The 144,179-nt window shown below is 44.7% G+C and overlaps 3 protein-coding genes across 8 annotated transcripts; 1 reads left to right on the top strand and 2 right to left on the bottom strand.

The window, feature by feature from the left end:
- Window positions 1-2,362: 2,362 nt before the first annotated feature.
- Window positions 2,363-14,531, bottom strand: C1QTNF3 (C1q and TNF related 3). Of its 2 annotated transcripts, none has more exons than XM_078861868.1 (6): window positions 14,111-14,531; window positions 13,402-13,510; window positions 12,832-12,986; window positions 12,291-12,420; window positions 10,261-10,360; window positions 2,363-2,892 (listed from the first exon to the last, which is right to left on the bottom strand). In XM_078861868.1, exons 1-6 carry the CDS (start codon window positions 14,408-14,410, stop codon window positions 2,733-2,735), a joined length of 954 nt encoding a protein of 317 aa, XP_078717994.1. In that variant the 5' UTR covers window positions 14,411-14,531; the 3' UTR covers window positions 2,363-2,732. The 2 variants fall into 2 exon arrangements, with proteins under 2 accessions (XP_078717994.1, XP_078717995.1); XM_078861869.1 differs by having other exon boundaries at window positions 14,336-14,531.
- Window positions 14,532-46,993: 32,462 nt separating this feature from the next.
- On the bottom strand, window positions 46,994-53,404 carry LOC144935475 (NAD-dependent protein deacylase sirtuin-6-like). 2 transcript variants are annotated; one of them, XM_078862168.1, is made up of 8 exons: window positions 53,205-53,404; window positions 51,857-51,984; window positions 50,534-50,716; window positions 49,173-49,232; window positions 48,873-48,968; window positions 48,682-48,762; window positions 48,348-48,471; window positions 46,994-47,965 (listed from the first exon to the last, which is right to left on the bottom strand). In XM_078862168.1, exons 1-8 carry the CDS (start codon window positions 53,268-53,270, stop codon window positions 47,657-47,659), a joined length of 1,047 nt encoding a protein of 348 aa, XP_078718294.1. In that variant the 5' UTR covers window positions 53,271-53,404; the 3' UTR covers window positions 46,994-47,656. The 2 variants fall into 2 exon arrangements, with proteins under 2 accessions (XP_078718294.1, XP_078718295.1); XM_078862169.1 differs by lacking the exon at window positions 50,534-50,716.
- Window positions 53,405-53,596: 192 nt separating this feature from the next.
- On the top strand, window positions 53,597-110,281 carry RAI14 (retinoic acid induced 14). Of its 4 annotated transcripts, none has more exons than XM_078862165.1 (17): window positions 53,597-53,658; window positions 54,479-54,564; window positions 70,943-71,073; window positions 88,248-88,336; window positions 88,881-88,945; window positions 90,951-91,008; window positions 91,964-92,034; window positions 92,366-92,472; window positions 94,025-94,206; window positions 94,696-94,730; window positions 97,896-98,018; window positions 102,644-102,707; window positions 102,971-103,074; window positions 103,586-104,617; window positions 106,449-106,598; window positions 109,053-109,118; window positions 109,988-110,281. In XM_078862165.1, the coding sequence occupies exons 2-17, from the start codon at window positions 54,529-54,531 to the stop codon at window positions 110,066-110,068; spliced, it is 2,394 nt and encodes a 797-aa protein (XP_078718291.1). In that variant the 5' UTR covers window positions 53,597-53,658; window positions 54,479-54,528; the 3' UTR covers window positions 110,069-110,281. The 4 variants fall into 4 exon arrangements, with proteins under 4 accessions (XP_078718291.1, XP_078718289.1, XP_078718292.1 ...); XM_078862163.1 differs by having other exon boundaries at window positions 53,606-53,741; XM_078862166.1 differs by lacking the exon at window positions 53,597-53,658 and adding an exon at window positions 53,759-53,850.
- The last annotated feature ends 33,898 nt before the right edge of the window (window positions 110,282-144,179 follow it).

Here is a 144,179-nt window from a genome sequence, read left to right as displayed (position 1 = left end):
AATTATATTTACAGGTCCTGACACACAACTGTACCGTGATTATGAATCCCAAATATCAGCAAACCATCAGCTTGCCAAAATAAATGAATATCGATTCGGTTTAACCTTGACACTGAGCTGTTTACTTAACACTTAATTAACAAAAAAATATTGAAGTGTGGTGTTCATCGTTTCAATTGACAAGTATTTTAGATTATTTGCACAAGTAAGGAATCCCGATTTGGTCACTGGTACCATATCTAGTACCTCTAATATCCAAAATAAGGATGTTTTAATCTAAATTATTTTTAACTTGAATGTTCAGAGAAGGATATCAAACACTTAAAATGCTTAAAATGCATTGTCCTTGAGTTTTACAGGAAATTACAATTCACACATCTCAAAAACAATGTAAGTTATGGGAACAATAAGTAAATAAAAAAAAGTAAAGATGTCGCCTTGCAGTGTCTTGCTCGCACCACTCCTCTCTGATGAGCTTACTCTTACACCATTGGAACCTCATTTGCCAGTAAAAAATATGATAATTGTTTTTTTTAAGGTGTCAGTTTTGTCGCCAGATAGAAGGGTAAAAACCCAATTATCATATTTTTTACTGGCAAATGAGGTTCCAATGGTGTAAATGCTTACCCCGAGCTCTCATACTCTGATGGTACATTGTCTTTGAGTTGTGCGCCTTTTGGCGTCATCGGGTCCAACCCATGTGAGACTAGGCTCTAAGAAAAGCTGTCTCGGGTGTGGACCAATCAACTTCAAGGACAGTGCATACATTATCAGAGTTATGTTTTTTTTTGCATTATGACTGCAGGTATTGTGGTCTATGCACACATGACTCCTTGTAAAACAAGTGTCAGTTTTGTTGCCAGATAGAAGGGTAAAAAAACAATTATCACGAGCCTACTCTTATCATGCTGGCCAGACGTCTTGGAATGGGTGTGAGCACCCACACTTAACCCCACCACACGAGACCCGTCGATTAACAAACACGTGAACAAAAACGAGACTGATGACTAACGAGTTCAATATTGCATTTTAAACTGTAAAATACAAAACATGTCAGTAGTACGTTTAACAACGTAGACCTTCGTGACCAATATCCATCAGAGGTGTTTTGGGTTAGATCGCATAAGTATAAATGTATCATTAAACCCGCCACCACCAAGACAGCCAATTATTCAGGTTTGTGTTGGAAAGTAAACCCACAACATTTACAATTCGAGTACGACGTTTCGCCAGTAATTGCAACTAGCATCATCAGGCATGCGGCCAGGTTTGTGGAGAAATCCTCCTGCTTCAGTCTTAAATCGAGGGATACATGTGATATCGTCACTTGTGAGCCAATCAGGTGCGAAGGCCAGATATACATTACCGGTTGAGTTATTCAAAGGGAAATCAGCAACATTGTGCATGCAAATTATGCATGCACACCAAGCCTGTACATCTCGCCGTTTTTGTGTGCAGGAAATCGCAATATCTTTTATCGTCTGCTCACAGTTAATCACCATCGACGTGTGGTGACCTTGATAGGCATGCAGTTAAACACTGTATTACTTGATAATTCGCTTCAAAGCAGCACTAAGACTGTAATTATCAGAACGGTTACAATTATTTTCAATTCTCTAAATTTCGATAGATTCTCGAATTAGTCTAGTTTTGCACAGAACTTCAACATTATCAAAATCAATCGATTGTGCTTGTTGGCACGTGTGTTCTGCTACTACAGTTACATAACTTGACAAAATGCAACTGTTTTACATTTCTGCTGCATGGCTCACCCCTGTGTTATGAACGCTTTCGCCATAGCAAATAATCAGATTAACTTGTTTAATCGCTTTTTTTTCTCATTGAACTCTAAAAAATGCTGTATATGTTATATTACAACTTATAATACAAAAAATGCAAGTACAGTATAGGCAGACCTCGCTTTGCGCTCACAATGTGTTCCTGAAGTGAGCGTGAATCGAATCGGTGCTAAAAGGGATCGTTATACTATTGTATCTATGGGGATGCGTTCCCAACAGCGTTATTTCTTTCATATTTCTTTCGTATGAGCAATATACGAGGCGGCCAGCTTGTATCCAAAACATTTTATTGCGGAAGAAGTAAACATGTGGTAGTGTACATTGTTACGAAAATGCTCAGATTGCTACGGTAGCTATAGCAACATCAATTTATCCATGAATTCATGAAATGTAAATAACACCGCATACAGAAATACAATCCTGTCCATCAGAACTATGCAGAAAATTAAAAACATTTTAGCCCCACACTTAATTAGAATCGAACAATGACTTAGCTTTACTAATATCTATTAACTGGAAAAGATAAGAGAATGTTCCAGAGATTTCAGCATATTTGGCTAAAATTATAAACACACCTTATTGACTGTGGGCCTAAGTATGCTGGCCTTAATACAATGCTAAGTCTATACATTAATTTAAATGTTTGTTTAAAAGTAATGTTCCAAACTAGGAGAAACATTCATATTAAATGACATCCAAATGCAATTTAAGCATCAGGTATGCAAGTCAACTGACCATAATGTTACACTTGCATTATTGCTTTTGTAGACTAAAATGTATCCGGCCATTTATTTGGCTTTCGAGTAAATACACGTTTAATTGAATTTGTTCTAAGCGGCTACAGAAGAGCATACACTTCACCTCGACTCAAAAGAATATACAAAAGGAAAAGGACGCAGACGAAATAAAAAAACGATGCTGTTGCGGAGATGCTCAGGCGGTCTCAAAGAGGAGGAATCCGCAGAAGGTGGAGAAGCGCTGGTGGTCTCCGTGAATTCCCCCGTTGCCAAGTCGCAGCCACACCTCGTCGCCTTCCTTGAGCCGCAGCACAGCGCTATTCCCAGCTGTGTCGTGCTTCCCCTTCACTTCGTAGCTGCACACCAGGGAAGTGGGGGTGGACACGGCGGCGTTGGAGCCATGTTGAGGCGATGAAGTGCACGTCGGCTGGCTGATGAAGTGCCTGATTCAAGTGTGCGGTGGTCATGCCGCGAATGGAGACGCTGCACGGGAAAGGCAAGGCCAGGTCGTGCACTTGACGGCCTCAACTTAATAAGAGCTATTTTGGCTTGCACAGGTGCGTGGAGAAGTGATTGATCCTTCCGCCTGAAATTAGGCATAATTGGGCCCCCCCTGCAGTGACAGTGTTAAGGGATTAGACGTCTACTGGAGAGGTAATAATAATAATAATTCAGAAATCTTTAAAACCTCTCAACTGAGTTGCACGGGAAGAAGCACTGCCACTGCAGAATCGCTTGGTATATTTAGCAAGTGGCGTTTGATTTGCATACAAATAGTGTCTTGAACTTGGGGCCGCTTTTAGAAATCACACTCCTGGCGCAGTATTGCATGTCTGTAATTGAGTGCAGTGGAGGCTCGAGTCCGTGGATGGTATGTGTTTGTGAAGCTGCGAAATGCACTGCGATGTGAAGTGGCCAGGAGACGAGCAGGGCAAGTGGAATTTTCTCTGGGCAGTCCTGTTTTCTCCCACATGCAAAACACTCCTTAACAAGGGACTGGTAAAACATCCCACGTGCAGTAACTTCCTTTGAAAATTGTCTTAAAACTCAATCTATATTTTCTGAATAAATATAAACCATCTTTATGATGTACTTGTCTTTGAGTCGTTGTTATGGAATGTTGATGAGCAAAATGTCAATGTGTTATTTATTTACAGGTATTGCTGACAGTTTAGTATGCTCATGCCTTCGGGCTATTTCACGTGAGCGTTTTATAACTTCACAGACAATCCATATTGCATGGCTGGCGTGAAGATCATTTGACTCTTGAGAGGTTGAAAGGGGACATTGGTGCGCCTTGTGTACTTGACTGATGTTCTCCAGAATAGCTGACAACCTTGAAAACAATATGTTGTCTCGTGAAATATTTTTTTGAGTTTCACTTCATTTAACGCTATGTATGAAGACATCATACAGCCTTTTCTAATTCCACTGCTGGATTAGCCCCCCCCCTCCCCCCGGCTGTATTGGTTATGGAGATTATTTGACCATACTATACCACGCTGGTTAGTGTCTACTTAATTCATCTCCATATTAATGTCACACAAGACCAATTCAAACATGCAGATGGTGTTCCAACTGCATGTTTGTTGACAGGAACATCCCATGATATTCCTCACGTCAGTCGGGTGTTATGTGTTTGTGTGTTAGTCAAATGTTCTCGCAATTTACTCAGTCAACAGAGGAGGTTAATAAAGATTGCTCTTAGAATTGGGTGTGTACTGTATTGATCTATTTAGAATTCCTGCACCTGAAGGTGATAAGCAAACAATCATGAAAGTATATAGTGAATGGGCAAGATTAACAAAGAAGCACAGATATTCGTTGTGTAAAACTGAATCGTTCCAGTGTAACCCGTCTCGTGATTCAAAGGCTGCTTTATAATACTATAAAATCCCCATGCGAGTAAAATGTCAAATAAAATGTTTGTTTCTGCATAAATGGAGTGGCTTTTTCACACACACACAAAGCAGCAAACAGCCGCCAGAGATCATGTGCCACTTTGTCTCCCGTTAAACCGGACAGTGATGTTCTAAATCTGGTGCTGGCCAGATGTTGCAAGGTTGTGCCCTGAGAGCGTTCGTTGTCAACGAGTGAGTCGCATATTGCCTGAAGGGAGCCGATTGCTCAGTGTTGCACACATTTTAGGTGTATTTATAATTGTCCGATGCAAAAATAAAGCCAAATTAAGTGCAAAACCAAACTTAACAAGTGATTTTGTCGTGCAGTCATTACAGACCGGGCTGAGACCATCAACTTTGAAAGTCCGGTTTAATCACGAGCAGCTGAAACCCAGATTCGAGGCCGGGATATCAGCAGTGCCACTTTGACCTTTGACCCACCTGGACCCCCTCAACCCCTTTAATTTATCCAACACGGGGATCATACGTGTGTTTTTTTCATGTACATTTTCTATATTTTCTATAATCTATAAAAAAAAAAATCGGTAAACCTTATACTCTATATTCAGAATTGTTGAATGTCCCTCGCAGTTGTATGGCCTGGTAAGCCATTCTGATTCCCCACTCCTAATTCTAGGGGTGTCATGGTGGTGATATGTTAACTACCTCGCCCGTTATACAGGAGGTCGTGGGTTTGATCCCGACCCTGACGCCTCTTGTATATTTGTAGTTTGCACGTTGTATATGTATTTTGAACTTCTTTCACACCGTACGTGTTAATCGGAGGTGTGGGGGAAAGGCAATAGACGAAACACAAAAAACAATTCGAAATAAATGCGTTTTCAATTTAGACTTAAAACTGTATAGTTCCAGTGGCTTCCTAATATCGGAAGGGAAGAGCGTTCCAGATGGCCACAGAAGCGTATCTGAAAGTGCGCGATGCAGTGACCATCTTTGTTAGATGGTTAGCCAAAATCTGCTGCGAGGATGACCAGAGTTTGCATGATGGTTTAAGCCCCTTGCCGAGGTCAACAAGGTATTATGGCTAATTTGTGGAAAGCACTTTGTGTGTAATGAGCACAACCATATAATGTATTCGTTCAGCAACTGGAAGCCAATGCAGCTCGGCGAGCACCGGACAAACATGATTGGATCTTGCAGGACCCATCACGACGCGTGCTAGAGAATTTTATACCCGCTGGAGCTTGTTCTCTCCCCGTGGTCGGGTGGATTTTCCTGCGGGTGCTCCGGTTTTTCCCTCCACATTTAGAAACATGCGTTTAGAGTATTTGGCTGCTATAAATTCCCACATCATAAGCCATTTCATTGGGCTATCATTTGTGGCCATGTCGCTTCTGAAAAATAGTTATATAGCTCAGTGGGCCTTACTATAGCCACCTGGAAATTCATATTGGAAATTACCAAAATGCAGGATCATTTATAAAGTGGATGTTAAAGTCCCTATACTGTCATTAAACCAGAAACAACGTGCAAAAATAAATGGTTTCAAATGAACGATTCTGTGTAACACGTAATTCACATCCAATTTGCAAATGGAAATGTAGATTTTCGATGGGCTCTTGTGAATTACTTTTAAATCAGTTTAAATGGTAAATCATTATAAAGCATCTTGTAAGTGTTCACTAAACATCAAAGAGAATGTGTGTGTAGCCCAGGGAGCTAATGCTATTTGAAAGCACTTAGCGTGCACAGCTGAGATCCTATGTTCAAATCTGAGCAACCACCCTTGATTAAACTGGGTTCGTAAGGGCATTGAGTTGCTGGTATCAGTTTGGCCACCAATAATTACACTAAAAAGCACGTAATTGTAAAGTTGGTTAATCACGTAATTTATCATCCTTTGCAAGAACACATAAAAAGACCACATTTTTTTGGCAGAACGAATAAAAAAGATGTGCCCCTTCTGTGTACAAATAGGTATTTTAAGATAGCGAAAAGTACAGTAGTTCAGTGACACAATCTGCAGGGCCCTTTCTGTGGCATGGAATGCTGCACTGGTCAGAGCTCTGAATGGAAAATGTATTTGCCTCGTGACATGACGTCGATAGAAAATTTGGAATGTAAGGGGGGAAAAATACAAAGAGAATGTGTGCCACACTTGGGCTTTGTTGCTGATGGGAGTCTCCTTCAGTTGTGTCCCGGTGAACTTGTGAAAACACGGAATGTTTGGGGACCATTAACGAAAGATGTAAGTTTTGCACTTCACTTTGTGGGATATATAACACTGGTCAACAAAAAAAATTAGTTTTTTAGCCTGAACTTTTGCAGCTGTTTTAGACTATTTCAGGGTGCTGATTCCAAATCTGATCTCAGATTTGCTCTATCACATCTCATTTTTATGCTAACGGCATACCCCATTTTCATTGATTTTACCCGAAATTAACTCTGTCACTTATGATTGCAAGTTGTTGCGAGTCAGTGACTGCTTTAGTGTCAAAATATGGTGCTGTATTTTTAGGATAGTGTGTTTATAATATAATTTATGTAGATATCCACATTTATTTAATATTTTTGTTCTGCAGTTTTTATTGAAAATGCAATATTTTATATCTCAAAAAGCTAATGTGATAGACAAAAACTGATGCCAGATTTGGAATCAGCACCCCAAAATTACCTTAAACCCGTTAGAATACCTTATGCCAGAAAAAGTGTGTTGACCAGTGTAATAGATGAGCAGGCCACACAAGGATAAGCTTGACCTGCCACCACACCTCACCTCCCGATCTAAATTTATCAAAGATGTATGTGATAAATATATAAATGAGAAAATCAGAAAGCGTGTATCATTGCAAAATGTCTCCATACGGGAATGCACCGTAATGAGATGATGTTTATCTTAATTGCCTGTCTATTTGGGATCTGGCAAGAAGTGTCTGTCTCTGGCAGCTAGCTAACAACACACAGATGAGCTGAGTCAATGGGGTACCGAGAATCAAGATATGATGCAGATGGGTGACAGAAGAGAGGAAAAGTTAATGTAGTGCTCAAAATTTCCAACGGGTAATACAATCGGGCCGACCGGAAAACACAGCCTAATAAAAGCATATACATGTGTAACCCAAGAGTGTTAGAGAAAAATGTGGCAGACGCAGATAGGTCATCATAATGATGCAACATCAAGCAGAATGTGTGCTATTTGTGGAACTATACACGTCCTGATGGGGTGGAGTGGCGTTGCAGTAGTTCAGCGTATGCTATAAACCTGGTGACCTCACTTCCATTCTACTCCGAAGCGTGAACTTGCTTAAAGGGGAGGCATACAAAACTCAGCAGGGACACAACACGGCGTTAAGCAAATGTCAAATGCCCAACAATGAGAAATGACGCAATCTGCTTTTGTCTATCGTGAGTTCTGCTCTGCAATTCCCACCACGTGTTTCTAGACGAAGGGCTGCGACGCCCATCGCCTAATCGTACTAATTTAGACACTTCGCGTGCAGCCGTCTCGAACTGCAGGAGTGCTACTCCAAAGAACACACGTGACCAAAACCGCGTTTGCCGAGTCGCTGAACTGATGCTCAGCCGGCACATCGTCCGTACGGCTATGGATGTTCACCAAATTGGGGGACTTTGAGGAAAAGTCCATTACTGGTGTTGAATATTGTGAGAACATATGTTTGACTGGATCGGAATTTAGACAGTGAGGGGGGGGTGGGTTAGGCCCCCCTACCCCTCTCTCAACCCCCCCCTCCCCCACCCCAAGTTTCGAGCCGCTCGCTTCACCTTCTTGCCTACGAATGCTATGAGGATGATTCAATTAGCACGATCCCTTTTACCAATCCGCACTGAATAGCGTGGTGAAGTATGGTCAAACAACCCTCATGATCAATAAGGTGTGGATGCCTCCATCCCGTAGTGAAAGGGATGTGAAGTATTATTATTGTTGATTACACCTGCAGATAGTTCTAAATATGGAGAACAGATAATGCAAATTATAGTCACATTAATGTAGAAGCGTTATCCGGCTCAATGACAAACAATGTTCGTGAACGATTAACAAAGCCAATTAATTCAATGATTTTTTTCCCAGTAGTTTTCAACGAAAAATATCCTTGGGATGATTTCAATCATTTAAATATCTGCACGCCTATGTTGATCATTTGGATGACTACTCAAACAATCCATCATGGCCCATCAAGCCAGAGTCCATAACTTACATAAGTCCCACCAACAAGAGAGGATGGAATGCACGACTGCATCGCTCATTGCCCTACACTCTCATCGAATTATTGAGTAGCACACTTCAATCGGTCACATTCCCATAGGCTGGGAACATTTCAACCCCATTTATTGAACGCGACTTGCCAATATGTTCCAGTTAATCCAGACTCAGGACAACTTTACCTTCAATTAAAGTTGTGATAAATGTTATTGAAATGGCTTAACGATTACACAATTCGCACAAAATATTCAACAATGTTCCTTTGTCTATTTTTTATCATTCACTAATTTCAGAAATGTTTTTGTATCACGTGGTGAGATCCATTTAATCGTCAATATACGCAATATTATTTTGCATGTTTAAATTATTGCCCAATTTCTACAATTATGTTATTATAGTGTGCATTCCCCACTTTAATGTTTGTATAACTGGACAGTGTCCTTATTCTGTATGAAATGCAACATATTTACGTTCTTTCGCAGATAGTCGATCAGCAGGACGTGTGTGGTGGGGTAAAGTGTAGGTACCTTCACCTCTTCCGAGACATTTGATCAGCATGGAATTATAGTACCCCTCTTTACAGCACCCTCTAGAGGGGCTGTCTGGAGCTCATGTTTAGTGGAGGCTCTTTTTCCAGCCGTGACATGCGCAAGCATTTTGTTTTCTGAACACTTTCTTGAACACCAGGCTTATGTCGAGAAATTAATTTAACAAGCAGTGTGAGTGCTGTCTCTAGGAACACACAGCTATCTATTCGGAATGATATGCAGTCCCGAGTGAAATACAACATGCAAACTTGATTTAATGAGCTGAATCGTAATATATTAAACATTGCTCGCACGTAATTTTCACTTAGTCACGATCAATTATATTTAGTAAAATAAATGTGGTACAGATAATGAGTTGGCAATTACGACAAGTGCTGTTAGATAACTGTTACATTTTAATTAATTACTGCTTCATTACACTTGATTTCTGTATATGAAACATATCAGATTGAAATTCTGAAGGAATTTACATTTGTCCAATACCATTTTGGGTATATTTTCACAGGACAATTTGGGATATTTCTAATGTGAATATATATATATACAATAAATCAAATATCGATGAAACCAGTATCTAAATGCAGCTACATCTCAAGGCAATGTAAAAACACGCACAGAGAACCACCCAAAAACAATAATCACATGTTGTACATGAATACAACTTCATAGATAGGGGACAGTTAGTAACAGTTATCGGCAGAAACAAAAGTTAGGTACATATTGTAATCAATAAATCAGTGTTTTGTTGATGCATGGCTCCTGCCCAGCGGTTTACAGGGGTTCATTTGCTGTCGTTGCTCATTCTGATCTGTTGCCCCCCGTGGCCTTGAACTGCCTTCCCCACTGATCTGTCCTGTCGACTCCCTGCCCTTATTCAAGTTCAACAAAGCTTCCTATTTTTATTTTCCTATGACAGTCTGTTTTTTTTTCTCTCCCTCTCTCTCTGTAATATACGCACTTGATCTGGACATCATCGCGAGATCGGGTCGCGTTTAGGCGCCGCCATATAAACAGACACCATGTTTCGACGTTAATGATCTCGCAGATAGTATATTATACCACACAGAACTCATGGCGGTGACTCATCCCTACCTGAACAAAGTGATGACCGTGTTGCCGTTGTGCATGAGGTAGACCACCGTTTCCTCCACGTCTTCGTGCTTGAGCATGTTGAACGTGAAGTAATACACTCCTGCGTAAAGAGGCAGCGTTGTCGCACACGTGTCGTCGACGGTGAATTCGAATTGCTTTCACACACAGTGCTCTCAGGGTGGGGAATTATTCTCAATTTCCCTTTGAACGTGTTGCCGAAATTCCACGAGTCGCCTATAGATGTAATGGTTGTGAGCACTTTAAACAAAGCGATGTTACATTACTTAACCATTTCGAATAAATATAAAACACAATTCGGATTTAAAGAGGCTACGAAATGCAATGGCATCTCAAAACGCTGTAGACTATTGTGGAACATCCATCGCAGGAAAAGAGGAGGTGGATATGCATTCATCATGATTGAAAATTATTACTGCATTATCAAAGAGGCAGTCATATGCAAATGTTCAAAATAATAAATTGTCAATCCACTGCTAGATGAAGGCCTCCCCACACCGTGTCGGTCATCCGGCATGTTTCACCATACTTCACCACATTGGTCACAGTACAAGTTGGTGAAAGTGGGAAAGAACACTGTTTCAGATGACTCACCACTTGTGTTCGCTGTGACTGGGAATCTTAGGTCACCGGAGCCAGAGTGCGGTGTACTAACTGCTGTGCCCACTGCTCCACCCACAAACAGTACCGTGTATGGTTATTGAGTGATTGGCCCAAGAATTACTTATTGGTACAACATAGGGTGACGAATGCTAATAGTTACTTTTTTGAACAATTATATCTCTAGATTACAAATGTGTATGCTAGAAAGCTTACGGTGGTCGCTTTACCATAGTATGTTTGTATCTTCTTGGTTTTTTCGGTAAAGTCACGTAGAAGGGAAGTAATAAAATAATAAAAATAAAACATAATAAAATCATTCTCACGACGTTTCGGCTACAACGCAATCAGCCGTCTTCAGGTGAAGAATGAGACACTGCCAAGCTAGGAGCTTATATATAAGCTTGGTTGGAGGTGGAAGAAGAGCACCTTAACAAAAGAATGTGCATATCAAGAGGAATTTAGCATATTCATGGGAAATGCGTAGGAGGTGGGCGGGGGGGTTTCAAAGTCATATTATGCCCATGCATTATGCAGGATCAGCAGCACCAAAGGGAGGGGGGCAGGGGGTAGCATCGACAAAGGGAGGGAATGTTAATAGTATGTAGAAGCAATGAAACATGTGAATGGGAGAGCGGTGGCAGGAGACCCGCAGCGGAGCAAATAATGCATTCCCTGTGGAGAACACAAGATACACAGGTACTGCCAGTGAGTGGACTGCGGTCTGAAAGTCACCGTAAACGTGAACAACAATCAGTTAAGATCCGAAATGGTTTATTACGTCCTTCCAATGATTGCTGAGCCAGAATCCATCTTCTCGGTTGAAATTGTCTCTGTGTTTGTATATGTGGATCGCCTCATGAACGAATCTCTCATGGTAGCCAGATGGCTTGCAGAGAACCTCTGTCTTGGAGAAGTCAATGTCATGTGAGCCCACTGAATTGTAACAGTGATCTGCCACGGCTGAGGTGTTTGTCCTACAAAGCTGCCTGCTCATGATGGATAATGCCCATGGTGTGGATAATGGTAGCATTTGTCACCCCAGTTGTACTGCTCACAACCCCCGTGGTGAAAGCACATACACCTGGTTTCCCCCGTTTTATGCGGTAAATGTGTTCCAAAAAAGAGTGCACAAAGCGAAATCGCGCAGCATGGACAACACAGTCGCCCAACCCAAAAAGCACCGCACTAGACAGCTGCCTGCCCGAGTAGCGCACAAAGTACAACACGCAACGTTGTCCCACGTCTGACCGCATGGCCCCCATGAGTGAATCCAAACCGCATGTAGCCAATTTTGTTGTAGAAATATGTTAGCCCAGTATACGCGAAATCGCACAAACCAAGCCCACAAAAAGCGAGGCAAAAGCTGTATTCAATAATGTGAGGCTGTGCCGGTCAGGGGGATGCGTTACCGGTTACAGGTGCATTGAAGCGGCCGGTTATGATGTCAAAGTAGTTTCCGAGGTTGGCTTCCACACTGCTGAAGATGATGCCGCTGTTCTGGTTCGTGAAGTGGGTTGCCATGGAAGCCATGAATGCTATCTTCCGGTTACAAATTGTAATGGGAACACATAAATACGCGTCACAACATGCATAATTACAGACGCACATATACCGTGAATAGATTTTGATTACGCAAAGCTGTCACTTATGAGTTGATAATGTATGCCCATTTAGGAAGCAATTTTTGGTGCACTGAAATGTCAACTATTACACACGATCAACACGTAAGCTATATATATATTACAAATGCCTTGTTCCTTCTACGATTTTGTGCAATGTTTCCTTTCTTTACAATAAACCACTCACTGCAAATAGATCAATCACTGCGCCACGTTTTATTAGATGGATAAAATATTAACGGTTCTATTTTTTGAGCGGCGTTCCTATGAATTATTAATAAAGTGCTCGCGGCAAATTGCCCTCTCAAAAAGTGGCTCAAAGGAGAATTACCTTGAGCTCTGATGGCACGCCAGCCTGCCCCTTTTCTCCCTTGGGACCCGATACGCCCCTCTCACCTCTTGTTCCAAGGTCCCCCTTATCACCCCTGTCACCTTTTGAACCCTCTCTGCCAGGCAGACCATTGTTGCCATTATTTCCGTGATTTCCTTCGGAAAAGAAAACAAACCAGAAATATTTTTTGTTTACAAATTATCGAACCAATCACAACACAGCGGATTGCCCCTGAGGCTTTCAGAGTTGAATAAGACTTTTGATTTTCGGCTCTGTAATCACGTTGTTTTATTGCCCTGCCGCATGCATCCAATTCTGAGACTCAAACGATGCAATGGGAATTGGGGTCGTCGTGTGTCTCATTTGTGAGCAGGGGAAAACGCTTTTTTATTTTCTCGATCCACTTTCCTCAGCAGCCTTTCAAAAACCATTTGCAAAATGTCAATCAATTGGACAAGTGTGACTGCAAAGATGCACCGAACTGCAAGATATTTTACAAAGTGTGAAGGAATTTTTTTTTACGTATATAAAGGAGAAAACACACTGACAATGAAGTTCAATAAACGTTACCTGGAATGCCGGGAGGGCCCATTGATCCTGGGTATCCACGTGGCCCAGGAGCACCCAGGAAGCGCCCACAGTCTGGCCCATGGGGCCGGTCTACAGCATGCTCTGTGTCCTAGGGAAAATGGGCAAAGTCTCCCCGCAGAACCAATCGCACCACATCCCTCCAGGCATTGCGCATGTTGCAAGAGCGCACTTTCGCTTTGCAATTAAAATTTTATGGATTGTCAATTAAAATGTTCAGAAGGATGTGTTTGTATACTTGCAAGAGCAGTCCACACGTGGCTTAGTAGTGGGAAGAGATGTTATTGTTGCCATTACATTTATTTTCAAAAATAAGGAAAATAAGATAATTACCTACCTTTTAAATAGCACATTAGAACAAAGCGCACGTCAATGTAGCCAATTTAATCAAATGGCCCAGTCAAAGGTGCAATGATTTTGCTGCAATAGTCATATTGATTAAGCAAACAGAATCCATTTAATTACAGTGCATTTACATTAAAATAAACGTTTCATTCTGGAAACATGGTCAAAGTATATGAAATAATAACAATTTGTAAACACCTACTTTAATTACTGTTCACATACAACAGCATATTCCCAAAAAAAATATTTCAGCACAAACATGTATTTTAAATGCAGTCTACAACTCCCAAACACAATTCAACTGTTACAATACTATTAAAGCGTGTGTCTAATAGACAGCAAGTACCTGGCCATAACTAGTTGATTTCGTTTTCTCTCTGGCCGGTTCTTTGTGCTTACGCGCATTTCTATCTGGCTGCTTCGCTTTGGGGGTGGCATCTTTAACCGTCTTGTTGTCTACGACGACCTCTCTGTCGTGACCGCCGCCCTGGGAGCGGGGCCCCATTGTCTGGGCTACGGGCACCGAGGCAGTGGCTACTATGGTGGGATGGGAAACGGGCTTGGCGCTCACCTCCACGTATTCGTCTTGAGCGACACACAGGTGAGCCAAGAAGAACAACAGCAGGGAGGCAGCTGTCGGCAACATAATGTGGTCAATTGTTTCTCCTCGCTCGTTGAGATTCCTTTTGACTTTTAAATTTAAATGGGTCCTTTCGTCATTACTCCTTCGATTATACTTTCAATGGGTCTCTGCTCTGTCCTTCCAGTTTGACGCCTCTTTCCAGCCAGGTCCTCCAGATGCATTTATACCACTGGAACGGGCACAGGGGGAGGGGGGGGGCACCTGTTTGGCTCAGACTTAAACGTGGCGTGCAAGACCGAAACTTTCTCACGCGCAAGGCCAAATGCTAATGCGGGTTTTCGGCGTGAGGTATGGCATTTGGCACGACCGATGCGTGCGCCTCTTTGTTTCGAAGGATAGCTTCACACGGTCAGCCATTCGTTCTGGTATAATGTGTACCAGAAAGAGGAAAGCCTGTCACCAGCTGTTATGCTCATTTACCTCCTACCGTGTGAGAACTTTCTCCGACAAGTGAGAATATATACGCACACGTGCATATGCATGAACGTACATTTTTGTTTTATATATAACATTCCAATTTAATCTTTGACGACAGACTTCACATGTTGCCTCGCCGAGAGCCCTGACAGGTGCACTCGGCTGTAGATTGGATGAGACTCAGGTTGACTTCGCACCCCGGTAGTTTTTTTTTTATCCTCGCCACTGACGCACAGGTTACTGGCACGCGGTACTGACACGGTGGCAATCGCACAACTGACAGAAGCAGAAAAACAACTAAATGTGGAGGAACGAAAATAGACGTGAATACAAAAATGGTGAATTAGACGCGGCCAGGTGACTGGTTGCGCATTCACCGTTCAAATCCAATATCACTGCGGTGTGGATGAACCATAAACATTCTACGCGCCGCCTGCGTCACAGTAGACCTTCAAGATCCCGTGACGTCATTCGCAAGAGCAGGCCATTGTGTGCCCCCGTAATGGTTCAGATTGCAATTTACACGCCAATATTGGCAGGAGCTTCCTAAAAAGAAACAATCAGGAGGTTCAGTGAGGATTTTCTGGAGAAACGAGCACAATTAATAATAAAGTAGATGAAGTAAAATAAAATTGCGTGACATTTTATATTCTGCCGCAATGACTATTTTGAGCCGTGTTCCATAAATGTGCGTCAAACTGGAATCCCATTACAGCAAGCCTGCCTCTGCTGATACATATGATGTCATGGCTCATTAAATGTGCAAAAATGTAAAGACTACCTTCACTTTACTTAAATTGGAGTACAGCAATGATCGCCCCCTACTGCGAAAAGTTGGCAGGACCCTCCGGACAAAAAACAGTCGCAAGACTCAGTGAGGGTTTCCCGGGTAAACAAGCAGCAACATTAATACTGCAAAACAAATCTTGAAGGTCAGGTGTTGACTTTACAAGTGATTTCGAGGTATACATGTTACTACTGTATGTTGAACTGGTCTGACACAGGTGGGACTAGGCAATAAAGAAGGTTGCCTCTGGTGTAGGTCAATCAGTTTAAAATAAAATGGATAAATTGTATCAGAGCATGTTTTTTTGCAAGTTCACCACAAACAAGTACGTGCGGTTAATGCAAACTTGATTCCTTCCAAAAGATATCTATTTGGTGTTTGAACATCTTAACACTTGTTTTATTGCCAGAAAGGGTAAAACCAAATTCTTATTTTTCACATGTTGAATTTATTTGCACCGCACGTAGCCAACCATGCTAATTGGAGTTGCAGAGGTGTTGTGGGACCAATGGAAGGCGCGATGAGCAATGAAACTTTTAACAATTTTATGCCATTTTCCGTGAAGTGGCCATCAAAGACAATGGGATTTTTTTTTAAGATTAGTGCAGATATGGCGATGGCCTAAAGAAGCCTTAATCTTAATTTTAGAACTTTCGTGACTGCAGGAATTATTATTTGTTTCTTTCGGTTAAGTCACGTCTAAAGATAAAATAATAAATTAAATAATAGAATACGACGTTTCGATTGCAACACAAGCAATCATCATCAGGTATAATGAAATAGCGACATAATAGCGACATAAAATCTAACCAGAAAACTATAGACAGACATATAAGCTATGTATCTTGGTGATATCTGTCTGCTAATATGTCTGTCTATAGTTTTCTGGTTAGATTTATGTCGCTATTTCATTATACCTGGTGATGATTGCTTGTGTTGCAATCGAAACGTCGTATTCTATTATTTAATTTAATTTATTATTTTATCTTTAGACGTGACTTAACCGAAAGAAACTAAAGAAGCCTTCTTCATCTGCCAGTGGATTGCTCATAGGTGATGATGATGTAATTGCACACAAGTCTCAGGGCTAATTAACCTATTTGAAAATGGGTTTGCTCATTTATATTATACAATAAGATACAAATGAGCAAAGGGATTAATTTTTAACTCAATATTTTCCGCAACGATGTCGGGCTGGCTTGGAGTATGGATTATCGGCATAAGCCACTAGCACTAAACTAAAAGGCATGTCAATCCACAATAATCCTATATTATTGTAGCCTTTCTTCCGATGAAGAGGTTTATATAAATATATGTGTATATATACATATATGTGTTAGCGCGCTGCGCTATGAACCCGGCGACAAGAGTTCGATTCCCGCTCACGGCCAACACCAGTGACGGTTATCTGAACCAGCCCCGGGCCTCCCCTAGGTCGACTCAGCCTCAAATGAGTACGTGGTGTGGTGTGTAAACATTGCCAATAGGGAGACAAAGGCGGTCGGGCATGGTGCTGGCCACCCACCCCTCTAGTACCGTTCTGGCCTTCATAGGTGCTCGCTAACAGCACTTGCCCCTACAGTCTGTTAAGGCTATATGGGGGATCTTTATATGTGTATATACGTATATTAACCTCTTCATAGGAATATAGGCTACAAACATATATATACACACATATGTGTATATATAAAGGATTAAATAAGGCGAGACGAATGTTTCGCGCCAAAACAATTCCCGGAACGGCATTCCAGACTGTTCCAGCTGAAATTAAACACTGCTTATGCAGAACACATTGAGCAATAAAGTATACAACTACATTATAAGCCTGAAACATTATTCGATGAATATGACATGCAATGCATAATTATTGTTAGGTGTATATTCGAAGAGAGACTACATTGTGAATGTGTGTATGAACAGGTGTAAAATCAAGAAACATCTCTTCAGCGCGTTTTGGAAATGGAAAAAAAGATCTCTGAAAGATGGAAGGAATCTTGAAAACCATCACCAAATTATTTGGTCAGTTCCTTTTGTCAGGCAATGAGCCAAAACGTCTGGGTGCGTAATTGGATTTGGCCCGTGAACCGACATTCCATTTTGGTGCTTTTGGCCATGACATGAAGTCTGAAACGTTCTCTCCAGAGTGATCCAGAGAATCAATTTTGGAATTTATTTTCCGTGAAAATGTTTACTTAACTGATGCGTGCGTATAAATTCATTGCGTTTAATTTCAAATAGCGCACGTGTAAAACAAGTCATCTCCAATATCATCGGCAGCCATGCTCTTTCCACTACTGAATGTGAAACTTTCCAAAGCTGTTGCCATCTCTCGCTGTCTTGTGACGCCATGGCTGGGAATAAAATTCAGAACACTAATTGATCCTTACGGCGGTATCCCGAGGTACCAAATAATACAACATGCCCGAGGAAATTAAATATTTTATTTCTGGGACACTATTTTTTCTAGGGGTGTACTTAATTCCGCGACTGGGGTACCAATCAATCCGAAATCAGTGCCACACTCCGCGATGTCGAAACGCCAAACATTAGCATAAAAAAATCCGTTACCGAAAAATGCAACTTTGAAACTTGCATCGTGTACAGCTCGTCGAAATGAGTCGATTGCCGCATTCCCTACCATCAATAGACTAAAAATGACTGCATCACGGACATTATGCGAGAGCCGGGGTACTATGGTACCCCGGGGTGCCGCCATACGGTTAAATTTCAAAATGCAGTGTGCTAGACACTGTATCGGCAATGTTATAAGAAGTGGATAATGTGTCATATTAAATATGGATTCAAAAATAATTGGAATACTTGTGCTGTTATTGGTGCTCTTCAACTGGATTACAGCATTATTATTTTAAATCTAAAATATTAATTTGATAGATGTCACATGATAACGGTGCAATCTTTTCAATTTTCAATGGGCTTGTAACGCAATGTATATGTATGGTTACATTTTCACATAGATCACATTTAAACCTGTATTTATGAAGAAATAAAACATTCTAACATTTTCACTGGTGACTATACTCTGCTGTTACCATGACGATGTGTATGAATACGCCGTCCTATATGCAGACCACAAAGCAGAGCTTCCCTTAACGTTGTTAACTGCCAATACCCGTTTTGTAACATTTCTCAGTCTGCCTGCCAACTCAAATGGCTTTTTATTTGATTCACTGTTTTAATTTAAATACAAAGGATTAGACTGTGCAGTGATTGTTTCAGGATTGATGTGCGTGAAATCAATATTTGCAATCCCCACACTCCCAAATAAGCACTCACCCGTGCTTCTAAATGTTTAAAAATAAGCAATGAACATCGTTAACCCTAACTCCGAGGGTGGTATGAAATAAACCCACATTTACCAATCCACTGGCTTCACTGATGTCTCAATGAACTTAGAACAGTGGGATGTGGATGTAATCTTCATGACGTCCGTTAGGGCATTTGTAATAATTGTATCTCAGGCTGCATAGATGCAGCACAGTGACGGATACCTCAGGTAATAATAGATCCTTCTTGGGATGTACAGTTCCAATGATACATGTAATCACTACATTTTCTGGTGCAACCCACCACACCATCCAACAAGCTTAGGCTTTCAAAATCAAGTTAAGCTGCCAATTAAAATGGAAAGTGAATCAGGTCACTCCATCGGTTGTATATTCATTTTTATCACGTGTGTATCGGAAATGTGGACGTATGTATGTTAAAAGTATTTCACACCACACGTAGTCAACTATGCTAATTGAAGGTGCGGTGGAAGGACAACAAACGAAAACCCAAAAAGCGGTTCTAAAGAAATTCGTTTTCAATACAGATGTCAAAGTGCATAGCTCCAGTGGCTTCCTAATATCCGATGGAAGAGCATTTCAGATGGCCGCAGAAGCACATGCAATGCAGGCCGTCTTTGTTCGATGACTAGCCAAAAGCCGCTGCGAGGATGACCAGAGTATGCATGATGGTTTATGGTCCTTGACGAGATCAGCAACGTATTGTGGTTCATTTGTGGCAAGCAATTCGTGTGCAATGAGTGCCACCTTATAATGTATTTGTTCGGCAACCGGAAGCTCGGTGAGCATTGGATCTTGCAGTATCTGTCACACGTGCCAAAGAATTTTGTTCACACTGCAGCTTGGTAATGTTTTAGCCAGAATGACCGTAGAGTAGTGAGTTGCAATAATCAAGCCTTGACGATACTATGCTACACACCACCGTGTTGCCTATGTCACGACTCAATAGTGGTAGAATGTGCCGGAGAGCCCCGATATGAAAATTTCAGAACCTGACTATATTTTGGTGATCAAACGACATATTCTGGTCGAGTATGGCGCCAAGGCTCTTGAGATGTGTATAAAACTGAATCCTGGTGTCTGCGACCGCCATACAATGATTCTTCCACAATTTTTTTCGCCTGAACCTTAATGCCAACCAGCAGAACCTCCGATTGTTCTGCATTAAGCAGCACTTTGTTTCATGCAAACCACACGTGCACCGCCCGCGTGCAACCTTGAAGGTTACTGCGGTTCTCCACATCTAACTTTGACTTCACTGCGGTGTACAATTGAGTATCATCAGCATATTTATGGAACTTGATGTCATGCAATGAGATGAGACATCGCATTTACTGTGAAGAAAATAAACTGGGCTTGGGCAGGACACATCGCTGGAAGGGATAATGATTTGTGATCGAGACCAATGACGGAGTAATAGCTAAAGAAGGGAACATCTCCGAGGGGATGGAGATGGAGCAATGAAAAAAAACACGTGTGCAGGTGTTGGATGGATTGTTGCATTGCGAGACTGTGGCGAGGCCTTGGTCTGGCAATGGATAGACAATGGCTGATGATGACGATGACCTATATATCTCGGATAAACTCTACTCGAACTGATAGTATATCATTTTGAAGAGTGACTCAGCTTCCCACTGCATAGGCCACACAAGATCACAACCAATATAGCTTTTTAGTGAGACTGATGTCTTAAATGGTATATGATTACGTATTTCAAGCATCACAATGATGAATAATATTGTGCTCTGCCAAATGTAAGATTTTTTAAATTTAATTTCACTACGAAAATTGTTACTTCATTTAAATCATGAAGCTTGTGGTTAATTCATGAAACAAATTTGTACATAACACACCATGGATAGTTCAACATCCTGAATGTGCATATCACTTGGAGCATAGTACGACATATAATGTTCAACCTGTAACATAACAAGCATGCTGTGAAAAAGAGAGAAGTAAAACATTCCTGCAGTCACGAAAGCTATAAGTCAAGATTATTTCAGAGTGTAAATGAGATTGTAGGATTCCATACATTGCCTCTTGCTTTGTCCCCACGACTGCGCTTGGTGCACATGCTGCTTCCTACTCGTATACTTCACCCATTAGCAGTGACCCCAATGAATGATTACTCTAAATTGTCCCGTGGCTGCAATGGGGCTCCCATTTTCTATTGAAGAAGACAGCGGTGGCCTCCGCACAGAGATACGGTTACCACCGCGATGCGGGTAATTCCCTTGACTGCATTAAACATTTTAATTATTCTAAAGATTGCGAAAACAAAATGGATTACATAAGCGAGTCATTAAATCGCAGCGTATGTCTTCATTTAGGCTCAACGACAATGCAGATAACTGTGTGCAGTGCTTGAGGTTGTAATGTAATCTGCTGTTTTGGGCTGAAGTAAATCCTCCTGATTTACCATGTGCGGCAGTGATGTCTCATGAATTACCTTTTTTCTGAGTGTTTGAGCTTAGTTATCTCATGCTTTTGTCGTGTGTACTTGGATTTCTTTTTTATAACTTTGCAGTTATTGCAATAAGCAAACCTTTGGTAATTGACAGTATACAAAAGCTTAATTTGCATTGTCTTATTATTCAGTGAATGGAACATACAAATGTGATTCATCTTCTTGGTTCTTTCGGTAAAGTCACGTAGAAGGGAAGTAATAAAATAATAAAAATAAAACAGGTAATTCATGAGACATCACTGCCGCACATGGTAAAACATAATAAAATAAAATATTATTTTATTTTATTATGTTTTATTTTTATTATTTTATTACTTCCCTTCTACGTGACTTTACCGAAAGAACCAAGAAGATGAATCCCTGCAGTCACGAAAGCTTTAAAACAAATGTGATTGTCAATATTTAATTAGAGTTCTCAATTTGCATTATCATTCATTACTTTTGATATCATTATCTTGATATTAGACACTTTATTCGAAGAAGCATTTCCAAGCTGATTCATTTTAATAACGCATCATTTTCATTCATAGATGAAAGATCAACTTCCGATTCCATCATCATCATCATACTGTTACATTCTATACGATCTCACAACGAATGCATTGTTAATTATTAAATGAGATGCAATTCAATCCCACTCGCAGAAAACCATTCTCATAGAGTGAAACGGAAGTGCATAATTTATGAAAAGAACAACATTTGCCACCCGTGCAACAATTTGATTTGATTTGGATCCATCCTGCCAACATTGGAGGAGACAAAAGGCTCTCTCTGTCATGCATGCAAGGAAACTATTCCTTCCCCAAATGTTGCCATATCCTACTTTGCGCCTTGTCAACCCCTTGGGTCCCCCCCTTCAACCAACAGAATAGGGAGTGTTGTATATGTTGGTTATCAAAATTTGTTATGTTGTATGCGTGCGTGGGTGAAATTATTATGTTGTATATGTGGGTTATGAATATTCAGTGAAAATAATAATAATCGAATGAAATTTGGCCAAATGTGTAATTATCCGGAAATATGTTAATTTATGTAATTATGCACATTTAATTATGCCAATTCGAGAGGTAATCGTAGTAATTATGCGAGTGGGTGTAATTATGATAATGCAAGTCGTTATGATAACCAGACCCCGCCTCGGTGACGAGGGTGGGTTATCGATCGGAATAAGGCAATTAATCGTATGCAGTTATGCAGGTGTGGTGTAAGTATGCAAGATTAACTTAGATTAACTCGGCATCGTTGTCTAGGTTCGTCTCATTCTCGCTTTAACATTCCCAGAGTGGGTATTCGTGGTTATATTTTAGGTCCCCGGTTCACCCCGTTATCGCTTTAACATTTACTGAGTATGTATTAGTGTGTTTATTAAGGTCACCAAGTTCAGATCTCAACGCAGAAGCAGATCTTATGCATAGATTTCAGGATAGAATCACACAACCACTTCTGTATTAATCAATTTATTACTAATTCAACCTCAACTATGATATAGTATGCGAACTCTCAATCCCGGAACGTCAACACGGCATCAATACAGTATCATCAACGATTGTCTGATTTCACTTTGACAACGGCACATGGATCCCGCATAACGCGATGGTTGTTAGTGAGAGAGAGAGTCGTTAAAATATGCAAATACTATGCTAAGAAAAACCTTAACGTTAATGAATGATTATACTCAATATTGTTCACGCAGTACCGCACTCCTTATTGATCATACGCAACCCTTATCACGTTGTTAGCACCTTGGGTCACGGGACAGTTGAATATTCTGTAGAGGATGCGAGTACGTGCGGCGATTATGACTGAAAGATACTTGAAAGATTATACGGCGATAAAAAAACACAATCAAAAACAGTTATTATTCTTAAAGGCACCAATCTCAACAGATACATCGGCAGGTTATCTGACAACAGAATGGCTCGGAGTAAGGGCCTGCGACGGTGCTCCTTTCCCGAAGATCGTTATCTTATACCAAGTTTACTAATTGGGGACCAGATCACCTGATAAGGATCTGGTGGGCCACCACTCCCCACGTGAGCGTGGCTCGGCGGAAGGAGGTGCCAAGAATCAATTCGTATTGATGGATCTGTTGGGAATTTATGCGATTAAGAGTACAGCCCACTAAATATTAAAGATAAAAATTACGAATACTCTTATAAACGACGGATGGCCATCACTCGGTCTCGTTGTGATGCCTTCACAGCCACGGATGGCTTATGGGTTCGAGTGTGTTTGAGTGGTAAGAGTTGTCTTGAATAGTCAGTGTTCGGAGTCGGTTCTTTATGTCAAACAGACGCCTGGTGGTCGTGTGGTGAGGGGGCGGTGCGCGTCATACGTATCAGTCGCTCCCCTGTCACCGTGGTGAACTGGTTCGGATGCCCGTTGATACGCTGTCGCAGTTCGGAACCCGGTCGGTAGGTGGCGCCCACAGCTCGCTCGCAGCGTGCAGTGTTGGGTCGTCGACCAGGGTGAGCACGGAGCCTCGTCGCCAAACCGCGATCCTCACCACTACGGCGGCAGCAGAGACCTCCGACTCGGCAGAGGTTGACCCACGCAGGCCGAGTTGAGCTGTCAAGCGGGTCTTGCCCGCCTGCAGAGGAGATGGGGAGCCGCTTGAGTCGAGCCCCGAGAGCCGGCTCCGGTGAGCCGATCGAACTCGGCTGAGTCCCAGACGAGCTGAAGATGAGTCGAGCCGACCCGCTGGTCGCAGCTCGCTTCTGAGTCGACCCTCCCGGTCGAGCTGGTTTCCAATACTCAGGGTCCTTTCTTTTATGCCGAAAAAATCCCTTTAGATCCTGCCCACAAGGCGGGGTTTCTTTCGATTTACTGTGTCAGGATCTGTCCGTAGGTAGGTGTGTCCATGTGTGTGTCCGTACGTCCGTATGTCCTTGTGTGCATCACCCACGGTATATTCCGTTGTCATACTCCCTCCATAAAATCCACGAGCAACCAATCAGGTGTTACAAATTGCCTCGAGGTCGTCTCTCTGTCTGGGTGCGATATTATCTCTTGTCTGGCCTTCTTCATGAACCAAAACACAGACGTTTACAAATCGTCTCATAGGCGTCTTTGTCCGTGTTGCACGACCTGGAGGGAGGGGCAACACTCCCTCCGACCCTCACCGACGCACAAAGAAATGGTTAAAAAGTTTTAAGTTAACATTTGTCCCTTACCATTTCACAGTTATGATTCTGTATGTAACCTAAGGTCTGTCGTTTCCCATCGTGGTGCTTGACTCAAGTGGAGGTGTTTCCCCGAGCGTATACACACTCCTATCCCGCTCTGCGGGGATACAAAGACGGCCGGGATCTCCCTTTCTCTCCGACCCTGGGTTTAACATCGCTCTTTTATTATGTATTTTATATTCGACCTGGTGGTGATTCATCCCGCATATGTTTCGGGTCGAGTTGTATAAAGTATTAAAGTATGGAAATAACATTTCATATCAATAACTTTAGCCTACCCTGTTGTTAAATTCCGACTCTAACGTTACTTTAATAGCAATACAGAATAATTGAGCTTTTTGTCTTAACAAGGCGAACGCGAACTTCTGGTGACCCCCGCAGCCTTGTTGTTCAGCTGAGTCTGCATCCTTGAGAGATACACAATACTCTTATTCTCGTCTCACTGTGGTCATCCAACCTTTTGCTCTGGGAGTGTTATTCTTAATCAGCTCCCTCCCCTGTGCACACGTGTTCCAACTAGCTCGGAATCCCTAAACACACAATCAGTGATGATTCCTGGCTTTCTGTGGTTGTGATTTAGACAAAGGCGCCTCTGTTTCCTTCCATTGCCTTTGAGTTGACACTGCCCTATTATTCGCCTATGTGCTGAGGTCATAGAATTCGTTTTGACTTCAGTAATATTAACATTCAGTATTGGATTAGCAAATGGGCAATGGTTCATTGATGTAGCTCGCAGCCTGGTCTCCAATTTGAGCGAGCGCGAGGATCGATCATTTAGCCTACTCTGTTGTTGAATTTCGAATTTTGACGTTACTTTAAAACCATGCAGGATGGTTGGGCTTTTTGCCTTAACTATGTCTGGCTGACTCTCCCACTGTCTCTGCCGCCTGCACGGGTGACATGTGCCCGTTCATCAGGCCTTATCTTTCCTTGAAGCAAGGTTGCAAATTCTGCCATCCTAGCCCTCCTCCAGTTCATTACTTAACAACACCTGGTGTTTTGCAGTTTGCTGCGCTTTGGTGTGTTTTCATTCATAATAAAAAGTAAAAAGATAATATATAAAAATATCAATTTTGGAAGAAGGGTTAGTATACAACAGGAGGATGACAACCATCATGATAACATGTCACTCCATCATGCCGACCACTACGTCATTACACCCAATTTACATTTTTTTCAGATTATCCTTTCAATTATATATATATTTTAAACAAGGCTGAAGAAATACAAATTATATCCTTCCCCCAAAATAAGTGAATAAATGCACCTTTCACATATTTATGCCGATAACAAATATAGATTTCATAATTTGACAGTTGTTCTGTCAAAGACGATCAATTTCTTTTACACTATTTGTCTCATCTTTCGTTTTGATGGGATATTACAAAATCACATTGTTCATCTGGGATTGATTTTAGATCTAAATGTTAAGAGGTAAAATTTTGCACGCAAGCATGCACACACATTCAATTGCTTCGGGGCACTGAATTACAGCAGCAGTCAAAGCCATATTCATCTGAACACCATTCTGACATTGCACAAATAATCTTGTGAAAACCTCATAAAACATATACTTGGCTGCAAAATAACTGGTAGGGCAATAGCAGCAGGTTTGCAATGAGAAACGCCTGTCAGGAACATATTGCCAAAGTGACACTTCACCCAAAGGAATTGACTAGAATTCCAATTTATGGTATACAAACAAGGCGAAATATTTTTTGAAATCTATAGGTCAAAACGTGCACAATGTGTTTTGTTTTATTCGGAGACATTTTGATGCTGAACTCATAACCTATACAATCATATGTCTTGATAAAATAATGCAATCATTTAATGATTAATGTGTAAACTGTGACATAAAATGAGAAGCTGAGATTGCTGTTGGTCTAGCTTTGTTGTATCCTGTTAGTGTTCAACTCGTGTCAAAAGCTTGTTTGGTTACATTATTTTACTCTCCTGCAATCCTGGATGCAAAGTGCATATTACCAACAGCCAGATCACACGAAAAGGTTGAGTGTGAATTTTTTCAGTGGTCATTTATGGAGGTGTTCAGATGGCTTAAAGGTCATTGCACTCAGCTGACACACCTAATTTCCTGGTTTTGAATCAGAGCAGTGACCTGTTATTAAACTGGGGATTCAAGTAAAGATTTGATAGTTTCTACCTAGTCACCAATGGCTACTTCTTGTAATTAATAACGATTTTGGAAAATATTGCTACGATAAATACGTGATGGCATTTTTTTATGTAGCATCCTATCGTCTCAGGAGAATAAGAGGTCACTTGAAGAGATTTCAGAGGCAGTTCTGCGATAGTACCTGCTGTGGACTCTTCCTTAACACGGGGTGATGCACCGCTCTATCAGAGTTCTCAATCGATTCTCCGTCTCATTACACGATGCCAATCGCACAATTGAGATACATTTGGATAAATATATTTTTTAAATGGTGGATTATACGTGGCCAGGTGACTGGGGTCACATCATTGAGCTGGCTCTGCTGAGACCCTGGGTTAAAATAAAATAAAGTTTGTTAAAATAAAAGCCGATCCACTCATGATGAAACCAGGGAATCAGGGTGGCACAGTGGTAACTCTTGTGCCTGGATTCAATTTTTGTTTTGCATAGGTTTCCTTCGGGTTCTCCAGTTTCCTTCCATAGCAAAAAAAGTAATACAATGTGACTCGTATTGGCCAACCATCCCTATGCTGAAAATTTGCCTGCAAATTACTCAATTGGGATTATACAGCCCTTCTAGGAAAACTTGGCAGGACCCTCCTGAAAAACGCTTCCTGGGTAAACAAGTGTAGCCATGAATACAAATAGATTCTCAAGTATAGAAAACTGATGGCCTAAGTTCAACCAATGACTACACAAAAATCGAATGAAATTACATGGTTTGCTTAAGTTAATGATAAATATCAGTTCTCAGAATTGACTTCCATACGATGCACATTTCTCTGTAGTTGGACGTGTGAGGTAGTTCGCCCCATAATCATGTACGTGGATTAAGAAAATGTCACTTGAAGGTAAGTTATAAGTGTTTTTTTTAAATCTGGTTCCGAGGGAAATTTTTTAACACACAGGGTATGATCACTCTGCGAGCATTCTGAATGAATAATTTTCTGCACGTCTCCGGTAAAACTTTTAAATTAAAGTGGTTGAAAACTGCATTAAAACACATCAAATGATTATTTGATATCTCTAAGCAGCACGTTTCTGTAAAGTTAACCAATAATTTCCTCATTGTTTGTGTTTAACATTAAAGCCACTGACGCACTGCACCTCAATGGAATCTTAACTAAAACATTAAAAATGTGGTGGGGGGTAATAAATGAAAACTCCTTAACACTCTCACGCAGCTGCCTTTGGTTTAAGCGTACCGAATGGATGAGCAAAGGAAACACATTACACGCATATGTCACACACAATGTAACACCATGACAGCATGAAAACAGATGTAGTTAGGCATGCCATGATAAATGTATATAGCACTTTTACATGCAACTACTGGAGAAGATAGGGGCGTTTACGTAAGTGCATGTAACTAGTTTAAAATTGATATATATGAAACAAGTTTTAATCTTTAAACCAAAGCAAGAATTGCAGGCTTATTAATCAGTGTGGTAGTCTGGCAATAAAAGTCAGATTAAGCATCGACAGCATGTTAGGAAACGTTTAATCTGCCAAAAGAATGTTGAGGCATTTCTTATTATTTGACTACAATATAAGGGAATCTCTTTTCTCAACCTCACATTCCGTTGCTTTTTTTCTAAATGACCAAATATTTAACAATTTGTCATCAGTATATACGTTTTCAGTAAATGCAATACCAACGTTTAACCCTTTTTTACACACATTTATTAAATTTGCCGTCTTTCAAATCTTTGACGCTTAATATATGTGGATATACGAAGCGTAACGAGCTGGCATTGGCCACACAGATTCGTCTCACGTGATAGTTCAAGATTTCATTTTTTTAAAACAGTCCAAGTCCCGTCGATCGTGGGTCTATTTGTATTTTTTACTTAATTTTAACAATTCATACTCATATATATTCTCCCCCCCCCCCTCCTTTGAAATCCCAAATGGTCGCGCCGAACTTCGAGGGCAAATGTCTTGTCCAATCAGAGCTGCTGTTGCTGGGCAGCCTATGACCAATGAGAGACACGCATATGTAGCCGCTCGTTATGGCGCCGGAGCGGCTGCTGTGCTTCCCTCTTCCTTAGCGCAACACCAACGAGTACTATATTTACACCATTGGAACCTCATTTGCCAGTAGAAAAATATGATAATTGTTTTTTTTACCCTTTTATCTTCCTTAGAGCCTAGTCTCACATGGCTGTCTCGGGTGTGGACCAATCAACTTCAAGGACAGTGCATACATTATCAGAGTTATGGGTTTTTTTTGCATTTCGACTGCAGGTATTGTGGTCTATGCAAACATGACTCCTTGTAAAAAAAAGGTGTCAGTTTTGTTGCCAGATAAAATGGTAAAAAAAACAATTTTCGAGTACTATATTGATTTAACACGTAGGCTTTCGCAATCAATATTATCCATAATGGAGGGTGTTTTGGGGGATAAGATCACGTAAATATAAATGTCCTTAATCCCGCCACCACCCGACATACAGCCATATAGTAAGGTTTGCCATGTAAACAAAACGTGCCAATTCGTTACTAGTGTAGTGGTGATACGCGCTGGGTGTGTACGTCATGTGCCAGCGCGTATGTACGTGTGTGTGTGGTGACGCGCGCTGACGGGGAGGAGCAGGCGTCAGTGCGCGGGTGGGGGTAGTGCTGCTGATTGGCTGTGTGCCGGTGACGCGCTGAGAGGGAGTGATCGGGTGGCAGCGCGGTGTGATTGGTCGAGGAGTGGAAACACGCGCTGGGCGGAAACGGATCGTAGAGATAGCGCGTGGTGATTGGGTAACTGAGGAGCGGTGCCGACGTTGAGGTCCGCATCCGCTCCGTCTCCCGGGAGGAAGAGATATATAAGATGATGCACAGAGGAGTAGAGGGGCAGAAGTGGAACCATCTAAGAATGAAGACGAAGGTGCAGAGATAGAGCCCGGAGAGGAGAGTAAAGGAGAGTAATGGAGAGTAGAGGAGAGTAAGGTATAGGTGTGTAGCCAGAGAGAGAGAACGGTCTACACGAGCTGAGTAATGTATAGTGTGTAGCCAGAGAGAGAGAACGGTCTACACGAGCTGAGTAATGTATAGTGTGTAGCCAGAGAGAGAGAAAGGTCTACACGAGCTGAGCGATGTATAGTGTGTAGCCAGAGGGAGAGAAAGGTCTACACGAGCCGAGTATGCATACGGTGTAGCCAGAGAGAGAGAAAGGTCTACACGAGCCGAGTATGCATACGGTGTAGCCAGAGAGAGATGCAAAGTCTACACGAGGCGAGTGGAGAGTGTAGCAGAGGCGCAGAGTCTACACGAGACGAGAGAAGAGTGTAGCCGAGGCGCGGAGTCTACACGAGGCACAGAGAGCCAGCAGCACAGAATCTACGAGAGTCAAGAGAAGCGTAGGGCGGAGAGAAGAGGTCACGAGTTGTACCGTTGTATGGTGACCGCATTGTGAAGAAGAGAGGCCACGCGTTGTATCGTTACAAGTCAAGATTTAATAAAAGAAGTGTGTTCCCGTCAAGGAGTTTCCTGCCGTCATTTTCCAATACTTCATCTGGCGTCAGAAGTGAAACGGGCTTCCAAGCATGGAGACAAGGAAGACCCGTAGGACCCAAGGGATTGACCGCGAGGAAAACCTGGACGACTCGGGGCCGCTGGTGGCGGGGGGCGAGGAGGAAGACTTGCCCACGCTACAGGATCCGTCGACGGCGCCGGCCGAGCGACCGGGGACCGAGGCCGTGCTTCGTGAGGCGCACTCCCGACTGGCGGAGCTGCTGCTCGCCGCCGCGTCCATCTTGGCGGAGATCAGCTCGTCGGGAGGAGCGGGGACGGTGGGGGACATTTTACAAGGTCGCCCCGCAGATTCCCGCCAAAACGAATGGGGGATTCCCGCCATTGCGCCTGGGCCTACTTTTGGCGGGAACGGCGAGCGCCACGTGGTGGTGGGTTCCCAAGCGCGCGCATCGACGTCATCAGCGCGCGAGGGGGTCCGCCATTTTACGTCTGCCGCTGGAGCCGCCATCTTACACACCGACGGAGAGGCGGAGAGGAACCACGAGGCGGATGACTTCATTTTTCAGCAGCGTCTGCCCACGTTGTCAGCCTTCAAGGCGGAAGGCGGAGACTGGGGCAAATTTCAGCGAAGGTTTTTGGCGCATCAAGAGATGTCAGCGTGGTCTGATGCTACGGCGCTGCGGGCGTTGCCTGCCCTGCTGGACGACGACGCGCTCGCGGCCTTCAGGTCTGCACGGAAGTCGGACCGCTCCACGCTGAAGGATGCGCTGGGTTTGTTGGCCAGGGTCTACGGACCTCCCTCGGCGTGCCGCCATCATTTCTACGCAAGACGGAAAGCGGCCACAGAGACCGCGCTGGCCTATCGCACGGCGTTGCTGGCTCTTGCTGATGCTGCGTTCCCTCGGATGGACGAGGAGGGCCAAGACGCGATGGTTTTGGAGCAGCTGCTTAAGTTGGCTCAGGACCTGGGGGTCCCTATCAACACAGCTGACGAGATTGATATTTCTTCTTTGAGAGTCGCCACGAGTATTCAAGCGCACGAGGCCCTACAACGGAAACAAGGAGTTGGTTGCAACGCTGCTGTCGTCGCAGCTCCGGGTTCGGTGGTCACCGAACCCCAAGTCGTCAGCCCACGAGAGGAGGCGTTCGCCACGGGACGACCAGGGGACTGGAGGCCGGGGGCTCGGTCGCCTCTGCGATCGGGCCGAAAGTCGGAGCAACCAAGATCTACTCCGACCCTCGTCACGTGCTATAACTGCGGCCTCCGGGGCCACGTGGCGTCCGGGTGCCGCGCTCCGCGTCAGCGCGCCATGGGTGCTCGGCTGGACGACGACCGAGATCCCAAGTCATCTCTACAATCCCCGGTGTCTCGGATCTGACAGCTGCCGACCACCGGCGGCCGGATCTCCGCGGCGGGGCCGGCCCTTTCAGGCCCATTCCGCGCCGTCTGGAGCAGCCGGAACCGTCGGACGGTCGTCAGTGTCCCGCCCCATACGACGGACCAGCCAGACGGACTCGCGCCAAGTCGTGCTACTTTGCGCGACCCGCCTCGTGAGGAGTCGGGGCTGTTGGTGCGCCTCGTCACTGCGTGTAGTCGCAGGGGCGCGGGGCGCGTTCGTTTTCTGGAATTTGCTTGTATTGTGTTGTTGTTGACTTTTCGTGTTCATTGTCAATTTGTACATAGTTGTTCTTGTTGTTGTTGTTCTTGTTGTTATGTTACGGGGCACACTGGGGGGTTACGGGGTTTTTTTTTGGTTGGTTGTCATCTTATCGTAGCGGTTGGTTGTTGTTAGCAGCCGGGCCGGCTGCGAGCTATGTGGGAGGGGGTGATGTAGTGGTGATACGCGTTGGGTGTGTACGTCATGTGCCAGCGCGTATGTACGTGTGTGTGTGGTGACGCGCGCTGACGGGGAGGAGCAGGCGTCAGTGCGCGGGTGGGGGTAGTGCTGCTGATTGGCTGTGTGCCGGTGACGCGCTGAGAGGGAGTGATCGGGTGGCAGCGCGGTGTGATTGGTCGAGGAGTGGAAACACGCGCTGGGCGGAAACGGATCGTAGAGATAGCGCGTGGTGATTGGGTAACTGAGGAGCGGTGCCGACGTTGAGGTCCGCATCCGCTCCGTCTCCCGGGAGGAAGAGATATATAAGATGATGCACAGAGGAGTAGAGGGGCAGAAGTGGAACCATCTAAGAATGAAGACGAAGGTGCAGAGATAGAGCCCGGAGAGGAGAGTAAAGGAGAGTAATGGAGAGTAGAGGAGAGTAAGGTATAGGTGTGTAGCCAGAGAGAGAGAACGGTCTACACGAGCTGAGTAATGTATAGTGTGTAGCCAGAGAGAGAGAACGGTCTACACGAGCTGAGTAATGTATAGTGTGTAGCCAGAGAGAGAGAAAGGTCTACACGAGCTGAGCGATGTATAGTGTGTAGCCAGAGGGAGAGAAAGGTCTCCACGAGCCGAGTATGCATACGGTGTAGCCAGAGAGAGAGAAAGGTCTACACGAGCCGAGTATGCATACGGTGTAGCCAGAGAGAGATGCAAAGTCTACACGAGGCGAGTGGAGAGTGTAGCAGAGGCGCAGAGTCTACACGAGACGAGAGAAGAGTGTAGCCGAGGCGCGGAGTCTACACGAGGCACAGAGAGCCAGCAGCACAGAATCTACGAGAGTCAAGAGAAGCGTAGGGCGGAGAGAAGAGGTCACGAGTTGTACCGTTGTATGGTGACCGCATTGTGAAGAAGAGAGGCCACGCGTTGTATCGTTACAAGTCAAGATTTAATAAAAGAAGTGTGTTCCCGTCAAGGAGTTTCCTGCCGTCATTTTCCAATACTTCACTAGTATAGCACACTGCTGTGTCAGAGAGTAAGTCCACGACTTTTACAATGAGTACGTTTCGCCAGTAATTACAACTAATCTTGATTTGAAGCTTTCGTGACTGCTGGAATCAATACTCTGGTTCTTTCGGTAAAGTCACGTAGGTAGGAAAAAAAATAGAAAACGACGTTTCGATCGCCACACAGGCAATCGTCCTCAGGTGGGAGAGAGAAAACAGGCTGCTGAAACAGGTCCTTATATATATAGAGCCGGGAGGGCGGTGGCTCTCGTTTTTTAGCACACTATAACTGGCTGTGATGTTGTGTGTGTCTCTCGGTTTGTGTCTTTCTCTCTGTATGTGCCTCTCGGTGTGTGTCTCTCTCGCCTTCCCTTGATGTGGTTTGTCCCTCTGTTGTTCCCCTTGTTTTCTAACAAGCTGGATGTCTCACTAGCTCTGCCGCCATTGCGTTGGTTCGTTTACATTGACATGCTAATCCCTCACAACACAATGGCCACCTCCTCAGCTCGTCATCATCGTGGAGGTCATCCCCCCTTCCCCCCCCCCCTATCTCGGTTCCCATCTTTGGATTTCCCACTCGCTTAGGCACAATCTCTAGCCCCCACCCTCTTGTCCGATGCGGCAACCCCCCCTCCCGGCTCTATATATAACACATTCCTGCGGAGGGAGCTGGTAGGAACGTTGGGTTGCTCAGTCAATGGCCAGGGTCAATGGCGGCGTGGTGTATTCCGCAAATATGCCCGACTGTGAGGGTGGGCACAAGCCGGCGTGAGCAGGTTAAACGTTGAGTTTTATAAGGGCACCACGGGGTGACCAGCCCCTCCCCACCCTCCCCACCCAGCCCCTCCCCACCCTCCCCACCCAGCCCCTCCCCACCCTGCCCTTCCCCACCCAGCCCCTCCCCACCCTCTCCACACAGCCCCACCCTCCCCACCCAGCCCCTCCCTGCACGAGAGACGGACAGAATAATCCCCTGTGGGCTTGTGTAACCAGGAGGTTCCTACCAGTATAAGGACCTGTTTCAGCAGCCTGTTTTCTCTCTCCCACTTGAGGACGATTGTTTGTGTGGCGATCGAATCGTCGTGATCTATTTTTTTTCTACCTACGTGACTTTACCGAAATAACTAAAGAGTATAATTACAACTAGCTTCATTGGGCGACATCCATATTTGTAGAGAAATCCTCCTGTTTCGTTCTTAAATAGAGGGATAATGTGATGTTGTCACTTGTGAGCTAATCAGGTGCAAAGGCCAGAGGGGGGAGGGGGGGTTAATATATGCATATAAATTACAATGTATGTCCATTACCGTTTGGGTTATTCATAGGATAATCAATATCCATGCATGCACATTGTGCTTGTACATCCTGCCGTTTTTTGTGTGCACAGAAATCACAGTACCTGTTGTCTGTTCACAGTTAATCACAATCGACGTATGGTGACCTGAACAGGCATGCAGTTAAACAGTGTATTACTTGATGATTCGCTTCCAAGCAGCACTAAGACTGTAGCTATTTGAACGGTTAAATTATTTTTATTCCTCTCAATTTCAATCACTTCTCTAATTAGTCTTGGCCAGTTGTAACTAGTTTTGCACGTAACTTCAACATCAAAATCAATTGAGTATCCTTGTTGAAACGCATGTTCTCCCACTACCGACAGTTGTATTTGGGAGTATGTAATATTCCTTTGGTGTTCTTTTAGTCTCATGCCAATCATTCGTCCTGTCTGACCAACATAACATTTGCCACAAGAGCAAATAATCTGGCACACACCTTCTGTTCATAGCTTCGGTAATACATCTTTAGTACCAGATATTAGGTTTTATATTTTACGTACCGTGCCAAATCTCACTTGCCTCAGATGTTTTGTTTTACCAAAAATCTGGCTAGTTTATCAGTTACTCCCGCAATGTACGGCATTTTTATAGTTTTAATTGCTTGGTCAGTTTCAACGCTTGTGCTATTTTATTTCGTTTTGGAATTCAGTGCTCTGTTGATTTGTGTATCATTGTAACCGCAGGTGAAATTTGGTGGCAAGGGTTTGTCTTGATCCCTGACAGGCATGCCGAAATATGCCTTGTCGGCCTCACATATCTTAGCAGATGCTTCCACAGAGTACTTGATTGCTCGTCTTGATAAATTGGCCGCAGACATAGCAAAATGTGTCTGACGAATGCTTGCAGCCTCTTGATGCCATCTCAAAAAAATGCAGATATGTATCCACTTAGGTAGCTGGAACTAAACTGAACTGGTGGGCTTAAGGCCCCTGTATCAGTGACGTGCGGTGAGGCCAATGGCTGGGGAGGCATTGGCTAGTTTCAGAGCCAGATTCACACATTGAAGGGGGCGTGGCCTCACGGAGGGGGCGTGGCCTCACTGAGGGGGGCGTGGCCTCACGGAGGGGGCGTGGCCTCGCGGAGGGGCGTGGCCTCACTGAGCGGGCGTGGCCTCACTGAGGGGGCGTGTCCTCACTGAGGGGTGCATGTTCGACACATCCCCCTCAGTGAAGCAGCTGTGATAGCTGCCTCCCCTGGTGCTTTTTCATTGCAGTTTCATGACGAGACCAGCGAGCCTAAATATCTTTATACACATACGTGAAATAAGTTACCTGGAGTATGAAAGGCGAGGACTTGAAATGAAGGGGTCTACAAACATTACATTGGTGACATACTGAGATAGTAACAGGCACGCGCTTATTGCCTGCGCTCCGTCCAGTTACTGAGGGGTTGCGCAATCAGAGGGGAGGCTGAGCTCGTCGCTGCCTCACCTCTCGTCTCTTCCTGTATTTGCAGCGGAGCTCCGCAAATTTGGCGATTTTGACTATAAAAATGATAGGAATCGTACAGAAATGACATTTATAACACAGATCAGTGGAAAAATCTTAATATTTTTTTTTATTATTCTTTTTTTAACTTTTTGTAACAGCTATTTTCATCGGAGTAAAACAGGTGAGACTCTGCCTCCCCTCCCTCCCCTGACCGCACGTCCCTGCCCTGTATTTATACTACTATTTATTTTACTGGAAAGTTCTAGAATGTTCTAAAAGTTACTCCAAGTTTACTCAGCACTGAATCTTTCTGGAATGTTCTGGAAAATAGGTAAATTTAAAAATATCACTGTCTTGGTCACAAAAGCAAGGTTTGTGGGGAGAAATGTCCATTTTATTTACTTTTGAGGCATAAGCAATTAGCGAATAACAATTACTACCCAGGAACAAAAAAAATGTGTTACACAGTGTGAGAATTTATCTTAGTAATGCCCGTTCTGACGTGCTGAGGGTGGCATGGTTATGCTGAAGTTTCGTGATTAGGTGAGAACCGTAATCATGATTTCAATTGAAATATCCTCATGTTATTGCCATTGCAATTGAGAAAATGTTCCAATTATCATTGCTGATATAACTACTTAAAATTTAAGTGCTCACTCTGTGCATGTTTAATACGCTGCCGCGATATATACACTGCTGTGCATATGCGCGCATTGTTATTATATTGCAGTCCCTATGTGTATTGCCGTCTCCCATACTCTACAGTACCTAACGATCGCAAATACGACAATTAAATGTGCTATACGTCACGCATTGCTCTAAATGTCATTTAACTCTACCCTCTAATAGAATTGCGCGTGCTTTCAATTACCGTACGTTCAACTCCTCACATAGGCAAGCCACCATCGCCATCTCTTAACGCTCATCACATCGGTTACACTTTGTGCCTAATCGGTAGTGGTTGTTAAACATGGCCCCTGTCATGGCAATTTCCACTACACTCGATGAGCACCGCACAATGCCCATAGGAGCATAGAGACCTTTTGTCATTTCACTGCTGGATGACGGCCACCTGCATATAAACACAACCCCAGCCCAATGACAAACTGCTTGTGTATGGTGGGCACCCCTCCAGCCACTGTCCCGGCTCAGATCTGCTTTACTTTTGAGGTCTAAACAAATCGGCCACATTCCAAGTCAGGTTCATTTCTTCATACGCCTTGAGGGTTATAGCATTGCTGTTCTTCACAGTTAACATCATGCGGTGGCGAGATGTTTACTACCTCGCCTGGTATACAGGAGGTCCTGGGTCCATCCTAACCCTGATGCCTAGATATTGCCTGTTTGCATGTTCTCCCCCTGTAAATTTGCATATGCATAAACAGACGAATGCTACTTCCGTTTCTTTGCTTCACTTCAACTTTACATAGGCTTACTGTATGAAAATGACCAGAATTTATGTTCAAGTCTTTAAAAAGTTCACCATAACGGAACTAAAACGTGAAAAAAAGACAATGTCTCACCATACATATGTAAAGGAGAGCAGACACAAGATTGCAGGGGTTTCGTCCTTTAATCCTTTTCTCCCATCCACACCTGTCCCCAGCCGTCCCAATATGGTTCCCGCCAAAGGCCCCCTCTTACCGCCTGTTCTCCCCTTATATCCCCTCGATCACCCCTCCCACTAACCCTCCTATTGGTGGGAATCCTTCCCCTGACACCCCTACATCACCCCCCCCCCCCCCCCCCCCGGAGAAAAAAAAAGTCCTCGGTTCTGCCTCCCCCATGGACCATTTAAGTCTCCCCATGCCTCCCCCCACTGACAGTGACGACAGCCCTTAACCCCCCCACAACCATACAATGCAATATAACACAACAAAATCAATTGCGCGGCCTGCCCAGGTCTCCAGCCAGCATCCCGTAACAGCCCGGACATCCACAGGCAACAGATGACCGTGGCGGCCCCCTCCTTCGAAGGCCCTCTCGTCGCGGTCCCTGGTTCGGTGCCTGGCGCCGCTGTCTCTCCGGCCCCCGCTCGTGCCGCCGCTCCGTCAGGCCTCACATGGGGTGCTGTAGGTGACAAGGGAACACAGGGCACCGAACCCCCTGCCGGTCGGCGCGTGGTGGTCGGCGACCTTGGCCTGGGTAGGGATGATGATGATGATGATGTTGGCAGTGATGTTGGTGGTGATGTTGGTGAAGATGACGGTGGAGAGATGTATTGCTTAAGGCGGGTGGGGTGTACAAACCATCGTCGCTTACCCAGTTGGACCTGGACGCATTGCGGTCGGAGTGCTTTAATGACCTCGACTGGCCCTTTCCAGGGTCGGTGCAGCTTTGGTGAGAGGCCAACCGGCACCTGAGGACAGTGTAGCCATGCCTGGTCCCCGACTTTAAAGGGCTTGGCTGTCACTGTCCTCTCCCGTATCCGTACATTACTCTCTTGGCTCGTGGCCGATGCGGCCTCGGCTGCTTGGCTGGCCTCTCTCAAATAAATGAGGGAGGTCTTTAGTGCCTTCGGCCATGCGTCGGCTCTTGCGGGAATGTCCGTCAGCTGCACCTCAATAGGCGGAACGGGATCCCGTCCGTACATCAGGAAAAACGGCGAGAACCCCGTCACTGCGTGCGGGGCCACCCTGTACGCCGCTAAGACCGAGGGAATGTGGAGGTCCCAGTCGGAATGGTTTTCGTCCACCACTTGGGACATCATGGCCGCTATGGTGCGGTTAAGCCGCTCTACCATCCCATCGGTCTGGGGATGATACGGAGATGTTCGGACCTTTTTAGTGCCCAGGATACAGCAGACGTCCTTCAATAGCTGTGAGGAGAAATTCCTGCCCTGATCCGTGAGCAACCGCTCCGGTGCCCCCTTATCAAGGACATAGCCTCCCACGAAGGCATCGGCGATGGTCTGTGCCGTTTGGTCCGGGAGGGCCCACGCCATCGGCCACCTCGTGCAGTACTCGACTCCGACCAACAGGTATTTATTTCCCCGTGGCGTGACCGGCAGTGGTCCCAGGATGTCCAATGCAACCAATTCATTGACCCTGGTCACCGTGATGGGCTGTAGGGGCGCCCGGCTTACCCGGGGTGGCGGCTTTCGCCGCGCACATTCGACGCAGGAAGCGACCCATCGATGCACGTCAGCGGTCATACCTGGCCAAAAGTACCGACCCTGTAATGTGTACAGTGTCTTCCGCCCCGCCAGGTGCAGCAGCTGGCGGCCGTGTACGTCCATAACCAATTGTTGACGCAGCGACTCCGGAACTACCAGGCATCGCCGGCGCCCTGTCGGGTCCCATCGCATGAGAAGGTCCTCCCATACGATGTACTCCTCCCCCCCTGCCTCTGCTGAGGCGCGTAGCGTTTGCAGTGGGCCTTCCTCCAGCTGTAGCCGTCTCCAATCGTCCAAAGTCAGCCCCAGGTCATGGTCGGTCAGCTGGACCTCACCCTGTGCGCCCTTCGCTGTGCGTACGGGAGCGATGACCGTCCCCTCCGGCCTCGCCTCCTTGCAACGTGCCCCGCCTGTGGTGCATGCACAAGGGCCCTGGGGCGCCAGTCGGGACAATGCGTCTGCGTTGGCGTGTCTGGTCCCTTTGCGATGCACTACTTGGTACCTGTACTCCTGCAGGCGCTCTATCCATCTGGCCAGCTGGCCCGAAGGCTGGTCGATGCGGAGCGAATACTGCAAGGCCGCGTGGTCAGTGCGGACCGTAAATTTGCGACCATCCAGGTAGGGTCGGAATTGCTGCACGAAGTGAACGACTGCTAGGAGTTCCCTACATGTGACACAGTAGCGCTGCTCCGCTGATGAAAGCACGCGACTACCGTAGGCGATAACCACCTCCCGACCCTGCTGGACTTGCGACAAAACACTGCCGATGCCCACATCGCTGGCGTCCATGTCCAGGATAAAGGGAAGGCCAAAATCCGGAAAGGCCAATGGTGGTGCATCTGTCAGACGTGAGCGCAGCTGCTGGAATGCCTCTTCCTCCAGAGGGCCCCAATAAAACCTCTGGTTCTTCGCCGTCAACACGTGCAAGGGCTTGGCAATGGTTGCGAAGTTGGGTACAAACCGGCGGTAGTAAGAAACGAAACCCACAAACCGGCGTACCTCTGGAACCGTTGTGGGAACAGCCCAGGCCCTCACGCAGGCCGTCTTTTCCGGGTCTGTAGCCACTCCAGACTCACTGACGACGTGGCCCAAGTAGCGTACCGACGACTGCATAGGGTGGCACTTCGACGGCTTGAGCTTCAAGTTCGCGTTCCGGAACCGCAAGAATACCTGACGTAATCGGTCAATGTGTTCCTCGAATGATCGGCTGAAAACAATGACGTCATCCAGGTAGATGAGGCACGTTTCCCATTGGAGGCCTGCTAAGGCCAACTCCATTATGCGTTGGAACGTCGCCGGCGCAGTCTGGAGGCCCATAGGCAGGCAGTTGAACTCGAACAGGCCCTGTGGTGTCCGGAACGCTGTTTTAGGCCGGGAGTCTGCGTCTAGTGGGACCTGCCAGAACCCGGACAATAAATCCAGCGTACTGAAAAATTTTGCTCCCGCCAGTGCATCCAATGAGTCGTCGATACGTGGTAGGGGATATGCGTCGGCCAGCGTGACGGCATTGAGGCGTCGGAAGTCCACAGAATCTCAGCGACCCATCTGACTTCTTGACTAGGACCACCGGTGCCCCCCAGGGACTCGAGGATGGAGAAATTATGTCGGCCCGCAGCATCTCCTGCACCGCTTGTTGAATGTGCCCTTTTTACATTGGGCTCATTCTATATGTGTTTTGGCGCATGGGTGCGGCATCTCCCGTGTTGATGTGGTGCTGCGACAGATTTGTGCGCCCTAGGTTGAACGGTCCCCAGCTGAACACGTCCGAGAACTCCTGCAATAACGAGTGCAGCTGCTGTTTCTGGTCGGGCGGCAATCCCGGCTCAGGCCCCGCCAGCTGGTCCATCCACGATTCGGCCCCTCTGTCCTCGGACTGGCTGATGCTGCCTACAAGCTCGGGCTCTGTCCCTGGGGCTCCTAGTGACAAGGGACTAACGTGGGCCAGAACTGTTCCCTTCTGCACTGTCGCTGTTCTATCGGAGGTGTTCAGCACCTGAATGAACAGATGCTGGTTCCTCTGTACAATAGTTTCGGCTCCCACCAGCGCATGGCGATCCATGGCAGCTGACGCCAGAGACACCAGGATGGGTGAGTCTGGTCGGGCTGTCACGAGGGGGGACCGATATTGCAGCGGAATTAGCATCTGGGCTGCCGGGGGAATGGAGACAGACTTACTGACCAGAGCCTGCACGTAGGGTACACCCTGGCTGGCCCCCTCCGCCTTTAGGAAATGGAGATGCGTTCCCTGGACTTCCACCCGCCCATTGGCCAGATCGATTTTCATTGGCATCCGCCTCAGAAAGTCCGTCCCCAACAGGCAGGGTATGGGCAACGTTGCGGAGACAAGGATGGGTCCTGCTACCAAAAGCTGCCCAATCTGTATCGGGGCTTCAACCTGGCCCAGGAAGCCCATGCTGCCTCCATTTGCTGCAATGGACGTTGTCTTGACGGGGACTAAAGGTCGGATTTTATCCGGCAGCATCTCGTGCATGGTGCTCGAGATGATCGTGGCTGATGCCCCCGTATCCACCAAGATACGTGCCGACACTCCCGCGATTTCACCGACCAGGACCGAGGTTCCTGACGTGGCCGCTACCACCCGCCTTGCCAGCTTCCTCCATTGTGTGGCTGAGTCCGGCCACTGACCAGGCGGCGTCTCGTTATCCTGTGGTGCAAGGTGAGATGATGGGGGATGGATGTGAATGGACCAAAGATGGGGTTCCTCCCTTTGGAGTGCGTCGCAGCAGGGTGAACGCGCCCTTGTTACATAGTGTGGGCTTCCCCCTGGGTTGCGGGCTGGGCTCTCTATGTGGTGCAATTTGCCCCCCCTTGGTGACGTAGGATGGGCCCCCCTTGTGGTGTGGGGGGGCCCCCCATTGTAGGGGGCGGTGGGGACTGGGGGGTGGGTCTTCCCGTGAGCCCCTCCCTTCTCCCCTCCCTTTCCTTTGTCACGGGGGTGTGGTCCCCCTGGTTCCGTCTCGCTCTGCCGCAAAGCGGTGGTGAGGCGGGCCGTGGAACTGCTCCAGGGCGTAATGTCAATTTTGTGTGCTGCCTCAGCCCAAGGGCCGTTGCCCCTGGCAACTCGCCGGCGTCGCAGGTAACTGGTGACGCCACGCCCGCCCGCGACGTCACGCCCGCACGCGAAACCACGCCCGCCCGCCCGCCACGCCCGGCCGCGACGCCACTGATGGACGCGACGTCACTGCCGGCCGCGACGTCACTGCCAGCCGTGACGCCACCCCCGGCCGCGACGTCACTACCGCCCGCGACGTCACTTCCGCCCGCGACGTCACTTCCGCCAGCGACGTCACCTCCGCCCGCGGCGTCACCTCCGCCCGCGACGTCACTTCCACCCGCGACGTCCCTCCCGGCCTCGGCGCGATTCCCGGCGCGGTCCCCGGCCTCGGCGCGATCCCCGGCGCGGTCCCCGGCGCGATTCACGGCGCGGTCCACGGCCCCGGCGCAATTTCCGGCGCGATCCGCGACACCACTTTCGGCCGCGACGTCACTTCCGGATGCAACGTCACGTCCGTTCGCGACACCACTCCGGGTCGCGACGCCACTTCTGGTCGCGCCGCGATCACCGGCCCCGGCGCTATCCCCGGCGCGATCCCCTTCCCCCGACCAGGACAGTGGGGACCGGGAAACGACACCGACGGCGCCCACCCCGAGGAGACTCCCGGTGAGTTCGCGGCGTCGGGGTTGTAATTGCTCGGCCCGACCGAGAGGCCGGGCGGAACGGCGTCACTCGCCTGGATCCTGTCGGCGTTCGGCCCTGGCGGGTTCCAGGTGGCGTTGGCGGCCTCCGGCTCCGTGCGGCACCCCCTCGCCACATGCCCCTCTCGACCACAACGGTGGCAGACCCACAGGGCGTTCCGTCGGGGGGGCTCGGCGCGATGTTGTAGAGGCGGCTGCCAGCGACGCGGCGGCTGGTCGCGCCCCTGGTCCCTCTGCTCCGCCAATCCCCGGATCGCCGCGTACACCTCCCGCAGCGATGGCTCCGGCTCAGACGTCGGGGGTCCGTTCCCAGCTGCCCCACAGGCAGCCTGTGGCGACGGTGCAGGTTCGGCGGTTGGTGTCGCTGGACCCAGTAGCGCCGCGGCAACGGCTCGGCTGTTCCCCCCCGCCGCGCCAGCCACCCGGCCCACGGGTGGCGCCCGGCCCATGACCTGCTCGTGGGCTTGGATGGTCCGGGCAGCCCACAGCGAGGTGCGTTCCTCCGGCGTCACCACGGGCATTACAACGCCAGCGCGGCAAGCGTAGGCGATGAGGTGCTCGACCACGAGGTTCTCGAGCGCTTCTTCAGCCAGGCGAGGGAAAGCTCTCGTCGCCAACACGAGCAGCGCACCCCTGTAGGCTAAAGGGGATTCTCTAGCCCCTCGCTGGCGGTCCTGGAACCGTTTAAAGGCTCCTTCCGCCGGGCAATAGATCTCCCCCAAAGCCTCGTAGGCCATCTGTAGCGTGGTCTTGCTGTGCGAGGGAAGGGAGGTGTAAGAGGAGAGTGCCTCTTCGCCCAGAACGGATGGCAGCGCTCGTAGTGCCTCTTCGTCTGTCCACTCGAGAGCGTGGAAGGCAGCCTCGAATCGGCAGACAAACCCCTCCAAATCTTCTTCCTCAGCCACGAACTTGTCGACGGGCCCCAGCCGACACGGCCGTCCTGCCACCTGCTCTCCGTGTTGGGTGTTTAGCTCTGGGGGTTTTGGCGGGAGCGGCGGCGGCTGGCGTGACGAGGTTGGTTGCGGCTCCTGCCCGGCCGGCTGGTCGGCCTCCGGGTCCCGTGGCCTCTCCTCCCGTAATACGCATGGGGGTGGGGGTCCCGGTGCTGGCGGGCCCCCCATAGGGAGCCTCTGCAGTAGCTCCTGGAGTGCCCTCTCCACGCGGGCCATGCGGTCCTCCATGGGGTCCTCCAGGCGATCCGGGCCCCCTGCTGCTGCTTCTGATAGCAGGCCCCCTTGTTGCCCGGGATGGGAAGGATCCCCGGCCCCTGCTTCCTCTTCTCTTGGCTCTTTTCCGCGGGGATTCTTCTTTGTAGCCATTGTAGATCCCACCACTGCCACTAGATGTAAAGGAGAGCCGACACAAGATTGCAGGGGTTTCGTCCTTTAATCCTTTTCTCCCATCCACATCTGTCCCCAGCCGTCCCAATATCGTTCCCGCCAAAGGCCCCCTCTTCCCGCCTGTTCTCCCCTTATATCCCCTCGATCACCCCTCCCACTAACCCTCCTATTGGTGGGAATCCTTCCCCTGACACCCCTACACATATAACACTTTTTTTTTTACAATAATGCTACAACTAACTCCGCTCTCCCCTTCTACATTGCCAATTTAAAATAATAACAATTTCCTACTGTGACTGTTGCCAACCAATTATTTTACTTTCATTTTCACATAGTCGTCGACAAATTAATTTAAAACAATACAAGAATTGAAAACCAAAAATGTGGTCCATTTACCCTCAGTGCAAAATCTCCCGGTATTCGAAGTGCTGCAAGTTTTCGTTCCCATATGCACTTCATTCCATTTGAGACGATGTCAGTGCTGCTTTAACAGTGATTTTTTTTGCTATACATATCCAAAACTGTACTATATCCAAGGATTGATTGATTTCCTCGCTTCCATTACAATATGGAAGCACTTACTGTTTGTGAAGCCGGTACCAAAACATGTGCAAACATAACATAATATTTGATTTACAATTTTATTTGAGAACGAGCATTACACTCCCATAATTGTTTAAATTGCTCAACATTATATAGCTGAATTAATATAAGAACAAATGTAATCAAAATGAGATGAGCGATTCTGCGGAAGTTGAAAACAATGACCTTTCATTTCATTCATGATTTAAATCTTGCTTTAACATTGCATTTTGATGCTAACACTTTCCTTTATCCAAGGTTTGATTGAATTTCTCGATTTTATTTAAATATACAAGCAATTACGAATTGTCACGTGACTAGTCCAAGAGGTGCACAAATATTCCACAATTTCAATTGCAAATACATTTTGGCACCAGCATTACACTTTCATAAGTGTTTAAATAGCTCAAACCAGATAGCTTAGCTAATGTTAAGGACACATTTTTAGCTAAATAAAGTGTGAAATTCTGCCTAAGTTGAAAATGCTAAAGGTTGTTGAACAGATCACAAGAGATATAATTTTTTATCAAGTTTCAACGCTGACGGTCTCAAAATTGATATCAGTCATATGGTTAACCCTAAAATCAATCTATGCTGCCAAGCATTTCATTGCTATCTCTTCTACAATGAAGATGGCGAAAAAGCAAGAAAGGCCAAGTCAGCGACAGAGAAGACTTGATAAACAAAAGTAGTACTATACTGTTTGGGTCTTTCGGTAAAGTCACGTAGGTAGAAACATTATAAAAAAATAAAATAAAAATCACGTTTCGATCGCAATGCGGTCACATGTAAGAGGTCAAACAGTAAATCAAAGTAAATGTGCTATGGAAAGAACTCTATCCCAATAGGAATGTTGTGCCTATTTATATTCCATACATCGGATTCGCTCGGAGTAATATGAAGATCATATTGATTTACAGCCCTTTGTAAATCCACTGCTGAACGCAGTCATCCTCACGCCTTGTCGATACTTTACCTCGCCAGTGGAGGGTTGGCGGAGCAGTGCGCGGGCCAGTTCAGATATCACTTGCCAGTGATGTTGGACATGGCTGGTAAGGCTGGTAATATAACTGAAGTCATTACACCTTCCCTCATCATGTATGTCTCCACCAAAGGCCTCATAGGAAGTTGAAATGTCCCAACAGGAAAGATCTTTGTTGCTACTTTTAACAGTTTTTGTACTAAATCCATTTCGGTACATTTCAGGCAACAGTGTCAATGTTATATACCACCTGCATCGCAATTGTCACCACAGAAATAGGTTATTCCTTAATTATGTAGTGAGTCCAACTGAGTCGCAGACATTCCTTTTAGAGGCAACACTTTTATTTCTAACACCGTAACACAAAGGGGTAACTGCCCCTTTACCAGATACAACCTAGGGTGGTGACCACCTAGCTAACTCCACTATAGAGATACTGCTAGGAAGGGTCGGACCCTCACTCGGGTCTCTGACTACGTGGTTGCCTCATAAGACGAAGAGCTTCCAGCTTGTAGATGTTGAGCTTTCAGCTTGTAGGTGTTGAGCCTCCAGCTTGTAGAATGCAGCGACCCCGGTCCCTCTCAGGGACCCGCCTTATATCCCCCTATGGTTGGGGCCACTCCGCCCTCGGCCCCGCCCACCTTCTCGAGCATTCTCGTTCCCTCTTGATCCTTCGCAAGAGCTCTCCCTGGACAGGTGATCACCCACGAGCCCCCCCCACCTGGGGCCCCCTGTGTGGACACTCCGGATCACGTGTCTACGGGGTCAACCAGTGCCATGGCCCTGGGCAACCCTGCCCCTGTGCTGACACTCTCCCACTCCCCCTTGTGGGAGCCCCAACCACACGCTGTGCGTGGTGCCCACACTATCCCAGTGCTCAACAAGCCCCGCTAGGGCTGGTATTACACACAGCCACCCACACGGTGCTGTCCACGATGTAGGAACATCGAATGACACCGCCGTTCTGGGCCAGCACCATACAGTGACATCCCCGATGTCACTACATTTATGAAGGGAAAATAGGGTTGATGGAACGCTCCTCAACGTCTCACATTCACACACAAGCATGGCTATGGTTTTATAAAGCGCAGACATAATGCAGAACTGACAGAATATACAGGGTGCTTAAAATGTGTTTCACATTTATATGGGACTATCGTTTTTAATGGAAAAAAGAATGAATACACTGTAACAAGATAACAAATGTTACTCGTTTCAAAAAGTCAGTCTCCACTTGTTCACCATCACTGTGAACACATGCCTGGAATCTTCTCCAGGTGGTCTCCAGAGCCCGGAAACACATTTCTTGTGGTATTGTTGCAAATTCTCAGAAATGTAAGAAAAAATGTTGAAGTACCCTGTATAGATGAGACTGTACCCATCTTGCTTGTTGGCAGGCCAAGCAACCCTTGTAGGTACACGAAGGCGGTAAAGGAGGACCACCTTCACAAACATCCTGGCCAAGTCGTGATTTATTTACACGAAAAAAATTATCATATAAAAAAAATACAAAAAGACCATAATAAAAGGACTCATACAGGGACAATAGCAAGTATTAAAAAAAAAACAATCCTTGTGCCACAGCCATGATCTATTCTCTGGGTATCCTTTTAGGAAGTGAACAAAAGTAAAAGTTTGAAGATTGAACAATTGCAGTGGATGTCATTTGTAAGTGTTCTATTTTATTTGGACATTGCGAATGTTATGCCATTGCTGAATAATTATTACACCTGGCAGTTGGGATAAGCCAAGTGAATGGCAGCAATATTGTATTGCACTGCATTATATACTGTATTGTTTTGGTCTCTGATAACACTGCAGTTAAACATTTTATATTTCTTAAAATACATTAAATTTATTCTCTTTAAATTCCTGGATATCTTTTTTTATTGAAAGCTGTAAAATGGGTATACATCCATTCTTACAGTGTTTTAATACGTCCAACACCACGCAAAAATATGGTAACAAATGAACGTGTTATTTTCTCGAGATAAAAACCAGGATCACAACATAGTTCTGCATTGAGGACATTTTCAAAGGAAAAAAAACATGCAGCAAAGACTTCACTTGTACAAATTCAGTAAACCTCAGCTTTCATATACATTTAAAAAAGGATGTTATGATGTTGAAATATTTGTTTCCTTTTTTGCAATTTTTTTTTTGGCCTCTACAAAATCACTACTATGATTTTCTCTTTTAAAATTAGCAGCAAAGTTCACAGTCTCGCTCACACGCTCTCGTTTACAATTTACAGCTGAATCTGTTGCCTCCACTTTTGTGTTGGTAGCAGTGTTGTGCGGCCGGCTGAATGAGCTCTCTACTACGGTGGGACCATCCCACGTTGGCACCATGACCCCCAGGTGTCCCATGAGCTTTGTCACGACATCGTCCACGTAGCCATAGATGCGGAGGTCGGCTTGTTTATCCTGTTATGTCAAGAGTTTGAGAGAAGCATGGGAAATTGAGTGAAGTTCACTTTTAATGGACAATACCATTATGATCACTTTATAAATTGCAAGCAATGCACTGAAAGTGAGACTACAGTTGCAAAGACATGCATTTTAAATATCCACTTATAGTAGCTCACCTACACAGGTAACTAGCCCAATACAGACATTTGTCCTTTAGAAGCAAATTATCCTGAAAATTGTGTCGACATAACCTAATGTTGTAACTGGCCTACAAACCCCACAGCTATTATGCAGAAATTATCAGCAGGATAGTATCCAAAGTTATACCATGAAAACACACTGATAAAAAACATTTTCAGCAATTTCAATTATTTTAAGAGTGAGGAATATTTCTTACCAGCTGGGTGGGCTGCAGATTCACTATAACGAGTTTGCCTCCATTCCGCTTTGTCAACAAAGGCAGGCTACCGCTGGGCTTAATCTGCAATGTTGTCCCCAGTGTAATCGTCAAGTCTGCATTTCTGATGAAAAGAGCACAAACGATAAAACATTTAATGCTAAACATACACGCAATCTAAATTCATGACAAAAGGTTTGCTTTCACATTTAACGCGACTGATTTTTGCAATGTTTTCCGACAGTGCAACACGGTTATACACCAACCGTCCGAACAAATGCTTCCAGTATTCTTATCTGTTTTCGTGAATTTAAGAATTTAGTTTTATCGTCACCTGCAAGCTTTTTCAGCCAAGGTTAAGTCTCGCTCAGGCAGAGAATCTTCCCAATCCAATATGGTGTCTTTAAGCTTTCCTCTGAAACACAATGTACATGTAAAAACATGAGTCATACATACAATACTCTCTAAGTTCACATAAATACAAGAAAAAAAGAATATGCAGAATAATCTGTGCAAAAAAGTTACCTGCATCCTCTGAGACCCCTAGCTTTAACAACATCACAAATCTTCCCAGTGTACTTGAGACCCATAGTGCCCACAATATGATCTCGAACATACTGCCTAGAAGGAGGTAATACCAAAGTTAATTACAACAAATTCACACAAACACAAATCGAATGCTTTAGACAAATGAATTCACACCTGTTGAAAAGCAGCTTTACATATTTAAAAGGCCAGGATGACTTTTGAATTAGTAAAACATATATTTTTTGTAAAGTTGTGTCTCCAAGCAAAAAAGCTGTTATATTTAAAATTTCTACTTACTTTCCACATCTTTCACATTCTTCAATGAACATGTTCCCATGCAGTTCAGATAACTTGTCCCTGAAAATTGTTACATTTTATGTTTTGCTTTCAATAATCAAACTCAACAGAAATCAATAAAAAAAATGTAAGCAATACAGCATATGGATGCCAAAAATGTGTTCTATACCTTATTTAATATCTTAGGCAGTGCAATCACTTACAAAAAAGTCATGAGGCCATAAATACAAATTTCAGTGCCAGAAATTTTTGCAAAGGTTGCCTCTGCAAAATAGTATGCCTTTTCATATCATTCGATATTAGAAAAAAAAAATTATGGCTGGATTCATGGCTGCCTGTCGGATTCCAGGATTGCTGGCTGGCACGCCAAGTGCTCGGTAGTGACATCACCGTGCACATCTGCCAAATAACATCACTCGCATCCCACAGCGTTGAGCCGGGTTAGTGCATCGCACTAACATCACACCTCCCCCTTACCCTCCGTCCACCCTATGGTGTATCCCACGCAAATAGGAGAGGAGACAGCAGGGGGGTTAGAGGGGGAAGAGATGGAAAGGAACAGAGAGGGCAAAATGGAAAAAAAGAGAGGCAGGGTAAGCGACATGCAATGGGAGGATTAGGGAGAGGCAAGAGATTGAGATGGGACAGGGAGAGGATGGAAAAAGGAGAGCAAGGGTGAGAGGTGGGAAAAGAAACAGGGAAATACAGTGAAAGTACGATAGGAATATAGAGGGAGGGGACAACGGAAGTGAGAAACTGAAATAAAGCAAGAAATCGACATCAATGGGGATATACAGTACAAAGGCAAGAGAAAGGTGGAGACAGGCCTCTATATAAAATGTTTTGCTGGCTGACTGGGACGGACAGATGATCACATCCAAAGGATGTGTAGGTTGGTAATTGAATGTTTAAAATCACGAACATTTTCATGTATTTATGTGGGTCTACAATTAAGCATTAATCTGAGCAGTGCCTGCTTTTTCATTAACTAGAACAAAAAAATGTGACCCATCAACTATGGTCGATGAACCAATACGGATAATAACCAATTATATAAAATCTTATCAGGGAATCTCTTAATAAGTTTTGTTATTTAGCAGTATATAAAATAGATAAGCAATGCATGACTTTTGAATTTTTAAAACCCCTTCAAAAACCAATGTGAGTGTGTATACATAAAAAAACTAGTAAATTGGCTTTTTCTATTTTTTTTCAGGATTTCAAAAATCGTCACGCATTATTTCTTCTTTAGACTGCACAGAACATTTCACAATGAAGACGTTTTTCGTATTATCTTGCAGTGTGCACAAACTGACCCCATATCCACATTAAATGCAATGAATGAGCAATGTCCTTCAGACCTTGGAAAGCCAGAGCGGATGTGCAAACCGTCGACATTTTGGCTAACCAGGTGCTTGAGAAGGCCCTCTCTATACAGCCCCAACATAGCCATGTGGGTGGCAGTGGGCCGTGCATCCTCAAAAGTGATATTGAACTTCGGTGTTAACCCCTTCTGCTCCATTGTCCATACTCCATTGGGGCCTCTGTAATCATCAGACAAAACAAAATTAATTTGGGTATCAAAACATTTCCAGAATCCGATGCAGACAATTTAAGAGTAATATATTTTTGTATCAATTAGGAAAACGTTGTTCGCTGGCTTCCTGCCTGGATTCCTTGCTGGCTGTCTGGCCTGCATACACGGTAGTGACGTCACCGTGTACGTTTGCGTGATGTCACCCACATCCCAGTGTTGAGCCGGTTTCGTGGACGCTGACGTCCAGCCTCTGCCCCAACCACTCTCCACCCCGATAATATATCTTGCACAAATGCAAGAGAGAGAGATGAGGGAGGTGAGGTAGATAAAGAGATGGAGAGGAGAGGTGTGTGAAACGGCGAGGAAAGAGCAAGATGGAAAGAAAACGGGATAAAAGTGACGAGCAGTGGGAGGATTAGGAAGAGGCAAGAGAGATTGAAACGGAAAAGGGAGAGGTGGGAAAAGCAGAGCGGGGGTAAGAGAAACAGGGAGATAGGGGGAAGCGAGTAAGATACAGAGGAGTGAAACTAAATATACAGTAGGAAAGGTAGATGAGGGGACAGCGGAAGAGAAACAAAGCAAGAAACCGATATAAATTGTGATATACTGTATATTACAGAGAATACAAGAGAGGTGGAGAGAGATAGGGCTCTATATAAGATTAAAACAAGTTTTGCAGGCTGGGAGAGATGGTCAGATTCAAAGGACATGCAGGTTGCTATTATTTGATCCAAAAGGGTCTTAGTGGGATATTTGGTCGATTCCTTTTAGTGATCAGGTGGAGGGAATCTGGAATATCTGGGAAAACACATGCATTGGGTTATCACTCGAAAGGTATGCAGATAGCCACCTGTCAGCTCGGCAAATTTGTAGTCTCACAACAGTACACAATCCACAATAGTTGCTTCCAACATGCGGGTATTAAAGGTGTGACCCACGAAGTCCAGCTGATGTGGCGTTAAGCATGTTTTTTATCCTAAACTTTATCACAGCGCTACACATTTGCACTAAATTTCAAAAGTGTTACAGGCATGCTTTCCTGTATTGATTAATGGAAAATGTCCTAGTGATGTACGACAGATACATCTCCTCTTTCGTTGTGTACAGGCATCATTTCAGGGCTGTGCAAAGTGCAGCTGGTGCCAACCTGAAGTCTGGAATCCCGGCTGCTGTGCTGACTCCAGCGCCTGTATGTATCACCATGTATTTGGAGGCACGGACTAAATCCGCGAGCTCGAGCACTTTGCGATCCACCTCCTCCGGTGGATCTATCTTCTGCAAGTTCAAAGTGGTGAATGGTAACGGTGGGGTTATATATCAATCAATATTATGAAAACATGTATTTAAAGCAGCTGTTCGTTGATATATTCTTTATTTACATCATGGGATATACATCAAATTTTCACGTGAGACCAGAGGAAAAAAAGCACAGACAATACCGGTGCAAATGTACAGGAACAAGCTGGGTACGGTGAAAGGGAATTCAGCAAGTACAACTACAGCATATGGTGAAATGTTCAGATGTTGGTACTGAGTAGATTAAGGGTAAAGTTGATAAGAGATGGTGCTGTGGTCGAGGAGGAATTGTGTTGGGTTAAAGGTAGTTTAATTGGGACGAGTGACGGTGTTACGGATTATTTATTTACGAACGTGTACAGTTTTAAGATTAGCTTTGGTGTATGGGTTGACTGTAAGTAGAATATGGTTAGTATTGAGATATGATTTTAAAAGACTGATGATTGGGTAGAGTATGGTTCGGGGTAGAGAGAGAGGTGCAGGTTATAAATAATAGACTGTACGTTGGGCAAAGATATTGCTGGGTTATGATAGAGTGGAGTACAAGTAGCGTTTTGGAGTTGGATAGCGAGTTGAAAGCTATGGTGAAGCAGCACTGTTAGTGCTGGACCATAAAATAGTTTAACATTATCCATGGTACTACTTTATACTATACACATGCCCTGCACCATTCATTTAACAAGCCTGGCGCTGCTGATGAGGTCCTGCCGGTCAAAAGCCGGTGTAGTTTTCTGGCTTAAACACATGCAGCTGAATATCGGTCTGGAAAACCCAAGAGGTCCATGGACTAAACACTAATCACATATTTCCGCACTTCCAATTAGCACGGTTGGCTACGTCCGGCGCCAAGTTGTTAAATTCACACATTTGCACATGTGCAGACACAGAACGGAGCTAGATTATAGATAGTATTCCTTTCTAAAAGTAGTCCTATTTACTTATGCATGATGCTCCCACGAGTGGTGTTAAAATTGCAATATTGTTACGTATCACTGCAGTGGCCGTATTATGTATATTATCGGACTTCGATAACACTGCAGTGGACACGTGGCAGCTTATGGATAACGCTAGACGATGAAAAAAGCCAGTCGTGATGCATCACGTATGTTCGATAACGGTAGCAGTGCAGTGTACAGCAATCACGCAGCGCCTGTACGCAACTATGGCGGAACTCACAAACACGCACACCCCACACAAACCTCGGCTTGGCCGCATTTCCCCTTATGCGGGTAATCCGAGAGGCCGGCCGCGTAGTTGATGGACATGATAAGGCTGCAAAAAAATCACGAATATACTAAACTTAGCAATAATAACAAAAGCAACAATAGTAACAATAGCGGTAGCGCGCTCGCTGTAACCCACGCCGACTACGCTTGACCCTTGCACTCTGACCCGCCCCTTCCCGCCGCGTTACGTCATAGCATGACGACATCGCCCACTCAACGCAAGACGGGCCCAACTACATGACGTCAAATCGCTGTGCTAAACGTATGACATCATTGCTACCCCCCCCCCACCCCCCTTCATGCCCTCCCCCCACCCAGCTCAGGGGCTACGGGGTCCCGCAGCGGACAAAGCGGTTTGCGGAGTGGCGCGACGCGTTTGCGAAAGGAGCGAACCAACTTTTTTGCTTGGCAGCATCATCGATTCAAAGTATCTTATACCGAGCATTTGTTTAGTTCCTCGCTCTGAAAGTTTGCATGCTATTTTACGTGTGCGGTTTAATTTTTTTAAAGGTAACCTGGCGTGTTTGGTTGGTATAAAGCGAGCGCGCAGTATAGCGGGAGGGTGAATTGTGAGGATTTAATTGTAACGCGTGGAGTGGAATCTGAAGGCAGCTGAGGGGTTAGTTGCGTGGACGAACCCAATGATTGTGTGGGGTGGGGGGGCCCGTTATGTGGCGTTTAAACACGACCCCCACGTGTAACTTCTTTTAGAGTTTGCACGTCTCTTACCTCGCAGTGAGAATGAGGGTTTTTGTTTTGTTTTACTGAGCCAGAGTTTGCAGGTATTCATAAATTAAGCGCAGCTTCTTGCTGTTATTTGATTTAAAAACGGGGGCATTTTTCTTGTCACTTTTTTTTTATTGTACAAGTACCGACATTATATTTCGCTCGATCGTGGCATTCACTGCATTTAAATATAGTGGTTATATATGATTGCCATAATTTTTTTTAACATGTTTGGTATTAAAGGTATTGCATTCCGATACTGTATTATACTTAAAATGTTATTCGGATAGCGAATTTAATTTTGACATTCAAGTTTTTATTACTGCACGAGAAGGACAGCGACTAAAGGGAGCTATACAGAGCCCCTCTGGAGGATATTTTTTTAATTCTGTGTGCATGTGTATTATAATACATTTGATGTGATTTAAGGAAATATGACCGCCTATTGTTATATTTGTCATGGTTTTTCTTTCACTTTTTATTTTCTTATCAGTGATTTTTATTTTGTTTTTCTATTTAAGGTGGGGGGAAAATCCGTTGAAGCAAGTGGACAACACCATCGGACTCAACAATGAAAAGCTGGAAAGCAAAGTTTAAGAAAAGCGATGTGAGTATTAACATAAAAAAACAACACACCTTTTGAATGAGCATTGCGGCGATATTGTGATCAGCATTTTAACGTATTTTGATTGCAATTGAACGTGTATTGTACAATGAATTAAGGGCATTCGTGAGCAAGGGCCATATCTGTGTGTATGAAAGAATTGATGTTACTCTACATATGATGATCATCATATTCTATACCTACGTGACTTTACCGAAAGAACTGAAGAGTATGGATCCCTGCAGTCACGAAAACTTCAAATATAGATCATCATCATCCATGTTCAGTTCAATGCTGGATGATTGCCTCCTCCTCATGCTGCCGCCACCTCCCAGCACCTGCACAGGAGATTATTTGCTGCAGGTCTGTACAATATTAATGAAGATACATCAACAACAGCACAGGATCACCTATAGGGTTGTTGACTTCTGGCGCAGTCGGTATTGCTTGACCTCATCTTGTCTGCTAAATATTCTTGATATGCATCAAGTGGTTCGCCGGAAACAGAACATGATGCCAGTATAAATGTATCACAAAGCAGTATATCATCTAACATCTTGCAATATCCACATGGGAACTTATATACGCATTCGTAAACGAAGACGTATTAGGAAAGCAAGTGACAGGGATGGATTATGATGGTTGAAGATGCGTCAGAGAAGTATAATAAATGTGAATCTTGACTCCTTGTCATTGCTTTCAGTGGCAGCGTTAAACAGACGTAATTGTTACGCCGGATGTCGTGATGGGACCCCTGGCAAATGAGTGCGTGCATTCCTCCACCCTCTTAACTGCTTCCTGATGAGGCAGACAGGCAGACACGGGCAAGGGGCTGGCTCTTTACATCCGCAGGCGGGGTGGAGTTCAGTCTGCAGGGACTTTAGCAGTGCCAATGTCGACCGACTTGGAGTTTCCTGAAAGTCTGGATTGTGGAGATAGTCTGGTGTTGTTGTTAGGTTGACCTTGAAAAGTTATTGCGAATAATGCGCAGTTCTGATTAGTTTCAGTGCATTAAAAAAATTAATATAGTTGATGAAACATTTTTTTTCCTTTGGCAACTCATTCTTTGGAACATGAAATAAAACTCAGGCAAACAAAACCCGTTTCGGGTTTGTTTACCAAGCAGTGGTTGGTAGAAAAGTACTGGGATAATACCATGCGTGTATTCATCATCTTAAGTTTATAAACAAAGCTTGTTTATCCTCATTAAGAATTGGTTAAATACACTTAATTATTTCTCCAGGGATGAAAGCAAATAGTTCAGTGAGGGGCAAAAGCATAATTTAGAGACAACATCGTGAGCTGCCTGTGAAACCAGTTTTGCTCTTTCCCTGCATTACAGGTCCTATCATTTTCCAAGGTTACACCAGCTTGACAAGCATTGCATCTGTGATTGCACTTCATGCCTGAAGACCTCCCAAGATAGTATCATAAAAATGCATGATAAATACGGATAACTCGTGCAATGTTTGATGTGGCTGCAGGTTAACGCTTAATACGTCATTTTTATAATCTTCACATTTTTTGGGTTTTCAATGCGTTATTTCTTAAATGTGCTTATTTTAATTTTACACTTAGTACTATCATACTCACTGATTGCATTTCCAATCTCAATACTATTGTAGTTGGCTATTGAGATTAGCTGAATGTTCAGTAATTTAGCTCCATTTTAAAGGTATTTTAAAGGTATGTGCATACATGCATTGCGAATCTGCAGTTAGCTGGTCAGTTATCTATTAACCAGCTCAAAGCTCTGACATTAGCATGCTGTGTGTGACGCTTAGGTTTACTGGAAAAAATCCTTCAAGTTACCTTAGCACTCCAGATGAGGTTTTGAAGTTCCTGGAATTTATATTTATTTACATGGTCACATCTGTTGATGTCAAAGATCACATAGTGGGCACGTCTGTCTGCAACAGCATTGCATGTAAGCACACCGCTTGGAGTGAGCTGTAATTTCCAGCATCTTTCATGATACATTTGGAGTTCATCCTTTCATCTAGATGTAACGTTCTCTCGGTTTTCTAGCGTATATTTTATCTGCCATTTGGTTTCAGATATTCCTATTGAGTAGCAATGTAATTCCGAACAAAACGGTGCATAATAATGATAAAAATCCAACATTCACTGATATTATTTAACATTACCTGAAGAGGAAAATCCTTAATAAATGTGAGAAATAAGTTACAAGAAGCAGTCATATTTAAAAATAATAATCTTATTTTAGCAATTCCTTGACATTTTCAGTTGAATAAAAAGAACCCTGTTTATTATTCCCAGTGTGGAGCAGCCAAAGGGAATGTGAGTGGGTGTTTGGAGCCAAATAGCAAATGGCTTGCTCTCTGGGGGTTAATTATTCCCTTAGGTTCAAATTTGCATTTTACCCATGCCTCCTCTCTGCCATTCTCAGGCAAGAATAAAGACCAGCCTGTTTTTTCTTCTCTGGTATCAATCTCTCCCATTTCTATTGATTGTGCAACATTCCTCTTTATTCCCTAGAATGGCTCTGCCAAACACAGGGGAGCTATTCAAGCCTGAATATTTTTAATGAAAGAGAACTTCAGATAGTTGGAATTTTACTGCTAAGCACTACTTAATCCCTAACAATTTTGAATGCATGACTTGTTGGCTACAACACTTATTAGACCTAATGATTATTGAAGTGCAATTTATTGGAATTATAATACAGTAATTGTAATGCTACACACACATAAAATGCACTGGACTCTTACTCTTTCACGAAGCACAAAACATATTCACAGACAGAATATTCCACATCAAATGTCTTTCAATAATTGTAACTGTGAGATCATATTTTGTTTTCTTGTAAATACATTCGGTGGTCAGTTTGAAGACATCTTTTCATAGATTATTTGCCTGCTATACATTTCCACGTGATACGCCACTTCGTTGAGCTATCATTTGTGGCCAGGTCGCCTCTAAAAAATTGTTAATAGCTGAGTGGGCTTTATCTGGTAAAATTGAAATAGTATAGTTTAATTTCAAACATTGCATCAGTTATTTTGTTGGTTTTGAAACGCAGCAGCTTTGTTTTCCATCGTGGTGTGCAGTAGAGGCCGACCGAAATTCGGTTTCGTCGCAAAAAGTTGGCAAATAGCCTTTTTCGGCATACTTTCGGTTTCGGCTGAAAGTAAATTTTTTACTTTTGGCATACTTTCGGTTTTGGCCGAAAGTAAATTTTTTACTTTCGGTTTGGTTTCAGTTTCGGCCGAAACTGATATTGACTTTCGATCGTCATTTGTAAACCGAAGATCTATTTTTAGAATATAATGCTCGTGCTACGTCTATCACTGCCTATCGGTCGGTCAGTCGGTGCTAGGCAATCCTATGCGATAGGCTGCAAACACACGTCAGCAGCAGTAGCTTTGGAGCGAGGTTACAGCCGCAACCATGGTCTGCTAATGTGTATATGACCGGTCAACAGACGGCAGCCTGTCTGGCTGAATGCGGGAAAAACTGTTGTTTCTTAACTACAACATTCGTTTGTTTGGATATAATTACTAAGTAAGTAACACCTAAAGATCTGAATGATTAGTTATAGATGTATTTTTAATTAAAGGAGCATTGCATAATGACATTTCATAAATCTTGTGTTCGGTAACTTCGGTTATATGCCTTTCTGTTTCGGTCTCAGTCGAAAGTGTAGTTAAACTTTCGGTTTTGGCCGAAAGTGTAGTTAAACTTTCGGTTTCGGCTTCGGTTTCGAAACCAGAAATTCAGTTTCGGTCGGCTTCTAGTGTGCAGTTTATAATAGGTCACAGTTGAATGAGAGACAGGATGATTACATATCCTTCAAGAAAACCCATCCCACTATCTTCTTAACTCGGTTCCATAGCTTTTTTTTTACAATTGGTACAGCCATATAGCCGTGAACACTTCTACTTGTAGCTTGTACAGTGACTGAATTTCAGGAATTTTTCTAAAGCCGGAAATCTACAGAGCTTTAATTTATATATGAGTTTAAATGGTCATGCATGCACAATACATGAAAATGCAATGCATTTCCAATGACCCTCATGAGAAAAAATGCGATGCAGTGATGAAGGTCACTTGCAGCCCTTGGCATTTTTGAGGCCAGTTTGTATTTGCGCATATACGTTTCTACAAACTGGTTAATAAAAGTGTAGAAATCACTGACAATTTAGTTTTTGCTCAGCTGAGCATGAGGTGGCATGCATCTTCTATTCACAGCCCTGAGAAAGTAATGGTCATTCCACATTCCTTTGGTGGGAGTGTGTCTTTCCATACGTCAACAAATGTTGACTTCCTCACAAAATAGATTTTTTTTTAATGAGTTACCTCCGATTTGTATTACACTCGCACCCTTCCGATTGCAAATAGCATACTCCACCCAGCTGGATATGTAACCTAATACATGAGAATGGAGTTTGTTTGGCCATAATTCACCACGCTTTTCAGTGCCATTTGGTGAAGCCCTGGATTAGTGCAGATATTACACTGCACAGATGTTAACCATATCCGGGAATCAAATCCAGGCGACAATGTGCTAATCACTGTGCCACTGCTCCAACCAGTTCGATATGTAGCTGTGTACACACAGCTAATATATACACATATTTGTAATATAATCACCCAGGAATGTCCTTAACGCTCGTGACGTCACTCAACATCGACCATCCCCCCTCATTAATATTCATGAGCAGGTGACGTCCTCCAAATGGACACCCCGCCACCCCTCATCCGTAACACTGTAACAAAAAAATGTTTTTGTTCTTGGGTAGAAACTATTATTTTCCAATTGCTTATGCCTCAAAAGTACAGAAAATGGCTATTATTCCCCACATACTTTGCTTTTGTGACCAGGACACAAAAGCAAAGTTAATAATCCACTCCATTAATAATAACGCTGTGTAACAAATTTATAATTTTTTTGTTCCTTGTTAGTAAGTGTTATTTCCTAATTGCTTATGCCTCAAAAGTACAGAAAATAGCACAACTATTACCTCATCTTCCATTATAAAAATTTTTTTATGAAAAACATTTTCGTGGCCCACTTTGTTCACACACAAGAACACAATGTTTATGGACAAAAACATGAACATAACAGCAGGAATCCAATGATCAGTTGCCTCGAAGGAATGACTAATACGGCATATTACTTCCAACTAATAACAAGCTGCTTGAAACTTAATTTGAGTACAATTTTGAGGAAATACGCAAATACACCCACACGTTTCCAGACGTAGGTAGGTAAGCTGCATGGTTGTACGATTCACACTGCTGCAATTATTTTGTACAAGTGATGATATAATTCTAGTGAGGTATAACCCAAAAAAACATTTGAGGAGGGTAATTATATTATCTGCTTGGACGTTTGGGAGACAAACCTCAGGAATACAATTATCTATGGGTTTCTGATTTTTTTACACTGCTTTTCCCTGAGAAATAGGATGTATGTTTATACCTAGATTGAAGTTCATACCACCTGGGCAAATAGTGACTCGCTGTCATGAACAACTTAGGGCATTGCCTAGCAAGTAGCGCGTTCACCGCTTGTTGCAGAGGTACACGGTTCGAATACAGTGGCCACTCTTAATTAATGCTGCTGGTGCGTTAACAAATCAAACACACGCCACCTGCATTACAGGACGTTAAAGATCCCATGACGTCATTCATAAGAGTTGGCCATTGCGTGCTGGCGTCATTGTCCACATTTTCCAAATTTGAAAAATTACCCGCAAAAAAACAATTGGAATATATGTGATAATTTATAATAATTAAAACTTGTCACGTGCACAGTATTTGCTCACTCTCAAAGAGAGAGAATGACTCGGAGACACTAAGAATCACAGACAAGTGGGAGAGGCAGCCACACCACAGTGAGCTAGCACCAAATTACGCCCATGCTCTCTATATATTAAAGTGCCATCAACCAAATAACGAGTGTTTACATGTGGGAGGAAAATTGAGCACCCGGAGAAAGTCCATATGTGCGAGAGGTCAACACTCTTCTCTCATACAGGTGGAATAGGTGGGAGTCCATGTTTCGTATACCGCCTTCTAGCAAGCCAGGGTATGGCAACTCAATGCCCACGGGAAGGAGGTTTCACACATTTGTGTGATCCACCAACCCCTACTTCCACCTCCACAGTGCTGGATTACAGGAGTGTGCCGCCACCGCCAGACTAGCACCCCCCCCCCCCACCTACAGTCAGCTGGAAAACAGTCATGAGACTCAATGAGGCTCAATAAATAATAACAATGGAACATATATTGAACAATTGCCCAGGAGTATCTCTGAAATTCATTCTAGTATGAAAATAAAATTATAATCCAAATTTCCTAAAAGGCAAGCATTTTAGTGTCTTTAAGTGCCATTCATTAATGATTTGTCTATCTTAATTTTGGGAATCTGTAAAAATGTTATTTAATTTTGAGCTATATAAAATTTCCCGTACCATATTAATATGTGGTTTGAAATGTCAACAGGGCATTTATTAAACCTGCAATGTATTACACTTTTAATCCTCATAAATGAGTAATACACGTTTATGTAGAATTTACATGGTTATTCATTTTTGAGAGCCGTCCATCTCATGGATATTTTATAAGCTCCCCGCCATGTAAAGTTAGCAGGTTTTTTCTCTTTCGCCGCACACTGTTCTTGGCAAAATTATCATAGAATATCTATCACAGATCACTTAAAAAAGCAAGCTTCATCCCTAATGTGTAATTTACATTCCTGGCTATTCAAAGTTGATCACATGCTTTGCCAGAAGGGAAAAATGGATCTGCTCATTTTGGTATTTCACTTTGGTTGTTTATGGAGTATTAGTTAAAGTGAAAAACTTTAGAAAGTTAGAAATTTACCCAAGTTAAAGTTATCTTTGGCTTCAATCCAGGTGTCGTACAAACGTTCTTCATGAGTAGGATTCTTAGGTTTTAACAGAATACCCAAGAATTGTTATGAGTTTAAACGATGCATCATCATCAGCCATGAGTTACACACTGCTGGATGAAGGCCTCTCCACATTGCCATCCTTCATGATCTCATAAAGAAACAATCTATCAAGAGCATAAACATCAACTGGAACCATTGCTTTATTTCCACAGTGGATATGCTTTAATATGTGGTCACATTTTTCCCCAATGGTAGTTTATCCAACTGGCTCTCAGTCACCTGGGAACTCTGATTTCCCTAAATATGTAATTGGCAGAATGAGAGATGTGAAGAATCACTGGGTACCAACGCGACATATATGGTGAACTTATTTTGTGCCGTACTTAGCCACCCGCGCTAATCAGAGGTGCAATAAACATATTTCCTTACCTGACCATTGCTTTATAAACCACACGGACTCTATCTGACGAAGCAAAATTTGTTGAACTGGAGACAGCATTAAGATAAATAATTTTGCACATAGTTGGACACAGTGAGGTGAGGATTAAAGGGGAGAACTCCAATCAATTGAAAATTAGTGACCTTTTCTGTCATAAAGTGGGAGAGTAGAACTGTTTTTTGTGTTTAGTTTAATTGTCCTCCTGCATCTCCGATTAGCATGGTTGGCTATGTATGGTGCGAAAAAGAAGTTCAACATATATACACAATTTGATAGTCATTTTGAAGAAATGGGATTCTTCGTCCATCTGGGAATCAAATAGAGTTTTAGAACTCAATATTATATCGGATAGAATTGCCCAGCTAACATTAATATGCATGCTCCAATCGCAAGCCTTGAAGATGTAGACCAAATATCATTTATTCATGATAAACGTTTTTGAGTTAGATCACGTTATTTATAAATGTGTCATCATTTAACTCGTTCAGGTGCAGTGAGGGGAAACACATACTAATTAACTGATTACTAACGTAGCATATATTACAATAACACATTACAACTAATTACTAATCTACAACTTATTACTAATAATAATTCACTGATTACTAATCTATTATATAATTACAATACCCCCCACCTCCACCTCAAATCACTGCACCTGAATGAGTTAAATGATGACATCATCCTGCTACTCTATTTAAGACCGGGAGCAAGTGAGGGCTTCACCATTGTGGCAAATTTCCCGATGATGCTGGATGTAATTACCAGCGAAACGTCGTACTCAAAAATTGTAAATGTTGTGGATTCACTCTTCAACACACCGGTGGGCTAAAGTAGTGAACTATTTGTCTTTTGTCAACGTGACACTTTTTTTTTACTGATTGGTCGTGTCGGGTGGTGGAGGGTTACGACACATTTATAAATAACGCGATCTAACCCAAAAACGTTTATTATGAATAATATTGGTCGCGAAAGAACTACGTGTTAAACCAAATATCATTTAGTTTAATAAATAAAAAGGTACACCTACAGCGTCAATTGAGTTGCTTTTAAGTGTCACACGGAACGATATGAATATTTTGAACATGCACTGTGTGTATCTTTTATTTCTTAATCTGTTTGCCCAATTAAAGCAAAATGCAGCTGCATAATGCAACAATATCCTCAAGATAAGAGTGTTTGCATAAATAGCATACAAATTCCAGAGAAATTTGTAAAGTTATTTATTAATTATGTAAACTACAATATTTCATGGATGTATTGCTTTACATAAATTTGTGTTGAAGACACATTACATAGTGTGCTAACATAGATGCCATTTTTTACGTGCCATAATTTTGTTTTATGTGAGTGGAAATATGTATGTATTTGTTTTTGATTGGAAGTACATTTGGAGGGTGTTTGCAATTACTTTCTCATATTAAAAAAACTACCGTCTCGCTGTGAAAAGTAATATGGAGGTATACTAACATTTCAAACACAGTATGTTTTGTTTATACTGTATGTAGGTCTGTGGACATTTGTTAGTTTACGAATGGGTCTGCTCATGATGTGATGTAAGCCGTGGTTGCTGGTGGTGTACACCCCTCCTTTCCAACATATTGGAGGAGAGAGGTTTTGTGGATTTCACACATTTGTGAAACTGATAAAGCCACTAGGCTGCAATGTGACCGGGAAGATATTACTGTTTTACAGCAAGTACATTTAATTGTATCACCTTTTTAGTGTAGATCTTCTCTAGGTACTCTCTGATTGCCTCCCATATGCCAAATACTAATTTAATGTATGTTCTTTCGCACCGTACATAGCCAACCGTGCAAAACAGCAAACTAAACAAGAAAGGCAGTTTTAAAGAAATTCGTTTACAATCTAGATTTAAAGTGCATAGATAGCTCCAGTGGAATCCTAAAATCGGAAGGAAGAGCATTCTAACTACATGTAATTGAGTTGGAAAACATGTTTCCAAATGGAGGACGCTCCTTAAGGATAGTCTTAAGACTGAGTGAGGCTTTCTTGAATAAACAAAAGATAATGGGCACCAAAGATAAATTAAGAATGTTTAAATAACGTGCTTTCTGCACAACAATTGCGACATCTCCATTCCTCCTTACACCCCATTACGCCTCTGGATTGATTGCTGTTTCGTGTACAACCATTCTTGTGGCATGCGCATCAATCACGATCGTGTCTAACTCGCTGTCCACAAAAGAATGTGCTTGTGTCTGCAGTGCGGGAGGTTAATGACTAACAGAATCCAGTGTTTGTTTGGACGGAGTATACATTTGACAGACTACACTGATTTATTTTGCAGCTGCTGTGTTTTACGACTGTCACTAATGGGCAGCTGTGCTATATCATCTGTTTCCCATTATGCATCTGGGGTTTAATTTGTACACACTTTTTCTGAATTAAAATTTGGTTGTTCTTGCCATGCATTGGTCTTGAAAATTACGTACTTAATTGAAAACATTTGTACTGTCATTTTACAGTTTATATCATCTTTTAGTTTTTTGCAAAATTATAAACATTGGTGTTATGCTATTTGAAAATTTTACCCAATTCTAATAATCGGAATTAAAGCCCATAATGTGATGCTTTAATATGCAGTTCATTAATTGAAAATTAGGTAATACAGAGTAAATTAATGTTCCCTTTTACAGCATTGCATTACTTTAAACAAATGTTTGACCCCCACACATATGTATTGCTCAATGAACACATTTGCTACATCTTGAGTGATTTAGGGTAACACCGAGGTTATAAATTCTACTATTGGAATACACATACTCGACATACCCCCCCCCCACCCCCCGCAATGCCACACGTGTCTATAGGAGGTGATATTTGTAAACGGCAGTGTTATATTGGATTGATATATTCAGTAGATTTTCATGCGTCTATGTTGTACATTTGTACATTTAAAAAAATAATTACTTTGCGAATCCACCATCCATTTCGTAGTGGATTTTGTGATGTGAAAACTCACGAAAATGTAATTAGCAAACTCCATGATAAGTGTGAATATTTTAAAACCCCTTGGCACTCTGCTGGATGAAGACCTCCCGACGTAATATTATCCATAGAAGCTGCTTCAACATATATCACTGCACTGATAAATGCTGGCTAGTGAAGCAACTATGTGCTTTAGAATATACAAATTTTGTATTGTAAAGTTGCATTTTTTTTTATAATGATACAAATACGTACTGTAGAGCAAAGCCTTGCACACTGAGCCACCAAAAAAAGATCTGAACATACAGTAAATCATGGAAATTATAGGTATCATCGATATTTATTCCATGATTAATTTTCTTTCATGAAATGTTCTCTCTCCCTGCTGACTTTAAGTCATGACCTATTGGTGAAAACCACGTTTTGGGGCTTGAATGTGCAGTTACTGATGCAGGCACAACCCAAAATGCAATGATTTGCCTTCCTGTGCAGCATTTATCGTGGATCATCACCTTTGTTTCCTGTGCATTTTAATAACCATAGTAAGATTTTTTAAATACATTTTTTTTTATTCATGACGGTTATGTTCTTTAGGTTGAAGGTCATTCGTTTAAATTGGAGTTTTTGTCAGAAAGTTATTGAACACAATTGGTTGTCATGCAATTGGTTTATTTTCAATTAACGAAAGGCGCTTTATTATGGGTGTTTCATATGAACAGCAGTGCTCAGCTGCAACTGCAGCCCAACATACATTTTTTGGTGAAATTAGACACAATGCACTTGCATTTGTAGTACAATACATGTGTATTTGGTTCAATTGCCAAACAATCTTCAGACTTATTCTATTAAAACTTTGCAAAATGGAAATCCATGTTCATTATTTTACATTAAAAATGTTATTCTTTAAAATAATATTTTACACTTCTTTATCGAGATATTATTGTTACAAGTGTAAGGACAGTACGGGGGGTATGTAAGGACAGTACGGCTCCGTGGCCGTGGTTACTAATTAACGTGATGGGAACAGACAGGGTCACGTAAGGGTAATATGGGACCTAAGTGGTCGTTAATCATGATTGATGCGATGACAGGGTCGCGTGAGGATAAGCACGGGACATAAATGGTCATAAATAGTAATTGGGACAGAGACAGACAGGGTCAGGTGCTGTGAGAGAGTGTTTGGGGAAAAGGGGCGTGGCCGGGTCGTTAGGGGGATAAAAGCCGGCGTGGAACAGGGCTCTGGGCTGCTGTTGTGGGGGAACCAAGGAGCTGTCGTCGCCGTTGTCATCTTGGAGCGGGTCGTCTTCATCATCTTGGATTGGGCACATTGTAGTCTTGAAAGGCTAGAGTTATATTGCCTTCGTGACGACTACGCGTCCACTCCTGTGTAGCCAGCCAACTACGCAGTGAGCGTAGTGTAGTCACAGAAGTTACCCAGGTGTATATAGCCACTCGTGGTTACCCGTGAAGTTATCAGTGAGTCGGTGGACTTCATTCACAATAAATATACATATAACTGAACAAGACGGTGTCTGTGAGAGCTACATTACACAAGTATAAAATACATTTTTAACGTTCATGTAAGATTAATTTTTAATTGTATGTTCAACAACATGTATAAACACAGCGCTTTATCATACATATTAAGTCTGTGGCTAGTAAAGGTTATTTATTGTATAATCGAATGTGTCTTAATTGAAATTCTCAACTATAAACATGTATTATACAACGATAAGTGTGGAATGAGGATACAAATACCCAATTCATTGGAGAACAGAGCCATTACCTGTGTAGTAGTATTCAGGAGGCTTGACGACGGGATCGGAGGCACACTTATTTATTGACACCAACTTGTGTACACACAGTACTTAAGGGGTTAACGTCCCCTTTACTCAACTAACAGGGAGACACGACATCTAACCCCGCTAACCTAAGCCCGAGTCCTCCACTACGGAGCTAAGGGAGGCTACCTATCCCAGCCCTGGTCAAGCTGGGATCCCGGCACCCTGAGTCTGGGCTCTCGGGGCCACGCCACCGGCTTGCCCTGGTCGGCCCTGACAAGGACAGCGAGCCAGCGGTGCTCCGGGGCCTATGCTAGCTGGTCTTCGGTCTTCGCTGGTTAAAGCTGATACTCCGACCTCGGGCACTCCGGCTCACCACCTTTTATAGTACTCGGCCCCCGGGAGGGGCCCGTGGGGGATGCAGGTGCGGACGTCGGTGTGAGCACCTCCTCTGTGTACGGCCCTAACCACGCCCCTTGTGTTTGTTAGCCATCCGCGCCCATACACAATTACACCTCTACACCTGTAATGTTCCAACCCCTGGAGCCCATGGGGCTTGTGATAGCCCCTGTGGAGATCAATCTGCTCTGAGCATTGAGCCACCCATTTCCTGCCATTGTGTTGGGGTCATTTCCAGCTGTTTGTATTAGTTACAACATAATGCACCAGGGAGCTTACATGCCTGCTTTAATTATATCTCAGCAGCAGATACAAGCATTTACAAGAATAAGACACCATTTACTTAGATAATGTAAATGCAGCTTTTAGTTTTAGATGAATACAGTTGTAATGCAATCGATGTGACAACATCAATTATGTCCAGTTTAATATCTCCATGGGCCTCAAGGTTCTGTATTGGGATGTTTGTCCGTTTCTATGAACGAGTGGCATGTGGGAGAAAACTGGAGTACCCAAATAAAACTCACACAAACATAGGAGGGGTGACACTCAAAGCTACACACAGACAGATTCAAGAATCTGACGCTGTACAGCTGTTTCCTGGCTGCCTTGAGGCACAGCTGGATTGGGAGCTGCACATATTTTTACTTGCGATCCGCCATCTTCTCCAAGTGCTAGATTACATGCATGCACTACCACGCTGCCCAAATTAATGAGATAGGGGAATTTATGTGAGCCTCATTCGTGAATCATTGTAAATAATGGGACACAACACGTCTGGATCACATCAATCCAAGGAACATTTGGATGTACTAAATGCCATCGCTACTATTTTCAAAGCAATGGTCATCAGTTTGTATTAATGCTGTTTCCTTTGTAGTACTGTATATCACGAGGTTCAGTTGAAAAAAAGATAAAATGCTTACAAAATATTTGACATAAGTTGTATCAATCAATATTCATCTTCTTAGAGTGTCATTAACTACCAGAGGAATGACAGAAATTGGGACGTTATCCTGAAGAGCCTCACTGATTGTGAAGGCTCTTTTAGGAGGGTCCTGTATTTGGATGTTTGTCCGGTTCCTTTGAAGGAGTGTTTTGCTCCTGGTAGGAAACCAGAGTGCCCAGAGTGTTATCACTATGCACACGAGGGTGTTGAACACACAAACATGTTCGAAAACTCACGAGTATAGCTGATCCATCAATTTGTGCCTTGAAAGCATTGGATTAACTTACGAACTTACTTAATTATCCAGGAGAACCACACTGACTTGTAGGGTGCTTTTTCAGGAGAGTCCTGCGTTGGGTTTTATGCTTAGATATTTTCAGCTAATTAATATGTTTGTATACATTTGGGAGGAAACCAGAGCACCCGGATAAAACCCATGCCCGCAAGGGGGCAACACTCCCTCGCCATACAGGTGGAAACAGATGGGGATTAATTAACTTGCTATACTGCTCTCTGGCGAGCCAGGGTTTAGCACCTCGATGTCCACGGGAAGGGAGTTTCACAACATCTGTGTTATCCAGAAACCCTCACCTCCACAGTGCTGGATTACAGACGTGTGTGTAGCGACCACTGCCCCAATTACGGGCATGTGCCGCCAGTAGTCTTTCTTAATGTTTTCCTACTTTTGGATATTTAAATCAGCCACAATGTGTACAATGTTTGCCTCACAGTTGTAAGCTGTATGTGAAAGGAGTTGATGCTGATTATTGGCACACTCGGAGTTTGGGGAGAAACAGAGAGAGAGCAAGCCTGTGTCACTCTGGTCAACTTACTTTCAAACATACAGCATGGCCATTTGTTCCAAAATCACAGGGTGTCCTTTATGTGAGAACATTGCATGACATATAAAATACATTTATGCTGTATGTGGGTGGTTGCCCCAATTTGATATACATAATGCTTTAGCTACACAGTACCACAAAAGGTTTGGGATTTTAAGCCTATATGGATATATTACTACACGCATACACGATGATGTGAGTGCCAACCTAATTTAATATATTGCTTCCATATGTCCTTGTATCTTTGTCCAGAAGCAGCATCTGTATTTTGCAGCGTGCCTGTAGCTGGGCGTTTGTAGAGGTTTTTTGTACATGTTGAAAATACATTTGATAAATACACCTTAAAATTAATACACAACATTCTGTTGGGAATATGAATAGGGGATAACAGCCTTTTTTAAAATTTACGGGAGGAATTTCCATCTGGTACAGATACAATGGGAGGCTGATCGATGCCCGTGTGAGGTCAAGGGATGGCTCCCTATTGCTCAACCATGTTATGTATGCCGATGATCTGGTAATTGCTGCTCACTCAGAGGAGGAGTTGGAGGCACTGCTGCTGAACATGGAGCTTGCCACTAAGAGGTGGGGACTTACCATCAGCCCCACCAAAACTAAGCACCTGCCTGGGTATTTTGTACTATCGAAACTCCACCCCACAACTCTCAATTGGCAGTTGTGGAGAGAGTGGAGAGTTTCCCATACCTGGGCAGTATGCTCATGACCGGCTCCGGTTTGACAGCAGAGGTCTCACTCCGAATCAGTCGAGCTGCATTATCTTTTCATCGGTTGCGTAACGCGGTGTGGAAGCTGCCTGGTCTGTCGCTCCGGAGGAAGATTCAGGTCTTCTCGGCCACAGTCATTCCCTCCCTTCTCTATGCTTGCAAAACGTGGACCCCCCCTAATGGAACATCTTAGCTGTTTAGAAATATTTAGGCTGGCCTGCCTACGATCCATCCTGGGTTTAACCAGGCTGAATTGTGTGAGGAACTCACATATCCTTGAAAGATCTGGACAAAGTCCCATCGGTGAGCTCCTCTGGCAGGCAAGGCTGCGTTGGCAGGGTCATGTAGGCCGCAAATCCAGCCACCGCATTCCTAAACAGCTTTTGTTCGGCCAGATCGAGGGGGCTAGAGAAGAGATGGAGTGATGTGGTACAGGAAGATGTGGAGCTGAGTGGACTTGCCGATGACTGGTACCATTGGTGTCAAGATCGGCCTCTGTGGAGGAGGCTCGTGAAGGACGCTACTGGGCAGTTGGAGGCAGTCGCCCTGCAACAACAATGGAGGGGGGAGGAGCGTCGCTCACAACAACGAGCGGAGCGCCGGGTGGTTAAAGCACAGCAAGTTTGCACAGTAGGGGGCACAGGTGGTGCATCAGCCAGTCATCTCAGTCAGTCGATCCGTGGCACCTGGTTCTGCCCCGTGACCGCCTGCCAGTGGGCGTTTGACGCTTCACGTGGCCTCAACGTGCACATAGCCTGGCACAAGCGTCGTAGTGACGTCACCGCCACTTAGTGGCGAATGGCGGTTGTTGTTATGTTAACGTGTATACTTCGTTCATGTGAAGCACTTGAGCCACAGTCAACTTCCTCGATAATTTGACTGACTTTTAAGATGCACATCATAGTGGTTTGCTGCGTATTTATGTGCTGCAGTTTAGCACAATTGAGAGTTGTTATTAAGCCTTGGGAAAAGGATAAAACTACTTGAAGAATTTTAATTGCCCTCAATAAAAGCATAAATGGCTATTCATGGCCCCTATTTTGTTATACTAATTATATCAACGTAGAAATTGAATACAAATGTTAAATCTGTTTAGTGTACTGTACAAATTTGCAGTTCTTAATTTTCTGTGGAATTCTCATTATTGTGACACACTCAAGTAATGAATGTCTGCCATTCACAGGCAACATTCAAAAGAGCTACTTGGTGCATTAAAAAATTGTGCTTTCATTTTTCACTTGTATTATAGGTCACTATGACCCACAAAATGGACAAATCTGTTCATCGACCACGTGTGTAAACACCCACTTTAATTATGCTGGCGCAAATTATCACGCCATTTAGGGGGTAATGCTGTGCGTATGATAAATCTGATGTGCACACTAACCATTGCAAATCTCACCCTTTAAAGACAAGCGAGTGGAGCAAGTATGGCGATCGTCTACTTCAAGCTGTGGAGCAAGGAGATGCTGAGAAGGTTGCCCTGCTACTCAGCAAAAAGGGCATCTCTGCCACCAGGCCTGATGCAGAGGGGAGGACTGCGTGAGTTATTCAATGTAGCACTCCCACGATTAACTGAGCCATCCCTCCCTCGGTCTTCCATATGGAATTTAAGATCAAGTTTATAACTGGATGTTGAGTTTGGAAAGCAATTCGATGCCACCTGGGGTCACCTGATGGATTCCATTTATGCCTGCTGTAATCATGTGTTTTTATTAATTTTTGGTGATGCGAGTGATGGATTGCACTTCGCCGCATTCACAGTAAAGAAACTCCTTATTTCCCCACTTGTGAATATTCAAATGGATAAGTATGGTCCAGTGTATTTGAGATAATACAAAAACCAGATGGTTCCTTTAGTGCAAGTGATTCCCAACCTTTTTGGATCCAGAATCATAACCTTTATCAACATCTCTATGAAGCTCTTTTTCACAGATGTCGAGTAGGACCGCACAGTAAAAGATATAGTGCTTTGTGAAAAATATAAAATCTTATAAAGTTCCACACACACCATCGGTCCTCGGTCTGCAAGTTGAGAACTAGTGCTTTAGTGAATCTTTCCTGATCTATGAGGAGCCATAACATAAGCTGGTCGCAGCTATTCATGATCTCTTACTTTTTAATGATGCTGTCCTCCTATTCTAGAGAACACGTTGTGACGATGTCACTTCCTAGCTTCTGCATTACATTGCACAAAGTCACAGATTCTATTTGCATTTTAATCGAGGTCAACCAGTGACTAGATCACCACGAGCTCATCACCGGTCCAAGTGTTATAATATATGATTCATCTTCTTGGTTCTTTCGGTAAAGTCACGTAGAAGGGAAGTAATAAAATAATAAAAATAAAACATAATAAAACAATTCTCACTGAGAATTGTTTTATTATGTTTTATTTTTATTATTTTATTACTTCCCTTCTACGTGACTTTACCGAAAGAACCAAGAAGATGAATCCCTGCAGTCACGAAAGCTTTAAATCGAAATATATGATTCCTTTATTTAACTTCTGTTGGAAATTAATGGACTATAAAAAGTGTCTGAAGGAAAACAAAAGTAGTGAGATTAGCAAGAGTATGCTATTATGAACTGCTGTCAGTGCTCAAGTAACCCACATCTTAAATTCTAGTATACACAATCACTGCATAGCTATGGTTAACCAATTAACTATTACAACATAGAAAATCTAAAATTATGCTAGTTGGTTTAAGAGACGTAATATTAATTATAATTCCAACAAATAAACATTCATATGGTTGTTTGGCCCAACTGGAGTGAGGAAACGTCTGTGACACTGAACTGATTTAATTTGTTTTAAAGGCCCATGCTGACAGCTAATAAAACAGTACAAATACATAGACACGAAGCATTTACACAGCCCATGCGGTTTGTAGCAGTACGCAGGATGGATGGATTGCTCTTGGCTTCCTGTTCCACAGAGAGTGCACGATACACAATTATCTCTCAAATACAAACACGCTCTAAAGTTCAAAGTCATTTGAAGGTACTTTAAAATGTCACAAGAGAATGTTAACTCGCTGTGCTTTAACTTTGTAGACATAAAAAGCTTAGATCAACCTTGGATTTATATAAGATCTATGTTGTAGATGCTTGTCTTGTTCTAATTAATTAGAGACAAAACAACTTTCAACTGGGGCGATTAAGAAGGCCTGAATTCCATCCCGAGTAATCTTCTTCAACGACTTTGGAATGAGTAGGAATGGGTGGAAGGAGTAACCTAGTCCCCCCGTCCAACAATCGGACATCACGTCCGTGACCACAGCTCCGTGCTGGCGGTAACTTTTGCATTTTTTTGGATGCGAACCATTTAATCTGGGGAATCACGAACCTCCTGGTTACCACCAGAAGTAACCACTTGCTCGGCTCCAGGGATTCTTGACTCAACCAATCCACGGTCTGGTTGTCGGTCTCGGCGAGAGATGACAAGCCAGTAACCGCCACTCCCTTGCCATTTCAAGCTCGGAATGAGCGAGGTGGCCTCTTACTGCACCGATGCCCCCAATATGCTTGTCATTTTTCTGCCAAATACACAACCTCTGTGCTCTCGGGGAAGCGCGCAACAGTGAACACATTCCTCCGAATGTGTTCACATTCCTCCAAATATGTTTAAGGTCGAGGCAGTGCAAACACCGTGAATGTGGATCGATTGCCTTATTATTTGGCCTGCAATCTTGGTATTCTTTTACGTGCATGGCCATGTTCTACTGAAAAACCCGCCACGCTAAAATACTGCACTCTCCTGCATGCAGCCATTAAAATGTAAACAAGGCGTCGTTGCACACTGATGGAGATATTACAAAACTACTTCTGAGATTCTAATTTTTTATTTTATCCACACTAGGGGATGCTACACTTTCCCATACACCCTGCAGCACAGAAAAAGGATATCATATTAACGACTGCATGACCGCTTGAGAAGTCAACCGAATATATTTAACTGTTAGAGCAGCAATTTAGTCAAATTAAATGTAAAAAAAGTAATTGAATGTGACGGTTTTTGTGTGTGTCGGTTTTGATGACCATGCTGAGCTTGATCAGCTTGCCACACTTGTGAACCCGTATTAATCATGGGCAGGGGTCGGCCACCTGCATCTCCGGAGCCGCATACGGCTCTTTAAGGACTGCTTTGTGACGTTATTTATTAAGGATCGTCTCGAATTCACATGCATTCAGGCTCTTTAAATATTGAGTTTTTTTAAAGAATTCGACAAAAATGGCTTTTCTTGGTATTTTCATTGCCGACCACTGATCATTGGCGACTGCTCTGATTAAAATCCAGGATCTTAGCACGACCAGCTCAGTGCTCTGACCCCTCAACCTCCCATCCACCCTTCACTCATTTGAAATCTAAATCAATTCCAAGAACAATTCTATGAATTGAATTATGGAAATATAAAGTACAGTTAGAATTCCATGAATTAATTACTTTCATCCCTTTGTCGATCTTATTCTGTAGCCTTTCCCACACTCCACCAGTCACAGGGGTTGTTAAACCATACTTCACCAAAAAAACTAATTATGTAATTGCAATATAAAAATCAAATTTGCAATAATATTCCTGCAATAAGTGAAAGAATAAAATATTAATTGTGTAAAAGGACATTCATTTGGAGGGATTGCACAGTCCTTGTCCCTTTAACCTTGAGCCTGAACACGCTTGTTCATGTTAAAGAGGGTACCTTTGTTCATGCTCCTAAGTTATGTATTCGTTGAGAATTTGAAGAGTAACTTCTAACCCCCCAGGCTGATGGCCACGGCACTAACATTCCAGCTTAAATGCTATTATTTTCACGGCACACTATTATGTGATTTTCGTCAATGATTAAATGATGTCAGGAGGAGAATGGTCACATTGGGCAAGATAACTAACACCTTCTCCCCTTAAAAAAATACATGTTTTTTTTTGCACAACCCACGGCCACATCAGCTTCTGGTAGTCCATCTTATTAGCAAGCATTGGGTTAATAAATAACAACTCTGGACTGGTTTCAACATTCATAATCTCATCAGCAGAGTCAAGCTTCTTTGTACGTTTTGCTGGTGAAAATTCAGTGTTTAAAAACAAGCACCCATTCTGTAAAAAATGGGTTCTACTTCGCAGCAAAACTGTACAGTATGTGACAGAAAATATTAATTGTAATTGTAGAGAATGTTAATAAAAAAATATAAATAACGCCTCCTCGTCATATTTGTCACTGCACATACAATTTTTTGTACACAATCCATTAGCTGCACGCTCTGCTGAGACAGCAACTTAGCAGCATTGATTTAAAGTAGGGCATGTCTATTACTTGCTGTTCTCATAGCAACACAACCTTTAAAAGACAGTATAGAAATGAAGTGCAGGATGATTTTTGTGACACTAAGGTGAAAATAGTTGACCTGAACATATTTTAAACAGCCCTGATGTATGACAATCACAAATATGGCAATGTTCTTGTGGTAATATTAAGTGTTATATTTGAAATGGTCGATGTTATATACTCTGCCATTCGATTACAATAAAAAGTTGCATTATTACAATATTATAGGAATATGATAGTGGATGTTATTTAAGTAGATATGCAGGTGCATATGCATGTCAATGTTAAAATAACATTGCAATGTTAAAATAACATTTTAAATTTGGTAATGTTAAAATTGTCGTGGGGCCAATGGGATGTGTAAATTATATTTTTACGTGGAAAGGCATATATGAAGTAGATTTGGCAATGTTAAAATGTTATTTTAAAATGTTATTTTAACATTGCAAAATCTACTTCATATATGCCTTTCCACGTAAAAATATTATTTACACATCCCATTGGCCCTACGACAATTTTGACAGATAGTATCTCATCAGCAGTCATGCTTGCTTCAATCAATGCTGGTGAACTGCCATCTATTGTAAGCAAAGACTTTTCGTTGAAGGTATGGGTCCAAGTTCGACAGAAAATAAAATAACACGTGAAATTGTAATATGAACTGGTCAAGCAGATACCATATTGATTAAAATCGCACAGCAATTTGCCATAAAAGAGTTGCAGTTACACAGTTAAAGTTTTGTTTTAACATTGATGTTGTCATAATAGTGATTATGTATGGCCCCATAAGCTAAAATAAACATTTCTATATCAAAGAAAGCAAATGGACATGTACATATGTGTAATGCGGGCGTAAACGGCCTCGCGGATATGACGTAACGGGGGAGGAGTTGGGTCATGTGGGGAGAAGGGAAAGCTCTTAAGGGCGGGAACCGGAAGAGACGGGAGGAGAGTGTAAGAATAAAGACGGGAGGAGGCCACGCAGGGCAGGGGGTGGAAAGTGGCGTGATCACCACAGGACGGGACTCGGCACCGTTGGCCAGCGGTGTCTGGGCACGGGGGAGACGGAGAGCAGCGGTGGGGCTGCAGAGAGAGCAGCCGAGAGACTGCAGAACGGGCGGAGAGGCTGAGAGGAAAGCCAGCAGCGGAGCTGCATCGGGAGCCAGGAGAAAAGGCTACGTGAGCGAGGGCAGCAGAAGGGCTGCCGAGCGGGAGGTGGAGAAGGCTCTGAGCGAGGGCCGTGTGGGGCGAAGTTGTACGAACCCAAATAAAGGACAACGGAGACAGACACAGTCAAAGAGTCCTTCATTACACTGGTGTCAGAAGTGAAACGGCATGTCAAAACAGCTCAGAAGAAAGAATATCCCTGCACCATCGTCTGCTACGTCTCCCGAGAGATGACGACCTTTCTCAGGCAGTGGACCTGCCTGCGATGGAGGAGGAAATCCGAGCGGGAACGAGTGCTGGTCCGGGAGTGCAAGATGTCGCCGCGTCGGTGGATCCGCCCGCGCCGGAGGACGCTGACCTACGATGGAGGCAGATGGCGGCACAGCTGGAGACCTTGAAGACCGTATTGGCGCAACTGTGCGACCTCGTCACGCCGGCAACGGCATCGGGGAGGCCCGGGGGTGATCGGCAGGCCGCGGCCTTGCCTGCGCTGCCAGCGCCCTCTGCCACGCGGCACGAAGACGCCATCTTGGGCGTGGCAGGGGAAGAACCGCGGGAAGCCGCCATCTTGCGCCCTCCGCGGCGGGGGGCCGCCATCTTTGACACGTTGCGGTGCGACGCCATCTTGAATATGCCACGCGACGAGTCGCCTGCGGAGGACGGCGCAGCGAGGAGTCGCAGCCGTCACTTGACAACTGTTAAAGAATTCTCCATCGGTGGCGACTGGAGTGCTTTCGCCTGCAGATTTTTAGCGGCGGTGCGCTCCGCCAGGTGGACTGACGCAGAGGCCCTGGAAGTTCTGCCAACTCTTCTCGACGACGAGTCGGTCCGATTCTTCCGTTCCATCAAGGCCGAGAAAAAGAAGACACTGAGAGGAGTTTTTGACGAGATGGCGGATGCGTACGAGCCACCGGATGATGCTCACCGCCGATTTGTTCAACGCCAGCGGGCACCCGAAGAGTCGCCGGTGGCATACGGGGGTGCTGTCTTGGAGTTAGCCATGGCCGCATACCCGGAGACGGAGCCTGACCTACTGGAACCCCTGATTTTGGGCAAGATGCTTGAGCTGTCCAGGGATTTGGGGATCCCGATGCCGGTGTGTGGCCATGAGAAGCTGACATCCCGGGCGGCCGCAAAGTGTCTGGATGCCCAGTTTAATCTACGCCGCTGGAAGCAAGTGACAGCGTGGACGGGGGGGCCCATCGTTGAAGGGGGTGCCGTGGGTTGGGATCCCAAGAAGGCGGTGTAGGTTCCTGACGGGGGGGGGGGGCCCGCAGGAGCTGACAGCCGCCTCTGCGCAGTGGTCGGTCCGCGGTGGACCGGGGCCGCGATCTGCGCCGCCGACACGGGAGCGTCGGGATGGGGGGACTGCGGTGCGTCGTAACGACGTCGAGTGCTTCCGCTGCGGTTGCAAGGGCCATTACGCCAGGGACTGCTGGGCCCGTATCCCAGGACCGCCCCAGCAGGAGGCCTCGACAGCAGACGTGCCGTGGAAAGACCCTCCTGGAAAGGCAAGTCGGTGCGCACCAGACACCCGGCAAGGCTTGACACCTCATTCATCACCATTGCCGCGCGATCCGGGTGTTGTTAATAACGGGAGGCCACCGACTGGGCCATGTCGCTCGGGAACGCAGTGGCGTAAATTGGCACGGCGGGTTGTCGCGGCCGCTACTGGTTCGTCCACTGTACCGGGTTCTATACAGGGGGTTGACGTGCGCACTTTAGTGGACTCCGGTGCGTCCGCGACCATTATATCTGATGTCATTTTCCATCTGTTGGGCATCCCACCGGAGGCCGTGCGTCTGGTTTACGATTCCTGCGTTGTGGCGAACGGGGGAAGTATGGCCATTGTGGGCCAGGTAGACGCCAATATATCTATCGGGGGAGTGTCGGCCTCGGGAATTGTGTTAATCTCGAGGTCCCTTGCGGTTCCGTGTTTGTTGGGAACTGATTTTCTGGCCAAAATGCCCATTCTAATAAGAGTTAATCAAAATTGTATCGAATTACCGGGGGGTCGAAAAATTACATTTCTGCCGTCGCCCTGGGGGCGACCTGCTCCGGTCTGCCAGGTGCAGGCGCTGTCCGAGGTATCTGTTGACATTCCACCTGGCTCACAGATGCTTATCCCCTTGCGATATCGGAAACCTGTGCCTGGTCGGGAGGGGGCAACTGGGGTTTTGTTATCGCCGTCCGCTACCATAACGGGCGGATCGGCGCTCGTCGGGGCGCAAACTATTATCCGGCCGGACCAGCAGCCATTTTTGCAGGTGCTTAATGGGAGTACGGAAAATGTTTGCGTGCCGGCTGGAACGGTTGTGGCGCATGCCACTACGGCGTTTACGGCCCAGGACCATCTGGGCCGCCGGGATATGGTTGCCGGTGTTTCGGGCCCTGCGGCCCCAGATGATCGCTGGATCGCCGAATTGTGCGGGGAAAATTCTTCCCTTTCCGGGGAACAGCGTTCCGCGCTTCGCGCGCTATTGTTGAGTTATTCCGATGTGTTTAGCTCCGACGATCTGGACTTGGGACGCACCTCCCTGCTTTCCCATCATATTGACACAGGGGATGCTGCTCCCATTCGGTTGAACTCGCATCGGATGAGCCCGGCGGAGCGAGATCATGTTCGAGGAGCAGTGGATGTCATGTTGGCTGCAGACATAATATCTCCATCTAACAGCCCATGGGGCACGCCTGTAGTCTTGGTTAAAAAGAAAGATGGGAAATTGCGATTTTACGTGGATTTTCGCAAATTAAATAAAGTGTCCGTGGCGGATGCGTACTCCCTGCCGCGTATGGACGATTCCCTCGATGCTTTGTCGGGGGCAAAGTTATTTTCGACGCTGGATCTCTCTTCGGGATTCTAGCAGCTTCCCGTCGATGAGTCCTCGCGGGAAAAGACTGCTTTCCGTACGCCGCAGGGGTTATTTCAATTTAATTGTCTTCCGATGGGCTTGAATGCTGCCCCCGCCATATTTCAGAGGTTGATGGAACTGGTATTCACGGGGTTGCAGTGGGAGACATGTCTGATATATTTAGACCAGGGGTCCTCAAACTTTTTAAACAGGGGGCCAGTTCACTGTCCCTCAGACCGTTGGAGGGCCGGACTATAGTTAAAAAAAACTATGAACAAATTCCTATGCAGACTGCATATATCTTATTTTGAAGTGAAGAAACAAAACGGGAACAAATACAATATTTAAAATGAAGAACAAGTAAAGTTAAATCAACAACTTGCCAGTATTTCAATGGGAACTATGGGCCTGCTTTTGGCTAATGAGATGGTCAATGTCCGGTTCCATATTTGTCACTGCTAGTCGTAACAAGTGATGCAAGTGTGCATCCGTTAGTCTAGATCTGGTTGGAGATTTCAAATGTTTCATTCTGGAAAAAGTCTGTTCACAGACATAAGTGCTGCCAAAGATGGTTGCCATTTTGAGTGCATGGTTCCTGAGATGAGGATATGTCTCAGAGGGGAAAGATGCATAGAAATTATGAAGGCTGCTTGACTTGAATGCGTCTTTCAGAGAGTCACAATTCTGCAGTTCAGCCAGTTCCATTTGGTAAATTGTATCCACATTTTCAATGTCAATAGAAAATGGGTTACGGAAAAGCTGTATGTCCTGTTCATGGAGATGAAGCTCTTTAAATCTAAATTGGAACTCATTTTGCAATTTTTCCAGTGAATCCACGCATGTTTTGTTTGGGAATGCAACCAATGGTTTTTCCGCTAACAGATTTTGAGTTGTGGGGAGATGGCAGAAGTTTTCCTCCTTCACTTGTTTGATGAGGAGGCCTGATTTTACTTCAAATGCTTTGACATGTGATTGCATATCACAGATGAGCTTCCCCTTTCCTTGAAGTTGCACATTGAAACTGTTGAGTAGCTCTGTTACATCTGTCAGAAAGGCAAGGTGCCATTTCCATTCTGCATCATTGAGCTCTGGTACTTCTTTGTTTTTTGAAAGCAGAAAAGCTGTAATCTGTGGAAGTAAGTCATAGAAACGTTTCAAAACTCTCCCTCGACTCAGCCAACGGACTTCTGTGTGGTACAGAACATCTTCATAGTCAACATTTAGCTCAGACAGAAATTCCTGAAATTGTCTGTGGTTTAGTGCATGAGCTCTAATGAAGTTAACAGAGTCCCACTTCAGTGATTTACTACACAGCGCTTGTTGGTGGATGAGGCAGTGTATGGCTATTGGATGAGAATGGTTATATTTGTCCATTTCTTGGTTAATGCGAGCAATTACTCCTTTCTTAGACCCCACCATGCTAGGAGCACCATCAGTTGTCACACTGGCTAGTTAAGCCCAGTTCAGCTCCAAACCATTCACAGTTTGGCAAACCTTTTCATAGATATCCTCTCCTGTAGTTGTTCCTTTGATTATTTGCAGTGCAGCAAGCTCTTCTGTGACTTCGAAATAGTCATTCGTCCCACGAATAAAAATTAGAAGTTGTGCAGAATCACGAACATCATTGCTTTCGTCGAGTGCCAAGGAAAAATAGGAAAGTTTTTTTGTGGAGTTTTGCAAATGCTGATGCAAATTGTCTCCCATTTCTTCAATCCTCCGTGTAATTGTAGGTCCTGAAAGACTCACTGTACTAAATAAATCGGCCTTCTCTGGACACATATCTTTGGCAACAGAAAGAAGGCATTCTTTAACAAATTCTCCCTCCACGAATGGTCTGCCAGTGCATGCTATTAGCTTGGCAACTTGAAAACTTGCTCGCAGTGATGAAATATTTAGCTGCTTCTGCTTCACAAAAGTATTTTGCTGAGTTGTTAATGTATTTTTCAGTTTTAATATTTTATCTTTTCTCACTTCTCCGACCAAACAATCATATTTATCTTCATGTTGAGTTTCATAGTGTCGACGTAAATTGTATTCTTTGAACACAGACACTATATTCTGTCATATCAGACACACAGCTCTTTTCTTGTACTGCATGAAAAAGTAATCATAAGTCCACTGTTCTTTGAATATCCTACACTCTGAGTCAATTTTTATCTTTCTTGACATCATTGTTTCCTAGGGAGTCAAAATTGCTATTAGTAAAATACCAATATATATATACACAGCGCTACAAAAACAATATACCAGCAATAACTTTGCCCACACAGAGACATACAGACTGCACTGCCCATCAATGCAGTCTGATTGGGAGAACTCCGCTTTTACCCCAGGCTCACACTGGAGCGGGTGGCTATAAAAAGTTAATTACACCTGCAGTTTTGTTCACAGATCGCAGTGCGATCTGCGAACTCACATAGGAATCTGATCGCATGGGGGAGAAGACCCATGCGATCCGATTCCACTGCAGGAAAAAAGAAGGCACATGTGCCTTTTTTCTTCCGAATCTAATGCAAGTTCAGCCATACAAGCATATGGCTGAACTCGCACTGCTCAGAGATCGCAACAGTATGAACCGGGGCTTACACAACATACAACATATAACCTCATACAACTGAATAGCAATCAGAATATAAATGCACTTACTGTCATTTAAATTGGGTTTTCTACTCCTCGGCTGTCTGTCACTGACCAGCACGGGAAAACAGCAGGCAGCCCCTCCAGAGATCAGAGATCACTCTGTTATTACCCCTCTATCATTTACTCAGCACACAGGAATATCACTGGGAGTGGAGCCGAGGGGCAAGTGAGGGAGCTGAGGGAGGGAGAGCCAGTCAAGCGCAGCCAGGGGAGGGCTGGCAGCCGTAGGCCTGGGGGGCAAGTCCAGTCAATTGGCCCATTGAACCATTCACCAGCGCAGCCCAATGAGTGCCCACCGCCGCAGCTCAATCAGTGCCCACCGCCGCAGCTCAGTGCTCACCAGCGCAGCCAAATCAGTGCTCGCCACCGCAGCCCAATCAGTACCCACCACCGCAAGCCCAATGAGTGCTCACCAGCACAGCCCAATTAGTGCTCACCAGCGCAGCCCAATTAGTGCTCACAAGCGCAGCCCAATTAGTGACCATGGGGCGGATAAATGTCATCGGTGGGCCGCATGTGGCCCGCGGGCCGTAGTTTGAGGACCCCTGATTTAGACGATATTATCGTCTTAAGCCGCACATTTGACGAGCATTTACTGAGGTTGGAGGCGGTGTTCGCCAGAATGCGCTCCGCCAATCTGAAATTTAAACCTAAGAAATGTCACCTACTGCAACGGTCTGTGCGCTATTTGGGACATATAGTCAGTGCGGACGGGGTTGCCACGGATCCGGAGAAGACGGCGTGCGTCCGTGACTGGCCAACCCCGGCCACGGTGGGGGATGTGCGTCGTTTTTTGGGATTTGCCTCCTATTATCGTAGGTTTGTTCCCAATTTCGCAACGATCGCGAGGCCTCTGCACCTCCTTACGGGTGAAGTATTCGGAATGACGGCAGGAAACCACTTGACGGGTAGCACACTTTTTATTAAACCTTGACTTGTCACGATACAACGTGTGGTCACTATTCCTCTGACTACACACACTTCACTTGACACGTGTGGTCACTACCTCTCCCACTACACACTCCACCTGACACGTGTAGTTACTATGGCTCACGCTGCAGGCTCACACTGCATGCTCACACTGCATGCTCACACTGCATGCTCACACTGCATGCTCACACTGCACTCCAGCCCGTAACGTCCGTGGAGCCTACAGGCCCACCCCAGCTTGGGCGTGGGCCACAACCTCTGAGTCCCAAGGGCCGGCCCTCGCACGGACGTTCGGCCCCGGGTCCCAGGGTTCCGCCTCTGGGTCACACAGAGCCCCGGCCCCTCTAAGGACAGCGGGACTAGGTGCCGCAGGGCCCTATCTCTTCCTCCTCCGTCTTCAGTCTTCGCTGGTCACTCGCTCCTCGTGCGCCTGTGCGCACCACCTTATATAGCCCCCGCTCACGGGAGACGGAGCGTATGCGGACCTCGACGTGAGCATCCCCCTTAGTTGACCAATCCCCGCGCGCTTGCCCCAGGATCCCATCGCTGTCAGCGCGCGTCACCGATACCCAGCCAATCACTGCCTCATAACCCCCGACCCCGCGCTGACCCCTGATCCTTCACCGTCAGCGCGCGTCACCAACACACACAGCCAATCACTACGCGCTGGCACACGATCCCTACCCCAGCGCGTATCACCACTACACGGGTAAAGGACGGAAATTTGATTGGGGACCGCCGGAGGAGGCGGCGTTTAAGGCCTGCGCGATCGGTTGGCTACGGCGCCGACGTTGGACTATCCCGATTTTGATCGCCCCTTCATTCTGCATACGGACGCGAGTGACATGGGCATTGGGGCCGTGCTGTCACAGTCCAAAAGCGGTGTGGAACGCGTGGTGGCGTACGGTAGCCGGGTTCTGTCCCCCGCCGAAACCCGCTACTGCGTCACTCGCCGGGAACTTTTGGCTATTGTCTATTTTCTCCGCCAATTTCGACCGTATCTCTACGGCCGTTCGTTTATTGTGCGCACGGATCATGCGGCTTTGCAATATGCACTGAAGGTGGACCAACCATCTGGCCAGCTGGCACGATGGTTGGACACGCTGCAGGAGTTTTCCTTCCAAATTCAACATCGGAAGGGGGTGCGTCACGCGATTGCGGACGCGCTCTCTAAGTTGCCGCAGCGATCCCCTTGCGCGTGCACGTTCGGGGACGCATAGGTGTACACCGATCCAGCAGCCCCCTCTGCCTGTTGCGTTGGCGGTCGAGGTGCCTGAGGCTCCAGTGTGGCCGGGACCGGCCGATGGGATTTTGAACCTTCCACAGGCTGTATGGATTCGTGAACAAATGTTGGACGACTCATTGGGGACCCTGCGGAGTCGGCCTGCGAAGGGGGGGCCGGGTTCCGGAGGGACGCCGGGAACCGCTCTCCGCGACGGACTGCTGATGTGGAGGGAGGGGTTACAGGAACGCTGGCGTCTTGTTGTACCGGCGTCATTGCGGTACGAATTGATTAGGACTCTGCATTGCGACACGCTGTTACACCTGGGGGTGCAGAATACCCTATTGACGTTGCAGCGAGATTACTTTTGGCACGGCATGACGACGGATGTCGTCGGGCACGTTCGCGCGTGTCCCGAATGTGCCCGGCGGAAGATGCCTAAACACCCATATGTGCCGCCAATACAGTCTATTCAAGTGTCTCGGGTTAACGAGTTGGTGGCGTTGGATATTTTGGGACCCTTCCCGCCATCCGCTAAGGGTAATAAATACTTGCTAGTTGGGGTGGAGTACCTCTCCCGCTGGCCGATGGCCTGGCCCTTGCCCGACCAGTCGGCGGCGTCCATTACGGACGCCTTTCTATTCGGATACGTTATGGACAAGGGGGCGCCGGAGAGGCTCCTCGCGGATCAGGGCCGAAATTTTTCTTCAAAGTTGTTGGGGGAGGTATGCGCAGCTCTGGGAACTAAAAAGATCCGGACATCTCCCTACCACCCGCAGACGGATGGCATGGTTGAACGGCTGAATCGGACTCTGTCCGCCATGCTGTGTCACACGGTTAATGAAAAACAAGCGGATTGGGATTTGCATATCCCTGGGGTACTCTCGGCATACCGGATGACGCCTCATGCGTCTACAGGATATTCGCCGTTTTTTCTTATGTACGGTCGCGAAAACGTGCCGCCGATGGATGTGCAGTTGGGAACAGGAGTGAGGGGACCTACTAAGCCTCTCCCTGATTATATTCAGGACACCGTTCGCCACGTCACTGAGGCGCGGGAGGGGGCCCGCATGGCTATGGCCAAAGCCCAGGCCCGGAACGAACGGTGCGCTCGACGCTCGAAGGGGATGTGCTCCTGGAAGGTGGGGGACATGGCTTGGCTGCATTGCCCGCAGGTGCGGCCAGGGACCTCCCCTAAATGACATAAACCATGGCAAGGGCCTGTTAGGCTCATCGAGGTTCCCAACCCGCAGTCCGCACGCGTTCGGTTCGGATCTCGGCGCTGGTACGTCCATACGTCTCGCTTAAAACCATACGTGGCCCCTCGAACGGATGCGTCATCTCCTGATGTTGCCTTGCCGGTGTCTGTTGCTGCCGACGCACCCTTGCCTGTGCCTGTTGACCCTGCAAGAGTGCCTGTCGTGCCTTTTACAGACAAACCGGCCGTGACACCGCAGGAGACAGGGGACTCTGCTCTGGGTGGGCCTACCACGGCTGCGGGGACACCGGGCCCCGCCGCCCTTCCGACCCCACCACAGACACGATTGCGGGACACCCCGGACTCTGGTCCTTCGGGGAAACGGGACCGTGGCGTTGGCGGGCCTCCAATAGCGACAGGCAGTTTTCATCCTGTCGCTCCTAAAACCCCGTCACGTTCTCGGTCTGCAGGGGGGCCGCCGGTCGTCCAGGACGGGCCGGCGACCCGCACGCGGTCGAAGTCCCTTAGTTTTCGTTGATTAATGTTGTTCTTGTTATTATTGTTATATTCGTTGTATGCTCCGTTGTCCGTTCATGTCTGATGGTTGGTGGTCGCTCGCATTACTTGGTTGTTTCAGCCGAGGACGGCTGGAATTTTCTCCACGGGGGAGGGTGGTGTAATGCGGGCGTAAACGGCCTCGCGGATATGACGTAACGGGGGGAGGAGTTGGGTCATGTGGGGAGAAGGGAAAGCTTTTAAGGGCGGGAACCGGAAGAGACGGGAGGAGAGTGTAAGAATAAAGACGGGAGGAGGCCACGTAGGGCAGGGGGTGGAAAGTGGCGTGATCACCACAGGACGGGACTCGGCACCGTTGGCCAGCGGTGTCTGGGCACGGGGGAGACGGAGAGCAGCGGTGGGGCTGCAGAGAGAGCAGCCGAGAGACTGCAGAACGGGCGGAGAGGCTGAGAGGAAAGCCAGCAGCGGAGCTGCATCGGGAGCCAGGAGAAAAGGTTACGTGAGCGACGGCAGCAGAAGGGCTGCCGAGCGGGAGGTGGAGAAGGCTCTGAGCGAGGGCCGTGCGGGGCGAAGTTGTACGAACCCAAATAAAGGACAACGGAGACAGACACAGTGAAAGAGTCCTTTATTACATATGTATGTCTTCTTGGTTCTTAAGGTAAAGTCACGTAGAAGGGAAGTAATAAACTAATAAAAATAAAACATATAACATTTTTATTGTTTTATTTTTATTATTTTATTACTAATAAAATTTTTATTATGTTTTATTTTTATTATTTTATTACTTCCCTTCTACGTGACTTTACCGAAAGAACCAAGAAGATGAATCCCTGCAGTCACGAAAGCTTTAAATCGATACATATGTATGTTGAACCTCTTTCACACCATACGTAGACAACCGTGCTAATCGTAGGTGCGGGGGAAGGACAACAAACTAACCACAAAAAGCAATTCTACAACACATTCTTGCGGAGGGAGCTGGTAGGAACGTTGGGTTGCTCGGTCAGTGGCCAGGGTCATCGGCGGCGTGGTGTATTCCGCAAATATGCCCGACTGTGAGGGCGGGCACAAGCCGGCGTGAGTAGGTTAAACGTTGAGTTTTATAAGGGTACCACGGGGTGACCAGCCCCTCCCCACCCAGCCCCACCCCACCCAGCCCCACCCCTCCCACCCCCCACCCAGCCCTACCCTCCCCACCCAGCCCCTCCCCACCCTCCCCACCCAGCCCCTCCCCACCCTCCCCACCCAGCCCCTCCCCACCCTCCCCACCCAGCCCCTCCCCACCCTCCCCTCCCCACCCAGCCCCTCCCTCCCCACTCAGCTCCTCCCTGCACGACGGACACAATAATCCGCTGTGGGCTGGTGTAACCAGGAGATTCCTACCAGTATAAATGAGTTTTCAATCTAGATTTTAAAGTGCAGCACTCCAGTGGCTTCCTAATATCAGAAGGAGTAACATTCCAGACGGCCGCAGAAGCACATTTAACAAACATGTCGAGTGTAAATGCTGTAGATCCTTCCAATCAGGCACGACAGTTGTGTTTATTATGCGATGTTAACATTGATGAATAAGAATGGTGGGTATGAATGGTAGATAGAAACTGTGGGTAGGAATAACTATTTTCTGCTCAAATACCGTTGACCAAATGACTGTAAAAACAGACATTGTTGCCTTTAATATAGTAATGAGTGTCCGTTGGCAACACAGAAACTACTTTGCCATATTAGCTTGTGTTAATTGACCGTGGCAAGGAGACACATAGTAGCTCAATCAAGAAGAATGAGTTTGTCATCCTCTGAGCATGCCTATATACTGTAGTATAATGCTGCATCTGTTTTTAGGAAATAACATTTCCAACTGACCAAGTGAAACTGTTTACTTAAATTAACAATTAGATTAATACAATTGTGCATGTGTAGTATTGTAAATTACGGCGGGAGACCACTTGACGGGTAGCACACTTTATTAACACTTGTCTTGCCACAATAACACGTGTGGTCACTACAGCTCACGCTACACGTTCCACCCGACACGTGTGGTTACTACAGCTCACGCTACATGTTCCACCCGGCTACACACACACAGGCATTCCAGCCCCGTAGCATCCGGGGGAACCTACAGACCCACTCCAGCTTGGGTATGGGTCACGACCACTGGGTCCCGCGGCCCGGCCCTCACACGGACGTCCGGCCCCGGGTCCCAAGGTCCCGCCTCTGAGCCACACAGGGTCCCGGTCCTTACAAGGACAGCGGGACTAGGTGTCTCAGGGCCCTATCTCTTCCTCCTCCGTCTTCCGTCTTCACTGGTCACCAACTCCTCGAGCGCCCGCGCGCATCGCCTTATATAGCCCTCCGCTCCCGAGGAGACGGAGCCTATGCGGACCGCGATGTGAGCACCCACCCTAGTCGACCAATCACCACGCGCTGCCACACGATCCCTTTTTCCAGCTTGTGTCAGCGCACACAACCAATCACCACGCGCTGCCACACGATCCATCACTGTCAGCGCGCGTCACCACTACACAGCCAATCACCACGCGCTGCCCCACGATCCCTACTGCCAGCGCGTATCACCCCTACACATGTATAGATTTCTAACATCTTCATTAGTGTTCTTTACTTTTTCATTTTCATGGACAATTTGTGTTCTTTTGAATCCAACGCGTCACGATAAGACCGACACAGCAAGTTGGCACAATATGGGGCACAGGTGGTGCATCAGCCACTCATCTCAGTCAGTCGACCCGTGGCACCTGGTTCTGCCCCGTGACCGCCTGCCAGCAGGCGTTCGACGCTTCACGTGGCTTCAACGTGCACCTAGCCTGGCACAAGCGTCGTGGCTAATAATCTGCTTTTCATGTCACCAGGCTGCATCTGGCTGTCACAAGAGGCAGCTCTGATTGCTTAGACGTCATGCTGTCCCATGGAGCTGATGTTGGCTTACTCGATCCATCTGGTAAGAACATTTTCAGTTGCCACAGTGATTGTAATTTTTATTTATGATTGCTTCGATCAGGAATATGGAGTTATGCCAGTGTTTTCAAACGTTTTTTTTCTCATTACATGATGCTGATGAAAATTGAAAAAACATTTTAAAAATATAAGCCATGACAAAAAAAACATTGTGCTTAATGAGTAGTGTTGCAACCCAGTTTAACACGTAAGCTTTCGCGACCAATATTATTCATAATAAAGGTTTTTGGGTTAGATCGCGTGGTATAAATATGTCGTAACCCTCCACCACCCGACACAGCCAATTAGTACTACTACTTCAGCCCACCGGTGTGTTGGAGAATAAATCCACAACATTTACTCTCCAACACACCGGTGGACTGATGTAACTATTGGCGTTTTGTTTGGGTGACAAATCCCTTACTAATTGGCTGTGTCGGGTGGTGGAGGGTACGACATTTATACTTACGCGATCTAACCCAAAAACCGTTATTATGAAGTGTTGGAACTGCGTGCAAGTTCTGTGCCCTTTTTTATTCAACATTTAGGATTAAGCGTCCTTCACCTGGCTGCCAAGTACGGTCATACACAGTGTGTCCGCAAGCTTATACAGGTAATAACCGCTGCTTGGGATACACTTTTAGAATGGAAATGGTGAAGCAAATAATGCTTGTAAAACATGTTTTTAAATTGTGTATTTTGTGTAAATTGTGTATTTTACACATATCTTCACAAGGTATTGCGAAACGGTTGAAAGTGCTTATTAAGACAAAGCGTAATGATATGAATGCCCACGTTGTTTGTGAATGGTGCGTTTCCATTGTAAATATCAATCAGGGCCTCCAACTCCATCTCCCTTCACCCTCCCCCTCCCCTCCATGGCCACAGGGAATCAGTTGTATTTTTTGTAAAATAATTGTTACAACATTAAAGTATACCTCAGTTTACTTATACAACATCATCAACTTAGAATATTTAAACGTGTTCTCAGTTTTTTTTGTAAGCAAAAACATGGCATTCATGTGGACCTAATGGTAGGATGCCCCAGAGAATAATAAAACAAATTAAGGCGCATTTCATTAGTAGTTCCCAACGTGCCATGTATGGAAAGCAGGTAATAAAAACAGAACCAGGGGAAACAATCAGATCTACAGGGTAAAGGCCAATTTGAAGAGATGGGCTTACAATACATATTTAAATACATATAATGACTATCTAATTACTAAAGGCAAAGCATTTTATGTTCTGGGAGCCGTGCTGGCAAAATCCCAACCACTCCAGGTCTTGACCTCAAAGTAATTAGAAGAAGGTTGTCTGAACATCTCAGGGACCTCCTAAGAGATTATAAATGGATCAGTTCCTGCAAATATTGTGGGGCTAACCCATTCAAAAGTGTATCTTGATTCTTTGTGTTCCCCGTTTATGGTACTAATTGGTTCAGAAGATGGCCCAGCTAAGGTGGTTAGCTCCCTTAGAAAAGTGAGCTGATGCTGCCCAGAAAATAAAACTAAGGAGAGTACACATGGAACTCGACTCAGCGTTCTGAACCCACTTAATTATTTTTTTACGGTCACTCGATGTTTCTGATTTGTTTGCTCACTGATGATTGTGTTTTTACACGCTTTTGTATTAACTCACTCTGTCTGTTGTTGTTGTTGTCGTTGTTGTGAGTGGGAATCGAACTCGGGTCGCCGGGTTCGTAGCGCGGCGCGCTAACCACTACACTACAATGCGTTATGCTGCCACATGCGCGGGTCACGTGACATATTTGACGTCACAAGTCACTTGCCGTGCAAAAAATATATGCATTATTGAGCCCCCCCCCCCCCCCCCCAATTTTTTTATATTTTTATAATTTTTGCATGATGTACAGTCTGGAAAGTACCCACATGGCAAATTTCCAGTTTGTTGCATGTCGGGAAGTACGCTAAACATTTTGAACAGACACATACTCACAACTTTGGCTTTTATATATATGGAGATTACTCCAACCTGCTTTCACTTGCCTTCTTATTTCAGAATGTTGATCCCAGTCCGTCTTCAGTTATCACCCGAGGTGTACACATTCTCTTGTGTTTTCCAGTTGTGTTCCTCCAACAGTGATTCTCTTTTTGTGCAGAAAATGTGTTGTGCGTGACTTTGTTTGGCTTGCATGACTGCATATTTATATTTAACTTTGCATCCTGATTTAAGCTGTCTAATTATTTCCTGTAGTTAATTTAATTGGGCTGTTATAATGACTGTTATCAGCAAATCTGACTTGGTTAATGTTTTCTCCATTTTTGTTTACACCTTTATTTCACCAGTGTTATTTTTTTATGTTTTATGTTAATGTAATTAGCCTTGGTGAGAGCATATCTCCTCATCTGACTCCCTTTTTAAGCATGGTATTACTTTATTCATGCAATTCCAGTAAAGCTGTACCATCTTAAATTCTTGATTTGTGAGAGCATGAATGACTGCATTAGCATTGTAATGTTTTTGTTGAGAGATCATTCTGATTAATTAAGCACATTTTCAAACTACTTTTTCTTATCAAACCCTGCATCTATCATTTTACAATATCATGCTGAGAGGGCATGTATTTTTAATTTGTTTTGACATTTTATTTTAATTAGCACAAGTATCCCGTGGAGGCCGTGGATCCGAGTGGTTTGACAGCTCTGCACCATGCAGGTGAGAGTGATTTCTCTATTTTACACCTCCATGGTGCATATTTTGAGCTGTGCTTTATCAGGCAGCTTTGTGCTTGCTATGTCGTCTTCGTTTTTTCTTTATATATTTCAACCCAAAAAAATACTGCACGGCATTTACATTCGCGAGCAGTAGATCAATTATAAACCAGATTTACAAAAGCAGTCTTAAGCACAGGTGTTCAGCTTTAGACAGAAGGCACAATTCCCAACTAATCGCAGCTCAGGACTGGTGTGGTTTGGGATCTTCTGATTTCTGCCCATTCAGCCTCATCTGGGCTTTGTCAACATTACTTTGTCTCAGTTTAAAAAATTCATAACCTTTATTTTTTTGTTAAGTATCCCCCTGCCATTTTACATACACCAAATTGGGTGTCACCGTGGCGAGATGCTATCTCCCTCGCCTGGTATACATATTTTCCCGGTGGTTGCTTAGATTTTTCACTGGGTCCTCCGGTTTTTTCCCTCCACATTTAGAATCCAACATTCGTTGAGCTATTATTTGCAGCCAGATCACTTCTGAAAAGAGCTATATAGCTCAATGGGCCTTACCTGATAAAAATGAAACAAAAATAGATATTAAAGTAATGTGTTTGATGTATTTCGATTTAAAGCTTTCGTGACTGCAGGGATTCATCTTCTTGGTTCTTTCGGTAAAGTCATGTAGAATGGAAATAATAAAATAATAAAAGCTTTCGTGACTGCAGGTCTATCAGATCTGCTCTCCATCTGAGGACGGCTGCTTGCATTGTGGCCGAAACGTCGTGAGAATTATTTTATTGTTTTATTTTTATTATTTTATTATTTCCATTCTACGTGACTTTACCGAAAGAACCAAGAAGGTGTTTGATGTACATTGTATGACGCTTTTAAGAGCTTTATTTCATTCTGAAACACATTTGGGAATCGCTTGTGTCATTTTTGTTTTGTCTCCGTAGCGATTTCTGGCATTATACCATGTGTCCAGTTTCTCTGTGATCAAAAGGCCTTTGTGGATGCCAGAGACTTGGTCAGTGACTTGAAAGACCACATATACCCTCATTGTATTTTTCTTTTCATTTAATATTTATTTAAAATGTATTGTTGTGAACAAATATTACCTACATGTTACTCAATTATAAAAAAAAAACATTGCTGCAATTTGTATTTTTTATATTATGTATACCATGTTTGTTATCGTAATAAATTGATAAATAACCAACATATCTCGTATTCCTCAATAAGTGGACAGAAAATGTTCTGGACTGAAAACAAAGTGTGAACATTGGTACCTGTGTCTGTGGGATTGTATTCATAACCTTTATCTCAAATATGCGTTTGACCACCTGGCATGCTTTCAGGAAGGTCACACTGCGTTAGCATTGGCCGGTAGATTGGGACGAATTGAAGTTTGCAAGCATCTACTGGATCGAGGAGCAGATGTAAATGCATTCAATAAGGAACTCAAGTAAGCTTTCTCGCCCAGACCACGGCCACACTGTGGTACTTGTGGCATCCAGCCCAATGTTGTCTGCTCTTGACCTTCAACGCACACTTACCGTTCAATATAGAACTGCACACACTAAATAGTCAAGCATTGACTTTACTGACATGAATGTTAATGTGGCATCCAAACATTCAATGGTGACCCATTTAACTTCAGTGCTAATTTATTTATTGACAGGTTCGTAAATAATTGAGTTTATGGTGCAAGGGACTTTATTTTGGGGCATAATGTCATAAACTATAGTTATATTTTTGTGAATGCATAATGTAAATGTATGTGTTCGTGATGTGCTCCCAATTTTTGGGTCAATCTTACAAATTCAACAATCATGCGTCGATATGAAATTTCGGATAATCTGAAGGTTTTATTTGTTAAAAAAACCTGAAGAAACAACACAAATATGACATAGCTTCTAAGCTTTTCCCGCCACAAAGTGGTGTCACATGGCATCAGGTGACATCAGTATTGTTAGTGCAATAGTACACAATCAAAATGACCCAAGTCTGAAAATCTAAAAAAACATTCTACATACAGGCCATACAGTATTTTTTGTATGGACTTACAATCTTTTGGCCTTGGTTGCTATAGATTAACCATGGTGTCAAGATTGTCTCTAACTAATCTGTATTTTAAAAGGCTTGCTTTAGTCTGAATCTATTTGTCCAAATGCATGAGTTATTTTTTATAATATAAGTTTTAGAAAATGAGTTTATATAACACGTTTGAATAAAAAAATGGGACATTTTTACATTATCAGAGCAACTTTGGTACAACCATTGATCTAAACGTTTTATTTTGTTTATGATGGCGCTTAGTACAATGATAATTTGGCTACATATATTAGGCCCAGACATGGTACAATGCATTCAAGTACATTATCAACACATTAACATGTTTTAGATTGTAAAACACTTTCACAAATCCCATGTAGCTAATTTAATTTAACAATGTATGAGGGTGTTTAAAACGTTTCACCTAAGTTAAGTCTTGCATACACCTTGCCAAATTAACAAAATATAAAATGTACTCATCATTACTTCAGATATTATATTCGCATGGGATGAATGTCAAACCTGTCCCGTGATCCTGTGCATGTCATTGTAATGCATTGTTAGTTGCTATTATCATTTTGCATTCAGAAAAAGTTATAGTGTGTGTTTCTGTCACAATATAATGAGTTCCAATTACCATTGGCAATTTTCAATCAGCTACAAAGTTTATCGTATGCTTTGCCGAAGCATTGTGCATATATGCCAAAACACTATCGAAGTCAAATGTCATCATCATCTGCACGGGAGAAAATTGTAATACGTGAGTAATTGTGTGCAATAAAGAATTTTTTGACAGGACCTTTTGGCACACTTTCACGTAAGCAAACGCATGCCAGTTTTTAATATCCGCACACGTGAAATGAAACACGATCGTTATGTTACATTGTGTGCAGCAGATGTGATTCTATCTATCGCGGAGAATTCGGCCAATTGTTTTGTCGTCCTGACCTTGCGGCTCGTAGAACGGTGCTCATGCTGGCCTGTGAGGGAGGCCACCTGGCCACAGTAGAGTTGCTGCTGAAACATGGAGCCGAGCCAATGGCATTGGACTCGGTAGGGCACAGCGCCCTGCACTACGCCTGTCGCTCTGGGAACCCCACGATGCTCACGCTTGTGCAGTCCGCCACGCGGATGAGCTCGCATGGTGCGTAGAATGTTGCACTCACGTATGCAATTCAATTTGCACTTTCTAGAATCGTTAGTTTAAAATGTAACAGTCATCGAAATTATAGTTTCTACAATGCAAGTGTTGCTTACATTGAAACGTGTTCAAAATATAATTTACACGATAATCACTTATTGATTAAAGTCACCTTGACCGGAATCTTACATTTTAAATACATTTGTTTAAATAATATGTTATCATATTCTTGGTATGTATCGGTGCTGTTTGTAAATTTCAAATGAAATTGTCTACCGTGAAAACCATTTGAAGCATTAAATTGGTTGATTGATAGTTGTTTTCCTACATTCCATCTGGAACTATCACTTTTATAAAATAGTAAATGAAAAATGAAATTGAGTTTACAAAGCGACTGTATTCGAATCTTCATAATGTTTTCATACAAAAATGTATAATACATTGCCAAAATTATAATTTGATCCAGTGTATTCATTTTTTTTTCACTTGCAGCTGCGGAAATAGAGGAGGTAATTGAAAGGAACAAGGTAAGGCTATTGTGTAAAAGTATTGTAATGTTTAAAAACTAGGACATATATTTGGAATTTTACAGGAAATATATCTTACAAATTTAACGATGGTTCAAAGCAGAGCTTAACCAAAAGCAAAGCTAATGGGCGTTCACCACATTGTGAAATAATTTGAAGCACTGTCAATCCACTGCTGGATGAAGGCCACCTCAATCTGTGTCATGAGGATTGTTTTCAGCATACTTGCCATGCTGGTCAATGCAGGTTGATAATAAGGGTGTGACCCAGGACTGGTTCACGTATAACATGCCACTTATGTTAGCCATGGTCAGGAATTGAACTCAGGTTGTGAAGTTCACAGTGTAGCAAACGAACCACTGCATCACCCCCCCCATACCCACATTGTATTGACGAAATATTGAAAAAACATCATTGCATTAAAAACTAGTGTGTTACTCTGTTCAAATATGATATACCAGTTAATGTAGTATCCTAAATCGCACGCTGCACAATAGCCATGGAGGACAACATTAATTATGCAAGGGGACATTACACACATTAACAATGTCTGATGACCTCTTCTTAATGCTTTTGTAGGCTTACAGCACTTTTGGGAAAATGTCAGCATAATGAGCTTGTTGAGTGCCTGATGCAAGCTGGGTCTTTGTTTGAATAATGCAGTTAAGCAAAAACAGATTGAAAAATTTACCTTTTATTTCAGTCACTGGTATCTCAACAAAATATTAATTGAATGTTTTCTTTATTTATATATATTGTATTGATTTGCTTCAGTATGCAAATGAAACGTGGAAAGCAGGTGATGGAGTGCACAATTTAACGTGGTTTCTCGTCTCAGGAAACACCATGACCTCTTAGTGCTTTCCCTCGGTGCAGAAATTATGCTCCTGTAGCATGCCAGGAGGACAGTTAGCATCCAATTGTCTGCAATAATGCCATAAATTGAATTTTGGCTTTGTTAGCACTGCTTAGTTATTGGCATTGTTATGGCAACAAGAACAACTTTACCATCACAAAACATTTTGGGCTCTGGTGAGCAGTGGCATATACTGGTACAATGATGCATGTCGTAACACTTTTCTTTTTAAACATACTCTTTGGGTCTTTCGGTAAAGTCACGTAGATAGGAAAATATAGATCACGACGTTTCAATCGCAACACAGGCAATCGTCTTCAGGTGAGAGAGAGAAAGCTACTGAAACAAGGTCTTATGTAGGCCTGAGATGGGAGTCCCCTCAGGGTAATAGGGCAGGGCTAGAGATGGTTTCCCTGATGCTGTGGAAGTGGCCATTGTATTGTATTGCCTGTGTGGCGTTCGAAACGTCGTGATCTATTATTTTTCTGTCTACATGACTTTACCGAAAGACCCAAAGAGTATTAATTACTGCAGTCACAAAAGCTTGAAATCACAGTTTTTAGTTATAGACTACGTGGCAATTGTAGCTACACAAGTGCATGTCGTGTCTACATTTTACGTGGATTTTTATCTATTTTATGTTAATTTTAACCGACTTGATGTTTATTGTCATTTGTTTTGGTAAGGTTGGAATGCACTGGAAAGCTATTCCTATATAGACAGTAGGGGTTTTTTCTACACACTTTAAATGCCGTTATATGAATGCTATGGATAGATTTTTGCATTTCATTTTTGCACATTGTGAAAATGTTGCATCTGATAAGGATAATGTGTATCCTTTGCCAAAGGCTTGGTCACATCGTTCAGATAGCTTAGAATTGGTTATCTTCAATCCTGGCTTAGCTGTGCACACACACACCATAATGCTACTGAGGATAATGGGGATCGGATCATTAGTATACGTGTCCCCTTCTCAATTACTGCTCTATGATGTGGCCTTGCGTTTCCTCCACTCACTACTTCTCTTGTACTTTTGAGCAGGAGCTCACGGCTATGTGTCCATGTCTTGGAAATGAGAAAATATATCAGCTGTGTTGATAATAAGGCATTTAGGGATGAGAATAATCATGTACAAATACATTCCGTATAAATGTATTACAATAAATGGCATTATGACGTCCTTCTAGTCATGTGACTAATTGTAGCCATTGTCCAAAACCGCCGTTGAAGAAGGGCTTTTGTTGTACAAAGTCACCTATTTCCGTATTTTTCTTTGACAGCAATGTTATGGACGAATGTGTTGAGTTTTTTTTGTCAATTGTAGTCAGTGTTTCTAATTACATGTGTAAAATGTGTATCTTCTAAAGCAACGCAATCACACTTAACTAATCTTTTTCGTTATAAATTGCAGAAAATTATTTAATTCAAAGAACCGAGACAATCCACAATCTATGAAATGTACTTTTTTTTATGAAATCAAATTAAAACGTGCTTATTAACGGTAACATATTCACTTTGGTGGTAATATGTATGTAGATTATAATCATGGTGACTCATGCATTCATGTTTTATGTAGATTGGTGTACTTATTTAAACATATTGTCTATACATTTTAAAAAGTACAAGAAACATCACCTTTTTCATATTCCATTCGAATAAAGGCTGTCAAGAAATCTATTCTTGCAAAATAATAGTGTTAGAGTATATGTTCAGTTCATATAGAATCTACTTTATATGCATGGGCATTTCAGATACAAAATGTAATGTATAGGTATGTATATATTTATGGTCACATTATTTTGTTATCAATGTGTGCTACTAAAATTGGCCAGACATTGCATACAAAATATATACAATTGTATACATATAGGAATTTAGATTTGCTTTATTTCATTGTCATGGGAGTCATATCCGTGTTTGGGTTCACATTTTGTTTGTAAATTCACCGGGACCATATGTTAGAAGCATGTGGGGAGAAAATAAAATAATTTTTTGGTTTCCAAATCCACCTTTTGAAAATGTACCTCTCATCGTGGATGGCAACTCTGTTATGTTTTTGGGAATATTAACATTTATTGGTTATAAGGTCAAAAGCCTCTGCCAACTCTCATAAAATATTATTGCATGGGTTTTAACAAAAAAATTGAATATTTCATTTAGGTGTCTTTTCTTTTAAAGACATCATCAACTGGTAATATAGAGAAACCTTCTAAATATTATATGCAATACCTTTTATTTCAAAGTAATTTTCATCAACTATACGAAAACAATGCTTCTTATAATCGAGTGCAATAACATTTGTATTACAGGTACTTGAAAAGACAAATGAGGCATTAACAGAATCGTTGGACAAAATGCAGACGAAACAGCTCACGATGACACGGAGAATTCAAGAACTGGAATGCTTGCTTGAAGAAAGCAGGCATGAAGCGGTGCGTGCAGTTTACTTATCTTTTTTGTGTCGGTGGGTGAGCGCAACATGTTTTACCATGTGCCAGTCAACTGCCTCTATCCCAGCATCCCTCCCTAGGTGGGAGTAAAAGAGTGGCCCAGTTTGGGTTGCTGTTGATGGCTCTGGTCTATGTAAATACGTTAAGATTACTCCTTTGCTGTTTGTACTTTTATATATGTTGAGGATCTTGACTTAAAGCTTTCGTGACTGCAGGAATTAATATTCTTTGCGTGTTTCGGTAAAGCCACGTAGATAGAAAAAATAATAAAAGTATCACGACTCTTCGATCGCAACGCAAGCAATCATCATCAGGTGGCTTTACGTGGCTTTACCGAAAGACCCAAAGAATACGTTGAGGATAATTTTCAAATATATGTTCTCTGAACCTTCATATTTGTGTTTCCTTGAATTACACAAAATATGTACATTGCACTATGAGTCAAAAACACCAACCTGTCAATAAAGTGGCATCGCCTTGCCTAGTAGCACGAATTTTCCCCATTCCTTTATAACTTGCTTTGTAAGTATGTTATAAATATTTCCATTTGACAGTTTTCCTAATTTTATGTCACTATACCCTGTGTCTGCTGTTATTTAGACCTGAAACTAAATGATCAGGATGTTTTACGAAGTAGAACAATTCTATTCTCTTCTTGTTCATGGCAATATGTTCAGAAACTGCTAGCCACGATAATTCTTCAGGAGAGACTCTGTGTAGTTTTGCTATTCCTTCATTGAAGGAGCGCAGACTACGGTGGTTTACTGTATGGTCCATAGTTTTGGTTGCACGGCCATAGTCACATTGTGACTTCTATTTCAATTTCCATTATGAAGGATATGTGTTCATTGGCCGGTTGATTTTCTGATGCAGTTGATGGTTTCACCAGTGTCTTTGAAGAATGTCAAAGCCAGGAGGTGTGTTCTTTGTGTTTCGACCGAGGTGGTTTTTCTGGATGTCCTTGTAGCTTCACTCTGTTCCTCGGCATTCTTCCGGATCTGGGTAAGATTGTAGGATGGTAACAGCATGAAACCTGAAGGGGGATGGGGACTTGAGTTGGCAGTGAGGTACCTTTTTGAGGTCTTGGGTGATGGAGCAGTTGTGTTCTTTGTGTTTCGACCGACGTGGTTTTTCTGGATGTCCTTGTAGCTTCACTCTGTTCCTCGGCATTCTTCCGGATCTGGGTAAGATTGTAGGATGGTAACAGCATGAAACCTGAAGGGGGATGGGGACTTGAGTTGGCAGTGAGGTACCTTTTTGAGGTCTTGGGTGATGGAGCAGTTGTCGTTGGCAAGAAAGCATGTACACTTCTTTGCAGTTTGCATGTCTCTGTGGATATTGGGTGATGGAATTTCGATTTAAAGCTTTCGTGACTGCAGGGATTCATCTTCTTGGTTCTTTCGGTAAAGTCACGTAGAAGGGAAGTAATAAAATAATAAAAATAAAACATAAAACAATTCTCATGACGTTTCGGCCACAACGCAAGCAGCCGTCCTCAGGTTCATGAGGCGATCCACATATACAAACACAGAGACAATTTCAACCGAGAATATGGATTCTGGCTTAGCAATCATTGGAAGGACGTAATAAACCATTTCGGATCTTAACTGATTGTGTTCACGTTTACGGTGACTTTCAGACCGCGTTCCACTCACTGGCATTGTATTCTCTGCAGGGAATGGATTCTTTGCTCCGCTGCAAGTTTCCCCACGCTACTCACCCATTGACATATTTCGTTGCTTCCTCTTAGTATCTTTCACACGACGGTCAATGGTACAGTGTATAATAACAAATAGTATAACATTTATATGCTTAATACAATGTACAAAGTTATATATAGTATCGTAATTGTATAGTCAATATACAGCAGTGTGATATACATTAGGGTGGGTAGAATAATACATAGTGCAATATTACAATGTATTAGGTATAGGGTGGTTTATGGCAATACAGTATATAATTTAATGTTGGGTTTGTCTATGGCAGTATATAGTACGGTGTAGACTCGTGTGATGTAAGAGAATAAAGTTTAGATGGAAGCATATTATATATTTTTTACGACGTAGAATTGTAATGTATTACTTACTGTTAGTAACTCAGCTGGTTTTCACCTGAGGACGGATACTTGCGTTGTGGCCGAAACGTCGTGAGAATAATTTTATTATGTTTTATTTTTATTATTTTATTACTTCCCTTCTACGTGACTTTACCGAAAGAACCAAGAAGATACTATGTAGTTTATACTTTAGTTGTTTACGTGGTGGTTTTAGTTACTGCAGCTACATACTATTAACACTTTTTCCCTTCATTAATGCTACCCCTATCCCCTCCCTTTGATGCTGCTAATCCTGCATAATGCACGGGCATAAGTAGTACTATTCACATACCTGCATTTCCCATATCCCTTCCCTTTGATGCTGCTAACCCTGCATAATGCACGGGCATGAGTAGTACTAATCACATACCTGCATTTCCCATGAATATGCTAAATGCCTCTTGATATGCATATTCTTTTGTCAAGGCGCTCTTTTCCCCCCTTCCAACCCAGCTTATATATATGCTCCAAGCACGTGTGCTGTTTCATTCAGACGCTGTCGCCTCGACAGACCTGGTTTTCACCTGAGGACGGCTGCTTGCGTTGTGGCCGAAACGTCGTGAGAATTGTTTTATTATGTTTTATTTTTATTATTTTATTACTTCCCTTCTACGTGACTTTACCGAAAGAACCAAGAAGAGGGGTGATGGAATGTTCGCAAGAACAGGGAGCCAGGAGAGTAACATACACCTGGCTGTTTATGGTCATATAAGGAATTTGTCTCATGCCGACGACCCTTCCTCAAGTTTCTCTCCGGCTTCATAATATCCTGAGTAGCCCCATTGTGTGTGGTGGCTATTGAAGTCACCCACGTCTATAGCTGCGGTGGCGATGGAAATTCTTTGTTTGGGGGCTTATATACATTGATGACAATCACGTGACCAACTGCGATGGTTATTGTTGATGTGTTGTCACTTGTGATCATAGACTTGAGAACATAGTTATTTAGGCCTTGCCTCATGAAGGTATTGAGGCGACGTGGTAGGTTGCAGCAATAAGGATGTACCCATTTATTTTTTATCACTCACCATCCACGTGCTGTCGTCAACATGCGTCCCCTGTAAGGCGACAACGTCATTGTTGTTCTCCATTAGGTTTATTGCTAGCAGGTCACATTTAGGTGTTGAGAGTCATTGATTATAGCTGGGTAAGTTGGGACACTCACAGACCTCGTCCGATTAGTCTCTGGCCTTTAGAGCGGCCTTTTTGGCATTGATCTCTACTGATCCTATTTGTGTTTGAATGAATTAAGTTCATTCGGCCAAGATGGCGGCATTAGTTGTGTTTAAGGTCACGTGAAAACACGTAACAGGTGGGCCATGAGAAGGCTACCATCTCCCACCTAGTAAAGTCATTAAAGGGTAAGACACAAAGTATAAAATAATTCCAATTAGTCGTGGTGTGGCAACTTATTGAGGTCTCTTCACTGATAGTGCAGTGATTGGTATTGTATTTATTTCAATAAATGTGTGCAGTGTGCCATTAATTGGACATATGAATGTTTTTATCTTCACTTTCCTATTAAGTTAATTATGCATGCATTTTCCTTGCTTCTGAGATATTCTCGATATATTTTTTTAATAAATGCAATTACCTAGCATGATATAAATTGCACACCCGCATACATTGTTTGTGGTAATATCCTTCTAGTTTATACACAATGAATCACGTAAGCTTTGCTGACGATTCATGCAATTTAGGTGAACGTAATTGATGATTTTTTTTTACAGCTGAATTAATTTTCTTTTATTTTTTAAAATGCATGTTTGTTCATTAAATAGACTGTCCTTCTATCCGTAGTACTTGAATATACTTTGACTGAGATTTAATGATTGTGTAATAAAAGACTCGGACGCTTCTCTCTGTCCTGTGTCCTTTATTTGGGTTCGATCTCTTTTCCCTCACGGTACTCCCCTATATACTCTCCACTCTGCAGCCCCAGGCTGCTGTCGCTCACGTAGCCCAACTCACTCTGCAGCCCCAGGCTGCTGTCGCTCACGTAGCCCAAACTCCCTCCTAGCAGCCCCGCCGCTGTCACGTCGTGCAGACCCCTGCCGCCGACTCCTCCCTTGCAGACCCGCTGCTCTCTGCAGCCTCCTCGCTGCTCCTCCTGCCCCGGGGTCGGTCACCGTTGGCCGACGGTGCCGATCCTCGTGGCTCGGGTGTGTGGCGACCTCGCCACTCTCTCTCACCCTTCGCCCTGCGTGGCCTCTCACTTTTCCCAGTCCCCGATCACTCCCGACTGCTTCCGGTTACCCCCCTTATATAGACCCTTACCCTCTCCCCCACGTGACGTAACTCCTCCCCCCATGACGTCACTTCCGGGAGGTCGTTTACGCCCGCATTACAATTGTATTGGAGTAAGACGAACTCATTAAGTGGCACATTTCCCTTCGTAATGCGGTGACCCGAGATTCTTTCAGGAGCATATTAAAGACACTATATCTGTGTTAATACTCGACGTTAATTTGATTCATGGTGCAGCATGCACATTGATGGGTCTCTGTTTCAGGCTAAACGGACTCCACATGGGTCACCTGTTGAGTCAACTGAGTGGGGAGAACACGGCTTGACAGGTGATTTGTCTCTTTTCTTTCGTTCAACCCTGTGAGTCATGCTGTATCATTGCATGTCCAGCTGTATTTTTTCAACCGCACCTTGTGTGAGACAATCATTCAACTCAGCCCAATGGGGTGTGATCAAGTGAAAGCTAACTTTTTTTCTGGAAGATTTACCGTTGGTGTTTTTTTATTTGAAAAAAAGGATGTACAACAACTCTCCCTGTGCTTGGCAAAATTGTACATTTTGTAACAAAATTTACATTTTGTGATCTCCTCAGGGCACGAAATGGAACAAGAAACTATGACTTGTGATTCCAACTACAAAGTAGTTCAGGAAAGTGATTTAAAAACTCAGCACAATATCGAAACAGAAGAAGGCAAGGTAAAAAAAATCAGTGTTCGCTACTGAAAACAGTGGTCTTGATAATTGTTTTTTTCGCTTTTATCTGGCAACAAAACTGACACCTTTTTTAACAAGGAGTCATGTTTGCATTGACCACAATACCTGCAGTCGGAATGCAAACAAAAAACATAATTCTGATAATGTATGCACTGTCCTTGAAATTGATTGGTCCACACCCGAGACAGCTTTCCCTGAGGACAGTGCATACATTATCAGAGTTATGTTTTTTGTTTGCATTCCGACTGCAGGTATTGTGGTCAATGCAAACATGACTCCTTTTTAAAAAAGGTGTCTGTTTTTTGCCAGATAAAAGGGTAAAAAAACAATTATCATATTTTGCTACTGGCAAAGGAGGTTCCAATGGTGTAAACAGTGGTCTTGTTTATTGTGTAAATGAAAGAGACTTTAGTATTTTATCTGAGTGCTGCTACCAATATATGTATATATCTACATGTACCCTAATGCATATTTTCCCTTTTCTCCGTCATAGATTATGACTGTTGGAGTTCAAAAAAACAGATCTGATATGGATCAAGAGTCCCCTGACACATTTGACATTTCAGAGGCCAATATTCAGAGTTCTTTTTCTACTTGCCAATTGCCTTACCCATGTAATGTGCATGGAATTGCCTGCCAATCTGTCGATGAAACTTCAGAAAACATTACATTTGGAAACAGCATCAAAGGACAAACAACAAATGGGTCGGGCTTGAGTAACCCTGGCCATGTGGCCGATAGTACAAATCAAGAATGTCTCTTTGAAACTGGAGAGCAAAACAAAGAAGATAACTCATTAACAAACTTTCCAGGAATTCTAAATCGTGCAGAAAGTTTGGTTCCGAAAGAGGATGCACCAGTTGATAAAAACATAAACTTGTTGTCACATGAAACAAAATTTGCAGAGGCAGTAGCTAAAGTAAACACAGAACACATCTCTGACATTCATACTGTGAAAAGACAAGATTCAAGGGCATCACAGCTTCAATTATGTCCAGAAGAAAAATCACCTAACAGGAAGTTTAATGGAGGAACAAAAGGGCACAAAGGTGGTGATTTGCAAAGTGAGGACATAGCCAAGGGAGTTGATTGCCACAGCACGGATGTAGCAATTGAAACAAATGAAATGTGTGTTCCAGGCACAAAGACAGATAAACTATCGTCCTATTCCTCTGAGGTTGGAGATGTTCATTGCATGACCAAGGGTAGGAATGAAATTGAAATGGTCTCTTCCGTGGAATATTGTAATATGAAGGCTTCTTTTGATGTGGAGTTGAAGACCCTGACTAAGAAACTGACAATTCTTGCTGATGAACACAGCAAAGTGAATATTGAGCTGAGCCAGATAAAGTTATCCCATCTAAAGGCACAGCAGGAAAAGAAAGGCCTGCAGGCACAAGTCCTTTCCCTTGAGAAGGAAAAAACAAGGCTTCTGCAGCACCACAGCGAGGCGCAGAAGACTACTCAGGAGCTCAATAAAACCAAACATGAACATCAGCGCGTGTTGCAAAGTAAAGAGACAATGGTTAGTTTAAATCACATGTTTGCACTTCAGCTAATTCTTTACTTGTCACACAATTGATTGGTTTTAATCTGTGTTGCGTCAAATGCTTGAATGGTCTGTGCAAATGTTATATTATTCGATATGCATGTATTTTTAAAGGTTATTTCTAGTGTAAGTTTTATTCTGAAATTGGCACACTACAAAGTGCAGTGTAAGGTGGCAGTGTGTGTATATGTTGGTCATCATCCACTCTTATCGTTGAAGCCCATTCAAAGAGCTGAACCTGGGTTGCATTCTAATGAGGTCATTGTTATCCCTATTATTAATATTTACTGATGAAGCAGTGACATGTGAACAAGTATTTTTCTGATATTGCACGTACTACATGTGTAGCTTTTTCATCTGCCATTTTATCTCCTACAACATTAGCATTTTTAAATAAATACTGCCATCTACTGAACCAAGACATCACCATCATCAGCCATGGTCAGTCCACTGCTGAATAAAGGACTTCCCAAACTACCGCCACCACTCTCATGGTCCTGTGACATAATCCAATTAGCACCCACACACAAACTGTGATTCCACCATTCCATCTTCCCTCTGGCCCTATTCTTTGATATGCCCCTTACCTTGCCTGCCTCTCTGTCATTATTCTTCACCACCAGCCCATATCGTGAGGTGCGTCTTGCCCAAGGTCATTTACTTAACTGTGTGGATGATGTAACTTCATGCATTTTCTTGGTTCTTTCGGTAAAGTCACGTAAAAGGGAAATAATAAAATAATAAAAATAACATTATAAAATACAATTCTCACGACGTTTCGGCCACAACGCAAGCAGCCGTCCTCAGGTGAAGAACAGGTCTATCGGAAAGACAGCCTGTTCTTCACCTGTTCTTCACCTAAGGACGGCTGCTTGCGTTGTGGCCGAAACGTGAGAATTGTATTTTATTATGTTTTATTATTTTATTTTTTCCCTTCTACGTGACTTTACCGAAAGAACCAAGAAGATGAATCCCTGCAGTCACGAAAGCTTTAAATCGAAATTTTCTTCATGCGTTATTACATGTGCAACTCTTTTTCATCATACACTGCAACGTTAACATTTTGAGATGAAATGCTGCCATCTACTGAACCAAGCCAGAACTATAATATCTTTGCAGCATGGTCAACACAAATTGGGATCACAGAGGATTGATCGTCCATAAAAAGTCAATAATAATGATGAGCATGCATTTTATTTAACCAAGATAGCCTTGCTGAGTCTCAAGGCTCTTCTTATTTAGGGTGCTGCGTTGGGATGCTTGGCCAATTCTATCAATGGGTGAAACCTGAGTAGCCAAAGAAAACCCACCATACATATGAGGTGGTATGATGTAACTTTGCACAGATTGATTCAGGAATTCACTTGCTCCTGGCCGCATCCTATCCCAGAAGGTTTCAGATTCTCACAAATGTACATTATCCACCAACCCATGTCTCGAAAGTGGTGTTGGATTTTAAATCTGTGCAATTACTACAACTGCTCCAAAGTTATTGCGTGCTTCGAAAATGCACTGATGAGATTGGCTGTGGTGCAGGTGCTGGGTGTACTTTTACATCATGGAACTGTGAGGGAGGGCATGGAACTTGGGGATGCCTTCATATAGCTTTGGATTTATCATGGCTTGTCATGATGAAGAGATGTTTTTTTTTCAAAATCACATTGTGCTACTTAAACAAAAATGTATATATATATAAATTACCTTGAGCTGTAGATTATTTATCAGGGTACATGTCGAGCATGTTTGTTCTTTATATATCCGGTAGACCTGCGATTTACATTTCACGCATAATTCTATGACCTTGCAGATTGAAGACCTTCAGAAAGAGGTTGGTAAACTGAGGCTGGCTCTCAACAGTCTCTCCAAGCTGGCATACACATCAAGTGGGAGCAAGCGAGCAAGCCAGCAGGCAGAGAGCCTACAACAGCAGCTCAAGCTGACCCAACAGCAGCTGGCGGTGAGAGCTTTTGGCATAATAGCTTAATCAAATAAATACTAGAGGTGGCCTGGGTGATTTAGGGGTGAGTTTACTGTGCCAACACCGTTGAGATCTCAGGTTCCTGGGTGCACATCCGGGATCCAGCCAGCGATGATTAAAGCCAGTTCTCAAGTGTAATGATGAGAATATATATTTATATTGGAGTAATCCGATGAGCTACGAAGCTATTTTAACATGTGCAGTAGGGGCGGGTAAGAACGTTACAACAGCAAACAATAAAAAAAACACGAGAGTGGGAAAAAGTACAAGAAAGGTAAATAAATTGTGGCCCTAATATCTGGATAAACATTTCACTTGGAGAGATTCAGAAGAAGTGCTATATCTCTCATGACATGATGCCAATATCACTGTTGAAATAAATCTGGGCAAAATGTAAAATATACTTTATTTAAAGGATAAAACAAGGACTATAATTTACAGCAACGTAAGAATACATGTTTTTGGAAAAAATGCGTAATTTTTACCATTTGTGTGTGCCTTTGTGGTTACAGTACATTGGTGTTATGCTTGCATTGATCTCAAGGGCTTTAAGAGTAATTTATGCCCAGCCATTAGTCACTTTGTACTCATATTCTTAGGTTTTTTCCGGTAAAGTCACGTAGGTAAAACATCAAAATTAATGAAAATAAAATAAAAACAAAAATTACGACGTTTCGGAGGCAACACAAGTCTCCGTCATCAGGTGGGACCGTCACAGCCAGATTAGCTGCATCAAGTGAGGCAATGATTCAAGATGTAATCCCTTAAAAACGAGTTGAGGGGGGAGGAGAGGGAGGGGGGAGCTCATCAGAATATGGTAGCCAATGAATGGAACGTATCGGGAGGGGGGGCGGGGCCAAAAGGGTGGGCGACGGCGTGGAAGCGATTGTGCGCAAGCGACAAACTACTGCACACGCCAACACAATGGACAGAGAGGGGGAGGGGAGGTCTGATACACATGATAGACAAAAGAACGAAAATGCCCATGTTTATACCAATGCTGGCTGAACAATGAAGAGAGTACTGTTAAAAATAACTGGGGATGTTAACACTCGGTAAAGTAAAGTAAAATAGTGCCTTTACTTTACCGAGTGTTAACATCCCCAGTTATCTTCTTGGTTCTTTCGGTAAAGTCACGTAGAAGGGAAGTAATAAAATAATAAAAATAAAACATAATAAAACAATTCTCACGACGTTTCGACCACAACGCAAGCAGCCATCCTCAGGCGAAGAATGAAACACCCCAAGCTTCATTCTTCGCCTGAGGATGGCTGCTTGCGTTGTGGTCGAAACGTCGTGAGAATTGTTTTATTATGTTTTATTTTTATTATTTTATTACTTCCCTTCTACGTGACTTTACCGAAAGAACCAAGAAGATGAATCCCTGCAGTCACGAAAGCTTTAAATCGAAAATCCCCAGTTATTTTTAACAGTACTCTCTTCATTGTTCAGCCAGCATTGGTATAAACATGGGCATTTTCGTTCTTTTGTCTATCATGTGTATCAGACCTCCCCTCCCCCTCTCTGTCCATTGTGTTGGCGTGTGCAGTAGTTTGTCGCTTGCGCACAATCGCTTCCACGCCGTCGCCCACCCTTTTGGCCCCGCCCCCCCTCCCTCCCGATACGTTCCATTCATTGGCTACCATATTCTGATGAGCTCCCCCCTCCCTCTCCTCCCCCCTCAACTCGCTTTTAAGGGATTACATCTTGAATCATTGCCTCACTTGATGCAGCTAATCTGGCTGTGACGGTCCCACCTGATGACGGAGACTTGTGTTGCCTCCGAAACGTCGTGATTTTTGTTTTTATTTTATTTTATCTTCATTAATTTTGATGTTTTACCTACGTGACTTTACCGAAAAAACCTAAGAATATGATTCCTTGCAGTCACGAAAGCTTCAAATCTAGAATTAATCCACTTTGTACTCATTACTATTAGCTGGCCACCTACAGTGCTAATATAATTTGTCATGAAATTGGTAAAGTCTTTGCTCTTTGTTGCTTTGGAGCTCGGCCAAATTATGTCTGGCACAAGTGATGAAGTAAAAGGTCAATCAATTTGACTATACCAAACGGCTATTGTTGCATCCTCTGACTTTATTCTTCAATCACCCAGCTCCCTCTGCTCCGAGGTTCTGTATGACACAATAGACGCTAAGGTTGGCCACCTCAATTACCTTGACACCTGTAAGCAAGGCCAATGTGATCATTTGTAATTTTTGTTCAGCAATGTTGGGTACTTAGCAGAAAACCCACGTTAAATTGGCACGTTATTCGAATGCATTGGTGGGGTTTTTTTGTTGACGAAACTTAAATGAGTAACGTGTATATTTGTGCATTTTTAGAGTGTACCTTTTCTGTAGATGATGATACGAAATAATTTGCTGGTATTTTTATCATTCAAGTTTTGCATGAATGTATTTTTGTTGTCAGACGGTAGAGAGGCACCACAAGGATGTCGTGTCTGTCTACCGGATGCACTTACTCAGCGCTGTGCAGGTGAGCATTTTAATGTACAAGAAATACAGACATGCAGTAAAATTATATCATATTAAAATATATATATATACCAGTGAAATTATTTTGGTGGCAGGGCGGTGCATTGGTTACACTCAGACATCACAGCAAGAAGGGCCTGGTTTTGATTCCCAATTCGGTCATCATTCTGTATTGAGTTTGTATGTTCTACCATTCTGCATGGGCTTCCTCCAGGTTCTCCTGGTTACTCTCGTTGCTAAAATAACAAAATATTACTAGTATTGGCCAAATAACCCAATGCTGTAAATTTAACAGCAAATTAATCAATTGGCATTAGCAAGACTTGGCAGGACCCTCCTGAAAAAGAGTTGAGATTCGGTGAGGTTTTCTTGGGTAAATACAGTAATCCCACATTTAAAGTGGTAGATGCATTCCTGAAAAGTGAAAACCGCATCAAGTGAGGTATCACTGTTACTGAATCACATTTGCACTATAAAATCACCCTGAAGTCATCCCATGGCGTACCGTATTATACCGGTGCGCTGTGCAGCTCAAGAAAGTCATTCATCGCCAAGCACTATAAAGCCATATCATAACGGTGTGTATTCCACGTGTTCTCTGTTAGAAGAAACACGTTATAGTGAAAACGTGTTGCGTTAATACGTGTTAAGCGAGGACTTGCCGTAAGCGTAATAATAATGACTATACAGTGGACAATGTCTGTATGTTGAACTTCTTTTGCACCGTATGTAGCCAACTGTACTAATCGCACAACAAACTAAACACAAAAAGCAGTTCTAAAGAAATTAGTTTTCAATCTAAATTTTTACATCTTGTGTTTCACATACTGTATCCCTAACGCGCATTAAATTACTCTTCCCATCTGTCAGGGACAGATGGATGTGGAGGTACAAGAGGCACTACGGCAGATTCTCAAGATGCACCGAATCCACAAGTCTGACTCCTCGTGATTAGCAACCATTGCATAGCAACGCAGTACAAGTGTCGGCTTACAGCAGATATTGAAGTCGTCTACTAAATACATTTCTACCAAATATTTTGTATAAAAAAAACAACAGTTGTGGCTTATTTTAGATATTGAATTGCTTGAATTTATTTTATATAAAGGTTTTTTTATATATATGAAATGCTTGGCCTTTAAAATACAAATGTCATCTGCTGTTAGAAGCCATACTAAAATTATTACGTTCAGCTTGTAATGTTATTGTGATGTGTTGACCATTATAAAATGCACATTCATATAGCTACATGCAATATGATTATACCATAATTCATTTACACTACTAGCAGCATTTTTCAATACAAATTATCACCTGTTATTGCCTGTTATTCTTGCATTTTTATTGTCTCGAGTATCAACAATAGCATGGCAACAAAGACTCACAGCGCTGTATTAAATAACGCAGTGCATCCAATTACGTATTTTGTAACAATCAGAATACATTTCTATTTGCTTTGTCTTTTAAGGGATTACATGCCATCTCCCAGCATATGGCAAGTCGGTTCAAATTACACATTTCCATATTTAAGTTTGTGAGCCATGTGATAGCTTCGGGAGTAGACTGATACTTTCCAGATTTGAAGCTTTCGTGACTGCAAGGATTCATATTCTTAGGTTTTTTCGGTAAAGTCACGTAGGTAAACAAATTCAATTAATAAAAGTAAAATATTAATTTTAATTTTTTACCTACGTGACTTTACCGAAAAAACCTAAGAATATGATACTTTCCAGTCCACCAGAGAGCAGACTTAGAACGAAGTTGTTCACGATGCCGATCAGTTCATTGTTTGCTTCGGCTGGCTGTGGTCACTGAATTGTGGGTCATCATCTCTTAATGTCCCACTTGAGGAAGAGGCGTGCACAACGACCGGTTGCTGTTTTTAAGCGGTTGATAGAACCACTACAAGTTTCTCAGCAGAACAAAGCCACGCGGAGCAGTGGTGGAACGCTTCCCGGTCTTTGCCAGCGGTCATCAGTTGGACCCCTGCTTCATCCAATTGTCTCGCGCGGCGATCCCAGATTGGTTTCTGGGATCTCAGAATAGTTTGTGAAGGGTGAAGCAGCTGGCCTTGGTGTTCCAGGAGGTCTGGTTTAATGTCACAGAACCAGCAGTTGGTTTGCTGCCATGAAAGGACCGTTTTTTTTCTGACGGAATAATGGATATCTTGAAATCGAATATATAAACGATATCTAAAAAGGCAAAAGTGATGATATTAGGCATGCAATGAGACACTTAACAGGTGGGATGCGTGAAGGCTATCATTTCCTGCCCACTATGAATCTCTACAAGACAAAAAAAAGCTAGGTCATGACCTGTCTCTGTAAGTGATGATAGTTGACAACAGCAGTGATCGACTGCTAGCCAACAGAAGGATCACAAATGAGAGAATGACCCAAAAATAAGATGAAGTGATGACAACACAGCATATGGTATAGGAAGGATTGTGGTAACAACAAAAGGAAATACCATAAGGATGATGGTGATGATGATTCATTGAGCAGATGATTCAGAAAATGTATAATTATGACCACAATGCTCATTTTCATGATTGCTCGATTGTAATTTCAAGTTTTCTATAGAAAGAAAAATGCAGGTTAAATTGCAATAATTAAATATCTATTTGGCCAGGTAAGGCCCACTGAGCTATATAGCTCTTTTTCAGAAGTGACTTGACCACGAATGATAGCTCAACAAAGTAGCTTATATACACTAAACACGACCACGGGAAACTCCAAATATACTGTACAGGCATTGGGGCCGGAATCGAACTCCACTACCTTTATACCAGGCGAGGTAGTTAACATCTCACCACCGTGGCTCACAGAGATGACCGCGATACTAAAAAGCAGACAAGGTATTTGTTGTGGAAAAGTTAATTGCAATTACTAAATTATTATGAAACATTTGTATTTGGACATGTTCTGAATTCCCGAAGGATTTTCACAGGGACCGTTTTATGTGGCACAAAATAAAATAAAAAATGTAATACTTCAAAATACATGAGCAAATAATTTACTTTTAAATTAGCATGCAGCGTGACAGCCAAAAATGGTAATTGGAAAATGTTATTTGGAAATCTTATTCTTTGGTAAGCATTAAAATGTTTTTTATGCCATAGCTCACCAGCAGAGGGCATTGTCTTCCTTGTATTGCAGTACCAGGATGAATGCCCTTTGCCCTATCTACTCAACCGCATACTGTCAAAGCAGCACACAATTCAGGCTTCATATTTTAAGTGCCACTATTTCCTTTTGAATGTACTACATTATACCAGTAAATATTGTAATGCATAATTTTGCATTGTGGGCGGGGTGTGGTTGGGGCAGAACTTTTAGAAGGTTGATAAATAAGAATAAAATATATAAATTTATTTGAAGGTATTAAAACACTTTTGTTGTTTTCAAAGTCGACCCTCTAATACAATTTATACGCCACAGATTTTCCACTATTTCAGCTGTTCAGAACTAATTGAGTGGGAGTTTATTTTGACCAAATAATAAGAGCAATTCCCAAACTGCATAATCTTCTGCGGTTGAGGCAGAGTGCCACAGCATTTTGGGCTTGATTTGGTGGGATTAGCCAGCAGGAAACATGGGGAGGAGGACGGATTACCGTCCCTTGCCTTGGGCGTGAGCCCCACATAACGGCATCCCAAAAGGACGCTGCTACCTTTTTGAAAATAGAACTCATCAGCCTTCCTATTTTATACTTTACCTTCAAGGAGGCTAAGCTGCTTTAACAACTGAAAAACATCTTCTTGGTTCTTTCGGTAAAGTCACATAGAAGGGAAATAATAAAATAATAAAAATAAAACATTAAATATAATTCTCATGACATTTCGGTCACAACGCAAGCAGCCCTCAGGTGAAGACGCTGTCTTTCCGACAGCCCTGTTCTTCACCTGAGGACGGCTGCTTGCGTTGTGGCCGAAACGTCGTGAGAATTGTATTTTATTATGTTTTATTTTTATTATTTTATTATTTCCCTTCTACGTGACTTTACCAAAAGAACCAAGAAGATTAATCCCTGCAGTCACGAAAGCTTTAAATCGAAACTGAAAAACACATAGTTTTTTTTTTAAGGAGGTTTTATATGCATACAATAATTGAATAGAGTATTAAAAGGCAAAAAATACCACTGAATTTCATTTTTTTTAAACTTAGTACTTCCTATAATGGAATCTGGTTCCAATTTATACCTGTCATAAACTACAGTTGCATTTATTTTATAAAACGATATTGGCATGAAATGTTAAGTTGCCTCTTCACGTTAAGGTTTAGGTTTTTTTCAGGGCTGGCTGGAGAACAGAAATAATATATTTGGTATGTTTGTGCAGCTGCCTAAGTGCAGTATGCAGGGTAGATCTCAGATTATTTGTTCGTCTCTAACAAAAAATTTCAATAAAAAAATTATTCTGCAAAAAGCATCCCACACTTAGTGCTGACTGTTATAAGATGAAAAGAAAATGTAGAAATATAATAATGTTGTTCCTATTGTTCACATTTCCTGTTTGAAGTTGCTTTATGGTTATACTGCAAATATATTTAAATACATTGCAATTTTACAGAAAAATACCAAATTTGTATGTCTTAACATTTTTTTAAATTGCATTTTGCTTTTTAGCTTTCGGAATCATTCCAACACAAACATATGACATTGGTGTAAACACGACATGAGAAAGAGCGTATTTATTGCCAGATAAGAAAGAATGACAAAATGTTCTTTCAGAGCTCAAAAAGAAAAACACGGTAATTTATTTCCCTTCATGTATAATGCAACCTGGTTGCTCTATGATCATGATTGTTATTACGACAGTCACTTATTTATTTATATAAGAAAAAAAATCTGCTTGGCTGAGGTTTAGGCCTTTTTCTTGTGCCTTAAACCCTCAATCTGCTTGCCAATGGCTCAATCACGTCCCCTGCACTATTGTCATTGGCTGTGGTTGCAGAGTGCTGCGTATTAAACCCAGGCCCGTCACATTATTTTCTCAGCCGACAAGCCCCGAGGGACCCTTTAATCCTTTCAAAACAAGCAGTGCGCTTGACACACCAGGAACCAGACAAGTAAGCTCGCCTTGCTGAAATGCTATACATTGCTGGCACAGTTCCAAGAAGCATACAAAATGAGTGCGAGCGGTGTCGGCCCACATGGGCAATATTTCACAATAAAAACAATTTTGAGAAGTGCCACTCATTAAAGTTAACATCATTGGCAGCAGAATGTTCCAGAGTGGAGACCTATAGCAGTGGTTTTGAGTATCAAGGAAATGTACGTTGAAAGCAGCCGCACATAATGAGGCTGTTTGCTGTTCTAAACACTGTGGGTGGCCTTTAAACATTTTATTCCAATCCAGAAAAAACTGCCTAAATACGCCAAACTTCTTGTGTTAAAAAAATATATTGCTTTCTTTTGGTGCGCCATATTTATAAGGATTTTAACGGACAAAACGAATTACTTCGCAAGTATTCGGGGAAGCATTAAGAAAATAAGTTATTACTCGAATACTGAAGCATGCAGTGAGTAATAACGTGTGATCTGTTTTTCATTACGCCTATTACCGAGTAGTGACATTCAAAATTACTTTGGGCATAGCACGTGGGAAAATCTGGTTTCGTATTAGGGAGGGGGAGAGCTTCTTCAGAAAATACGTCCAAGACAAATAAGCAGACCGTGCCACAAGTTGATTGCAGGTAAACCATAAAAAAACTGACGAGGCATTCCTCTTATAAATTAAAAAGCCCTGTGGCTCTGAGCCCATAGCCAACGTCTTGATATTTTTGTCCACGCAAGCCAAACTAATATCCAAACGTTGCTTTACATGTATTTTAAAAAAGCCTATTGTAAATCAGATGTATAACGCGACGTTTTAATATAGTATTTCTTGTACATCTTACATTTATTTTATAAGCACACTTTTTAAAGCTTTATAAATTTCACTCTTGGAAATTATCCATAGTGGTCTGAGCGCAGGACTTCACTGATTGGATCTACACAATAATATATTTACTGAATTCTCATAATTACTTTCATCTGCATAAATAATGAACAGAGCTTTGTCAAAACTAGTATTACACACAAACTCTGCACATCTGATTGCACGTTCAGCAGCTGACACTTGATCGGTGTAATGCCTGAAATCAACACACAAGAAGCTTAGGGTGCCTTAAGCCGATCAAATCCCGGGTGGCAGATGCGAAGGATTTGTATTATGAAACGGTCACGTGTGTGTGCCAGCGCACTGCAGGCAGCTGCCTTTCAACAAAGACTTAAAGCGGACGTCTGCAAATTGTATTCAGACCAAGGCGTTCCCAGGTAAATGCTGAATTAGATTTCCATTTGTTCGTTTTCTGCGCTCTTGATACCACGCTCTCATCGTTCGCTGCCGTAATGAGTCATTATTTCAACGCAATATTCACAATGTTTAATTGTAGAAAAAGCTGTTTATGAGAATTATATTGGCAGATAAGCGATTGTTCTTATTGTGTATACATTGCACTTCTTTCGCATCGTACATAGAAAACCCTTCCACAGTGTTGGGTTGTGCAAAGATCAAAGTGTGTAGCAGTCGTGATGAATTCGCATTTACCCTACAATGCCAAATATTTGTGCATTGCACAACAGAACACGGACAATGTATTGAAAACATTACATTGCTCTTCCATTTCCCTAGCCAAATTAATAATGGATTAAGGCTTTCATGCGGGATAGGTATAACTATTATATAAAGCACACACAGTGTGTTGTTGTTCAATGTTGATGAACGCCGACTTGTGATGCCAGTTTGGCTCAGATGCCCTGACATTTGAGCTGCATTAGAACTCTTGACAGCACACCTGAAAGCTGAAACTGCGGAGTGTTAGCAGTGGCTGAAAATGTGATGGATGTACACCGAAGGTTGTATGTACTCTACGGACTGTTACTGCTAACATAAAGAATATGCATCCCAATTCAGCAGCAGTATAGAAATGAGTTCAGAGAATGGAGCTCCGTTTTGTGCACATGCCATATGGCTTGACCTACTAAAGTATGCGTAGCACAGAAGTGGAACAATTCAAATGCATTTGTGTGTCTTGTTATTCTAATTTGGTTGGAGTAGGAACAGATTGTATGAAAGCCTCAAGCCAAGAGATGAAATGCTGTAATTCACCACGGCTCTTTTAACTTCCCCTCGACAGGTGCGCCCAAAGAGATCAAAAGGAAATGAGAATGAATTATATTTTCTATTGTATTGCCTCGTGTAAAAGATCATTGGCGGCGCAAACCCCCATTTTCTATTTTGACATGCCTTTCGAAACACCGTGGACGTCAGCCGTAGAATTATGAATCTCCGTCTTGCAGAGCGGAGAGACAGATGAGAGTAGAGCGTTGTGAGCAAATTATCTACACGTGTCACAGTTGAAATAAACTATAGCATCCTGTGCAATGAAACTTGCACCATTGTTTTGCAATTTAAGTTGCACAAACGGTATACAACCAATGCTTTATTATTTAGCGACATTAAAATAAATATTTAGTCGAGTCAATGGGATCAGTTCGTATGCAAGAGTGAGAGATGGACTGTGCCATAGCAGAACCATAAAGAATTGTGATGGTGTGGGGAGGCATTCATCCAGCAGTAGACACATGGCTGATGCAATGTAGTGCATACGTCACCCAATCTGCCAGAGGCAAACATGAATATGTAGGTGGATCAGAATACTGTCCCCACACCTATTGTGAAGGTTTTAACGGCTGAATCACTGGGGAGTGTAATCCAACTATTGCTCACAAAATGTTCTTTGGGAAGCTTTCTTCTTTGTTTTGGATCTTCTCTTGGAAACTGTATTGGCAGAGATCCCTCTGTCAGATTATGAGTTTCTCCAGTAAAACGTGAACGGTCACTGCAACATATAAGTACAGCTTAATTGTCAATTGCAAATGAGCTGCATTCTGGAAAATTACTGCTAAGATGGTTATTCGATTTGTGACAAGACAACAATAATAATGTCAACTTGTAATTCGCACAGTATTTGTTGGCTCTCAAAGAGAGAAAATAAAATGACTCGGAGGCACAAGGAAGCACAGACAAGCAGGAAAGGCCGCCAGGTGGCGAGCGGGTGCCCAAATCCCCCCCCCCCCCAAGTTCTGTGGTTCTCTATGTGTTAAGCTGTTATCGGCCAAATAATGACGATGTACACGTGTGAGGAAACCGGAGCATCCGAAAACTCGTGCATGTGAGGGGGCAACTCTCTATCCTGTACAGATGGAACGGGTGGGAGTTTGCATATGCTGCACCGCCTTCTCCTGCAAGCCAGGGTATTGGCACCTCGACTCCAATGGGAAGAGAGCATGACAACATTTTGTATGATCCATCAACCTTCGCCTCGACATTGGTGCATTTGAGGCGTGCCCCACCACCCCATTGCAAGTACGTTCCTTCACATTTATAAACGTGCATTAGGAGTATTTGGCTGCTAGAAATTCCCACGTGATAAGCCACTTCATTGTGCTATAATTTGTGGCCAGGTCGAGTCTGAAAAATAGCTACATATCCCTGTGGGCCTTACCTGGTCAAATAAAAAAAAGTTTAGTTTATATCATGAAGTGCTGTTTATAGTTGGTTTTATGATTCGTAGCTTTTGCAAACCAGTTTCCATAATAGCTTGCTGGGATGGATATTGTAACAAATAATTATTCGACCAGTTTCCAAGTAACATTTGGTTATAGAGTAATATCGCAATTACTTTAAACGGCCGTATTCTCACGTAAAAATGTCTACTTTGCTTAGACCTTCTCTGTACCACAGATGGCACTATAGCCCAGCAAAACAGCTTTTAACAAGTATACTGTGCTCATGTTGCGTTGATGAAACATTAAGATTCGTGTGAATGGACTGATATTGTTATACATGGGACCTTATGAATCCACTAGGTGCGTGACGTCATTTGTGTTATCTGAATGAAACGAGCCGATGCATCGTTGCCCATTGTCGAATGGCAAAGGGAATGAGGGCAGATCACTATCGAGCTGGACATGGAAATCCTCGTGGCCCAAGGGGCCGTCCATAAATGACGTCACGCACCTGGGGGGGGGGTCAGACATTTGTGACGATGTGTGACGAGGTGGGGGGTGAGAAATGTGACGTCACATCAAAATGCGCAACTTTAAATAAATATAGACAACACGTTCTACTTCATTAAATCGACTTTTTAATAAATGTTTTCTCCTACAACATCAGAGTGCAGCGCCACATTATATACGCACTGCAATGACAATAGTTTAAAGCGATTTAAAGCATGTTTTATTTTCTTTTTGGGGGGGGGCAGAGCTTTGTGACGTCATATTTGAGGGTTTGAGGGGGGGTCTGACATTTTGTGACGCCGTGTGACGAAGGGGGGGGGGGGGTCAAAAATCGTCCAAAATCGCGTGACGTCATTTATGGACGCCCCCCAAGAACACAGCACGCGGACCAACTCTGTTCACCTCTGTTCACGAGGACTCCTCTCCCAGACGCTGTGGGCGAACGACACGAGCGTCGCCATTTCTTTCCACGCGCCTCCGCGTCGTTCGTCGATGGCACATTACGCGGCGAGACGGGTGCGAGACAGTGTCAGGTTCCTCCCGTTCAGCTACACCGCCACCCAAACACCCCCCCCCCTACCCCCCAACACGTTCGCCCGGGGACAGGTTTCGTTGCGCCACCACTGGCCCAGCCAACTGTGTCACCAGGTGCTCTCGAAGGCACGCACGCACACACGGGGTGTCACTCGGTAAAATATATTTTAAAAAACTTCGTGGGCGGACGGGTTAACCTCATTTTCATCATCTTCTCCAGACGTGAGACCATAAGAAGCTTGGTGTGAGCTTTACAGAGCCTTAGCTGGAAAGAGGAAAGCCGATTAACTCTTCTGCCGGGGGGCAGCCTAGGAATGGGGGGGGGGGCAATTTCAGGAGGGAATTATAAACAGGACATTAGGATTAGGTGAGGAAGCAATTTATGACAACCAACACAATTACCTTAAAGCATCCGACATCCGTGTTTTGAAATGCAGCATTCTTATAAACTCTAAACAAAAAAAAACGCATTCGGCAAGTTTTAACCTTACGTTTTGATTGTATTTTTTATACGAACGATGGTAAGTTATTATATTGTATAATTGAACAATTATGGCAAGCTTCAGAAAATGTTGTCAAAACTTTCAAGTAAACGATAACATGGTAATTCCTAGAGGACTGCAGAGCTCGGGAAATTGTTGGTAGCACTGACTCACCACCGACTGCAAACTGCCTTCCAGCTTCGTCTGTGGTTCCTCAGTGATTGTGGGATTCTATTTGCAAAAGTGACGATACTATGACGCCACGTTGTTGAGATGTTTTCTACCTCGCCTGGTACGCAGGATGTCGTGGGTGGTTCAATCCCGAACGTGACGCCTGCTGTATATTTGGTGTTTGCGTGTCTCTCTCCCCGTGGTCGCGTGGATTTTTCTCCGGGTCCTCCGGGTTTTTAGAATCAATATGCGTTTAGAGTATTTGGCTGTTATACATTTCCACGTGATAAGCCACTTCGTTAAGCTATTATTTGTGGGCAGATCGCTTCTGAAAAAGATGTATTTATCTCAGTGGGCCATACCTGGTAAAATAAAATACAAATCTAATAGTTACAAAAAAACTGTATGTATAAAACCCATACATTATAAACATAAGCAATGCTTCTTTATAGGTGAATTGAATGATAGAATAGAGAATATCAAAATTAAGTATTTCATTAAATTGTTGTATAATTATGGGACAGGCTAGTGGCACAGTGGTTAACACCACTTCGCTATGAACTCAATCACCAGAGTTCGATACCCTGCCATGGCTAACGTAATTGAAGTGGCATTCGGCTTGGTGCATTTGTTTGTAACGGCAAAAAAAGTATAATCTTCGCAAAAAAATGTTTCGAACTGAAACAAGGCAAAGGTAAAGCTCCCCCGTATAGCGTTAACATACTTTTTTGGACAATTGCTGTTAGTGAGCACCTATGAAGGCCGGTCACGGCAGACGAGGGGGTGGGTGACCAGCACCGCGCTGACCGCTTTTGTCTTCCTAGTGGCATTTGAACACCTGTACCCCAATTAACCTACAACCACTGGCAAGCATGGTGAAGTATGGTCAAACTCCCTCCAGGACTGGCACGGCCTGAGGCAGCCTTCATCCAGCAGTGGATTGACAAAGGGCTGAACATTTACTTAATTGTTTTATTAAAATGTTAGTATTGTACATAATGGATAATGATCGGTGGATTAAACTCACATACTATTGCAATGCATACTTTTAATTATTTTTCCAATATTTAGTCAAGTATTACGTATGTAGGAGCTGAAGAGACGATATTACTGTGTATGAGCACAATGTTAACTGTAATTGAATCAAATATATTATTCTGAAAGATGAACACTTTCATCACTCATGCATCCCTTTTTTCTTAAGCTTGATCATCTGGAAGACAGCCGAGGCATCTCTTCGATTTTTAAAAAGCTCGGGTTTAAATCCGTCGATCAATTCCGCGATTTGTAACCAGTTTAGTAATTCTCGACACGCAATACAGTCGTTAGTTGGCTAGGAAGCTCTCGATATACAAGGCATCATTATCAACGTCATATTGTAAAAAAGAAAATGTTATCGAGATAAAAAAAAACAATTGTCCATCACATCATCACCATTATTCTTTTTTGCACATTCTCATTTCCCTTAAACCTTAAAGAGCACTTTGCACGCAAAACGGTGAAGGTGCAGCCCTGCAATTGCCTACTCACGCCACTGCTGACAGAGGGGCCTCCACTAGAGGGAGCTCTAGGGACCCTCTAGAGAGGCTATTTTTGGCCTACTCTTCCATGCTGGCCAGACGTCTTGGAAGATGTGAGCGTACTCACACCGTACCCAACCGCACGCTCCCTGCCGATGGACTAACTGCGGTACACAAAGAGACCTTCCTATTGTTTCAACTGCTGCTGTCGGGGCGTCACGGTGACGAGATGTTAACTACCTCGCCTTGTATGCAGGAAGTCGTGGGTTTCGATCCCGACCCTGACGCCTGCTGTATATTTGCAGTTTGCATGTCTCTCTCTCCCCGTGGTCGCGTGGATTTTTAACTGGGTCCTCCAGTTTTTCCCTCCAAATTTAGAAAACATGCGTTGTAAGCATTTGGCTGTGAAACATTTCCACATTATAAGCCACTTCCTTGAGCTATCATTTGTAGCCCATTCGCATCTGAAAAAGAGCTACATAGCTCAGTGAGCTTTACCTGGTAAAATAAACATAGTTTATCGTTTTAGTTTATGGATTCGAACCGGCGACCTCTCAAATTCTAAACTTCGAGTGACGCTAACCATCACAACGGTGGCAACATCACTTCACGTGTAGAATGGAAACGTATTAAGTGTGCAAAGATATACATAATTTCGTTGGATAATCTTCAAACTTCAAGATGTGACCTGTGGCTTCTCTCACACGCCATGGATCTCCCGTGTGAACGACGTCTCAAGTGAACGTTGTTAGCTACCAGGCCACGCTTAAATAACCACACGTGCGGCACCGTTATTGGGCAGCGGTGCGAATCGCCGACCAAACCCCTCGCAAACTCGCTCGGCGGTAAGCGCGTTAACCGCGAGACTATCACGCCACTTAAGATTCTTTGAACCTTTTCAGCTTGCAAGCAGGATTTATACAAGTATGCATTATGGTGCTGTGTAAGTTTACTCTCCCCATCTGGTTTAAGGCCATACAATCTGATCTCACGACCAGCTGTCAGGGCTTAATTTCTCATGCATAATGAATTTCATTATTTACAGTTCAATATGGGAAGCATGGCCTCAGATCCTCCTTCAGAATACACGAATGGGTTATCGCTTTCGTTTTACCTTTAAAGTAATTAGCAGATCCGGAACATCACCCAAGCAGCACTATTGAAAGTGTTATAGATGCTTCCATGATTTTTTTTATGAGCAAGGTTATACGATTTTGGGAAATCAGACGATGGCAGGAAATTCCAAAGTCGAGCAGTGCGAGGAAATACGCAGAGAGGGCGAAGTATTTGAACCTGCAGCGTGGTGGACGAACAGTTTAGTAGACGGAGTCCTCAACATACGAGGAGGAATTCAGGAGTGAGGTTCATGCGAACAGGAACCTTAGTAGGAGCAACAGAAGAGTGATAAGGATGCGATTGACCACCAACCAGTGAGTGCCGAATGACCACCCAGAGACGAAAGTGTACGGGACAAGAGCACGCACAAAGGCACTGCAATGTTTGCAGTGCACAAATGTGTGTTCCCTTGTTCAAGTGTGGGTTCAAGTGCTACTACTGAAGTACCGGTGAAGACGCTGGACACCCAGGTTGAGGCACACGTATATTTATTTCAGCTTATCAGTACAGGACAACACTAGAGGGGGTAGCGGCCCCCTCACCCGGATAACTGGGGATACCCCCTAGCTAATCTCACCTATCCCCAAGTCCTCCTCTAACGAGCTAGGGGAGGCTAACTGGCCCGACACTGGTGAGTCGGGCTACGGTCTCCGGAGTCCCAGGGTCTAACCCTGGTTCACGGAACCACGCCTCTGGCTCGCTCCTCTGCAGCCCTGACAAGGGCGGCGTCGAGGGGAGTCCAGGGCTCTAGCTAGAGGATCTTCACTCTTCCTCCTTCTTTCCCAGACTGAGCCCCGAGCTCTCTTTGTCCTCCCCCTTTATACCCCCCATCAGGATCACAACCCCCCAGGCTGCCTGATGCGGACGTCGCTGCGGGCACCCCCCCCGTGTACTCCCGTAACTCCGCCCACTGTGTTTGTTACCCATTGGATCGTATGCACTTACAGCCCTCCCGTAACAGCCCTACATCACCCCCCCCATTACAGCTCGCAGCCGTCCCGGCTGCAACAATTCCAAATAAAGGAACAATTACCCCTCGACCCCGTGTGTGCCTCATTTTTTCAACAAAATGCAAATAGCAGAACAACAACAAGAACAACAACCATACCCCCGAAGGGAATGTCCGACGCACCCCCCCCCCCCGCATAAATACGAAATCCGTAAGCACGTATGTACAACTAGCCAGGAACTCCCCCATCACACACAGCACACCCACGACACACAACGCACCCACAACACACACACCGCGCCCACACAACACAACACACTCAGTGTGCAAGGAGCACACCACCGACGCAGCATACAGTAACCATGACACGTGAAGGAAAATAAATAAGAAAAGTTTTTTTTTTTCTTTTTCTTCCTGCTGTATATTATAAGAGTCTGCGCATTTTAGCGCGCGTCCTTGCCGCAGGCCCGTCACACGGGGCAACCCCGGACGGCGGACCATCCGGTGGCGGCTGTCCCATTCGAGGTGAGGTCGCGATTGAAGTCGCGCGACTGTCGGCATCACCTGTGGGGGTTCCAGGGCGTGAGCCCGTCATTCCCGGTACACCTGTGGGTGGGACAGCCGGCAACACATCAGGCGAGAGCAGCGACGGACCCTCCGAGTCGGTCGACCCCCCACATGCTTGGCCTCGCGTGCGTGGCGTGGGCCCCCGCACCGCAACAAACGGCTTCAGCCTAGAGGGGTGTACAAACCACCGGCGCCTCCCCCATTGGATTCGAACGCACTGAGGCCTCAAAACCTCAACAACCTCGACGGGGCCCCGCCACGGGCGTACGAGTTTAGAGGAGGTCGCGAGTGGTACCTGGGGACAGTGCAGCCATGCCCTGTCCCCCGGCTTCCACTGCAGCACGTGCGCGCGAGCCAGTCTGAGGCGCTCGTTCGCCTTCTGACGCCTGTCAGAATTTAGCCTCGCCGCATCCCGCGCCTCAGTCAGTTTGTCAAGATTAAATTTAACGTGATCGTCCAATTTAGATTTGCCCAGCGGCACGGGGATCTGCAACTGTGCCCGAACAGGTGGGTCGGGTTCGCGGCCATACATAAGAAAGAAAGGTGAAAACCCCGTCGCAGCATGGGGAGCCAATCTGTATGCCGCTAGAACCCCTTGAATATGTAAGTCCCAATCAGCCTGTGAGTCCGAAACTTGCTGCGACAACATAGACGTGATGGTGCGATGCAGACGCTCGACCATCCCGTCCGTTTGCGGGTGATAGGGGGAGGTTCGAATTTTTTTCGTTCCCAGGAGATCACAGACTTGTTTTAGGAGTTTCCCCGAAAAATTTCTACCCTGGTCGGTCAACAACCGCTCCGGGGCACCTTTGTCCATGACATAACCTTGGACAAAGGCGTCGACGATGGCTGCTGCCGACTGATTCGCCAGGGGCCAGGCCATAGGCCAGCGCGTAAAATATTCGACCCCAGTAAGCAAATATTTATTTCCCCTGGAGGTGGCGGGGAATGGCCCCAGAATATCCAGTGCGACCAGTTCATTTATTCTGGAGACCTGGATGGATTGCAAGGGCGGGTTCGACTCCCGTGCCGGTGGTTTGCGCTGCGCACACTGAGGGCATGCCGCCAACAGATCAGTGACATCCTTTGTCATACCCGGCCAAAAAAAATTCAGCTGGAGCAAGGCGAGTGTTTTCTGGGTACCTAGGTGGAGGAGGCGCTCATGAGCAGCCCACACCACCTTACCTCGTAGGCCAGAAGGGACCACCAGCCGGTGACGCTGGGATTTCCCGTCCCAATGCATAAGCAAGCCCGCATGGGTTTCCCATGCGTCGGCATGACCCGTCACACGCCCCCTCTCCCCGGCGCGACGACGCAACGCGAGGAGGGAGGCATCCTCCAACTGGAGGCGCCCCCATTCATCAACGGGCAATCCAAGCAGGGAATCTCTCCCCTGTTCGGCGATATCAATGGGGACTACCGTTTCATCGTCGGCGGCCGCCGCCAGGACCGGAACCATCATGTCCCCTACTGGCTTGCAACGCCCCGACCCCAGGAGACATGCGCATTCGGAGGCGGTTGGCATCCGTGACAGAGCGTCAGCGTTGGTGTGGCGAACGCCCTTACGATAAGTGGTTTCAAAACTGAAATCCTGGAGGACCTCCAGCCATCGGGACAATTGTCCCGATGGCTGTTGAACCTTCAGGGCGTACTGCAGTGCCGCATGATCTGTGCGGACGGTGAAATGCCGACCGTACAGATATGGGCGATACTGTTGGATGAAATAGACAATTGCCAACAGTTCCCTACGGGTGACACAATATCTTTGCTCCGTTGGAGACAACACCCGACTGCCGTACGCGACCACCCGTTCCACGCCGTCAACCACCTGGGAAAGCACGCCTCCAATACCCGTGTTGCTCGCGTCGGTGTCGAGCAAAAACGGCCTCGAAAAATCTGGGTAAATCAAGGGAGGAGCCTTCACCAGCGCGTCCCGAAGGGAGCAGAAAGCAGCTTCCTCATCCTGACCCCAGTGGAACCGAACCCCTTTAGATGTTAACGCGTGTAGGGGTTTGGCAATCGTTGCAAAATTAGCGACGAAGCGTCGGTAATATGATGCGAAGCCAATAAAACTCCTGACCTCTCCCACCGAGGTGGGAGTCGGCCAGGAGCTGACACACTGCGTTTTGGCGGGATCGGTAGCAATACCCGAGCGCCCTACGATGTGCCCCAAATAACGCACCGACTCGCGTAACAAATGGCATTTTTGGGGCTTAAATTTCAAATTAGCAGCCCGCATCTTTAGGAAAACCGCCCGCAACCTCTGGAGATGTTCATCAAAAGTTTTACCAAAGACAATAACGTCATCCAAATAAATCAGGCACGATTCCCATTGCAATCCAGCCAAAACCAATTCCATCAATCGCTGGAAAGTTGCCGGCGCTGAGTGTAAGCCCATCGGCAACCGGTTGAATTGGAACAGGCCGTGCGGTGTACGGAAAGCAGTTTTAGGCTTAGAATCATCGTCCAGAGGAAGCTGCCAGAATCCCGAAAGTAAATCTAGTGTGGAGAAGAATCGCGCTCCCGCCAAAGCGTCCAGCGATTCGTCCATCCGCGGGAGCGGGTATGCGTCGGCAACCGAAATTTTATTAAGGCGCCGAAAATCAACGCAAAACCGCAACGAGCCGTCCTGCTTTTTAACCAGGACGATCGGCGCTCCCCACGGGCTGGTGGAGGGAGAAATGATGTCGGCGGCTAACATGTCATCAACAGCCGATTTGACATGGTCCTTTTCGGCGGGACTTAACCGAAACGGATTTTGGCGAATTGGCGCGCTGTCACCCGTGTCAATATGGTGACGCAGCAGGTGAGTGCAACCCAAATCATATTTATCACGACTGAAAACGTCGGAAAATTCCCTCAGTAGCGTTCTAAGCTGTTGGCGCTCTGAATTTGTCAGGTCCGTCGATCCCGCACAAAGCGCGTCGATCCACCCTTCATCGCTGTCCGAATGTGGGAGCATCCGGGAAGCAGTGCCAACGTGGTTCGCGACAGGTTCCTCGCAGGGCACTGGCGTCGCGTGAGCGAGCACCGTCCCTTGAGGAACCACCACCGTCTGCGATCCCACATTGAGGACCGCGATGAAAGGGTCCCCGTCCCCTCTTACGACGGTCTGGGCCGGAATCAAATGAGGCCCATTAACCCCGGCCCTAGACGGTCCCAGCAAAACACCCTGATCCCCTATGCCCTTAGCGAAGGGCCTACGAAGTTTCAGAGGCACTAGCATTTGAGCTCCCGGCGGCACACGAACAGTTTTAACGACGAACGCCGGTACCGTCGCGAACGCCGACCGAGCTGCCGCAGGGGATGGCAGGAACGCCATGCGCCGCCCCGATGGAAGCTCAATGCATCCTTGGTCGATCAAAATACGAATGGGCATTTTACCTAAGAAATCCGTCCCCAGCAGGCACGGAACCGCCAGCGAGGAGGAAACGAAAATCGGCCCCGACAATTTGATGTCCCCAATAGAAATTTGCGCTCGAATCTGTCCCATGATGCCGAGAGAGCCCCCGTTAGCGGCATAGAATGGGACGTTAACCGGCAGTAAAGGCCGGCTTTGTACGGGCAGAATATTGTAAATTAATTCCGAAATGATTGTCGCCGATGCCCCCGTATCGACCAAGATGCGTACTTCTACCCCGTCAATGTGTCCGACTACGGCCGACGACCCTGACGACGCGGCTACCACGCGATGGGCCAACACGGACCACTGTTTGGGCTCGATTTGAGTCCCCGCAGTGATCCGCGTTAGCCCCTCGCAACGCGACATCGGCCCCCCGTTTGTTGTGGTGCGAGAGCGTGCAACGGGTAGGTGCTTTGGCCAAACATGTGTGGTGCCGCGACTCGCCGGGTCATGTTGCTGGAGCTTGGGAGGAGGAGGCCCGGCGTCCCGTCGAGCCGTCGTCCCGCGCTGTCGAGGAGAGCGGCACCCCGAGGCGACGTGGCCCCGGACGCCGCAGTTGAAACACCGCGGGAGCCCCGGTGGAGACGACGGGCGGTTGAAACGGCTTGACCCGTCCCGGGCCGACCGTACTTCTTGCGCCTGTTGCCGTCGATGGTCGACGGCGAAGAGCTCCTCCGTCGGAAGGGTGGCTGCAGCCACCGCACGCCCTGCCGATGCCCTGCTGGCTTTCCGCCGCAGGGACAGAAGGTTGGCGTGAAGGAGGCGCGCCGCCTGAAGAGAGGTCATCTCGGCGTCCTCCTGTGCGACGACAGCGATGTCCAGGTCGTCTGCCAGGAGGAGTATTTTCTCCGTGACCATCGCGTCCACGCCATCGTCGTCCATACGGGGAAAAGCCGTCTTAGCCAGCGCTAGGAGGCTCGTCCTGTATGCCAGGGGCGACTCCTTCTCACCCCGCTTGCGCTCGTAGAACCGCTCTCTGCATTCCGCTGAAGGTCCATAGACCCCGGCCAGCAGCTGTAGTGCCTTCGGCAGAGTAGACCGCTTCTCTTTCGGCGCCGATGTGAGGGCGGCGAGCGCGTCTGCGTCGAGGAGCGCCGGCAGCGCGCAGAGGGCTTCATCGTCGGACCACCTTGCCATTTCTTGGTGGGCGATGAAGCGTCGCTGGAAGCCGCCCCAGTCGCCCTCTGCACCAACAAATTCTTTAAGCGGAGGCAGCCGTTGTTGTAGCGCAGCGTTCGCCTTGGACGTCTGTAGGCTGCTATCCCCGGGACTCGGCTGTGCGTCGGCGCGAATGGCAGATGGAATCGCCTGTCGCGGATGTGATGACGCTCCCTCCGCTGGAGATGACGCAGCTGTCCCAGCGAGAGCGGTGTCGGACCCAAGGTTGAGCCCGGCCACGCCCTCCGCAGCTGCCGTGACGATGGCGGGAAATTCAAAGCTTGAGTTTTCAGAAATGGCGGGAAGGCGCTCAGGTTGACGGCTCCCCTCGCCCCGTGGTGGACCACCAGCCCCCAGCCGCGTGATGTTTTCCAGCGTGGCGGCAGCGGCGTACAGTAGCTCCGCCAGTCTCTCGTGAGCCAGCCGTAGCGCGTCTGGCTGCGGCCCCTCTTCATGCCGATGCCCCGGTAGGAACGCGTCGGCCCCCGGCTGCGCCATGTCTTGGTGAGCCGCCTCGGGCTCAACGACTTCAGCAGTGTCCTCCTCCGGTACTCTGGCTCGAGCTGTCTGACGTGTTTCCATGTCCGTAGTACTTCTGACACCAGATGAAGTACCGGTGAAGACGCTGGACACCCAGGTTGAGGCACACGTATATTTATTTCAGCTTATCAGTACAGGACAACACTAGAGGGGGTAGCGGCCCCCTCACCCGGATAACTGGGGATACCCCCTAGCTAATCTCACCTATCCCCAAGTCCTCCTCTAACGAGCTAGGGGAGGCTAACTGGCCCGACACTGGTGAGTCGGGCTACGGTCTCCGGAGTCCCAGGGTCTAACCCTGGTTCACGGAACCACGCCTCTGGCTCGCTCCTCTGCAGCCCTGACAAGGGCGGCGTCGAGGGGAGTCCAGGGCTCTAGCTAGAGGATCTTCACTCTTCCTCCTTCTTTCCCAGACTGAGCCCCGAGCTCTCTTTGTCCTCCCCCTTTATACCCCCCATCAGGATCACAACCCCCCAGGCTGCCTGATGCGGACGTCGCTGCGGGCACCCCCCCCGTGTACTCCCGTAACTCCGCCCACTGTGTTTGTTACCCATTGGATCGTATGCACTTACAGCCCTCCCGTAACAGCCCTACACTACTATGAACCAAGTCTGGCACCAGCACTATAGTTATGTCACCATCATTTAGCAGTTTAATGACAGCAGTTGTAATGAATATTATAATTGTGCGTAGATTGCAAATGGCCTGGCTAAGATGCCCTGGCAACATCACTACTACCACTGTAATGGTTAATGCTGCTTTGTGTGTGTGTGTTGTGTAAATATCGTCACTAGGAAGACAAAGGCGGTCGGCGTGGTGCTGGTCACCCACCCCCTCGTCTTCCGTGACCGGCCTTCATAAGTGCTCGCTAACAGCACTTGACCAAAAAAGTATGTTAACGCTATACGGGGAGCTTTACCTTTGCCTTGTTTCAGTTCGAAACATATTTTTTGCGACGATTATACTTTTTTTTTGCCGTTACAAACAAATGCACCAAGCCGAATGCCGCCACTTCAACATAAACGTGGGCGAGCGAATTTTGTGCCCCGTGTGGAATGTTTTATTCACGCTTGTTGGCACGCAGTCTGCTCACAGCGCCCTACAAGACAAGCCAGCAAAGACTTCTACAGTCCCCCCCCTCCCTCGTGCCCTTTCGTCCCAGGTCCTCCAGCACATCCCCCCCTCCGCCTCTCAACCCAGGACCCTCCCAATGAACTTTACTCTGCTGTAAGATCAATATTGGCCCTCGGTGTTTGTGAAGCAGCCTGTTTGTTGACTTGAGCCGTGGCCCTGTTTTCGCAGCACTGTTTGGATTGCGGCGGCGGCGGCACCGAAGTCGTGTGGATGGATACCTCTACCGCTGAGCCTCTTAGAACATCCAGGACGTATTTTTGTGTGTGTTTTAAACAATTATTACTCAAACTACGCAGGTTGTCACGGTTGCGCTGCATAGTTCTCCCATGTGTTTTTGTGTTGTGCCACGTGTTGTTGTTGTACATTTTTCTCCACGCGATTGTTCAAGCATTTGTAGAGGCACGTGATTCGAACTGTCAAACGCCGTGCCGAGTAACAAGCGGGGAAACTCGCACACACCTCAGACGATTATTGTCAAATTGATTCAGTTGAGGAAATAGCTGTGACACAATTCGCCATGAAAGTCCCAGTAAACTTGCTTACAATTATCTCCTTTTTGCACTCCTATCGTTCTTTGTGTATTGTTTGCCGTTGGAACTTGCTGACCCGCCCGTCCTGGACACCTGTGAAAAATAGCTTCATAGGTCATCGGATTTCTCCAGTCTCGAAAAAAAAAATCTGATTCTGAAAAAAATATTATTGACACCAGTGTGAGAAGATGTGACCATACTTCACCATACTGGTTAGGGAAGGTTGGTGAAGACACCCACTCACTCAGGATTGTACTTAACACCGGTGAATGTTATTGCGTGTATGCACATGAAATGCACATTTCGGTTTTGTTTGTGAAAGCTTTTTTTTATTAATATATAACCAATTTTTCGTATCATGTCTGCTTTCTACTAATGGCAAATACAGTTGCCTGTGTACTAGGCAAATGCTGGTTAGGCACACGGCAATCAGTCTGTTTGCTCTGCAAGGGGATCATTTGTTGACATGCAGTGCAATCAAAAAAACAACGACGCAGTGGACAATCTGGGCAAACAGCTGACGATTTCAAAGGATTAATTGAACAAACCACATTCGGCTATAGTAGCACCCTTTTAAAGTGACTGTCCTCAGAAATGATGAAACGTAAACATATTATTATAATTGTGGTTGAGTGGTGGCGTTGTGGGGGGGGGGGTGTGCATTGTGCTATGTAACTGGTCACCTGAGTTTGATCCTCAACCTTGGTTAACATCAGTGGCGAGTGATATCTGAATTTATAATTTAATGTCGCCCATCCTCACCAAACAACCTCCACAACTGACAAAGCACTTGGAAGCCTTCATCCAGCAGTGGATTGACAAAGGGTTGTGGATAATTATAGTTTTTTAAAAAATAGTTGTCGTACTTGTGGTTATTTAAATACATCCTGCTTTTGAATACTGGAGGCTTTTGGATTGTTAATAATTTTACCGTTTAGCCCATGGCAAGGCAGCGACCTGATTAGTCTGTGCACCGAGGAGACGGAGCGATGAAATCCGTCCGCGTGCGGCCGTTTGGTGGATTAGTACATCGCAGGATCATGAGAGGAGGTGGCGACGGCTTGGAGTAGGCGATCATACAGCAGTGGATTGAACATGGCTAGCGATTGATGATGATGATGCTGAGGTGACGTTACTATAGAAGGAATTTATTACACTGTGTAACAAAAAAAATAGTTCCTAGGTAGTAAGTGTTATCTTTTTATTGCTTATGCCTCAAAAGTAAAAAAATAGCGATTATTCCCCACAAACTTTGTTTTTGTGACCAGGACACAAAAGCAAAGTTAATAATCCATTCCATTAATAACACGGTGTAACAAATTTATTAATTTTTTGTTCCTGGGTAGTAAGTGTTATTGCCTAATTGCTTATGCCTCAAAAGTACAGAAAATGGCTATTATTCCCCACAAACGTTGCTTTTGTGACCAGGACAGTGATATTTAGAAATGTACCTATTTTCAATGAGAAAACGCGGTGTGCATTTGCGTCATTCCTTCACATAAAGTCCTGGTCACAAAAGCAAAGTTCGTGGGGAATAATCGCCATTTTCTATCATTTTGAGGCATAAGCAATTATAAAATAACACTTACTACCCAGGGACAAAAATCGTGTTACACAGTGAATTATCATTGTGGTCACACAGAACAGAGTAGGAGGAGGAGGAGGGGGGGTAGAAGAAGTGAAAAAAACCCACACATCCACCAGCCATTGACGAATCATTGCGGCTCGGCCGCATGTGTTGAGATTACTGGGTCCTTCTGACCCAGCGCTTCAAGAGCTCGATATGCGACCTTGGCTCGAGTGCCAGAACGCAGCCAAGGCCCCGTGTCGCCGGGTCACATTCTGTCCCACATGCGGCCCATCGGACTATTTGTGAAACGTTTGATAAGAGAACGGTCAGTCTCAGCAGGCTGTTGACTCGTGGCCACTGGCTTTGTACCCACCCCCTCCTCCCCCGAGTTTAACCAAACACGAACAAATAGAGGCCGAAGCCACCCATGACTCTGATGTTGACCGAAGGCAACTGGAAATTGCCAGCATTTTAAAGTGATACCTTGAGGACGTTCAATCTATGACGATCAATTTCTTTTTTTGAAATAAATATAGAATTTCGCCCACATTGCTATTAAATCATCATCATTTCATTTGTTGTGTTTCTCGCGTTACAATTCCAAGAATAATTTTGGTGCAAATATCACACAGTACGGCGCGGAGATGCGCGCTCGGAATCACATTGTAGGGACAGAAGGTGGAACGCATTGATGCGTGGAAGGTATGCACGTTAAAGACTCGATTCTGTTAGCAAATGTAAAGTGGGCTTGGGCAAGACACATCGCTCGATTGAGTGATGGCCCATTCTCGTGAATCGTGCGGGCGCCAGGTGGATCGCGGCATCGCACGATCGTGAAGGAGAGCAGTAGCATGCAGCAGTGGATTGGTCATGGCTGATGATGATGATGATGGTGCATGCGAATGGTGTTTGGATAATCCTAAAACTTGCAGACATTCCAGAAAGCTGTCTCATATTTTCTCGTATGTATAAATATATATACGGCTATAGCATAATCCACTTAAGCGGCAGCATAAACAGTTCATTGTATACGTAGAGACAACAAAGTAATATTTACGCGATACTGTTGAGGCCTACAATGTTGGCTTGATTAGAATTCTGCCGGTGTCGTGTTTACTGTGACAGACACGGCTGTTGTTATGGTGCCATGGAGCACCTAAGCCCATCAATAAAGAGTTCATCATATTACACTGACAGGACCTTTTAACTTTGCTTATCAGGTGTACGTGTACGTAGTGTTGTGTTTCATATTGTTTTGCCAGGAGATTCGATTTCAGACTAACAAAAAAAACTCGCTGCCTCGAGTCGAATGAAAAACTTCTCTTTTTACATTTGTGCATCCTTTGTCTCTTCTCAAAGCGATGAGTAAGGAACCCCCCCCCCCACCGCGCGCTATGGTTGGGAAAACAGATATGTCAGAAGTGACTTGTCCGGATCTGTTGCGAATGCTTGCTTTGAAACGGTAAGCCTGCTTGCAGGCGCGATGAACTTTCAGCTGTCAAAACAGTAATGGAGGGGCCTTGTTGGGACAATGGGCCACTGATGCCTTGCGGTTCAACGTACCCCGGCAAATTCGGCAGAGCCAGTGGCATTTGGATTAATTGGGCTTGTTTAAAATGAGAAAGTGTAGACAACTGCGGCCAAGGCTCACCTTTCAGAGGTACAATGAAAGGTATTGCAAGTGCAAATATAAAGATACCCCCACCCCGCCACCATCCCCCGCCGCCACCATTCAGCAAATGAAACTGCACCGTGTATTTCTCCTTGGAAAGCCACCAATGGCCCCATGATTAAAGCGTGAAAAGTCAACGTGCACATTTTTTTTTTGTATTTAATGATACCGTTTGTGTCACAAAGGCATTGTATTACCGCGCGCACAAAAGAGACGTTGAACAAAAAAAAATGGTGGGGGTAGTTCAGATGGCCTTCATTTAGCAGCGTGAGAGGAGAAAAAAGTGCTACATTTGCTTCCTGCACTGAGGAGGTTGGTGACCTTGTCAGCCTGTAGGCTTGCTGCACTTGGCATGCTGTGCGACAAGCTGTCGCGGAGTAATAGCCTCGTCGAGTGCGCGGTGCATTTCACTGAGAAAATCTCACGATGAGGTCGTGTTGACTTTCTAAGAGCGCTGCGTATATGGAGGTGTCCGGGGTGGCTCACGGGTCAGCAACACCGAGCTGGCACCGCATGAGTTCGAATCCGGGTTTCACTCGCCCCCCACGGTGTTTGAACGAGGCTCTCAATGGTCTCAGCAGTCGCCGATTGCTACACGGAACATAAAAATGGGCTTTTTAATTCGATTTAATGCATTTGAACGATGGGAATTAAACGGTTCAGTTTGATTAACATACGACGATCCTTGCGAGGCATGATAAAACAAATGGACATCAAGGGTACGTTGAAGCGACTTTAGAAGTCTTCCTGTGACATCATATTCCCACGACATCCTCTGACACGGGGCGATGCCCTGCAAGCTGCAGAATCCCCACTGGAAATGTAATTCCTGTCATGTCGACATGACGTCAATGACACAATCGGGACCATGATTGTGAAAAACAAATATCACTGCAATATGTTCGCAATGAGATTCTTATAGAAGTGAACGTTATTTTCTGACAATCTCGCTTACCTCCAGGAATGGTCATCAGTACTGCAGTACAGCAAGCATGGTACGCTTCCATCCGTGCGGCGCTTGAGTGTTTATCATTTGCGTGCACGGGTTTATCCAGGCACCCCGTTTGACTTCCACAGGCACACATAAATTACAAACAAAACAGATTTGGCCAAAAGTCTCAAAAATAGAAACCTCCTGAAAAGGTTATTAACATTCAGACAGATTTTCATGGGTAAACAAATGCATTATTCAGATTTATTTATTTTTAAAGAGAACGTTTTAATTTTTTTTTTCATTTATTAAGGGGTTTTACTCTTCATTTCTGCTGAGTACTTTTCAGTAGTTTCCATGCCATGAAATGTACAAATCATTTAATTGTTTTGCGCCATCATCATTATCGCCATCGTCGATTGTCAGCCTGATATTAATGAAGTCACCAATGCCGATTCACTGCTCCTAGCTCCCAACGGCTGCAATTTGTCTTCGTTGCTCGTGGGCCGTGATTTCGATCCGCCTGTTTTCTGGTCATCTGCTTGCACATTTCCTCTTTTAACTGTGACCACTGAACTGACAGATGTAGGTGAATTAAACCCACACCAGTCCAAAGCAGGTTTTGCTTATGAACCTCACTCTATTCCACATCTCACCACCCTGTTGATTTCTTCCCTTGGCTACCAGTGGCGAAGTGGAACGTGACTGGTTTACTCGTGGTGGTGAGGATACGGCGGTAATAAATTGTCAATTTATAGTGAACCAAAGAACATAGAATTTACATATATATAAAATGTATTTGTTTAAAAAAATTGAGCCTTTCCACTAAGAAAACTTTAATTGCAAGTTTAATTTGTGTGCTTGACACCGTGTGCCTCTTTAGCCCGCGAGACCGCTTAGGAGGCCTGCTCTTTGTGTAATTATTTCATGCTCATCGTTTTGGGACCACAACTTAAGGGACGTAAATAAATCAACAACATTCATTTTACATGCTTGTAGGCAGGCGGGGGATCCGAAACCACCCTGGAAAACCCGAGACGGCTTCCTTCCTCGGGTCTGCCAATCAGCTGACTTTCTGCGCCGAGTTTGCATTTCTGAGAAAGCGGCGGTGCCTTGCGGAGCGGAACGGCTTTGGACGTCCATCAGCGGCCGGCCAAAACTCGGGCTGCGGCGTTGACAGTGAGCCCTCACCCTCCTTGCACTGCACCAGCGGTAGCAGCAACCGCCTCCTTCCAACACGAACCCCTTCTCTGCACCCCCCCCCTCCACCGATATACAGCTGCATTCAGTGGGCCCGAGTCTGACCTGTTTTGATGGCCGAGGAAAGGAAAAAAATAGAACTGTCACAAGAAGACAAGCCACGACAGGTGATAGGAATCCTTCCTTGGCCCCCACCCTGCCCCTCCGAGGCTCCCTCTTGTCTTGATTGGCCGAGCGACTGCTTGCCATTAGAGCCGAGGCCTAACAAAACATCCCACTCTTAGTGGAAAGATTAGTTCCACTTTGTATGCCTCAGCTAAGATGACCTCCTGTCAACTGATTGGTTTATATCATGGCTTCGGCAATAGGATATTGAAAGATTGCAGAGGAGACGTAAATTAATTTTCTTTTTTTGTTTTATCTGCGAAGTACAATCTCTCGTCCCCCTTCCCCCCCTGGAAGGGTTGAATGCAGCCAAAACTTTACTTCTGCTTTAATATCGCCTGTCCATTACACTGTCAGTGTTGAATTGCATCCTCAGATATTTTGGCATGATGACATATATTTTGCCGAGCGGTTGAATATTATTCCTTTATGTTCGCACAAACGTACCCCTGATGAGACGCCCTGGTAATTCGCCATGGGTCTCGTATTTATTTTGTTATTTATTCATCACCAATTTTTTTTCTACCCCCGGTGAAAGAGAGAAAATGGACAGCTATAAAAGTCCACAACAATGAAGCCAATGATCCATTTCTCGTGGGAGGTGGCGGTGTCTAGAAGGGAATAAGCACCGTGAAGGTTGCCCCATCCGCACTGCCACACTGCCAGGGAAGAAAAAAGCCCTTCACAGTTGACTGCAAGTTCACATGGCGGGCTAGCGCGAAGTGGAGCATGCCCAGGAGCGCGGCAGATGCCAGACTTTGCGGGGAGGCGCAGGAGAGGGCGAGCGTCGGGATGGAGGGTGAAGGGGGGGAAACCGGGGGCTTGTGCCAACTCGGGCTATGCGGTGCTGGGGCATGGCTGGAAACGGTAGAACAGTCAGTGACGGTTGGGTCCCCCTGCTCTGCTGACAGGCATTGCTTTTGCAGTGACACGGGAGAACTTTCCTATTCATCATGGCTGGCAAAAAAACATGTCCACAGTCAGTGGCATTGGCTTTCATTGGTGCTGGAGCGAGATGCAAGGGCAATGAGACAAGAATCTGATGCTGATAAAGCCCTACTGTTTCTTCCTCAAGTCAGCAGTAATGAAATTCGGAAAAAAAATGGTTACATGAGAGCAAGGCTTTTAAAATCGTGCCAAGAGCGTTTAACCTATGCAGATATATTTTTTTGTGGAGAGCCAGTGGATTGCCAAAGGTGACCTTCGTGGAAAGTGCATTTCACACTCTCTCGCTAATGAAATTCTTCAGACAGGAGAGGCTTGTGAGGTTGGAGAGGAACCATGGTGAGTTTAAAATGACTAAGATGTGCCAATAGCAACACACTGTCTCAAGGATCGTGCCTCGTTTTTTTGTATGGCACTGAAGTATGTGAAGCAACTAGGACCACAAATCACATTACTGCTCAAGTGCTTTTTTAAAGAGCTGAATATCAGCATGATGTGCTGGTAATATAAAATACTATTTCCGTTTCTTGGATGATACAAAACAATGTCAGAGGTGCAGCCCAGCAATTTCTTGCTCACGCCATTGCTGGCAGAATGTCTTTCACCAGAGGGAGCTCTAGAGAGCCTCCCTAGAGGGTAGCTGGCCTCCCCTTTCATGCTGGCCAGTCGTCTTGGACGAGGCAAGAGTACCTACATTTTGCCTCAACCATACGCGAACCCGCTGATCGACTGTGCTGTCCACTTTCACACTGTTAGGCGGACAGAGTCGGGAGAATTCAATACACGTGTCCATTGTTTCAGCTGCCTCCCCTGGGAGATCGAATTGATCTGGCCGCCTCTGGATTGCAAATCCAGGGCGTTATGTGAAAAAACAATAAATAGGAATGAAAATATACAATTTTGAAATCTATTCCTGATATATGCATATGCACAAATTATTAATAATAATCGTGATCATCACATGTCAATACACGCATACGTGTGTATAGTCAACAACTAAATACGTTTATTGTGCTGAAATACAGTATTTCACTTCGCTTCATGCCAGCCTCCTGCTAATTTATTTTAAACACCGCGTGCAACACTCCCTCTCGAATCACGCCACGACGTGTTTGCATAGAGAGGTGATTCGTTAAATCGTGTTACGTTGGTGGCCAGCAGGTACGGGCTGTTGAATGACCTCACTTCAATCGGGAGGACAACGATGGATCTGTAGGTGGTGCTGTTGCTCTTTTGAAACGACCCGATCCCACACAGAGCCCTTTCCGTGTGCGTTGTTGTTCCGTCGAGATACCGAACGCTTCCTTCTCATTGTAAGAAGCGTGTCCCCCGGGAAGTTGTTAGTTATTACGCTTGTGAAAAGTTCCAGATTTTCCATCTCTTGACGGATGGGGTTAGGGGAATTGCGGCACAAACAGATAGTTAATCATAAAACTACGCCATATGCTGTACGGGTGCTCGTAACTAAATGTGCTTTATATCACACAATATTTTTTTTAAGTTGTAATATATCGTGCATGCTTGCAGCTAAAATGATCATAACAGCACGGTGATTAAAAATAAACTCCATCTCATTTATTTCCATTATTATGTGAAATGCGCACGCAATGTGTGGAGCAAGCGCTGCATACGTCAACTAGCATACTCCGGGCTTGTAACCCAGGTGAAATAGGTTTGATACCTGATTAAGGCTGATGAAACCTTAGGCGCCTGATTGTTTCAGACAATGTCCATCCGTAACGATTGGACGCGCATCAAGGAGGCAATCGATAGATCACTGTCGGAAGAAAAAATGTCTTCGTGTTGCTGTGAATAACTTTGTCTGATCAACTTCGGGTGGGGGTAAACACATTCCTGCGGAGGGAGCTGGTAGGAATGTTGGGTTGCTCGGTCAATGGCCAGGGTCAACGGCGGCGTGGTGTATTCCGCAAATATGACCGACTGTGAGGGCGGGCACAAGCCGGCGTGAGTAGGTTAAACGTTGAGTTTTATAATGGCACCACGGGGTGACTAGCCCCTCCCCACCCAGCCCCACCCAGCCCCACCCTCCACACCCAGCCCCTCCCCACCCTCCCCACCCAGCCCCTCCCCTATCCACCCAGCCCCACCCCTCCCATTTTTGGATGCACGACGGATGGACACAATAATCCCCTGTGGGCTGGTGTAACCAGGAGGTTCCTACCAGTAATATATCGGTATCTTCACCTCTGCCAACCTATCTGGCCAGAATAGAAAATGATTAGGCCAGACTGCCTCGAAGCAAAGAGCGCCTGTTCTTCTATCGTGTGACGAGCACTCTGTGCAGAGAGAGCTGCTGACCTTTAACTTTCACACGCGCATGCACACACCAAATTGTCAATTAAAAATGTTTGAAACAACTACGCGCAAAATAAAAACGTTAAATGTGTTTTTTTTTTTCCCGTAGAGTTGATATCATTTAGATCAGTTTTAAGACTCGCAATGTCACTTGGCAAACATAATTACAAGCTGTCGTGCTGCTGTGTCGGGGGTTATTGAGCGATTGCAGCCATCTGTCACCGACGACGATGATGCTGTAACCAATCGGGCGCGCTGTAAATGCTTCTCCACAATCCCACTGCCCGTCGGGATATAGCGGGGGGAACACACGTGCTCTCGGCCATATGTCCCTCCATCTAATTACCCCGCAGAGAGTCTGGCTGTTGTCCGCGTCTCGCGAGCACGCGCGCGCCGCGGGTGCGGGCTGCTTGGTCTTGCTAGCGAGCTAGGGAGGGAAGGGGGGGGATTGCTTTACACGTGGTGGTTTGTGGCGTAGCAAGCACCGAGCCATCGCCGCAGCTGCGGTAGAGAACTGGGTGCAGGCGCCAGTCCAACACACAGGGCATGCAGCGTCAGTCGTAATATTCACGTTGAGCAGACTGTGCAGCATCATGTAACGTACGGCTCCAAAGAGGCTCTCGCGGAGCAAATTTTAATGGGCTTTATTGCCTGGGTTGTGCGGTGAAATAATTAGAAAGGCACTCGAAGCAAGTGAGTCACAGTGGTGAAACAACGTTTGCCTGGGATTCCTGACATCTGCTCATTTTAAGTGGCCCTTCACCAGAAAATACTAAATCTGGTTTTGGATGATTGAATGTTGGACTTCCTCCGCACCGTACGTAGCCAACCGTGCTAATCAGAGGGTTTTAATATCTACACAGCGCTTTGTTTGTAATACTTTGTGCAAACTGCAAAGTTCAGCTTTATAGCACCGTGAGGAAGCATTAAACATTTTGCTCCATAACAGTTATTTTCGGCCCGGATTAATACAAGCTCAGCGCTCGGTAAATGAAAAAAAGAACCCGCGGCATTTTATAAATGTAACTCTTGTTGTTACGTGAAACCTTCCAATCAATATAGGCTCGCCCCAAATCAAATACCGTGGGTATGTACAACATGTCTCTTTACCTGCATTAGCACAACAACATGTCACAGCCGAGCCGGGGCGCAGAGGTAGGGGAGGTGGATTGGGCGGCGGAGGGGGGGGGATGGTGTAAGCCCGGCAGGGTATGGGGATCGTAGACGCGGCGAGAAGGGAGGAAATGGGACGAAGGGAGCCGAGCAAAGGAAGTGCTGCGGTTGATCTTCCCGGTGCACTAAATCTGTTGGACCAAAAAAAATTATGGGGGGTGGGGGCTGCGGGGGAGGGGGTGGAAATCGATGTGCGCATCCTAGCAGGGGTGAGCTTTTAGTGTCTCGCCTTTCAGTGTGCAGCTCTGTAGCAGGAGGCTTTTGTTTCAGTCTCGTGGGCTCTTTGCTTCAACACGAGTGCTTAACAGCGTTGACACACGGGGACAGCCATCTGCTAAATCTGTGCCTCGCACGCAGAGCTGTGGACAGCCCCAGTGTGGGCTGCCTCCTGTCATGAAGTTGCTATTTACAAATCTGATTTGTTACGGCCATGCCGTTTTTATTTTTAACCACCATTGTATTATGGTTTATACTCGTAGTGTGCATTGACAATGTCTGTGAGTAAGACGGGTGTGTTTCAGCAGGCTAAAGTAACATATAATATTTTTATATTATTCACAGAAAATCCCAGTTGCATGGCATTGCATTGCAGATGAGAATTTTCCTAATAATTGTCAGCTATTTTATTTTACCAGATGTAAAGTAAATCTCCAAGCAGTTGCAAATGGCAGAAAATGAGAATTGTCATCTTCAGGAAATGCTGGCTATGAATAATACAATCACACACACACACGAGGTATACTGCTGTGGTGTCTATGGTTAGCACGCTGCATGGGACTTGCAATCCAGTCGTCACTCCTTCGATCTGACTGGACTGGTAGAGCCAGCAGTGTCAATGTGCACACCAGAGTTAGTCGATCAGTGGGTCGCGCGTGTGGTGGGGGGTCAAGTGAGGCTACACCCACCGTCTTCCCTGACGTCCAGCCAGTGTTGAAGAGAAGGCCAATTACCCTCGAGAGGGGCTCTCGAGAGCTCGCTTGAGCGGAGGTGATTCATATTCTTGGGTTTTTTCGGTAAAGTCACGTAGGTAAAAAATTTTAAATTAATAAAAGTAAAATTAAATAAAAAAAATAAAATAAAAATCACGACGTTTCGGAGGCAACACAAGCTTCCATTGCCTCCGAAACGTCGTGATTTTTATTTTATTTTTATTTTATTTTACTTTTATTCATTTTAATAAAAAAAATTACCTACGTGACTTTACCGAAAAAACCCAAGAATATGAATCATTGCAGTCACGAAAGCTTCAAATCTAGAATCAGAGGTGATTCTTCAGCGGTGGGTCGGGCGAGCATCTGCCGGTCTGCATCTTTACCATGATTCTTCTTCAAATAATCGTACGTTATTCTCCATGAAAAAAAGAATAATCCCATGTTCTTGATATACAATTCTATATTTATTGTGCACGCCATGGATATATCTGTAAAGTCAACGCATCAACCGAAAGGCCAGCCTTGGAAATATTCAGTTAAAATCATTTGTATGCGGAGTCTAATCAGATATTCCTTGTTTCTTTAGCAAAATGAAGGTGCCACTGATTACACTTGCAATGAATGTAGTTTATTTTTTCATAATCATGATTACACTTGCAATGAATGTAGTTTATTTTTTCATAATCATACCAAAATTACCCTCTGTCAATGGACAAGTGAACTGAATGACTCCCCATGCCATGTTGGCCACAGGCGTTGTTTGGCCATACTTCACCATGCTGGTCAGTGCAGCAGGTTGGTTGGGAGCGGCCCCAGATCCGGCTCAGATATGACCACTCCTGTTTATTGCAGCTGGGAATCAAACTCAGGTCGCCGAGTTAATCGCGCAGTGAGAAAACCACTACACCGCAGTGTCGATATCCACGTGTAAACGCTCTTCGCAAATGGAAATATTACATCGTGTTGCTTTTTTTTGTTAAACGTGAATAGCGAAACGAAGCGATCGAGACACACGGGGCGTATACCTGCACAAGTACGTGCGTTGCAGCTCTGCGAATGTGCACAATCTTTGATAGTGTCTAGAAGTTTGCACCCGCCATGAAATATTAATGCACTTCTCGTTGTAGTTTCCTCGGTTTCCGAAACACGTCTGTGTCGTTCCTACGAGCATGTACGCGCATACACACACACATCCTGTCTAAATGCAGTGCTATTGTGTGAACCTGTCGCCCTGTATCACGCACCCGCTAAAGTTAAAAGCAGGGGCAGCCTTTTATAAGAGATCAGCGTTGGGAGGTTGGCTGCGGGGGGGGTGCTACTGAGAAACTGGGGGGGGGCGGGTGGATATGGGGGGGGGGTGCAAACATAAAAAATAGAGAAAGAAGCAGGGTTTTGTTATTACTGCAGCTTTCTCATCTCATCTCTCTCCCTGTCATCCTTCTGTCACTTCCAGTGCCTTTCACTGGCGCTGAAGCTGGGAGATAACAGACAGGGCATGTGTTTGTGGCAGGGGGGGTGCAGGGGGGAGCCGTGCTGCGCCCAGTGCTGCTTGGTTGAGGGGGGGGGTGGTGGGGGGGGGTTGGGGGGGGGGCACAGATGGGGGGGGGGGTGGGGACAGGCAGGCGGCGGACCGACTGTGACGGCCAGGGCAGCGTGTTTACACTCAATCCGGTCCCCAGCGAACGCTGACATTTAAAGAGTCACTCTGGTGGTGGAGGTCCACGGGGGTCTCCTGTCAAAACCGATGAGATCTCTTTATGGAGGGATGAGGAAAGTCACTTAGAGTGGTGCAGCGTCGTGCTCGGGCTTATGTCGTAGGTACAGTGCCGCGCCACCACTTCAACTCGAACCATTATCTGGCCTTGTCACTGCGGCCCCGTGTCTCGGCGTTTCTCTTCACGGCGCGTGTGTGTGTGTAAGCGTATCGGCTTATTTGCTCGCCCTAAAATGTTCTTTTGTTCGATTTTAATATTTCACATTCCCGCAACGTGGAATGTCTTATCGATGCCGCGAAATTGCCATTGAAATGTGCAATCGAATATGAAACGTAACCGTCGCGTATGACCTTGGTTCGAAGGCAGCGTACAACTTTTTTTATTTTGTAAATAAAATTCCCTTCACCACGATTGTCCCGCTGTGTTAATAATGAGAAGATGGGTTTTTTTAACATATTTTTTTGTGTTAATTACAGAGGAAGGTCCGCGTTGCAGCTTATTGTCGATGCTGATAACGGCGCTGTTCGCAGGTGGGCTGGCTTGCAGGCGAGAAATCCCCGGGTTAGCGACGAGGCATTCAGTCACGCTCCGAAGAAGCATCCTCGTTCAGATCAACTTTGCTTTCTCGCGGCCTCCTCGTTACGGCGCTTGACCTTTATTCCTGAGCCGACCTTAAGGAGTTAGGGGGGGTCGGTGTGGGTGAGGTGGTGGGGTGGTTGTTGTCATCTGCTTTGCACCCGTGCCGATCCATCACCATCAAGCGCCTAAGCCAACCCGGACATACAACGGGGTCCCACGGCATCGTGGGGGTGAGTTGCATGCTAGGCTCCTGCGCTTCAAATCAAAAGCTCACCCCCCCCCGCCTGCCCCCCTTAACGCGAGGGCTGTCGGGCAACAGCGCAGGCAAGGGGCGTTCAATCCACAGTGGTTTCGTGTCATTTAAGAACGACGCGTGAATCAAACTCCTCTGTGGGACTGAGAATGTTTTTTTGTACGTGAGTCGCTTCTATTCTTGTCATCTTCCTAATATCTCCATTACTTATATTTTATTGTCATTCTTTCCGCCCATTCCCTGCACTTATCATGCCGAGCATCATTTTATCTGTCACCACCATTTTTCACTCAACTCTTACAATGAAATATAAATATATATTTTAAAGGTTTTTTTACCCCCACTAAACAACTTCTGTCGCAAACATCGCTTCGGATTTGAGAGATAAATTGTCATTATTTGACGGACAGAGAAAAAACAACACCCATGCCGTGCTCGTCG

This window comes from Lampetra fluviatilis, chromosome 13 (assembly GCF_964198595.1).
Source record: "Lampetra fluviatilis chromosome 13, kcLamFluv1.1, whole genome shotgun sequence".
NCBI lineage: Eukaryota > Metazoa > Chordata > Hyperoartia > Petromyzontiformes > Petromyzontidae > Lampetra > Lampetra fluviatilis.
The sequence above is the reverse complement of the archived record's forward strand: the minus strand, read 5'-3'. Positions and strand labels throughout refer to the sequence as shown.

Bases quoted from the DNA above. Each gene is read 5' to 3' on its own strand.
- LOC144935475 (XM_078862168.1), bottom strand. From the start codon at position 53,270: ATGTCCATCAACTACGCGGCCGGCCTCTCGGATTACCCGCATAAGGGG. The intron at 50,717-51,856 runs GTTGGCACCAGC...TGATGATTACAG, and splicing joins GCCGGGATTCCAGACTTCAG to AGGCCCCAATGGAGTATGGA. The intron at 48,472-48,681 runs GTGACGATAAAA...TCTTTTCATCAG, and splicing joins TTGGCTGAAAAAGCTTGCAG to AAATGCAGACTTGACGATTA.
- C1QTNF3 (XM_078861868.1), bottom strand. From the start codon at position 14,410: ATGTTGCCGACAGCTGCCTCCCTGCTGTTGTTCTTCTTGGCTCACCTG. The intron at 13,511-14,110 runs GTACTTGCTGTC...CATTTTCCCTAG, and splicing joins AATCAACTAGTTATGGCCAG to GACACAGAGCATGCTGTAGA. The intron at 12,421-12,831 runs GTAATTCTCCTT...TGTAACCGGAAG, and splicing joins GCGTGCCATCAGAGCTCAAG to ATAGCATTCATGGCTTCCAT.
- RAI14 (XM_078862165.1), top strand. From the start codon at position 54,529: ATGAAAAGCTGGAAAGCAAAGTTTAAGAAAAGCGAT. The intron at 98,019-102,643 runs GTGCGTGCAGTT...TCTCTGTTTCAG, and splicing joins AAGAAAGCAGGCATGAAGCG to GCTAAACGGACTCCACATGG. The intron at 102,708-102,970 runs GTGATTTGTCTC...TGATCTCCTCAG, and splicing joins GGGAGAACACGGCTTGACAG to GGCACGAAATGGAACAAGAA.